General features: G+C 33.7%; 1 protein-coding gene across 2 annotated transcripts; it reads right to left on the bottom strand.

Annotated features, from left to right (window-relative positions):
* Positions 1-38,941: 38,941 nt before the first annotated feature.
* Positions 38,942-134,203, bottom strand: LOC116421573 (centrosomal protein of 128 kDa-like). Of its 2 annotated transcripts, XM_031952431.1 has the most exons (7): positions 134,110-134,203; positions 113,312-113,401; positions 105,241-105,264; positions 69,324-69,401; positions 66,296-66,409; positions 48,016-48,127; positions 38,942-40,914 (listed from the first exon to the last, which is right to left on the bottom strand). In XM_031952431.1, exons 1-7 carry the CDS (start codon positions 134,122-134,124, stop codon positions 40,769-40,771), a joined length of 579 nt encoding a protein of 192 aa, XP_031808291.1. In that variant the 5' UTR covers positions 134,125-134,203; the 3' UTR covers positions 38,942-40,768. The 2 variants fall into 2 exon arrangements, with proteins under 2 accessions (XP_031808291.1, XP_031808292.1); XM_031952432.1 differs by lacking the exon at positions 66,296-66,409.
* Between the last annotated feature and the right edge of the window lie 9,976 nt (positions 134,204-144,179).

Below are 144,179 nucleotides of genomic sequence, written 5' to 3'. Positions count from 1 at the left end.
AACAAAAGGGATGCCCATTAATTGGAGATGGCTAACAATTAATTAGATTAATGTAAGGGAATGATTTCATGGTATAAAAACAATAAATATGAAGATCACAAAAAACTTGGGAATGCTTACCTGAACTAATGTAGCTTGAAGTAAATATAATAAACAAATTTATACAATGTCTACAACAATATAAGGGACACAATAATGAAAGATATCAGAACTATAATCACCAATCTTGAGTTCAGAGAAATGATTATCAAGCATTTCTCTATCTTCTTGGTAGAAAAGTGATGGACTTTGGATGTGGAATGAGGTATAAATTGCTTTCCATGGTTACACTATTACTTTTGCTGAGTTATCCTTCTTTGTTACAAAAGAATTCTATGAAAGGAATGTCATTGGAAAGTGAGAATAATATAAAATGCATCAATTTTAAAGACAAAACATACCCAACAAAAGTTCTTTTTTGCAACTAAAGAGTTATCATTGTATTTCTCTGGTGATTATCACATAGATGAGAGTATTTTAAAATTGGCTTCTATGATAGGTGTTTATTACCACATGATTGGTCCATTTCTGATAAATAGTATTTTATTTTTTCCAATTATGTAAAGATCATTTTCAACATTCATTTTTAAAAAGATTTTGAGCTTCAAATTTTTTCTCTCCTCTTCTCACCCCCCTCTTCAAGATGGCAAGCAATCTGATGGGGGTTATACAGTTGTAATCATGTAAATGTATTTCCATATTAGTGATATGATGAAAGAAGAAACAAAACAAAAAGGGAAAAGTGCTTGGTCTATTATAATAGCTTTCTCATTGGTTCTCCTCTCTCATTTTTCCCCTTTTCCAAAATATCCTTTGCCAAATAATTCTACTAAAGGAACCCTGCACTAAAAGCTCTACTATCTCCCCATTGCCTCCAGAGTAAGACAGTCATTCAATTTGGTACAAGCAGCTCTTCACAATCTAACTCCAAACTACTTTTTTAGGTTTATTACAATTACATCCTTTCATGCTCACTGTGTTCTAACTAAACTTACATTTTGCTGTTCCCCAAATACAACATTCTCTCTCTCATCTCTATGCCTTTGAACAAGTTTTCTTTCATCCTAGAATTTCCTTCCTCTACATCCCCACCTGTTAGAATGCCTTGCTTCTTTCAAAGGCCAGTCAAATACCACCTCTTACATGAGTTCTTTTCCTATCTCCTTATCTGCTAATGTTTTTTCTCTTCTACATGCCCCTTCCCCTGGACCCAAAAATATTTCTTCCTATTTTTTTATATGTGCATGTTATTTTCTTGATAGAATAGAATATAAACAGAAAGTAAACTCCTTTGGGCAGAGACCAATTCATATTTATCTTGGTATCTGCAGGGCCTGACACAAAGTCTGGTCCATAGCAGGTACTTAAATGCTTATTGATGAATTAGTTAACTCATTTAATCCTCACCCTTCCAAGAAAGAATGTAAGTAATATTATTCCTATTTTAAAGTTGAGTAAACTGAGTTTAGAGAGCAACTTTGCTAAGATCACATGTTAGTAGTTTTTAGAGCTGATATTTTGACAATGTTGAACTACTCCAAATCTGTTGGGTTTCCTTTTTTTTTCTACTGCATAATATATCATTCAGTTTTGAGGGTTTAATTCTTTTTATAGTGTCTATGTTCCCATTGAAACTTAAAATTGAGAAGCAACTATCATTCTACAGATGAGCTATAAATCAAAAATCCTGAAAGAAGTTCTGAATTTACTGGTTAAATATATAACATTTTAATTTCTACTTTTTTTTGAAAGATTTAGCTATCCTTTCTATTGATGTAGCCATTTCCCTATCCTTCAGTAGTTCTAGAGCCAATCTAGAAAAACTAGGAACCATCTATATGATAATTTGGGAACAATACTGAAACTATTGCCATCAAGTTTACCAATGACTCCCTAATCCTCAAATCTTTTCTCCCCCCTTTATCTTCTTTAACCTCTCTATATCATTAGACCTTCAGCTCTAACTTCTCAAACTCTAATCCTAAAGCACCAGCTCAGCTGCATATTGAACATCTTTCATGGCTGTCTCTCAAGCATCTTAAATTTCACATGTCCAAAATACAACATCATCCCTACCCTAATCCATCCCTTTTGCCTAACCACCTTATTTCTGCCAAAGATACCAACACATATGTTTCTTTTTCTTTTTAAAATTTTTTACTTACTTAATTTTTAATTTATGGAATAAAACATTTTTATTATATAGTTTACTAATAAAAATCATAATTTTACATGAAACTACAAGTCTATTATGTATAATTTGCAGTTTCTTTTAAATATCTAATAAAATTATCATATAAATTTCTTTTTCTTTCCTTTTGTTTCTTCCCCTCCTCCTGCTTCAACCTAAAGATGAGTTACTATTAGACAAATGTGTGTGTATGTAAAATCATTCTATATATACTTTTATTTCATTGGATGCAATTAGTGTCTTCCTAATATGTCCTTTATAGTTTATTTGGGTATTTATTATAATCAAAGTAACATTCACTCGAAGTTGTTTTTAAAATTATATTGTTGTTACTATATATAATTTTTTTTTGATTCTGCTCATTTCGATCTTCATTATTTCCTGCAAGTCTATCCAAATTTTTTTGTCATCAAGTTCATCTTTTCTTATAGTACATCACCATTTTTCTAAGTCATCCAAATACATATACTTAACTCTGACCTTCTGTATCCAATCCAAGTCTTATGGATTGCATAGTGAGCATGATCTCTTACATCCATTTACCTTTTTTCCCCACTCACAGTTACCACTCTTGTCCAGACCTTTATCAACACTCACCTAGAATTAATGTAATACCTTCCTGGTCTTGCCTCAAATCTTTTTCTTCTTCAAGTCACCCACCACATTGCTGTCAAAGTCATGGTGTCACTCCTATGTTATAAAATGCAATGATTCTCAATTGTCTTAAGGAATAAAACAGGAACTCTGACATTTAAAGTCCCTGAAAATTTGCCTGCAGTCTTTCTCTCCAGGCTTATTACAGCACATATTACTTAACTTCACATACTCTACAATCTGGCAAAATTGAACAACATGAACTAATTCCTGTTATGTGACATTCTGTCTCCCTTTATTGTGCTCTGGACAGGTTGTTCCCTAAGCCTGAAATGTATTCATTCCTACCTCACCTCTTACTCTACAAAGGCCTTTTTTTTTTTTTTTTTCAAATCTCTGCTCAATTGCTATCTCCTGGATAAAGCCTTTCCTGATTACTTCAGCTACTACTGTCCCCACCTGCCCCCCAATACTTTATTGTGTGTGTATGTGTGTGTGTTGTTTCCATGACAAAAATCTAAGTTTAATGATAGAATGTGGAAAAAGACAAGGATCATTTCATTTTTATCTTCATATCTACAGTGCTTTACATAGTTCACAGTACACAGGGGCACAAAATAAATGATTGATGGTTTATCAACTCCCCATTCCTTATTTATATTCTCTCCTCTCTTGGTTTACATGATATTTCTCTTTCCCAGTTCTCCCTTTACCCATTTTCTTTGTTATTTCACTTCTTCCTTCTCCTAACTGAGCATAGCTGTCAAAGCTATGTTCTCAAAGGTCATCTCTTCTTCCTTTAGTGGTCTCTCATTCATTCCCATGGATTCAATTATCACCTTTGCAATTCTCTCCCAGATCTAATTGAACTAGCTATTGCCATTCCTCCTAAATCTTACATTCCTTCCAGTTTCTGTTTTTGACATCACCATTTTTTTCATTCACCAACTCTTTAAGCCTCAGAGTTTCTTTCCTTGTCCTCAGCACTGTCCCCTCCCCTAATCCAATCAAATGTCAGTTCTATTTAAATTCTACTTCTATTATTCCCATCTGTCCTTTGGTCTATGCTCACACAGCCAGCATGGGAAGTTTAGGCTCCTCTTCCTCAATCAGAATACCCTCCAACTATTATCTTTGTCTGCATTTTCTCCCTTATCACTCAGCTGCCAAAATATTCCTTCTAATGCACACTTTGTCCAAATCATTTCCTTGTTCAAAAGCTTTCAGTTGACATTAGACATTCCAATAGAAATAAAGCAAGGCAACTGGTGGCATAGTAGATAAAGTACTGGACTTGGAGTAAAGATGACCAGAATTGAAATTCAACCTCAGACACTAATTAGCAACATGACCCTGGATAAGTTACTTAAATGAAAACCTCTTTCTAAAAACAAAATGCACAAAAACTTATTAGGCACAATTAAGTCATCTGTGTAATTTTCTAATCTCTGGAGTTTGAGATTTAAAAGGTGAAAACTATTGGAAATAAATGAAAAATACCCTTTCAAAATAAGGTATCAATTTTGAAGAATTTAATAGCACTACTGTGTAGAGAATTTGAGTTGAGCTAAAAAATGCTTATATATAAAAAGAAGACAGCATACAATACACCCTTGATCATAGCCATAGTCAAGGGGCAGGAAATTAATGATGATCTAGTTTAAGAAACAGGTCTCAGACATGGAAGATGAGAACTAAGAGAAACCAGTATTACCAAAACCAAAGGAAAAGAGAAAGTGGTCAATAGCATCAAAAGATATAAGGAAGCCCAGTGGATAAGTGCTGAGCACAGCAACTGGATTATAGCATTTAGGAGTCCATTCAAAACCTTGGAAGGAAAAAGAAAGGAATAAGCATTTATATAATGACTGCTATTAGCCAGGAACTGTGTGAAGTATTTTCTCATTGCTGTTATTTTAGGCAAATAACTCATTTGATCCTCACAACAACCCTGTGAGGTAGATACTATTATTATTCCCATTTTACAGTTAAAGAAATTGAGGCAGAGAGGGTAAGTGATTTGCCTAAGATTATATAGCTAGTAAGTTTATGAGGTTTTATTCAAACTCAACTATTCCTGACTCCAGGCCTAGAAATCTATTTACTTTGCTAGCAGCTGCTTTGGAAAGAAGTTTTTCAATCCAGTGATAGGATTGAAAGTCAGACTGAAAAAAAAAGAAATGAGAAGGAAATGAGATAAAGAGAATATAGGTAGAAGTATAGAAAGTGTAGTGGGTGAAGTAATGAGAATAGATGTCTTTCTTAAGGATCTTGTCTATGAAAAAGGGAAGAGATCTACTCTAGAGATTCCAATACTATCATATCTTGCTGCTGGATCATAGCCACACCTCTACTTTCCTTTTCCTGCTTTTTCCTTCTGCTTCTTACCTTTGAGTGAGTGAAGAGTGAGGAATTGTTTCCTATGATGGGGGAATGCAAGGCACTCAAATGAGGGAAGGCCACCCCTACCCCATCCTTGGTAAGACTGCATTTGATTAGAACATACCTCTTTTTTAGAGACTGGAATGAAGAAGGAGACATATAGCAGGATTTTTGAAAAGGGAAAGAGAGATGAGCTATTCTGTTTCTTTCTCAACAAAGCAGGGGAAGTTCTCTACTGACTGTGAATAGAAAGCATACCATTTTGTAGGCTTAAAAAGAGAAAGTTTGGAACAGGTACTATGTGTGGTGTGGTAGAAAGTCAGTCAGGGATGAATAACAGGCTTGCTTGCACAGCTGATGTGTATGAGAGCTGAATTCAAATGCAAACTCACTAAACCTAGTGCTGACCTAGCTATCCACCCATATTAAGTAAAAGTAATCACCAAAAATTCACCTTCAAGTCAGCAAACTAAAAACAAAAAACAAAACAAACAAACAAACAAAAAGTTGTCTGTTGGGTTTTGTTTTGATTTTTTTTGGTCGTCTCAATTTACATTTTCCTTCCTGTTCTTCCAGGAGTCATTCAGTAGACTGAATTATATACCTACTCATTTAATATTGGCTTTTACTATTGTACAATCACCTTTTGGAAATCAATCCTATTCTTTAGTGCCATGGACCCCTTAGCCAAGTTGGTGAAATCTATGATCCCTTCTCAAAATATTTTTATATGCATAAAATACATAGTATTGCCAAGAAAGGCAATTATACTGAAATATAACTAGTAAAGAAAATTATTCAGACTTTGTGGACTCCCAATTAAACACTTTTGTACAGAATAACAACAGACTTGTTAATGAACTAAACATTATTACCTTTTTGATTGAGTTTGGTGGTAATGGTATTCGGTTATCTAGAGAGTGCTTGACATTATTTGGGGTTTTCTCGGTAAACATATTGAAGTAGTTTGTCATTTCCTTTTCCAGTGCATTTTACAAATGAGGAAACTGAGGCAAACAGAGTTAAGTGAGTTGCCCAGAGTCACACAGCTAGTAAGCATCTGAGACTGACTTTGTACTCAGGTCTTCCTGACTCTAGGCCTCCCATTCTATTCACTCTATCCACTGGGCCATCTAACTATTTTTGGTGAATACAAAGTAATTTTGATCTCACAATAACTCAGAATCATAGGACTATAGATTTAAAACTAGAAGAAAGGTACTTAGAGATTAAGCTCAATTTTCCTCCTATCTCCCATTTTTATAGAGGAAGTAACAAGATCAGGATTAAGTGTCTTGTCCAAAGTCACTAAATCAACGTTAAATGCCCCTGAGTGTTAGGCATTGTGCTAAGCACTGGAGATACAAAAAGAGGCAAAAAATCAATTCTTGCCTCCAATTAGTTTTCAATCTAATCACATAAGGAGAAAGCAGAACTGTGATTAGGACCCCAGGTCCTCAAAGTTCAAAGTAAATGCCCTTTCTACCATTGGAGAATTTAAAGAACAATAGAATGTTTGGACTAGAAAGGACCTTAGAGAATAACTAGTTTAACCCTTCCTTTTTTCATTTGAAGAAACAGAGGTTTAAAGAGGTTAAATGAATTGACCAAGATCCACAATGAATTATTGGCAGACCTAAACCTCTTAAATCCTAGTTTAGTATTCTCTGTTATTCCATAGACTAATTTAGAATTGTTTACAAATCCTGCACATAGCTTATCAAATAGTTAACCCAGATTCAAATAATCAAGTCCATTGTGCTTCATTGCAAAAACAAAGAAAGGTAAGCTAGCATTAAAATTGGCAATGTTGCTGAAATTTTTCCATCCAAAATGTTTGTTTCTCCTACCACTATTTAAAAATACCAGGCAACCCACAACATATTAAATTTTTAAAAAACACAAAAAACCAATCATACAGAACTGCCTTATAAAGTAGGGCATATTTTTAAGAGTAGTTAGCTACTATTTTTTTTTTATGCACTCTTGCTCTTTCCAAACTCATCTTCCAAAAATTTGGGGAATGTATTCACAGTCATGTGTTAACAGAAACTCAACTTATATTGGCTTTTTACCTTATACACACAAAAGGTAACTATTGAGAAGTTGCTTTAAAAAGGTATGTGGAGAAAATATGTTAAGGATTTTCCTTTATAGCTGTGTAAAAATTCATTATTAGTCAGATCTAGTATTGCCTTGGGAAATGATAGGTTCTTTTTTTAGAGGTCCTTAGAGGTCTGCAAGTGGAGACCAGATGATAATTTGTTTGGTATACTTTGGTGGATACTCCTTTCATGTGTGGGTTGTAGTATATGACCACTAAGGTCCCTTCCAACACTCAAATTCTGATATTTTGTGATTTTGGGATCACTTTATGTGCTTCAAGCCATGAAGCCTAGTAAACTCTAATGATATGCCTAGTGATGGTATGTCCCTTTCTTGAAAAATATAAACAAGTGAAATAATTTCATAAATATCAAGGCTCTGATGCATATGTGACCTGGTTTGGAGGTAACAAAGATGAAAAGACTATCAATAAAACTATTAGAATATCTTAGTTCCTTTCTAAACACAAATAGACAGCTACTTTTTTTAAAAAAAGATAATCTTGTTCATTGAAATGATTTCAGTTTTATTGGATTTCATATTTGAAAAAAAAACAGTTTAAAAGCTTTGGGGGTTTTGTTTTCTTTCTGTAATTAAGGAAAAAATCCTTAATTATTCTTTACTAGTCTTGTAAGTATCCATCATGATGTATTTGTAATTCTGGGTTCTTCATTCTACAACAGCAAACTACATGCTTTATTTAACAAGTCCTAGCAAACTGGACTCCCCATGCAATCAATTATTAAACATTTCGTAAGTATCTATTACATGCCAGTATTATGGTAAACTCTGAGATACAAAAGGAAGGCAAAAGATAGTCTTTGTTCTTAACAAGGATTGGGAAAGGCTTCTTTATAAGGTGAGATTTGAGGTTAGGTTAGGATTTGAAGAAGCCATAAGAGTCAAGAGACAGAAATGAAGGGGGGAACATTCCAAGCATGGGAGATAGAGAAAATGTGTGGAGATGTAATGCATTTTTGTGGAACAGCATGGAGACTATATCTACTGGATGGAAGCATAAAGAGAGAGAGGGTGGAGAAAGGGGAATAACGTAAGTCACAAGAAAACAAAAAAGAATATGGGAGAAGAGGGAGGGGATTTAAGAAGGATTTGATCAGCAAAGGATTCTGTATTTGATCCAAGAGGTGATAAAGAACCACTCAAGTTTGAATGTGGAGGTGATATGGTTAGACACAATAGATTGCTATATTTGTCATTCAAAGGTCAGCCTAGCTGTTTGTACATGTTCATCAGGAAATTGCCCATCAGATTGGGAAGTATCTGGCCATAAAATTTCAAAACCATAGACTAAGACATAGGAGAGGGAGGGCAGGTACTTATAGCTATATATACAGATTTTAGTACATTTTTCAAGGCACATGCAATTACACTGTTTTGGGACCTTGTATAGAGAAAGAAAGAGGTATGTGTATGTGTGAGAGAGACAGAGACAGACAGACACACACATACAGAGAGAGAGAGAGAGAGAGAGATTAATTTTCTTTGGATATATATCCATTGTGAGAAAATGATTTCAGCTCTTCAAAAGTGAAAAAAGATTGCTCTATTTTAAATTTACCAAGTCCTACTAAACTGAACAGAATATCTAATCATTTCTGCTGTGAGAAAAATGGATTTAAACTTAGTTGCTAAAGAATCTAAGTCAAAATAATTGATAGGTAAAACCATTTAATATTAAGGTTTAGATTTTAAAAGCATATTCCCCATTTACCCCTTTTATTCAACTTTATGAAGTTATATATTTTTCTTAAATTTGCTAGAAACCTGAAAAAACATTATTCACTACAGAGTTGATTGTGGTCTATTGTGGATGATGATTTCAAAAGGATTATTACTGAAATCCAAAGATCTACTTATTTCACCTTTGATTATCCCATAGTTAGGTTGTTATAGAAAAATTATAGTATAGTACTATTAATATAAAATAGCTACTGATTATCAATTATCTTCAAAGTTTTAACAATTCAAGATCTATGAAGTACCAACTATGTACAAAGCACCATGATAAGGGTAAAAGCTTAAGATGAAAGAGACATAGTTCCTTATTTCATCCTGCTTGGGCTATACAACATGATTAGGGATGCATATTATACCTATGATTTCACTGATATATATAACTTTGGTGAGGAAACTTCCTCTACTAATGAAGGTCAGCATTTTCTAGTTTTAACTAGTGGCTTGGAATATTGAGAGTTTAAGTGACTTATACAAAGTCACACAGTCAGTATGTGTTAGAAGTAAGACTTGAATCCTGATCTTGCATCTTAGACTGGATTTCTATTTATTACACTATGGTATTTCCTTGTACACACACACACACACACACACACACACACACACATTTAAATATCAATTGAGTAATCAAATATCATTTTAATATTTAAATGTTATCTATACATACATATAGGCATATGTTAGAGAAACAGTCTAGTTCTCACCTATCCTCTTCACATATTCTATATTATAGCAGACTGACCTCTCAGTTCTTTATCTTTGGCTCGCCGTTTTTAGAATTGAATTTTCCCCCTCCTGCTATTTCCATCTGTTGGAATTCCAACTTGCTACATTATTGTTCATGAAACTTTCTTTAACCTTCCTTCTGCTTCCCAAATGATTTGTTCTTAAAGTTCTGACTTCCTTTTACCCTTTTCACATTCTATCTTGCATTATATATAGAATGGCAGTATGCTATCATGGATAGATTGTATATGGGATTAAGAAAATTTGTGTTTAAACTTAAGCCTATCTCCAACATTTGACCATAAGCAAATATTTTAAACTAAGTTTGGTTTCTTATTTAGAAAATAAGGATAATGATTCCCATCCCACAGAGTTGTTTATGAGTATCAAATAAAATAATAAATGTAACTTTGTAAACTTTAATGCAGTTTATCATTATTATATATGTGTGCAGAAAGAGGCAGAGAGAAAGAGAGAGCCAGAAACATGTTGTATTCCATTCACCATTCCCTACAAGCTCTTTGAGGACAGGAATTGGGTAAATTTTTTACTCTTTGTATCCCCAGTGTCAAGCATACTATCTTGAATAGAGCAGACAGGCCGTTAAACTGACTTAATAAATTGGGGTAAGTGTGGTTATCTGAAAAGTTCAATTTTTAAATACACCTCAGAAATGCCAGGTAAATGAAAGTGCTTCTCTAATCTAAAGAAGAAGTGTCAAACATGACACAACCAACCTGAACCTGATTAAAAAGTTTTCCAGAACTATTTAATAAAAAAATTAAAAATACTGTAAACAAATGGTTTTCCATATCAATTTTTGGCTAGCTGCTATCCTTACTTAGGCTTTAGTGATTCTGATTTCTATTTGTTTGACACCACTGACCCATAGGCTTGTCATCAGAAACAATGCTAATCTATAGTCCCAATTCCTCTGATTAAAAATGGGTCTTTCAGTAGTGAAAAATAAGAGGTGAATGTTGTTCACCATGTATTTTGTTCCTAAATAACTGAAGGTTATAAAATTAAGTGTAATTTCAATTCTCTAAAGATCTTTGCACAAATTTTTTGTTGACCTTATGAAACACAATCTGCCTTATAATTCTAGACATTACCTCAAATGTTTTAGATGGAAGACAATTCCCTTTAAAGAATAAATTTGAAAATTTAAAAGTATTGTTTAAGATGCTGTCTTTCCAAATTCTGCTTTTGTACAATCTCATCATTTCTTTAAAAAACAAACAAAAACCCAAAACACTTTATTTTTGAGACCAAGTTTTTTGAATGGTTGACCTTAATTTTGTGTTTGTTAAAGAACAAACTATAGAAATGAGAAATTCAAAGAAATGGGGGAAGACTTGTATAAATAGATACTGAGTATAACAAACAGAACCAGGAGCATTATGCAGACAATAATGCAAATGAAAACAATGCAAAAAAAGCATCAAAACTAAAATTAATTGCAACGACAAACTTGATTCCCTAGAAGAAAAAAGCAATATATTTTCTTCTTAGTTAAGGGGGAGGGGCAAAGAAACTCTACAGGTTTGAAATATTGTACTTGCTATTTGATTAAGTCTCTTGCTTGTTTCTTTTGTTTAAGTGGTATTCTTTTTCTCAGGAGAGTTTTCAATGGGACATCAGAATCAAGGTATACATAAAATTATTTTTTTTAGCTTGCTGTCTTAGTCTTATGTTGATTAGGCCAACTATTCATATTTTTGTCATTCAGTCATTTTTCAGTCTTGTCTGATTCTTGTACCATTTGGAGTTTGTTTGTTTGTTTGTTTTTGACAAATATATTGGAGTGGTTTGTCATATCCTTTTCCAGCTCATTTTTACAGATGAAAAACTGAGACTAATAGAATTAAGTGACTTGTAACAGTTATGCAGGTAAGAAAATATCTGCAGCTAGATTTGAATTGAAGAAGAGGACTCTTTCTGATACCAGTCCAGTGTTCTATCCATTGTGCTACCTAACTGCCCTTACTATACATATTGGTTGAACAAAAAAGCTTCTTTATTCTGTTATTGGAAAAGCCAAAAATTTGATAAAAGAAGAGGATTCTCAATAAAACACATTGAAAGAGAGAAATGGATCACAGCATTGCAAACTAGGAATAAACATGCTCTTGATATATTGTAATCACAAGTTCTCAACTACAAATTCTGATACCTATAATAATTGCCTAAGATAAAATTTTCTTTTATCATTTGGCAATTTAGGGATAAATAGGATACAAGTTTTTCCTTCTGCCTACTGTCAGTCACATTGTATCTTGTATCCTTTAATATTTATATGCTGAGTAAATACCTGAGAGATAAATGAAGAGTCAAAAATAAACAGTGTGTAAAAAAGACTGGTAGTGTAAATGCACCAGAGAGCTTCATGACGGGTGGAAAATAGCGTGTTACACAGAGCATACCAAGGTTATCATACCCAGCCACTTACACAACATATCTTAATCAAGCAGAGATAAAATTGGTCAGGGAAGGAACAAGTTTGTCCTGGGTCAACTGACCTGGAAAATACTTTCATCTTTAATATTAGTCACTATCTACAATTCGCTTCTTCAGAAGAGCCAACTTAGCTGCTTCTCTTTTGCCTTGCCAGTTAAGACTAAATACCTATTCCAATGGAAAGAATTCTTGGTTAGCAATCAGAAACTATTTTCTCATAAGAGGCTCTGTCATCTACTAGTAACTATGTGATTTTGGGCAAGTCCTTTAATATTTCTGTGCCTCATCTATAAAATGAACAATAAACAATCTGTATTTCCCTAATACTGTTGATATGAATTTTAAAAAAAACCATCTTTCAGTGCAGATATGGAGGAAAAGAGAGTATATAGTTTGGGATTTTTTTCCACTTGTTTTTATTTTTTAAGGAATCAATAAAACTTAAAAAATAATTCTGCCTTTGCCCTTCAAAAGACTACACTTTATTTCTGGATGAATGCTCCATATTGTAGAATCTAAATAGGTAAATATCAATATACAACAACCACAAATCAATTTACACAATCTCTGAAAGTTTCCAAAGTATTGGCTTTGTAATAATCCTGTGGCATATAGGTGGTATTTATTGCTTTCTCTATTTTGTAGAAGAGAAACTGAGGCCCTCGGAGAAATAAGTGATCCTATAAGTATCCTATGGGGACACAGTGAGTACCAGAGACAAGATATAATCCCAAATCTCTTGACTTTGAGTCCAGAACTCTTTATATATTACAGCATATTATCTCATTGCAAAATACTATTGTTGCTGCAACACTGTTTTATGAGGATTCCCTTTCCTTCCTGAAATTCAATTTAAGTGAAGGAAAACACTCTTTAGATGGGAAATTTTTGCATTATATGTCTTATTATAATTTTGAACTGTGGAATCATCTATAAAATGTTTCAAAACTTTCTGTAAGCAGAGTTATCAATCTGAAATACTGAAAGCTAAATATATATAATCTCCCCCCCATCATAGATGTTGTTCTATGAGTTGATCATAAATGCAAATATAATGTTGATGTAGTCATGTCTCTTTAGATACATAACTATATTTAGATGGGGCATCAGGCCTGGAGTTAAGAAGTCTAATATTCCCAAGTTTAAATCCATCCTTACATACTTATTTACTAGCTGAATCTGGCAAATCACTCCACCCTGCTTCCTTCAGTTTCCTCATCTATAAAGTGAGCTGGAGAAGGAAATGGTAAACCACTAGCTGTGTAACCCTAGGCAAGTCATTTAACACAATTTGCCTCAGTTTCCTCATCTGTAAAATGAACTGGAGATGGAAATGGCAAACCACTCCTATATCTTTGCCAAGAAAATGCCACAAATGGGGTCATAAAGAATAAGATCCAACTGAAAAGACTAAACAACTATTATTACAGGCACATTAAAGTATATGGGTAGGAAAGAAGACTGGGATTGAAGGAAATGTTGGTTTTTAGAGTCAGAAGGGTCAAATCCTGTCAGATAATATATGTGATCTTGAGGAAATCTCTGAAACTCAGTTTCCTTATCCATTAAATTAGAACATTGAATTAGATGACCTCCCAGTTAACTTCCAGCTCTACATCATTGAACCAATGAACCTACATATAGACATGTGTTTGTTTGCTTAATTTTTTTTCTTTCTATGTTTTTTCCCTTTTCATCTTTTTTTTATGCAGCATGACAAATATGGAAATATGTTTAAAAGAACTGCATTTGCTTAACCTATATTGGATTGTTTGCAGTCTAGGGGAGGGGACAAAGAGGGAGAGAGAGAAAAATCTGACACCAAAGTTTTGCAAAAATAAATTTTAAAACTATCATTGCATGTATTTGGAAAAAAATAAAATATTATTTTAAAAATTAATTAATTTAAAAACTCCATCAATTACTTTGACTCTCAATATTTGACTCAGCTTTTATTGAGGAAAAACAGCAATCTCTTCAGAGCGCTTGAAGATTTCAATGTATTGTTCTTGCTAAGGAAGTGGAGTGATAATGGAAGGGAGGCTTGAGGGGTTTCACATATTCTTGTCACTAAGATGAGACGTGACACCAAAAAATTTTTAATCTACCAGCCATGTCAAATTGAAATAGAAATGGATCTCTGTGACAATATATTAACTTAGAAAATTATCAAGTTCTCTATCTATGTTGTATTGTATTTGTATTGATTTGTTAAACATTTCCCAATCACATCTGAATATGGTTTGACTGCACTATGGAGTTTTGCAGGCCATTATTTCATGCCTATTGTTGCTTTGGCAATAAACTCCTTTAGAATAAATCTTTCTTTGTAATAAACCAATTCAGCAAAAATGGCAAAGTGATCAAATCTGAAAATATATATAACGTTCTGCCCTTACCTATAGGTAGTTGTACACAACTGCATCTTACCTCTTCAGAAAAAAAAAAAAAAGTTATTTGTTTTATGGTATCTATAATTAAAAAGCCACTTAAAGAGTACTTTCTGAGGAGGACTTTAAAAAATGGACCAGTTCTTCCTAAAATACCACATTTTTTTCTCAGGGAATAGCACATCTGGGAGATCCTGGCCCATCAAGATACCACAATATTGTCAAATAGGCAGATGGGAATCACCAGTCTGCATTCATAAGTTCATATCCTAAAGATCAAAGAGCTGGGAGGGGTCTTACAGATGTGCTGGCCATATTTTTTCCAAATGAAAATTGGGACACATAGTCTGATAATAACACTCCTTTTGCAAAACTCTCTTTTAAAAGGACATTCTCTTTTCTTAAAACTAGAACTGCCATTTGGAGGTATGTGGAATCTCTTTAGCTCCTATCAATAATTTGCAATAGCATTAGGATTGTGGCTCAAATCTCCTCACTTAAGTTTAATGTCATTTGCACTAAACATACTCTCTGTGTAGTCAGTGCTCAATTTATAAGCTAAGTTCTATTTCCAAAATCTATTTGTAAAAAGAGCTGTTCAAATTTTGTAATATATTTCTCTTTAGAACTGATCTCATTATAATGATGGTTAGGTTTTCAGGTCAGCCCACAAAATCCTAGCTAAACTATAATGTACATGAAATAGAATAAAGCACTATCGATATTATGGGTTTTGACTACCCAGAGTATCAAGTCAGAATTCTAATTTGGGAAATCCAGTAAAATACTTCTCTCTCCCACTTCCCCCATTTATCTGCTAAGAGATCTTCCTCTATCCTAATACCATCATTCCTCTTCTCTCTCTCCCACACATGGCATCTAGTTACTAGTATGGTGGTAGTCCTTGGTTCTATGGTAGAGTTCTGGCTAGCCTAAATTCCCAGATTTTGTCCTTCTGTGAGAAAGTATGACCTTGGGAAAATAATTTTATCTCTTTGGACTGTAGCATTCTCATCAGCAAAATTAAAGGATTGAATTGATAAGAGTTCTTAAGTTTTTCAAAGTTATTTTTTACAATGTTATTATAGCATAAAATTATTCCCCTTATTTGGTTTGCTTAACTCTGTGCCAGTTCATACAAGTCTTTAGAAGTTTCTCTGATATCATACATTTCTTATATACAACGATATTTCATTTCATTCATATATTATACTTTGCTCATTCTCCAATTGATGTCTCCCCACCCCCAACTTGGTTTCTAGTTCTTCAATCAAAAACAATGATCAACCATAATTCCAGAGTACCAAAGATAAATAATGTTATTCAGATCCTGACAGAGAGGTGATAAACTAATTATGCAGAACAGGACATGTATTTGGGGTCATGGTCAATTTAAAAATTTGTTACAAAGGTTTTCTTTTCTTTTCTTTTTTTTCCCCTGAAGTTGGGAGGTAGTGAAACTAAATTCTCATTAATGAAAAAAAATCAATAAGAAAATAAATGAAGGAGCTGGATCAGAGAGAACCTAAAAATCCTTCCAATTTTATATTTCTTTTTCTTCTGAGAGTAGGGTTGGGGAAGCTTGATGGATTGAGAGAAGAAACAGATTAAGACTTTCTAGCAGGATCCCTTATTCAGGTCTTAAGGATTGATTGCTGGCTTCCCTTTATATTGCCATGACTTGTTACTTTTGACCAGGATTTAAATTCCTTTTCCATAATCTGTAGAAAAAAACAAATATAATCTTCTACAAGATATCTTTGAGATTTTCTAGCTCTCTTTCACTATTGGTAAACAAAGGATAAAACACAGTGACTAAGAAGAGGTTTCCTTACCCACTTTAATTTTTATCCTTTATACAAGCAGAGAAAAAAAAAATCATACGGAGGCCCTAAAGAGTAGACCTTTTTATACAAAAGATTTATCTACATTTCAGAAGAAAATCAAAGGGCTACCCCAGTACTGAGCCAAAGAAACCAAGTCTTAGATACAGCAGGTTTTCTTGATGGGAGATGAAGAAATCAAGTCAGCTAGACCAATTCTAGGTTATAAAGGGGGCAGAAATGGAGTGAGGCAAGCATTAGCTGCAAGGTTTGATAATCCCCTCCTGATCAAAAGTAACTAGAGAGTTCCAAGCAGCAGCCATTAGATGAGGAATAAGGGGGAAGAAAACTACAGATTTACCAAATGCATTTGTAGAACGTAAATGTAGAAACTACCAAATAGTAGTAACTGAAGAAGAAAGGCTTTTTTTTTTTCTTTGAACTAACCCGGCCTCTGCCTCCCCAATCTGTTGCCTGCCCAGTTTTCATAGTGGCTTATTTCTAGAAAAAAAAAAAACCTACACAAAATCAAATATTGTGTTATAAGAAATATTTAATCATAATATAATTATCCATATCACTATCATCATATAATCTTCTACTTGCCAGTGACATCTGATTATTGACTTTTTAATATTCTCCACTTAAAACTCAATGTAGAACATAGCAAGTAAAAGTCACTTACTTTGAATTTTGAGAATGATCACAGGGAAGCAGAGATTTATCATACCCTTGAAATCATCATACACTACCTAAGAAATTGTAAATTCGCTTGAATCCAAGAAACATACAGATTTAATCCAAATAGATCTAAGCGAGTAGCCATTCATGTTCCAACATATCATATCTAAATGTTCTTTAAATTTATTCTGAAAAGTCTGGCACTAAGCATAGCACATCATGGTCTCAATACTTTCAAACTTCACCATCTAGGTGGGAAGATGCTGCTCTTTTCCAGTTTATTGTGTGGGGCAGCTGCCTATTTTCAGCTACTTATGTACTAATCATTGACCCTAATCAAATTGCACTGTGAAGTTCTAAGCAGGGGGTAGCACTGAAGCTCAAACTGATGGCATTTACTATAATTCATAACTTTTTTTCTCAGCAGGTGAGAGAGAAGAGAGATATTTAGTAATTTGACACTATTCCTATTTTTTCCCCCACTTTTTAAACTACAGAGTTTTGTATATATGAACAACCAGTTTAAAACATCCCTATAGAAACCAATGAATGGATCATTAGCCAAATAAGTTCGAGAACAAAGGGATGATATAAGGGGTTTTGAACAATAGGATATCTCTTTTTTTTGTAAGTTGGAGTAGGGAGAAAAGTTGGGAAGTAGCAGAAGTCAAATATTTTCTCATCCTCCATTAAAAACAGGTTCTTGGACAAAATGAATGAATGTAAGAAGAGTAGTATTAACAGTTGTTGAATTTGTATAGTGACTTCCCTTAGATAGAGCTCAAAGTATTTTTCCAATCTAGCATCTCCCTTGATTTCACTGTACCTCAGCCAAAGAGACTGGGAGCAGAAAGTATTGAGAATGACGGGACAGAGTGGCACAAGTCACTCCCAACTCATTAGTTCCAGAATATTTATGGGTGGAGAGAGGGCGGCGACCCAGGAACGACTGCCTTACATTCCACTCATTTTTATTGTGAGATCAGGTTATCAATTGCAGACCCCCTAAAGCAGGTGCAGCACAAACAAGTGTAATATAATGGAATGTAAACTAAGCACACCCCTTCAGTCCACAGGCTTAGAGTTTCATTTGCTCCCCAACCAAGAAACCTGAAACAGACAAAAAAAATGCAAATGGCCTCTGTCTACTTGACCCCCATTCCTCACCTGATCTCTCAGGTTCTCTTGCATTTGAAAAATACCTGCCTCGATTGGTAGGAGGCAGTCAGCTCAACGACAACCAGTTCCCCCTTCTCTCAAGACGCAGGCAGGAGACCGAGAAGCCAAAAATCCTTAGTCTTTTTATGCCCCCTCTCCCTCTGTTCAAATATCCACCTTCACGCTGATTGGTTCCTGGTTACCTCACTGCCCCCTTGTCTTTGAAGAGTTCTCAGCGCTGCAGCCGCTCTCAGACAGGGTTAGGATCTCCATACTCAAAAGTGTCTATTGATGCGTGTGTATATGTGTGTGTGTGTGTGTGTGTGTGTGTGTGTGTGTGTCTGTGGGTGTTTGCATTGACCCAACCTGACAGTGAGGAGTAGCTTCTTTTAGTGACTTCCCTCTCACTCTGTCTCTGCACATAGCTATATTAAAATAATTTGGCAGATTCCCTATTCCCTCCAGCTATGCATTGTTGACTAGTTTAGTTCTAGGGACACTGGAGGAGTTTTTTCAGGCCAGAAAAAAGTCTGGAATCCAGACTGATTCACCTAGTATCAAACCACAAGTTGCTGGAAAGGGAATGAAGCCAATTTGAAAATTCAGGTGTCCTGACTCTCTTGAGACTTTCCACTAAACTAAGTTCCTTCAAAGAATTATAAACTCCAGTTTTGACCTTTTTCTTTCTACACTTTTACACAGATTCTAGTGAGAGAGAAATTATTTGGTCTCTCTCCCTCATTTCTCCTTTCTCTTCTTTCTTTTCTCATTTCATCTTTTTCTTCCTCTGTTTCTTTCGCCTCTCTCTCTTCCCCCTCATTTTTGTTCTGGTACACCTTAAAACTGCTTTTTTTTTTTCCCTTCCCTGAAAAAAAAAATGTCATTCCTAACTTTTCCTTATCATTGGCACATGGAATGAACACATTATTTGCAAAGAAAATTAAATGGAAGAATTTCCTTTTTTTGCATCATATTGTTTGCTGAGTATACAACTGAATGTTAAATTCTGTTACAATAGACCACAGAACTGTTCTCATTCTTTAATTGGGATAAAATTTTGTTATGGTCAATACCATTTAAGACAAAATAGAATCTAATGATAAAAGTAATCTTAGTAATCTTGATTATATAGAGATTTTTCTATTCTAATGGTATTTACTAGAATAGGAATTAACCTGCATTCCAGATCCCATATTTTAATTAATGTTTCTAGTTTAACAGTGTTCTCTACTTGCATTTAGTTCAGTTTAGAAAGTTCTAAGAGTGTCTACAGGAAACCAAAATAAATGAAGTCCAGTTGCTTTATCAAATTTAATAATAAAAAAAAAAACCTTGAATTTGTCCTGAGACCAATCATAGCCTTATTCACTTTAATAAGTTAGAAAAGGTAATGAAATTCAGCTTTAAGATAGTGAAATCATATCATAGTAAGTTGTATCTTTTGAGTTCTTGACACATTACCAATTCATTCCTTCTTAGGACTTTATATGGGTGGGGGTGTACTGAATGTCCTCTCAGAGTTCTCAACTATGTAGTTATTTTTGATCCAGAACCTTTCCACTGATTGCCCTTGAGTAGATATGTCATATTATCACGTTACCTTTGGAATTTCTTCACACTGTGACCCAGATTCTCAGTAAGGCTACTAGATATGAACACCTTTTTTTCCACTTCTCTCTTTAGTTGCCAATGACTTTATAAGGTCATGTCCATCATACACAGTAGACAGAATAATCATCACTTCTATAACTGGGTTGCCCATTTGAGTTCATCTTAAAGCAAACCAAAATATGAAGGTCTTCCCACATCTTTGATATCTGATGTTTGCAAGTTTTAGAAATGTGGCTTGCCAGAATTTCTGTCTATCTACTTATCTTTCTTTGTGTAAAATAATATAAGAATTATCCATGGCTGGATCTTAAATCCTGAGAATTCTGTCTTTAACAATAGAACCAAAGAAAGTATTGAAGATCATGATGGCCAAGAAGTCACGTATATACCTCAATCCTCATTTTTCTTAATGATCCAATATGGAATCCATAGTTTAGCTGTAGGTTGGATGAATTACATTTTAAGGTAAGGAAGTTGATTAATTGTAGATATGAATGCTACACAGATGTAATTCACCGTTGATACTCAAGGATCTAATAAAATGGAGAAGATGAACTACCAGTAGATTGGCAAACTTTGTTTAAATATTCAAAAAGAAGGTGTTAAGACCAAAGGATCAGAGATTTAGAGCTAAAGGGGAACTTAAAGGTCATTGAGTTCAACATTCTCATACTATAGATGAGGAAACAGGAGCTGAAGGAAGGCAAAAACTATATTAATACTCATACAGCTAGTTAATGTTTGATGGAGGACATAAGCCCAGATTTTTCTGATCCCAACTCTCTGTTTTCATCTTCTATAGGACCCTACCAGATTCTTAATAACAGAGAACACTAAACTTGATAAAATACTCAGAAACATTCTAGAATAGACTATTAAAGGTATGGTTTGCGAATACAAAGAAAACAAAAAAATTGATGAGTACGAGTTGGTGTGGACTCACTAAAATATCATAACCAAAAAAAAATAGCCTTTTTTTTTATAGTTATCTGACAAATATATATAGGGAATGCTATAATTAACTAGAATCTGGCAAGGAATTTAACAAAAATCTCTCATGATATCGTTTTGGACATGATGCTTAGAAATGTACTAATGTACAATTTAAGTAGATTGAAAGAACTACCTGAAAGTAGTTCTCTTTTGGTATGCTCTAAAACTATTTCTCTAGAAGCTGTATGGCAGATAAGTTGGAAAGAGAGAGATTTTAGTTAAGTATGCTATTGCTAAAGTCTTAATGAAAATTGGTGAGGGACAAAATTAAGGTAATAGTTATGAACAATGAGAAAGGGTCAGATTCAAGAGGTGTTGTGAAGGTAGAATTAATAACAGTGATACTGATAATAAAAATGATAATTTCAAACATTTATATAGTACTTACTATGTTCCAGACACAGAGCTATGAACTTTATAATTATTATCTCATTTGATCTTCATAACAACATTGAAAAGTAGATGCTATTATTATATTCATTTTACAAATGAGGAAACTGAGGCAAACGGAAGTTAAATGACTTGCCCAGAATCCCACACATGGTAAACATCTGAAGTTGGATTTGAACTTAGGTCTTTCTGACTTCAGACTTGGTGCTCTATCCTTTGCACCACCCAGAAGATTTGGCAAGTAGATGGAGATACAGGATAAGGAACAGTGAGAAACAGAGGATGACTCCAAAGTTTTCTAGCAACAGGTGCTAAAGGCCTGTACTAAAGATGAGCTCTGGAAACTGTCCATACTTGGGTTAGAAAAGAGAAAGTATTTAGAGGGAGATTATCACTGAGATCAGTACTGATACACAATTTCAAAGATGGCTAGTTCATGGGCATGTCTGGATTGTTTTGGGTATTTGGGGGGCTAGTGGGAGATCTGTTTTATAGCTTTTTGGTCATGACACAACATACTGTATGAAAGAGGGGATCTGAGTGATGTTGCAATGTTTTTACACCAAATATTTAACCAAATCAAAAATCCTCATTTTATATGTTTAAAAGAATTACACATGTTTTCAACCAATATTGGATAACTTGCTGTCTAGGGGAGGAAGATAGGGGGAAAGGGGGGAGAAAAATTTGGAACACAAGATTTTACAAGGGTGAATGATGAAAACTATATTTGCATGTATTTTGAAAATAAAAAGCTTTTATCAAAAAAAAAGAACCCTCATTTTACAAATGCAGAAACTGAGGCTCAAAGAAAAGCAACTAATTGAGGTTCATATACTGTATTTAACGTGAGAAGAGGGACTTCAACCTACTCTTATAATTCTTAGACACGACTCTTTTCACTCTATCATACTGCATCATACAACAATGTTCAATGTTCAATGTTCTTTTTTTTTTTTTTTTTTTTTTTTTTAATACCATTGTCTCCACAGTGACCCTGGGAAATAACTTCGGCTAAGAAGTATTCTTTCTGTTCTTTTGTGATACATGCTACTAAAATTGTGGATTTGAACCCTAAATTGGGCTTAAACAGGCTGCCAATGGAGGTAGTAATGTCTTTAGAAGTCTTCAAGCAAAGATTGTGTGATCATATTATGTCATAAAGGAGGTCCTTGGTTATTTGCAGAATAAACTAAATAGATAGTCTTAATTTCAGCCTATTGTTTTTAAATCCAAGGCTTGAAGAAAAGCCAGAAAGGGCAGTTCAATGATTGGATCATACTTGGGCCATCCAAGTGATTTTCCCAACTTTCCTCTTACTGAAATACTTTGCCAAATCAAAGCAAAATGTCCCCATTTTGGTGATATAAAGTTACTTTTCCCCCCTTCTATCTTTACACATAATATTCAAACAAAAGAATATTTACAGGACTTTTTTTTTACGTGTCTCTTTTGTATGTCACAGGCATCTAAGGAAAGAGTGTCACTATTGCCTTAACCATGACACTGACTTTTCTACAGTAACATTCATCTTACTGTGAGCTTCTCTAACTTGCAAAGTCTAACACACACCAATAAACTTTTTTCCCCCTGAGGCAATTGGGGTTAAGTGACTTGCCCAGGGTCACACAGTTAAGAAGTGTTAAGTGTCTCAGGTCACCTTTGAACTCAGGTCTTCCTGATTTCAGGGATGATGCTCTATTCACTGAGCCACATATATAAACTTCTTGATCCTGTTAGATGCTAAAGCTTTCATCCTTTTGTCTTTCCTTTTCTGAACTTCTAGAAAGAGAAATCTCCACTGCTCTCCACTTTACACCCACTCATACCTTATTTTTTCCTTAATCCTCTTTCCAACTCTGTAGCAACCTAATTACACAATCCAATGATTTTTTACATCTATTTTATTGGTTATTGGCCTCCTTGACTTCTCAATAGAACTAGAAATTGTTGATCACACTATCTTTCCTCTTTAATATTTTCATTCCCTTTTGCTTCCATGGCACTGCTCTGTGTTAGTTGTCCTCCCACTTTAGCTATTTTGACTAGTTCTTTATCTTCCTCCTGAATATAAGAACTCCCCAAGGCTCTGACCTCAACCCTCTTATCTTTATATACTTTCATCCTTGGTAATCTCATTTACTTCCATGGCTCCAATTACTATCTTTATATAGATGATCTCCAAATTTGTATTTCTATCCTCAATCTTTCCCTAGACTTCTATTCTTATATTTCCAATTATCTCTTAGATTTTATGCTTTGAGTTTGCTGTTCATACCTGATATTCAAGATGTCTAAAACTGAGCTCATGATCACAATCTGTTATCCAAATGCAAAACCCAATGCAACCCAAACACAACAAAACCATTTATAAAATTTTATTGATTAGACTACCATTTTAACAGTCAGTCAGGACAAAATTCTCTGAGTTTTCTTTAACTTTTTCTTGTCTGTCATTCTTTCCAATTCCCTAACTTTCCCCCCTCCCAGTTTTGATCAGTATCTCAATCCTATTGGCTTTACCTTACAGATATCTCATATTCATTTCTTCCTTTCTACTTTTATTCTGGCCCTTATTTCTAAACTGGATTATTGTCTCTTACCTAGTCTATCAAGCCATCTTTCACATGACTCAGAGATCTCCTCCTTGAGATTTTACACAAACCACATTTCTTCTTGTACTCATAAATTTGGTTACACTACTGCCTCTACTATAAGGCAATCCCACCTTTTCCTCAAATCAGGTTAAATCCTATCCAACTTCTAAGGGTAATTTCAAGTTCCACCTTGTAGTATTTCAGCACATATTAATTTTTTTCTTGGTATTTCTGTTGTACTAATGGTGAGGAGCACAATTTGGTACCTAATCATTATCTAATTTCTTTTTGGATGCTAATGTTGACTTTCAAACTTGACTTCCAGATCCTTCCAGACAGAATACATGTCTTACATTATGTTTAGTTCCTTTTATTGGCTCAAAAGTTGAAACCATAGGAGATTCTCATTAGAGTGGAATTTATTGATGGATTAATATTCTGAGGTCAGCACAGATTTATCCCAATCTCCTACAGAGCCTGTCTATAAAAACATATAATATATGAATGAGTTTTATAGTGCAAAATGTAATATTTTTGGATTGTTCAGACCTTTCATTTCATTGGTCCTGGCAACTCCTGACATGGAAATTTTGGCTGCCAGTAAAAAGTTGTACTTGCCTGACATTTATAGTCTCAGAGAGTAGGCTGGGGACATTAAAATTTCAAGTGACTTGCCGATGTTCATATACTTAGTATGTATAAAAAGCAGATCTGGAATTTAGTCCTTCCTCCCCCAAGTCTAAAGCTGACACTTCATCTATTATATTATGCTGCCTCTCAAGAATTACTTAAATTTGTTAATATTTTTAAGTTTACAAAATATTCCAGCCTGGCACACAAGAAGCACTTAATAAATGCTTGTTGACTAATTTTTCTCTGTGGGGTAGGTAAAAAGAAAATAAGCCTTAGAGAGCTTTCTCAGAACAGTTTGTAAGTGTCAGGGCACACTTGAACCCAGATCCTATGACTCCAAGATTAGTGTTCTTTCCACTACACCCTGACTCTAAGGTTCTGGTTCATCATGGAAAAGCTCGAAAATATTCACCATATGGTATTCAACCAGAAAGGGAACTGTTGAAATTTAGAAAGACTTTTCAACCACAGATTGTGAAATAAAAAGGGATTATCCAGGGAACCAGAAATCAACTAACTAAAACATTTACTTTCCCAAGTATTCTAGGTAACCAAAGAGTAACCAAAGGTCTGGAAGTCTTATCTTTAAAATTAGCAAAATTACCTGCATTCTAATTCTTGTTTTCCAATTTCTTTTGTTCTTCATCCTAAAAACATACTTTTTTTAAAGCTCAGTATATATTCTATTGACAATATGCACTAAACCAATTGTAGTAACATAAAAATGAGCTTCATTTCCACCATCTGAGGGAATAAGGCCTGCATATTTATCACAGATGCTAACCATTATAGACCCGAATTAGGCACCAAAGAATCTCGTCAAGGACATGCAATTGTTTGCAAGCATCTCTCATTATTTCACATTTTAATAGACATTTTTAAAAGAATACTATGACAAAAAACACATTGTTATCATTTCCATCGTGTAAAGATGGTTAATAGAAAACCACATCATACAGTTGAGGAACCATAAACAAACACAGTATAGACACAAATGTAACAAAACAAGTGAACTAATTAACACATTTCCAAAACAGAAAACTAGAATTTGATATATTGTAAGTCTTATGAAAATAACAGCTGCACTTATTAAAAACCATTTATTCCAATGCTACATTACTTTCAAATTTATTGCCTCCTTACACTGGAAAAATTATATTATGGTTTCATGGTCTACATGTACTTTCCCCCCCCCCCCCCTTCTTTCCACAAGTAACAGCTTTTGGAACTGGACATTTGGTTACTCATTAAGTCAGGTCAACTTGATAGAGGCAGTCATTTTTCCTGGCTGTTTTAGAAAGCTTAACTACTTTGAAGAAACAACTCCAAGAAACAGTCTCATAAAATGGAAATGCACCACCCACCTGGCCTTTTACCTGTGCATTTAACGTATGTTGGAGTATCCTCATAAACATGTCCCTCAGGCTTCTGTTATTATTATTTTAATTAGCTTAAGATAATGACTTGCATCAAAAGAGCCCACAGGGACAACTGATTTATAGAACTTCCAACCATGTTAAAGATCCAGCTGATTTACTTTTTTTCAGATCTTCCTTTTAGCTTTCCAGCGAGAATCTGGTAGGTCATAGGTAGTTTCCAAGTTTGCTGATGATAACAGGCTTTATAATCCACTGGAGCTTTCTAGGACTATTCAACTTTCTCCCTACTCCCCATCCACAAGGGGGAACCCTGCCTCTAATGGGTTAATTTGCTTTCACTAAGGACTTATTCCCCATTTAAATATTGTATTCCCTGAGAGTTTTTGCTCCTGAGAGACTATTCCAAAAGGAGTCATGAGAAATCTTTTCCCTGCTTAACCTTTTCCCTTTTCCAGGTCCATAACTTACTTCTAACTATTATTGTTTTTCTTCTTATTGGAAACAGTAACTGCAGAGGATTTCCTAAGCATAATATAGCTTGTCTATGCTAGAGAAAAGACTTAAATTTTGAAATTTAAAGGAGTTGGCTGTTTGCCACTTAATGGGGTTGGGGGAGAGGGTGGGGCACTCATTCCTCCTCTGATCTTGCCCAGTTCTTTTTCAATTCCTCTTTTAGTTTTGTCTTTTTCCCCCTTTCTCCTCCCTGTTCTGAGAGGATGGGGATTTTGGTCCCTCAGTATATCTTAAACCTTTAGTTTTTGACTTATAGCTTTTTCAAGTTGAAGAATTTACCATTAAAGTAGTAGATGACTTTGATTCTCATTATTTGTCCTCATTGAAGATACCTGACAACATGGCTTAACACATCATGCAAAAAAGCAAGGGAGCAAGCACACAGCCTTGTCCCATTCCATCAGTGCCTGGAAAAGCTTAAGAGTTTGTCCAGAACCCAGGCAAGCATGCCATCATAAAATTGACATACTATACTGATGAACTTTTCTGGACAACCAAATTTTGACATAATTTTCCAAAATCTTCATGACTAGCAGGTAGAGGCCACCTATTAAGACTTCCCCCAGAACTTCCCCCCTTTTTAATCCCTTACAAGGCCAGGAGTCTCTGGATGTATTCAAAGGCTAGGTGACTTAACATATGCTCAAGGCTTTGAAGGCCTTTGGTCTAGTTTGAACCTAAGCCTTTGAATGGGCTCCCTTGGTCAGATCTACAAATTTATATAGACCTTTGATCTGCTCCTGGAATTTTTCCTGGAGTTGTTAGGCAGTAAATGCCATATTGACCGATTCTCAGCCCCTTCTGAAGCTATACTGTTTCTCAGGTAAATGATCTTTTTCCAAGTATAACTTGGACTTATTAAGGAGGATTCTAGTCAGAATCTTACCAGCAATGACTAAGAGAGAGAGCGAGAGCCTCCCTACCCCACCCCGTGATTGTCACAGATAATTTTTTTTTTCCTTTACCTTTATAAAGATGGACAATGGAAGCATCCTTGAACTCCTGGGGCATAACCTCCCCTTGTCATATAATCTGAAAAATTTTAGTCAATTTAGTATGAGCAATGGAACCCCACCCCCTCACCTTGTACATCTCAGCTGGGATAAAATCATCACCTGGTGCTTTACCAATGAAAGTAGCCTAATGGCATTCAAAACCACTTCTTCAGTTGGAACTTCTGAATTTCAGCTAGGAAGTAATTGATTTTAACTTAAGGTAAATGGTCAATAGCTTCAGCATTGATTAATGACAGTCTGTTGAGAACACTATGGAACTATACAGCATACCTCTCTAGGATCATGTCCTTATCACTAATCAGTGTGACAGATTATTTTACAGAGATTATTTTATGAAGAACACAGAACAAGACCTCAAAGATGCTCTGACCTCAAAAGTGGTTAGAAAAAGTGATACAAGAACACTCTCAAGGTCTCTCTTAAGAACTTTAGAATTGATTGTAAGACATGAAACATACTGATGGTATATCTTCATCAGAGAAGATGTGCTCTATGAGCAAAGAAATGTTCATTGGGACTATTTGTGTCCAATTTGTGGCAGAGCATTCTGAGCATGTTTTGGTCTGATCAGTCAGTCAGACACATTATAACTTAGCTCTAATACAATGATGTCATTTTGGTCCTCTTACAAGAACAAAGGACAAAAGCATCTTCAACCTCATGCAAAGAACTGAGAAATAAGGAAACATTGCAGCAGTTACTTGATCCATCTTTCCCTAAACTGCATGTCAACATAATTGGTTTCTTTGCAATCCTATTCACTTAAAATCATTTTTCTGAGAAGAGGTCCATGATACCCCCAAAGTTTTTCCTTTAAAAAAACACAAAAAACTCCTGTTTTAGAGGGAAAACATCATGGGAAAAGAGGTGTTAAATAAAATGGTAATAAGAAATTATAATCTTTGTATTGCTCATTTATAAATTTATAAATAATACTGATAGCTCGAAAGTGAGAATTTCAGAATAAAGTTGGTACTAATTGACATGATAAAACATAAATTCGTATCTGTAATGGGCTGAGGTTTGAGTTGATGCACTGAGGTCCCAAGTAAGTGAGGCTAAATAGTAATTGGGCTATACTCTATTAATATACATGATTGGATAAAGAATGGCCCCCGCCCATTCTCCATGTATTGTATAGGAAATGACGATTTTGGTGGGTGGAGGCAGAGAGAGACAGGAAGAGAAGCTGGGGGAGATTGGGCCTGGGCTCCATACTCCTAGCTGCTGGTCGTGTGGCTGCTGGTCTAGCTAGTTTCTTGACTCAGCTACATACATTGCTATTGCCCATTCTCTTCCACCTCCAATCCTTCTTCACCAAGAATAAAGACTGACGATTTTCCCCTAACCTGAATTCCTGACTCCGACTGATTTTAAAATACCCGATCTTCACAAGTGTCATTAAACTCAAGGCACTATGGGGAAGGAAAAGAACCTAAACACTGAATATTTCATTCAAAAAAATTCTGAATAAATTCTAATCATTGGAGTGGCTTAGTCAAGATAAGATCTTCCGTAAGATCAAATTTGGAGGATACAGATTAAAAAAAAAAAAACAACAATACAATTTTATATTAGTGAAGACTAAAATGACTAGAAACATATCATACATACATTGGTGGCTGGGGCCAACATGAACGTAAAATGCAAATTTAATTGACATGATTAAGTTGGATGGTAAGAATTCTAGCCAATCATAATACTATTTTTTTATTCAGTTGAATTGTTTTATATATGCATAGATATGTGGGAGAGAGAGAGGAGTACTGATTTCATTGGTACAGGGAACTCCCACCTAAGGAAATTTCCTTTAATAAAGCAGAATGATACTTTCTTTGTAATTTACATTTATATAACCCTAACTAGATCACTAAGAGGTTGTTAAATGCTCTGGGTCATACAAACAGTGTGTGTCAGAAGTAAGACTTGAGACTAGGTCTTCCTACCCTCATCCACTTCATCATGTTTTCTCTCAGTGTCTACACATATACACATTCCAGACAATTCCCCTTTGAATATATGCGAACATTCAATTGACTATTTTCACACATATAGGTATATGTGTTAGAATACCTCCTAACAAAGAAGTAATATACAGCATATATAGATTGTCATTATGAATGGGACTGATTGGATGAAGTATTTCTCAGCATTGAGTCATGTGATCGCTGTTCCCAGAACTGGGACCCTGGAGAGGTCATTTACTCTCGGAAGGGATGAACTTTGAACCCTGAGATACTGAAGTTGCTGGAAGTGACATGACCTGTGGGAGGCAGCCAACATTGGTGACCATTGGTCAAGGATGGTTATGTCCTTTTAGTCTATCCAATGAGAAGGCTCGAGTCTTCTGCTTTTAAACACTGGACAAGCAGGCCAGGTTCCAGGAGCATATGATGGTGTGGGACAGGTCGGATGCAAGACCCCCTTCCCAATTAACTAATCAGAGACATCATCAGGTTCAACAAGAAAGATTTATTTAATCCCTGCAGGGAGAGGCCCAGACACACCTGGGAGCCATCCCAGCTCTGCCATGTGCTCCTGGAACCCAGCCAGCTTCCAGCTTGTTCATTATGTTATAGATAATATATTTCATATACTTATGTATATTACACTATCAATACATTCTATAACATTATAATATAGTTTTCTACCTACTATAAATTAACCTAGATCATCAGATATTTCATTGATTCTTATACTATGGTATAGTACTGCTAAAACCTAAGCATTAGTTGTTGGGTTTATTTGTTTGTTTTTTGTCACAAAGCGGTATTTTTTTTTTTTTTAAAAAGGCATCTCTATATTTTAGTATCTCCCCTCTGAAGAGACCAAATATAATAATGCCAACAATGTTTTGCTTTGTCTTCTTGTATGCTCTAATGTTATCTAAATATACATCATTTTTTGGTGGTTTTCCTTTTGGTTCCCTTTTAACAGTTCCAGAAGGACAATGAATATCAAAGTGTTGAAGGGTAATGAAATTTTAGCATGCAAACAGCTATTTGCATCAGTTTCAAACTGTGAATTACATTAGTACAACTGGTAAGTGGGAAATACCAAGAAAGTTTATTTAAATGTATATGTTTGATCAAGGAACTGTAAAAGTACATTGTATATGAATATTTGTATTTATGTTCTTTAAAACTGATAAGGTTATTAAGTTCTGTCATTATAACATATATTCTGAAAACATTTCTAATCAAAAAAACATAACATTCTTTGGATAGAGTTGAATTCTTATTGCAAGCACTTGAATATGCTTATTTAGATGATAGTTGGCATAACTCATGATTCAACAACATGGAAACTTTCCAAAGTGGATGTTTGTATATGTAATAAAATTTCTTTGTATGGTCACACAAGCTGCAAATAATTATCTCAATTCCTCCTTAGAAAACATATAACCCAAATCATAAAGCAATCATTTTTTAACATATACTCTCAAGGGAGCCAAAATAATTTACTTTCTTTCCAGCCCAAGAAGGATAACCATTTATCTCCTGCACTCTCTCCTCCCATCTCTGGTATTCCTTGAGTCAGTACAGATAACAAGGACTATGTACTCTCTGAATGAGGCCTATCATATGGTTCTCAATAAATAATGGCCAAGAACTTGGTAACAGGGAAGATATTAAAGTTTCTCTGTTCCATAAAATAATGTATTGTCAGGAACAAGAGACAAGTTCTTATATAGGTTCAGTATAATTAAAAAAATATTGATACTAGCAATTTCTGCATGGATTTGGGTTGGCTTAAACTAACTAAACAGGAAGGACAGACAACTTAAATTTCTGAGAAATAATTTGTATTTTGTCAATTTCTACCAAAAGGCGAAAACCAAATATCTTTAAAATATAACTCAAGGGGCAGCTAGATGGCATAGTAAATAGAGTACCGGCCCCAAAGTTAAGAGGACTTGAGTTCAAATCTGGCCTCAGACACAATGCTTCCTAGCTGTGTGACCCTGGGCAAGTCATACATACATATATATATATATATATATATATGTATATATATGAATATATATACATATATATATATATATATATATGGATATAGATGCACAAAGACATTATCAATTCTTCTGGGATCAGGGAGAAAAGGGTGGTTGTTTTAAGCCCCTGACTTACTATAGGGAACAAGGCAAAGCTGAATAACATAAATTATTAGCATTCTCATCAAATCTCAATAAAAGTGAGGTACTATTAAAAAGAAACTTCACATAGAAAAGACATAAATTTAGCATTTTTTTTAAAGAAACAACTTTATTTGGACTGGACCTAAATTCCTTAGGAGTGGAAGTAGCAGGAACAAAGATTACATCCCTCCAGCTAATCAGAAGCTAATGTAATTATTTAGAATGTGTGGAAAATACATAATTCAAAGTCTTGTTTCTTATTACTAATTCTGTCACAAGACTGAGGGTGAAAAAATCCTAGTAAGTAAATTACTTGAAAGTAGAGGGAGCAGCTAGTTGGCACAGTAGATAAAGCACTGGACTTGAGTTCAAATCCAGCCTCAGACACTAGGTATATGACCCTGGGCAAGTCACTTCACCCCATTTGCCTCAATTTTCTCATCTGTAAAATGAGCTGCAGAAAAAAATGGCAAACCAATCCTGAATCTTTGCCAAGAAAATCTCCAATTGGAGTCACAAAGAGTTGGACATGATAGAAAAAGGACTGAAAAATAACAAGGCAGCCAAACGATCTCCTGTGGTGGTAAACCAGGCACCTTTGGAAATACCTGTAGTCATCCTTTAGATATCTATCTAGATGGCCTGAAAAAAATAACTTAGGCACACCAGGTAAAGAGCACCAAATTTAAGTCATGTGATTTAAACAACTTCAAAACAAAATCAAAGTGTTAGATTAAAATGGTTCTAACTCTGATGATATGTTCAAATGATGTGATCAAATAATGAATTGTAGAACATATGAATGCTATTTATGTTTTCCTTTCCACTAATATGAAAATGAATTTTATTTGGCCAGATAAGAAGAGAGGAAAGGAATAGGTACTTATATAGTGCCTACTATGTGCCATCTACAATACAAACTATGTTTACAAATATTTCCTCTCACAACAACTCCAAGAGTAAGAAGCCATTATACAGTTAAGTCAACAGCAAAACAGAAGTTAAATTCTCCTGCTCAGCGTTATATTGCTAGTAAGCTTCTGAGGTTAAATTTGAACACTGAACTTCCCAACACTGGGTCCCAGTGAGCTGCTCCACGATTTCCCCTGATGGAAAACCATTCAAAAGCCTATATACAATTAAAAAATGAAACTGAGAGGTACCTATGGCTCTTCGTTGAACATATTTAGTCCAATCTCACAAAAGCCTTCTCCATTGAAAAACAAGGGAAACAATATTCCCACCATGTACATTATGTTCACTGGTTGCTGTATTAGTCAAAGCACAAAGTGAACCCTGGCCATCACCATGAGGTTTTTCAAGCTTGCAGCTGTTGTGATGAGACAGTATTGCCAGTGACGCTTTGGGCAGGAAGTGCCTCATTAGAACTGATGCATCCATTTTGCTCAGCCCAGCAAAAAAGTTTGAAAGGTGATTAAGTCCAGGGCTTCTGGCTGATTGCAAACTAACTTTTCTCAAAAAGTGTTCTCCCAAGCCAGTATCTTAGAGAACTCTCCTTCGGTTTTTACTTGAGGGTTGTTTGCCTTTTGGAAATTAATTTCATGGTGTTCACAAGAGATAAGGAATGATGGGAATACTCTGGTACCAAATCATAAGTGAGGTCCTATCTTCACTTAGAACCAGCTTAACAATAATATTGTTAAAATAGAAACCCCCAAACAAGAGTACAAGACACTTAGAATGAAAAATTGTCTGAAATGAAATCATTTTGCATAAAAATTTTGGCTATCAGTAAGCACCTCAGGGCAGTTATTAAAACAACCATCTGAAATAGATACATGTGTGTATATATATATATATATATCTATATGTATGTACACCCACATATGTATGTATGGGTGTGTGATTGAGGGTGGAAGGTTGTATGTACATGTACAAATATTTCTATTCCCCATTAATATATAAATTAAATAATTTATTATACAGTGCTTCAACTAAGTTTGTGTCCAGGATGATGGAGAGACAAAAAGTGATGCTATGCTTTTTTTCCTTCAAGTAAACAGTTAAAAAAAAACTTTTGTTCTTGAAGGCAACACAGACATCTCTGTCTTTATGATATCACCCTTGCCATCTTCCATTCCTTTATTCAGCTAAGTGCTCAGCAACAATGGACAAACAAAATCTTACCCATGATTACTGTTACTCTGGGGATGAGACTGAATAAGACTTATGAAGTATGTGATCTGATAACTAGTATGAAGAATTAAAAAAAAAAAAACACCAGAAGCCAGAAAAGGAGATCAGAAAAAAGCCAATGGACATTTTTGGAATGGCTCTTTGGAACAGAAGTTAATAGAAATGGCTTCTGACATAGGGCAAAATGATCAGATTCCAAACAAATTAAAAGGAGTAAACCAGTTCTAAGTATTTACCATGATCACATTGTTTGGTTTTGTTCAATTATACAGTCACACTTATTGTGGATTTGGCCAACTACTGGCATATAAATGAAGCAAAGAAAAAAGAAAATGGGATAGTGAGAGGAACTATCTGTAGTATTGTACTTGTATCAGAAGTACAATACTGCAGATAGTTCCTCAGATATCACAAAGCAAGTTTTTATTTTATAATTATATTGAGAAATATTGCTTCATTGAACACCTGATTGCTAAATTCAAGGTTTCTTGCAAAGGCACAGGACACAGGAATATAAATTCCAGATCTGTTGTTTATGCCCTGGACGATCTTTGGCAAATCATTCAACCTCTTCAGCCTAACCTTTAAATCCTTTTCTGCTCTAAAGCCTATGAGTCTTTGAAAATAAAAAAGATGGGAATGTGATTTAATTAAAAATCAAGCTCTTTAAGGTCTGACTCAAAGTCTTTGTTATTTTTACTTATTTTACTTGAAAAGGCAACCCATTTTTAAGGAAAGATTAAATCAGCCCTCAAGTGGGAACTTCATTTAGTGACCAAAAGACACTTCAAAAGAGCTGTGATTTCATCCATGTGGGTGTTCCCTCAGCCAGTGGAGATTTCTGGTTAAGCATTACAATTGAAAAGTAACACAAACATCTTATTCTAAGGAAGAAGAGAGGAAAAGGAGCTCTTATTCTTTTGGTCTTCCTAAATTTCTAAAGACCAACTGACAAACATCTAATTTTACTCTCTTCTCCCACAGAATGTTTGTGTTATTTTTCAATTGTAATGCTTGACCTGTTAGCAACTTAATATCTTCAAAGACTGTTAAAACAATATTGCTTCAGGCCTACATTTTGTTTTCCCTTCTTGTTAAGCCTCTACAGCTGGAAGGACATATAGGACTTAACTTTTTCTTTAAAAATTGCATATAATTATTCTTTTTTGTTTAAGTGATGGCCATTAAGGATGCTTTACTGCAAGAACAAAAAATGGGAGAATGTTCATGTGAATCTACAGAAAGATAATGGAGTATATACTTAGAAATATTCATATTTGAGCTCAACTATTCCTAACCACCCCATAATCAGTTCTATCTACTTGTGACATTGAAATTTAAGCATCTGACAGTTTGGAGAGAAAAAAAAAATACATACACAACAAAAAACCAGAAGATCTCATTCTTCAATACTAGGGAATGACAGTTTCACAACACTAACTTTTAAAACCATAGCTTGTTACTCTTACTGGTACAGATGATAAATGCTGGGTGTCTCCCTATTTTGAGCACAGTAGCAATTTTTTTTTCATTTTCACTGCCAACATGCTCAAAGGCATTAAATCTTTCTATAGGCTGAAAGATGAGGGTCACCCGATTATATATTGCTTCCACTATTTTCCTGTAATAGTACTAACATTTTGATATGTTTGAAAATCTAGTTTATGCTTTCAGAGAGCAATGCAGGAAAGTTCACATCTGCAATTATGACATGAACTGGTACCACAAGTCTGCATCAAGCTGTGTCAGGGGAAAAAAAGATCTCTAACTTTTGGACTTGTGGCCACAGAAGGGTTCCTTGTGTTTTTAACACTGAGGGGATGTAAAGAACCCATGACATTGGCTTTTTTTTTTCTAATTAGTTTGTCCTGCAAGAACTGCATAGGCTGCAAAATCCAAATAGCTGCTACTTCAAGTTTGTATGAGTTTAAGCATAGAGCAAAAATACACATAAAGATTTCCCTAAAAAACCATCATACTGACTCAGGCAGGGTTTGGGGAAAATCTTTCATATAAAGCCATATTTAATTCTCCATTTCCATATCTTTCTATAAAAAATATTTGAGGGAATGATGTGACATTTTATAAATGTAATTGATGGATTCATATAGGATGCAATGATAAGCAAAATCAAAAGGACACTAAAAACAAACCCAATCTCTCACCACCAAAAATGAAGATAATACAATGGGTGGCACGGGATCAGGAAGGGAGTAATGATATAATATATAGTAACAGTATAATAATAGTTGGAAGAGTATTGGACTTGAAAACAAATGCACTAGAGTTAAATAAAAGCTTTGTTAATCATCATCTGTCTGAACTGGGACAAGTCACTTAAACATGACAGAACTTAAACTTGATGGACTTCCATTTCCTTGTCTGTAAAATGAGGGAACTGGACACAATAATCTCTAATGGCTTTTCCAGTTCTAAATATTCTGAGCTTATGAAAGGGCTGATCTCCCTATAAGCAGATTTTGTTATAAAACATTAATCATCCCCCATTCCTGTTATGTAATTCTTCCAAACTTCTTGGAATCCTTTCAGCCACAACTTTTGTACATTAAACCATTACTATCTACTTCAAAACTATCCTTTCCTGAATCCTGTTCCTTTCAAAACTATTTGAATTTCATATATACCATTTGTACATTTCCATAGTGCAAACAAATGTGCATACTTGGATATGTATATTTGTGCACATTTTCTTCATAACTAAAATGCAAGCTTTTTAACTCATCTTTGGTATCTCCAGTATTTAGCATGGTGTCTGCTACATGCTATTGATTGATATAAGTAAATGATTAAGAAAGACCTTCTAAAATTTGTGAGATTGCCTCTGAATATAACTATTTTGGTTCAATCTTAATTTGAATAGTTAATGTTTTTACATCAAATTGAAACTAAATGGAAATATTTTTGGTTTAAACCAATATTTCTTAAAAACAAGGAAATGTGACTATGCTTTTATACTTATATGTTAATGTAAAAATGCTCTCATGTACACAATTTTACATAATGGATATATTTTAAGGTGAATAATTTAAATTTTTGATATGAAAAATACAGATGTTGTGGGAATGAATGTCTTTCAGCATAAAGACTGTGGGAGCCACAATACAGTTATTTCTAATTGATTTATATTACAAGAAAACACTAGAAAATTTTATTTAGAAAAGGGCATGCAAATCTTCCAAGAATTCCATAAAAGGAAATTTTCAGTGATCTTCCATATTCTTTTCAAGTATTTGATATATATAATGAGATTTACAGTACAGTTTCAGGTTAAAATAATTCTATATTTAACCTTTTTTTAAAAAATGCCATTTGTTAAAAAAAAATTTGATTCCATGATCAGATTTTTGTCTCCTGCTCTGGGTAAAGTAATAAAATCAACAATACAATTATTGGTTTTGGGAAGGGCAAATTGATAGGCTATTCTATGGACCAACCATTTTTTCTATGACCCCCAGACCAAATCTCCCTTTCATTGTCTACTACTCCTATATATATAGTCTCCTACATTCCCTGAAGTCATTTACAGTTATACTTTTGGATTTGTATTATAGCTTAGTACAATGCTAGGTACACAGTAAACAATTAATAGTTGCTTTTGTTCATTCAGCATCTGTGTTTGATTTCATTTAAATACTATAGTTTAACTGTGAACAGTTAAAAAAAAAGAGTAAAATTATTATGAATCAACATTTCTTATGTTTTTAGAAAGCAAAAGATGCATATATATAATTGAACTGAAACTGAGAAAGGAAAAAGTTGACAGGATCAGAAATGAAGGAAAATCAAGCTATTTTTATCTTTAAATGAGTAGGTGGAGATAATTGATATCTAATCTTTAAATCAACATGACATAAAAATACTTAATACTTAATGCTGTAGTGTTTGATTTAAAAGTAGTGTTGAGTTTAAAATATACATTTTATAACTAAAGAAAGAGAAACAGAGAACAGAAGAAAGGGAGAGAGAAAAAAATAGAAAAAAAAGAGCAAGAAAGGAAAAAAGGAAGCAAAAAGGTAGGAAGGAAGGAAGAAAGGAAGAAAGGAAGAAGAAAGGAAGGAAGGAAGGAAGGAAGGAAGGAAGGAAGGAAGGAAGGAAGGAAGAAAGGAAGGAAGAAAAAAGAAAGAAAAAGGAAGAAAGGAAGAAGAAAGGAAGAAAGGAAGCAAGGAAGAAAGAAAGATCTGATGTCTCTGGGAAATTGGAAACATAAAATGTTATATAACCAATTGGGTTTCAACCTTCAAGTCAGACACTAGTCAAAGGAAACAATGCAACTTCTGCCAATGGGGAAAAAATATCAGGCCAGATTTCTCCCAGCTGTGTTTTCCACCCCTTTTCTGTTGCTTTTAGCATCTTAAATGAGAGTTCAGCATACTTGAGAGGAAAGATGGCCCAGAGCATCCTAATTGTTAAACCAAAAAAGGTCAGTTTTCAAATTAAATCTTGCAATACATGCATTGCAGGTTCATCTCTTATTTTTCCTCATTAATGCAAGTTATATGGCTGGCTAGCAAAAACTCAGAAGAGGCTGATATTACGTGTAATTTAGGCTCTGGTGCCAAAGGGGGTGAGTCAAGGAAAAATTCTCTGGCTTTGAAACATATAAATCAAACTATTAATGTTTCCTTAGCATTCCTTTGTGATTTCCTACTCAAGCTTATGGTAACTGAAAGAGATAGGAAAAATCCTCAGAGGAGACAGGTTCTTGGACTCGGTTTTGTAAAGACAGAGGGCCAAACATTTCTGACAAAATTTTACTCACATTGTTGATTTTAACTTTGAAGTTGTTGTGTGTTCCAGATTCAAGGTCCCACACTTTCATTCATCCAACAGCAGCATAAGGCATTTCAATAACATGATATGCTGATTTTTGCAGCTTAAAAAATATTCTCCTGAAGGGTTCTCACTGTAATAATCATTAGCAACATGGCTAGCAATGCCAGAAGATCAAAAGAGAGGATTTCCTGAGTTTTTCAGGTTTTGTTAATTAAACTGGCTGAGAATATAGTTATTTGTTGTTTATGTGAGATAGGCAAGTCACTTTTATCTCAGTTTAAAACATACAGATTACAACTAAAGAAAGAGAAATAGAGAAAAACAGAAAGGGAGAGAGAAAGAAAAAGGTAAAAAAAGAGAGCAAGGAAAGAAAAAAAAGAAGAAAAGGAGAAAAGAAGAGAGGAATGAAGGAAGGAAGACAAAGGAAAAGAAAAAAGGAAGAAGGATATATAAAACTGAAGGATTGAACTAGCTGACTTTCTGAGTTCTAAATCTATTATCTTATATGCTTTTAACCTTCACAATAAATGGCCTCATCTAGCTTAAAACAAGATTCCCCAAATTATTGTAAACTACAGTTGATTTAAATTAAAAAAAAACAGCTAAATCAATAATAGTCAATTTCATAACTTCCAAACTCCATGTTAATCACATAGGAAGACTGAAGCTTTACTATTCTCTCCAAAAAAATAGGCCCTACAGATATTTCCCTCCTCCTTCCCCCCAGCACTATCCTTTCTTCCCTGATGAGTATGGAGATCCAAGTGATAAAATATTTTTGGTCCTTTCTGAATATTTAGTTCAATATTAATACCAACTCTCATGAAACCTAGATTATTACCACAAACACAAAAGTTTTGCTGTAGTGTAAAATTATTATAACATGTATATACATATGTATTTGTCTATATAAATGTGTATACAAATATATAATACACGTGTAGATATTTATCACATGAACACAAACTAAAATGGTATTCAGCACTGGATTTTTTTTTAACACCAAGCTCTTTAGCTTACCATGGTAACAATTGTATCTCCTTAAGTTCATGAATAGCTAGTAGTACCAACATCACCTTCAGTATATTTAAATGTAAAAGGCAAAATTAATGTAAGTTAAAAGAGAAAGAATTTTTATGAAGCATGACATTTAACAAGTGTCTTAATATACACAAAAATATAAAGCAATATTACAATTGCGTTGCTTTATTTTCTTTGCTTTTGTGCAGAATCCTTCGGAAAATACCTCCTATATATGATCTCTCAAGTGGCCTCTAACATCACACAAGTGTCTGTTTATCTCCATTGATATGACGGTAAGTGAAGATGAGCACTATTTCATATTGGAAGGATGCATTCAACATTTGTACTATTCCTTATTAAATTTGGACTCTGAGGTGATACTCTTGACTACAGTTGGAATTGCTCAAAAACAAAAACAAAAAGACAGATGCTACCAGACTCAAGTAGAATTTGTGCAAGGTGAGATCTCAATAGGCACGAGAGGAAATAACTTCTGTGCTGGTTTGATGAAAGTAAGGAGAAGAAATGACCAAAATGATCACAGTAGAGTCTTTGGCAATAGTATATATAGGTAAATACATTGTGCTTATGAATTCCTGACAAGCCATTAGAATCCAGTAATGTTTAAAATTTTATTAATGATATTAAAAATGGATGATTTGACAATTGCATTAAAAATACTTGTAAAGATGTTTGTTGTAAAAGATTGCCAAGATGATACATGACAGAGTTATAGAGCATTTACTAATGGATTTCTTGATATATGCCTACCTCCATGGCATGTTATAACACATGATAATTTATTAGGGAGAAAGCATTTTTTAAAAAATCATTTTTTGTAAAAATGTTATCTGAATTGAAATTAGTGGTAAGTGCTGGCTCAAATGGATTTCCTACTCTTTAGCTTATAACCTTTGAAAGAACTCTATTGTAATTCCAAGCTTTGGTCAGGGAAATGTGATCTGACCAAACCTGAAAAAAGAAAACATAATAGAAAGAGCAAAGGTTTGCCGTGGAGTTTCACTCCATCCATCAGCCAAAATGGTACATATTGTTTTGTTTGGTTAAACTTATGTCATTCCCAAGAACCAACTGTGCTGTAATTTCAGTCAGTGTTTGGCAATTGTTGAGGAGCTGAAGCTGCAGGTTGGTCTGTTAGTTTGCAGCTGGGCCGGATTGTAGCCAGAATAACTGTTATTATTTTTAAAACACTGGTCCCTCAATGAGAAGAGCTAGATTGCATTTTATTTTTGTTGCTGTCGAATTTCTCCTTTCTGGCTTGTGATCTTATCCCATTTGTAAAGACATTTGTGGCATCTTCCTTGGGTGAAATGGAGTCCAAAGGAATCATCTTTTTTACATATGCTGGAAGAAGAGAAAAGAAAAAAAATAAACCTAGGTGAAAGGAGTTGAAAAACTAAATACCATTCATGATCAAGTAGTTGATTAAACAACATATTAAGCTCATTTTCTATAAAAGGAAATTACCTTCCTAATGATTCTTCAACATCATATGTATTAAATTAATTAGCTTGCAATATGATTTAGTACACTTGTAATTAATGTGATCACTTTTTAAAGATCTGAGACTAAAAGATTGAATTTATTTTGGCTGTTATAAAGTGACATAGAAATATTATACAGAGAAAGAATGATGGCATGTTAGCATTAGAAGGAGTTCAGAAATCATTAGTGTATGATTTATAAATAAAACTATAATTTTTATTTTTAAATCACACACCAGTAATGGGGAAATAGAGGCTGAGGGAGATGATTTGACTTGCCTAAAATCACCCAGTTAGATGTCACAAAACCAGAACTAGAAATTATGTCTTCAACCTCTCCACCCAGTACTTGTTCCTTTACACTAATGTCTTTTTCTATATAAAACATATTGCATGAAATTGTTAGAAGTTCATATGAGAATTTTCTATAACGATTAGCAAAGAATCAGGTTCTAATTCTCTTAATAAATCATTTAATTTTAACAAACAATTACCAAGCATCAACTGTGTTTAAAACTACATCGCACTATAGTGAGAGTCACAACACAGACAAGATCATAATCTTATAGGGAGGGGCAAAGATATACATATTTATAGAAAATAAGTCAGAATAAAACAATTTAATTTATAGACATATAAATGATTATAAAAGTTGGAAAGATAAAAAATGGTTATATGAAATATAAAAAAAGCTTCCATATTTATTTGGAACAAATTGTACTTTTTAATAGTAAGGAAAAAATTTTTTGCAAGCCATTGCAATGGTCAATTGTAAATATTCCTCCTTCCCATTTCCCCCACAAAAAAAGTTTTTTTTTTTGAGAGTACTACATATCACTGAGAAGGTAAAGTATCTTTATAACCAATTATTGTTATGAACCTAGAAGTCATGGATAGAATGCAAACAAGAAAGCCTGCCTTGATGTTTCAAAGATATTTTTCACCTAAGAAAAGGAAAGTGCTACTTAATCATCCTCAAAAAAATAGCTACAGATGTATTTATATGCTTTTCCCCTCCCCCATTTTATAGCAATGTAAATTAAGGCATGCACACAAACATACCCACAGACATACACAAAAAAACCCTTTTCTGAATGCTAAGCTTTGTAAAATGTCAAAGTAAGGCTCATGAGATTGCTGCCTACTTGATTTCTACACTAGTAACCTTTAGGTAAAACTCCTCCTCCATGTAAAATATAGCTTCTTTCTTTCAGCTTCACTTCACACACATACACACACACACACACACACAAATCCTGGTTTTGTGAGACCAAGAGCCTCACTGTAAAAGGATTTCAATCTCCAGGGACCCCAGAAGTCATCAGACAACCACAGACTTCACTTAGGCAGAGACTAGTCTTATTGAAGAGTGTTTTAGTTCCTGTTCTGGGCTCTTGCTGTCTCCTGGTCGCCTGAATGGAGCTATGCACAGAGGCCAGAGGTTAGTCTCCACTTATAAAAGCTAAATATGACAGTCTCAAAAGCTGACATTATATGTCTCCCCTTACTATGCTTCCAGTGTCTAAAACCCGAAGGTATGGGAATCCAAACCTTCCTAAAATAGTGTCCTGAATTCAGGCCATACCTTCTAACCAGCCAGGATAAATTTGGTAGTGATTATGGCTTGAAATAATGGATTTCTGTGTTCATATTTCCAATGGCAATATAAACTAAAAATTTTTAGATTTCTTCCTCTCACACTGGCAAGAAGACCCTACCTTTTCTTGAACTGACCTGAGTTACATAAATCTGACCCAAATGACTATTTAAAATAAATGTTCATTAATGTTGGATCATTTCAGAAACCATAATAAACTTTCATTAATGTTGGATCATTTTGGAGACCACAAATTATTCAGAATTTTCCTATTTCCTTTGTATCTCCAGTGATCATACATTCCATTTTTCAATGTGGTTACCCTTTGACAAGGGACTTAATCCAGAAGAGTGCATTTTAATTCATTAGGTAAATGGCCTTCTTTGGTCAGGATTCTAGGTAAAGAGGCCTGCTGTGGTGAGGAAGACATGTAGAAAGTCAGCTTGATTTGGGGATTTGTATCCACCAGAAGAATAACTGAGAGTTCTCTGTCCATTGGTGTTTGTGTGAACAAGACAGTGAACAAGAAAGAGGTGGCTCTTTCCAGATATATGTATATAAGACAGAGCTGGGAGAATATGTAGCATGTTTTAGTTTGGTTTCCAATCTGGGAGATAATGACATAATGACTACTTTATTATTTTTGTAATTTGTAGGATTTCCCCCAAAAAAGCATTAGTCAATCAATAAGCCTTTATTAAGTTGATAGGGAATTATTCTAGGTTAGATTTCTGCATGTCTCTAGAGCTATTATAATTCTATATAGAGGCCTTAAAGAGCTTGTTAGTAGATCTAAAAAGTTAAGGTCTCTTCAAATTAATCAACTTATAAAATCAGATAATATTTCCACTTAAGGGCATAAATAGGCATCCTAGGTAATTCTAAATGTATCCAACCTGGTTTGTCAAACCTAACCACACAGAAAACTTAAAACTCATCTTGTGAATGCTTTACTAGTAAATATATGACATGTAAAAAACAAATTGCTTTTTTTTCTCCTCTGCCCCAGAAGCAATTCTGTTCCCCATTCCCAAATACAACTCGAGTTAATCCTCAAAGCAACAAAATTTCTAAGAGTACTTTAAATTCAAGATCTTGAAATGATAAGCAATATAAACAAGAGATCTATGTTTGAGAACATACAATTTAGGAGGGGAAAAAATCCTAAGATGAATTGGTCAAAGTAAAGAAACTAATATGGCTTATAGATGTGACTATGCTTTCTTTAAATCAATAACCAGGAGGTATTTTTTAAGCTAAATTCTTCAGTTTGACTTCACAATACACACTATAATAAATGCTTTCTTGTCCAAATTATGCTTTCATTTATATTTTTTTCCTTCCTCTTATTTAAATATCTTTCCTTTTGAGGGCATAGATTTAGTACAGGAAACTTATTCTCAAGGTACCTTGTAAATGGTTGCTTGTGGAAAATACATCTTATTATAGAAATGATCACAGATCTATGAAAGTAAGTCATGAAATGGATCCTTTAAGCAAAAAAGCAAAATACTGTTATTGTTTTGCCCATAAAAATCTAAAAAAAATCTTATTTTTTTCTCTTAAAGTCCCTTCACAGCATCTTTCTAACCGCTTATTATAAATAAAGGTCCAAACTTAAGCCATCTTGGCAAAATTTAAAAGAATCTAATTTTAGAATCCAATTGATATTATTCAACTTGCTTACCTACCTTATTCAACAGTCTCAGCTAAAACTGACTCTTAGCTATTTTCAAAAATCAAAATTTTCCTCCCAAGGACAAAGATTTACCACCAATAAGGATATCCAAAATTTGAAGTTTACTTTATAAGTATACCTCATCTAGAATGAATTGTAGGGACCATAAAGTAAGATATAAGGGGATGGAAATTAATATTATTCAATTTTGCCAAGATATAGTATGGTAAATTTTTAGTTATATAAAGTTCTTGGAAAGAAATATCTATTCCTTCCACTGGAAAGACAAAATTCCTTTGCTGAGGTTATCTGTTAGTACAGAATTTGGATCACTTTGCTAGGACTTTTGATACACAGTTCCCCCAATTTAAATTCTGACGTATTGACTACAATATTATCCAAATAAAAACTATAAATCTTGTGACAGAGAAAATGTGCAGATCATGGATACTTGAAATAGAATTTCTTATTTATCTTTCAGCTATGTCTAACTCTTCATAATACCTTTTGGTGTTTTCTTGGAAAAGATACTGGCAATGGTTCTCCATTTCCTTCTCCAGCTCATTTTACAGATGAAGAAACTGAGACAAGCAAGGGACTTGCTCAGGGTCACCCAGCTAATAAGTGTCTTAGTCCAGATTTGATCTTAGGAGATGACACAGTAAATAGAACGCTGGGCCTGTACTCAGTTACCTTGCAATGATTCCTGTTGAACAATAATCTCTTGGCTCCAAATCTGGCACTCTATATCCACTGAGCCACTTAGCTGCCAACTTAAATCTCTAGCAAGTAATTTCCTTGAATATTTCATTTTATTCCATTATCTATATCTTCCCTGAGTATTACTGACATAATTTATAAGAAATACTTTGTTTTCTAAACAACATAACATTGTCATTTGTAAAGATACTATCTGTCCCCAAGACAACTGTTTTTTTTACACAACAAAATTGATATTAAGTAATTTTGAATACCTTATTTTACAATAGGAAGAATCCTTTAACTATTCCAATTAGACTGCTTCAAAACACTCAGAATTCTGTTTTTCATCCCGTATAGCTTCCTACTTATGTTCAATAGCCACACTGCTGACCTCTCTGGTCTTACTGATATGTTTCTTTTTTGTTATCAGATTTTTCTATGATCTCCCAGATCCCCCAATATTAGGAAGAGTCTTCAGGGAAAGTGGTATATCTGTGTCCTTATTTAAATACAACTTAAATTCTATTAAAACAACAAGACTTTCAAAGCCTCAGAGAAAAGCTTTTTGGAAATTAGTCCTCAGCTTTTCTAAGAAGCTAACTCGAATATGAGAATGGATTTATAGGGAATTCTAATCACTTGTTCAAAAATCACTTGTCCAAAATATGAAAACCTTCCAGGACTTCCTAAAAATTTATAGGCTCCTGGAGTTTAGGGCTAGAACAGATCTGAAAGATCATCTTGTCTAACCTCTTCATTTTACAGATTGAGGTCTCTTGAATTAGCATAGTTTGGTCAAGGTCACAAGGTGACCATCCCCAGCTGGACTCCCAAACTCAGATGCTCTATCTTCAAATTCAGTGCTCCTTTTCAGTATAATATGCTACATCTCCTACAAAAAATTAATTATTTGTCCTTCAGTTTACCAAGTATAACAAATTTAATAAAGATATCTATATCTCAGAGAGCTGTTGAGAGGTTTAATTAATTGCTGACAAATAAAATGCATAACAAAAAAAGAACACAAAAAGTTGTCAGATATTACATAAGTGTTTTCCTTTTACATAGTTTCTTGGTAATCCAGGCATGTATTATTATGACAGTTACAAATTAAACTTCATACTTTAACTTGTAGAAAATTAAATATATTAATGAGGGAAGACTATAAATATAAATATTTTTATAATGAGCATAACATTTAAAGAATGGATATTGACTAAGTTTATACTTATAGATGTTCCAGTGTCTAGTACAGTATCTGGCATAGAGTTGGAACTTAATATTTGTTGAACTGACTTTCATTTCACAGCTATAACTCCAGCATTTTATACCTAGCTGACATTTATATTATACTTTATGGTTTGAAAAAGTACTTTGCATGAGTTATATGTGATCTAGAACTTCAGTTCTGCACTCAAACAACCCAGATTCAATTTTGGAAGTCTTTTTAAATAATTAATACTCTTTGGTTTATCCTTCTCCCTAATTCCCCCCACCCTCACCCAGTCTGCTGAGAATTCTAAGAATATCAGCATTTGGTTTATTTCTAGTTCCTAGAGGCCAAAGATCTTTTGTAAGAGTCCTAGGTTATTAAGCCATGTTTATATAAGTTTATTAATACCTAATTAGGAATACAGACTTCTCCTTCTGGTAGGCCCTTCCTTCCTTAGGGGTTAAAACAGTCACCAAAGATTTATATAGATTTAGAGTTAAACTTTCCTTCTCCAAATAAGATAAGAATTTGGAGTCACAAGAGTATAAACTCCTTTCCCCCAGACCTTCACTGTGCAGATGATTTAAAATATTAGTAAATGACAAAATCCCAGCTAGCTCTTCCTCATGGCTCTGTGCCTCCCTTATTCTTTGGATCTTGTCCCTCATGTAGTTCTTGGGCTTCAACAATCCATTTTCCCCCTTTGGCACTACATCATTCTATCCTGCTGCTGCCTCCATTTTCCAAGTCAATATAGCCTCATTCTCTCTCATTTTAGTCTATGTGAAACTCAGGGTCACCTAGGCTACACATGTCAAAGGCTCAAAGCTTTGTTCTTTTGGGCTGCTGCTATTGTTACCATTAAAACTACTCTTTACTTATTGTTGAAGTTATTCTACTTCCTCAGCTACTTTAGCCATGGTGTGAACCTGCCTCAACATAGTCAACACTATTCCAGCTCCCTTCTTGAATCCATAGGCCCCTCAAGATGGCATACAAAAAGCATTTTCTCAGACAGCTATGAAGATTCTTGATTCATTTGTCTTAATAGAGAGACCTTTGCCCTATTCCCATATAAATTAGAGCAACTGAATTCCATTTTCTCGCATCCTAACTTAGATCAAGTGCCTTTCACTGGATTTTAAAGTTTTGAATACTCTCATCCTGTTTAATTTACCTTTTCCCCCTTAAATCCTAATTTCAATCTTAAAATTTATTTCAGTCCCAAATTCTCTCCATTTCTCCTTCCCCATCTATTGAGAAAGCCAATGAAAAAAAAGGAGGGCTGGAGTGATTGGGTGAATTATACTTAAGATCACACAACTAGTAAGTTATTGAGCAAAATATACTGATTCTCAATTCATTTGTATGTTAATGAAAGTATACCTGTTTTGTGCTTTATATTTTCCTATTCTGATCATTAACTTTGCTGAATATTGCCTTCTTGCCACCTGTATCAGTTGACTGAACTGTTTTGGGTTATATAAAAAAATAGTGCATTGACAGTGAACGTTTCGCCTAAAGTGATATTTTTTTTAACATAGCTAATAAATCTCAAAAGAGAAACTGACTGTAAATATTTTTTTCTAAATTTGATATATTTTTATAATAGGAGAATTTATTATATATAGGAAAGCAATTATACATTAACTGGTAAATCAAAAGATTCTTTGGTGATATGAATAATTACTTCTTAATTTATCAATCTTATATGTTTACATATGGAATTTTCCCAAAGCAGGAGGTATGTGTACAATTCTTCATTACTTACAGCTTGGCTGTGATAAACTTGAACTGTGCTCAAAGGTACGGCTACGTTCTTTCCAACTTGGGAAAAAACCTTCTCCTCGATCAGTGGGAGGACTCATATTCGTTTTCCTTTCCTAAAAGAAAGCAGCAAAGTTCAATTTCAGTTTAATAATTACAAAATTTGAAGTACTTGAATTTCTTTCAGACTACCATGACCGAAAATGAATCTTATTATATATGCATAGCACAGTGGAATCCTGTCATAAGTTGAGCTTTTTAATCAGAAAATTCATATATACTATGGGTAAAATTATATCCTCCCCAGATATAACAACCATATACAGTCAAACCCGATGCAGCAAGATTAGCCTACAAATCAGTTTTTTAACCTTAGCTTTTAGCATCAGTGGTATAAAAGAATTCTAGCTGCATTTATTATTTCTTTTCTATAATATGAGCAAGAGGATATAAATACGTTTGTATTTTACATGTTTGCATTTAAAAATAAGAGTTTCTTCACTTTCTACTGAAGAAAAGGTATAAATATGTCTACAAAGGATCCATTTATCTGGAGTTATAGAAGAGAAACCAATTCTTTGGTTAATCTAGGTATCTCTGAACCATAAAGTTTCACATCCAGAAAGGAATTTAGGTTTATTAGATGGATTTTTTGTTTTAAAATTATGAACCAGGAGAATTTAAATTCTTATTCCTGATGATCAAAATTGCCAGTTATAATATTTTTATAGTATTTTGCATTTTTATCTTGTGTTCCTTCCTTTTAAAAAGTTTTTTTTTTCTTTGAACTTTTGAGAACTAAAGGCAGATTATAATTCCTAGTCCTTAGTGTAGTGCCTTGCACATAGAAGGTGCTTTATAAAACAGCTTGTCAAATTTAATTAAATACAATAACTTGAAACCTAATAATACTTAACATAATGAGTCAAAATGTTTAAATGTGCATTGAGTATAGAGCATTTATACTGGAATGAGAGGAACAACAGAAATAGAAAATAATTTCCTGGCTGCTGTGGAATAGGAAATCTAGCTAAGATTAAAACATAATTGTGTAAAATTACTAAAGAATATTACCATGCAATATATTCAAAGGATACACATAGCTCAATAACAAAGGGAGACAATGAATAAAAAGGTGTCCAAGGAAGATGATCTAGCAATTATCTTCTAATGGGTTAAAATAGGAAAAATGGAAACAAGGAAGTTATTACTTATACATATGTATATACATATATATGTAACACATATATTGCAAATATATGCAGATGTGATGGCCTGGTGTGGAGTATTTACTATAAAAATGGAAAGCAAGAGGGCAATCAGCTGCCAAAAAGGTTAAAGCAGGATGACAGACTATATATGTCAGTGGGAGAGGAAGATAAAGAAGAAAGGAGTGAAAAATGAGTCCTCAGATTCAATTCTGGGAGACTGAGAAGATGGATGATCATGAAAAAATACAGTTGTAAAAGGGGAAATAAAGGCTCAATAATTGTTCTCATGCTGAAAGACACCTCATAAACCATCTAGTCCAACTACATTACTTTCCAGATAAGGAAACTAAGGGCCAGGGCATTTAAGTGATTTGTCTAAGGTCATACAGGTGGTAAGCATCAGACATAAGATGTGAACCATAATACTGACTCAAGTCTATATGTGTTCAATTACATAGTAATTGTGTCCCATAGTAATGGGAACTATGAGACACATAGACAGAGGAATGGAAATGTTTAGATTTAACAAAGTCATAAAATGTTAGAACTGAAAGTGATCTCAGAAATCAGCTAACTCAAATCCCTTATTTTACAGATGAAAAAAATGGGTTTAGAGAAGGAACATGATCTACCTTAAACCACACAGATGCTCAGAACTAGAGCCAAAATTAAAATCTGGCTTATCTTACTCTGAAGTCAGATCTTTGTGCTTCTGCTTTGGTGATGAGAGAAGATGTGTGAAGAGTAGCCATCAAACAAGTTACCAAAATAGTCTGGCCTGTATATCTTTGCTGAAAAAAATGAAGTATAATTTCTAAAACTAAATTAAAAAAATAAAATTTCCTGGTGATTGCTTGATTTTTGAAGATGAATGAGGTTGATTTTATTCTAAGTAGTAATGGTTTATATTAACTGGAATATATGTTCTCAGAAGCAGGATGATGGGATCTTCCTAAGGAATTTCCTGTCATTTCATTGTTTTTGCTAAGTCCCACAATTAAACAAAAATAAGAGCAATTGTGCCAACTGACCTTAAGGAAAAATACACATATTAATCCCTATGAAGCATTTGAAGAGCAAATTTGAATATACTGCAGTGTTACTTTTGAAAAATAAACTTTTGTTTGTTTTTAAATGAACTCTTAAAAAAATCTTGGAACAGTTATTTCACACAAATGTGTTTGGCAATCAGTGCATTCAAAAGTCCTCTCAGAAAACACAAGGTATTTGTTTCTTTTCAATTAAAACAACATTCACTCATACCACCCAAACAATTCTCTTCCTGACATTTAATAATTGGTTTTGATCCTGGAAAAGCATGGAAGAGACTAAATGGAGTTTAATCATTGATAAGATAAATGCCTTGGTATGAAATGTAAAAGGTACAAAAGAGGCATTATCCATCAGTAATAAAAGAATACATGAATTAAAAGATCAAAGTTTGACCACAACTTTGAATTTTACTTCCTATTTTCATTCTTGATCAGTTTTTATTTAATCCAAATTACTAATTCCAGACAGTCAGTAAGTACCTAATGAGGCCATATGGTCTAATGGATGGAATACTGCTGGTAAGTAAAAGTCCTGGGTCCTAATGTTAGCTCTATTACCAATTCACTGTGTGACCCTGGGTAAACTAATTAACCCCATGGGAATTCCAATTTTCTGATCTGTAGAATACGGGAGTTGAATCAGAATCATGAAATTCCTGCTGGGACTAACATTTTGTGATTCTAATCTATTTATATAGGCCTTAGGATATTTTTACTACTTGGTATATGAAACCTTCAAATGTTTGAACTAATCTTGCCACACATTCCAAATGTAAATTTTCTCAGCAATCCCATAAACGCATGGTAAATGCTTATTCACCTACACTAATACAACGAAGCTCTGGTCTACATTTAAGACAATGCACTGACCTAATAAAAGTAATGTGTATGCTGAAGGGTTTTTACCAACAGTGGTGATGTATTTCCCCTGATTTACCTATACATTCTAGCCCAGACCCTTGAGAGCAGTGAAATGTGATCAGAGAACTCAGAGAATCCCACATAAAGCAGATGTTTCTACAGACACAAATGCTTTTTATTCTAGGATTTCTAAAATGTATATAAGAATGCCTTCACATAGAAATACTGCAAATAGAGTCAAGTTGCCAATTGGGTTCTTACATGAATCATGATATTTTTAGCTTCTAGATAAAATAGTTAAGGTTAAAGGTAGTCTTAAATGACCTAAAGGAAGAATACACAACAATGGCAAGTCAAAATTAATGGAACATATACTTAAGAGTTATTTTTCCAGGCCAAGTGAGATACACACACACACATATATGTCTGTGTATGTATATATATATATATATATATATATATATATATATACACATGCATATGTGTATTTTATAGCCTTGGGGTCATAATGTAATGACTTCTTTTAATGACCACTTACAAAGGGACTTAAATATCTATAAATGCTGTCTATTTCTAAACAGTAGAATTATCTAGGGAAACTATATGTATAATCCAATAATTCTGCTCCCTGTTCATTCCCTGTAGTTGTAGAACTTCTCATGCAGCACTACTTTTATTTTTATTTATTAAATATTTGATGTCTCTTTCCAAAAATAAAAGGCACCTCCCTTTCCATAAGAAACCCTCTCATAATAAAGAAAAAGAGATTAAATAAAATGAACCAATATGGTGACTGTGTCTGATAGTACAATTTACATTTGCAATCTCCCTATATTTCAGCACTAATATAAGGAAGTTTTTCTGATCACCAGTTTTCCAAGGCCAGAATTGGTCATTACAGTTTTTCAGAGTCAAACAATTTTTTGGTATTATTTTCATTTATATCACTATATTATTGTGTATGTTATAGAATTATAGAATTCTTCTTGGAATAAATTGTGGAACTGTGCTATATTTTGTTGCATTCAGCATTTAACATATTATTGACACTGAATGTTTCATGGAGGAAGAAGAAAAAAATGACATATTACTTAATAATTAATGTCTTCTTTTTGACCAAAATCAGTGTTATTCAGATTGATCATTCACCATATTCCACTAATTTGTTTCAAAATAACATTTGACTCTTTAAAAAAAAATTAAGAAAAAAGAAAAACTTCTCTGAATGGATGAAAATTCACCACAGAATATAGTTGAAAGACAATCAATGAATAGACCTAGTAAGGTAGCACAGTGGATAGATAGAGTGCTATTGGACTAGAGTCAGGAAGTGTCCTTGAGTTGACATTTACTAGTTCTGTGACCCTGAATAAGTCATTTAACCCTATGCCTCAGTTTTCTCATTTGTAAAATAAGCTGGAAAGAAAGCTACAAACTACTCTACTATCTTTGCCAGGAAAACTCCAAATGGGGTCACAAAGAGTCAGACATGACTGAAAAAATGAATGAATACAACACAATGAACAGAATATGCAATTTCAAAGAGAACTTCTAGAAATATTTTAAATAGCATCACATAAAGCTTTCCAAGGGGACTATGTGCAAAGAGACTAAACTCATACACACACACACACACACACACACACACACACACAAGTTCTAAAACTTAATTTATAAACAAACTTAAAAAAACAATTAAAATAATTATAGTTACACCAATTTATTTTTTGTGTAAGAGGGAGTTTGATATGACTGAAGAAAAATAAAAACTAACTTCAGCTGGACCTCTATTGTTATGGAATTTATCTGAAATCTTTCTTTTCTTAAGTTTCTTTAATAAAAATATAACTTTGGTAAATGCTTTTCTCTAAGTTGAAATATAAGATATATATTCTGGTTACCTGTGGGAGTCAGGCTATCTTTACAAAAATAGTAGGTCCATTCTGGAGAACAATTTGTAACTATGCCCAAAGAGCTATAAAACCGTATATACTCTTTGAGTGTCACTACTGGGTCTGTATTCCAAAGAGATCATAAAAAGGGAAAAGACCCACATGTGCAAAAATGTTTGTAGAAGTTTTGTGGGGTTTTTTTGGGGGGAAGGGGTTGTTTATTTTTGTGGTGGTGAGAAAATGGAAAATTAGTGGATGCCCATCAATTGGGAAATGGCTGAATAAGTTATGGTATATGAATACAATGGATATACCAGAATACATAGAAATTATTATTTTTATAAGAAATGATGAACAGGCTGATTTCAGAAAAGCCTGGAAAGACTTACATGAATCTAATACTGAGTGAAGTGAGCAGCACCAGGAGAACAGAATAATATCAAGATTATATGATGATCAAGTATGATAGACAAGGCTCCTTTCAGTAATACACTGATCCAAAACAATTCCAATACAATTGAGATGGAAAATGCAATCTACATTCAGAGAGAACTATGGTGATTGAATGAAGATGGAAGTATACTATTTTCACCTTGTTTGTTTTTTTCTTTTTCATGATTTTTCCCCTATGTTCTGATTTTTCTTTCACAAAAGGAATATTATGGAAATATGTTTAAAATGATTGTACATTTATAATCTATATCAAATTGCTTGCTGTCTTGGGGAGGGGGAAGGTAAGGAAGGGAGTGAGAAAAAATGTGGAAATCAAAATCTTATAAAAATGAATACTGAAAGCAATTTTTACATGTAATTAGAAAAATAAAATATTATTGAATTAAAATAACAAAGATAGCAGGTCAGATTTCTACAATGTTAGAATTTCTAGGGACATAAAGCAATAGCTATTTTCTCTCAGACTTTTAAAGGTTCCGCCCATACCACAGACCAAAAGACAAATAAATATTCAGTTGCTCTCTAGAATAGACCTTAGTTTATATATCAAGCATAAGTTTGGACCCCAGGTGTAACTCTGTTAAGCAACATATAAAAACCCTTTAGTCCATCAAGGGGAGAAGGATTTAGAGGATCACAATTCTAGCCCAAACACATGGCTAACCATGTGATACTGAACAAGTCAATAGTCAATGCCCCTGTTTTTTTAATCTGTAAAATGAAGATTAGACTAAGTAATCACTCTGAACTTTTCTGGTTTCAAATCTAAGACCTAGCATCTTTGCAGCTCAGAAGTCAAATCTTGTTCACAAGTGCAGTTCACCTATGAAAAAAGTAGATCAAAGATAGTGAGATGACAGGTGATGGTGACAGGATATGAGGAGTAACATTCTCTATCTTTATTATTTCACCATCCTACTATGATGAACAATGACCCATCACCCAATGAAGGCAAGAGACAAAAGACTGAATGACCCCTCTCCTCTCAAAACAATAATGGAACCAAAATCCTGGACTTTAGATTATCGAGATTCCTTCACACATTTAATAAGTTACAGCTGTTAGCTAAGGTTCGGAGATAGGGTCACATCCACCCCACTATTAATCTTGTTAGATTTTATAATGAGATAAATTCCTTCTGGACTTTCCTTCAATCCTTTGGGCACTTATATTTACTAATAGAAACAAATTCAACAGTCATCAGACAACTGTTTAGTCACTCCTTCTCTTAAGTAGTCAATAAATCTAGTCCTAATGACAGCTAAGGGGCAACTCTTGATTAACCTTTTTCTCTATTTAGAGAAGTGGTCATTCACTGTGACTTTGCTTCCTAATGCTTCATTTTAAAACCACAATAAACTTCTAGTTTGATCCCCTTTTTCTGGAATACATGTAAATATATGATTATTCAAATTCCGACTCTTTCCATCACTACCTTTATACACACATAATAGATGATCCACAAATGCTTTAAATTAATGCCTCAATATAGCTATTATAAAATTTTAAGGGATGTTAATATATATAGTTGTTGAATGCATGCAGTTTTCCTGAAGGAAGAAAATCAAATTCTATGCTGCTACAAGCCTAAATTTATTCTGCTTCCCTGATTCCAATATTTGCTACTAACATTACATATATTTTATCTTTCCTATGATAAGCATATTGCATTGTCATTCTCCTTTGAAAAGGTCCTATTCCTTTTTGTTGTGGCAAGGAACTGGAAACTGAGCCATCAGTTGGAGAATGGCTGAATAAATTATGGTATATAAATGTTATAGAATATTATTGTTCTAAAAGAAAGGATCAGTAGGATGATTTCAAGAAGGCCTGGAGAGACTTATATGAACTGATGTTAAATGTAGTGAATAAAACCAGGAGAACATTGTACACAACAATAAGACCATGCAATGAGCAATTCTGATGGATGTGGCTCTTTTCAACAATGAGGTGATTCAGGCCAATTCCAATAGACATGTGATGCAGAGAGCCATCTGCATCCAGAAAGAGAACTGTGAGGAATGAGTGTGGATCACAACATAGTATTTTCACCTTTTTTGTGGTTTGCTTGCATTTTGTTTTCTTTCTCATTTTTTTTTTCATTTTGATCTGACTTTTCTTGTGCAGCATGATAATTGTGGAGCTATGTATAGAAGAATGGTACATGTTTAATATATATTGGATTACTAGCTGTCTAGGGGAAGGGATGGGTAGAAGGGAGGGAGAAAAATTTGGAACAAAGTTTTGCAAGAGTGAATGATGAAAATTATCTATGCATATATTTTGAAAATCAAAATCAAAAACTTAATTTAATTTAAAAAGATAAGAAGGTACTTAGAATAGTAGCTTCATTTTTTTCCCTTTCATATTCCTTTCCAGTGAGCATCAGTGCAATGTATGTCAAGTGGATTAAAATATGTGACCTTAATAATTGGTCACACACAAGGTAAGAGTAGTTCTTACATATGGAGATGTCCTAAAAATATAATGATGGGTAAATAATTTAGTATTTTTTCATTTTAGTTTTTAAAAAATCACTCCAATTCATGCTACTAATGCAAGTATGTGGTAAATGAAGCATCTTATCAGTAAGCTGAATCTCATTTAAAGGAGAAGATTATTCTACTTTGTTAAAGACTAATTTCTATTTTATGGTTTTTAAAAACTGCCCCAATAGGCAGGTGATCCCAAGAGCCCTGAGAACAGCAAGACCTCCCAGACCACTAGCCTCTGAAGAAATCATAGAGGGAAGCATTTGTGGGAAAGGGACCTATGACCACCAATGTTACTTGCCATCAAAGAGGCAGGCAAACCAACCTAGCACCTTGGGGAGCAGCAAGGCACCGGGGGAGAAAAAAGAAGTAGCATTTGCCTGTTGGGTCAAATCCCATTGACCATCACCCTGAGCTCTTGTGGAGGTAGCCCAGGAGTCCAAAAACCTTGGGAATGGCACTTCCACCTCCCTCTTCACCCTTATAGACATTATCAAGGGGAATGATCTTTGCAGAGAAGCAATTCATTCCCTCTATCTACCAATACTCTTCATTAACCAACAGGTAGGTAAACTCAAGAGTCCTGGTAATACAGCACCCACAGATCACTGGCTTTGTTTTCAGTCTGGCCTCCACAACCCTACTCCAGGGAAGCAATCTATGTGAAGATGCAACCTAGCAGCTTCCTCTTCAGATGATTCAACCTCTACCTTTTTAGTAATTATAGCTATTGGAGATTTGGAAATTTCTAAGCATTTTTAAATGCTATGACAATAGAAACCAGTAAGATTTTCTCAATTGAAATGGCATTAAATAAGATGCATTGTCATGTGCTTTGCTACTGTACCCAAAGAATCACGAGACCTTTCCATTTGACTTGCAGCTAAAACCCATTATATGTACTATTTATAGCTCTTAAAATATGAGGTCTTTGAGAAAGAAGAAATTATCTTCATTTCCTATTTGTATCCTAGCACTTGGAGCAGAGCTGGATACATAGCAAGCACTTAATAAACACTTTTCCCCTCCCCAGATTCAATCATTTCCAAACTCTGGCACTATGAGAGGCTATCTAAGCTACAATGGTCTGGAACTACTTGTGGCCTAAAGAGAGTTAAATAGGTCTGAGTCACTCCTTTGGGGATGGTGGACTCCAATAATGTATAATCACTAAATGATTTTAAACCAATTAGTTTAATTTATTTATACAATCCTTGAAAGAGCAAAAGATTTTTCAAAGATCTAAAATTTCTTCCAATGTATGTTATTTTGAATGAGAGTACTGCTATCAATCTTAATCTTTATTTGATAAATTCATGGTGCAATAATTTGATGCAGCATGCAGGCATATCTATCCACTGTTCTTGAAATGCTGTAGTAGAATGAATGCAGTGAATCATGAAATGGAAGAGAGAGGTTCCACAAATATATGTATACAAATGTTTTCATTAGTATATAATATGCTATTGAGATAAAGGTTTTCATCACTGTATTATCTTAGTTATATATTACAGTCTTCAGCATCATACATATGTAGGATCTTTAATAAATGCTTTTTGATTAGTTGATAGGCCCAAATTTCACAACACAGAAAATTTTGCCACATAGACAACTTTTAGTTCCAACTTTTAAAAGCAAAGCATATTATGGCTGTCTGATCTTAAACACTTTATAATATAGTGTGGGAATTTCCATACAATAAAATTACCAAATTAATTCACTATTCTCAGATGGACCCTATATGTGTATTACCAAAATAAAACCCAAACAAACCCCCAAACCCAAACTTTTTTGATATAATTCAGTTAGAAGCTATGAAATGTAGTTACAGATGTTTTGGCGTGTACTACAGATATGTATATAGAATGGATGACAAACTATGTTGGTGCATGTTTTGCTTTGATGAACTACAAAAGCCATTTTCAGCACTTCCTCACATATATGACTCATTTTTGTCTACAAAACAAACCATTTTTTCCAAATGTAGCAAATTATCCAATTAGTCAAAAATGGAGAATGATAAAATTTGACACATGATTCAATTCAGCATTTAAGTTCGTTACTACACATTGAAGGTACCATACCATAGATGAATGAAAAGCAAAGGTGAATAAGATATGATTTTTGCCATCAAGAAACTTATACTCTAGTTGGGGAAGGAAGACAGATACAAAATAGAAGATAAATTAATACATGATCAGCATATGAGAGAGATACAAAGTAGTTTTTTTTTTTAATTTTGAAGGAGGTGTTTGTTTTTTGTTTTATTTTGAAGGAGGTGGGAACTTGATAATGTTTATAGACGCATAGGAATGAGTTGATGGTAGAGCAACTGGTGATGCAAGAAAGAGTGTGATCTATGGAACAAGATTTTGGAAGAGAGGGGATGGAATAGGATCAGAAGCTCATAGAAAGGATAGCTTTAGCAGGAAGAAGTGCCACTTTTTAGCTGAGGCGACAGGAATTAGAGGCTAAATAAAGACCTACAATGGTTTTAAGGTGTGAAGAAGGATATACAAGTTCACCTTCACACCTGTACTTTCTTGGATAAAGTCATTTAATAAGAATTAAGAAAATAAGGTGAGGTTGGTATTTGATAAGAGTAAAAGTTATGGAACGATCTATAGCTGATGAAGACAAAATAAAAGTGTAAGAAATGAAGAAAGTGTTTTGGAAGATCTGTGGAAGAAGGTCTGACTGAACAGATCAGATAAGGTTTAATTTTTAGAGTAGTATCTGAGATGGACTTTAAGTACAATGAAAAAAAGGACACTGGATAAAGAAATATATATTCTAGGTATAAAGCAGGACTTCTTGAACTTTTTCCACTCACAACCCTTCTGCCTGAGAAGGTATATACATATAAAATATATATATAAATCAAACCTTTACTGGTAATAAATTATAATTTTATGACCCCACACATTCAGTTACATGATCCCATATGGGGTTATTACCCACAGTTTAAGAAGTTTTAGTATAGAGGGTGGCTCTTTTATTGAACAGGAAAGCAATAATTTTTCTGTGATTTTATTCAGAATACCAACCACTAAAAATAAGTAGTATTTTTGTGTAGATATGAACTAAAAAATGTAGGTTAGAAAGGCACAGCCTTGTGAATCAGATTAATAGTATTTTTTTACTAGTTATTAAATTACTAATATTTCAATATTTGGTTCTATTTGAAACAGCTATGACAACAAAGGAATGACTATATGTAGTGTAAAAACTCAATTAATCCTAACTAAAGAGAAAATATGAGATGCTTCTGTTGTAGGTAGACAGAAAGGGAAAATATTGTGTTAGATTCAGCTTTTTATTTCAGTTCATAATATGAACATTCAGATAAGTCTTGCCTAGTAAGCTAGTTAACTTAGTACAATATTGCATTATGCTCTTGGTCATTGTGGTCCTTGGTCCCAATTCAGAATCTAAACAGGTTTCTAGAAATCTGATCATTTTTTGCTATGGTGATTACCATGGGAGTAAACAGCAGGAGGCTGGCTCTAACTCATGAACTAAGAGAGACTTGAACACTCATTTCCTGCTCACCCTTTACTACATGAGCAGTCTGGTTGGATCAAATGTTTCACTGGCTTCTTACAACACCAACAACATAACAAAGCTGGTTGCCAAAATTGCTCAGCTATTCCAGTAGCTACTGTTCTATCAATAGAAATAATAGTGATTGTTTTTCAAATACAATGTTAGTAGGAATCTGAAATTACATGGAATTAAGATTACAATAGATCTCTGCAACCAAAGGTCTCAGAGTTAGAATGATCCGTAGAGACTACCTCATTCTATTTTATTTTTAAGATAGAAAGAGATTTCCTCATAAGGAGCCAAGATTTGTCTCTCTGCAACTTTTACATTTTCAAATGTGCTTCTGGCCTATGGGCTCAACAATAGAAATGTGATTCTTTTCCCATATTACAGTATTTTAGATACTTGAAGACTTTCTCCATTCTTAAAAACGTTTTTCCCCCCAGAAGCTATCACCCTGACTGCATCCTCCCAACATAGTCCAATCCATCAACATTCCTTTTAACATACAGTGCCTTAACACTAAACACAATATTTAAGTTTAAACATAGTCTCACTAAGGGCACAGTAGAAGTGTAACCTCCCTCATTCTGGTCATTATCTTTATAGTCTTTTAAGACCTGTAATGCTAGAGTGCATACAATGGCAGCCCCAATTATAGGCCTTGGAGGCCAAGTAACAGCATTAGCAACAGCTCCAGGAGCTGTCAGCTCTAGAAAGGGGGTCTGACAAGTAGTCAGAAAGAGATTAAAGAGGTTCTTTTCAAGCATTAGTGTAGCTGGTGTTGACTGCTCATATTTCTAGGTTGCACTTCCAGGGTAGAGAGAAGAACTTGTGGTTGGTCACAAGGAAGCAGGGGTCCAAGTCACTGTTCCAAAGTAGAGAGGAACACTAGCACTTATACTTCATAAGAGCAGGGGACCTAGTTATGGTTCCTTGACCAAGAGAAGTGCTAGTACTTGTACTTGGTCTTAGATAAAGATCAGAGTACAGACCAGGAAAGCAATTTACACCACTTTGGAAGTAAATATTTATAGGATCTTTATATATATATTTGTGATAGCAAAGAATTGGAAATTGAGAAGATGCCCAGTAACTGGAGAATAATTAAAAAGTTGTAGAATTGGAAATTGAGAAGATGCCCAGTAACTGGAGAATAATTAAAAAGTTGTAGTATGTCACTGTGATAGAACATTATTGTGCTATAGGAAATGATGAGCAGAATGGTTTCAGAAAAACCTGGGAAGACTTATATAAATTGATGGGAAAGTGAGGTGAGCAGAAACAATAGATCATTGACCACAGTAAAAGTAAAATTATAATTGTGATTAACAATAAAAGACTTATGACTCTGATCAGCACAATGATTCAAGATAACTTGGAAGGACACATGATGAAAATTGTATTCCATTTTCAGAGTGCAAAATGAAATATAATTTTCTCATCTTATTTTTCTTGCTTCTTTTTTTGCAACATGGCTATTATAGAAATATGTTTTGTGTGAGTTCATGTGTCTAATGGATATTATATTGTTTTCCTTCTCATTAGACAAAATAGAGGCTAGAAGGAGGGAGAGAATTTGGAACTCAATTTAAAAAGATGATAAAAATTTAAAAAGATTAATGTTAAATTTGAAGTCTGCTAAAAGTCACTGGTCTTTTTCATATAAATTAGGATCTATCCATCTTTTCTTCTTCAGATACCTAATCAGTTATTTTTGAACTAAGATTTAAGACATTATACTTTATCATGATGAAATACATATTATTAGAATTAATCCACTGAGACCATTTTTAAGTCCCAATTTTGCCAACAAATGGATCAGCTATTCATTCCAGTTCGGTGTAAACCATTGATTTCACGAAGGATAATACCTATGCATCCATCTCTGTAACTAACCAAAAACTGAACAGAAAAGGCTTCCTTAGCCTTAGAGTAACCTCCTCTACTAGATTGGCAAAGATCCATTAACTAGCACTATATGAATCTGGTAATAACATCTAAACTACAGCTTTCAATTTTGTCTGTAAAGACATTGTTAGATTTTTTCAAATACCTTGTTAAAATACTTTGGTAATATGTGAATATCATTTTTCTAATTACTATTCTGGTGATACTTTTTTTCTGCTTTGTTTTCCAAAGTCATTATTTTCAATTTATGAGATGAATACTATGATAACAATAACATTTTAAGTATATAAATTATAAAAAAATAATGAAACACTCAGAAAACAGCATAATATGACATATTTTGTCCTTGGGTTAATTTTTTTCCCTGTCTTGTCCAAATTTGAATCTGGAAAGACTCATTCCCTCCTGAGTGGTTTTCACCTTTTAAAGCCCCAAAGTCATGTGTTTTTCCTAAAGTCTAGTCTGGCTTCACCTAGTATTCTTTTTCTTAGCTATTAAAAATATAAAATTATATGGTCCATTTTTTCCTTAGGTCCCCATTGCATCGAATTTAAAGGTATGAATGACAGAAGTGTGAGGAACCTTAGAAATTGCATACTCTGATCTCATTTTGTAGGTTGAAAAAGAAATTGAGACCCAGAGAGAATTATTTGCCCAAGATCATATAGTTGTTAAATGACAGACAGAACTAAAAAATATTGCTTGACTCTTAGTCCCACTGTTCCTTCATACTTGTTTTTCCCAAACCAATTTGCTCTACTTTGTTAACTAAACTCAGGTCTATGTCAATTATGTTTATAATAGGAACTTTTCTTTTTTAATGAGAGATGAATTTTTGCCTCAGAAATATAGACTTTCTCAAATGTTTTGTTTTTTAGTAGGTTTGGGCTTCTAGTAGAGTGAAGGCTCCCTTTCCCATCTTACTTATAAACAAACTTTGATATTTTTTAGGAAAATATCACATATCTCTAGCTGGCCAAGTAGTTTGTAGTATATATAAGCACAACCATTTTTATTCCTTTCTCCTTTAATCTCCTTTAATACTCTTGCTTTCACTCTCAGGTTATGTATTTTATGCATATAGGTGTATTTTTTTTTAATATATAGTACTCTTCTTCTTTTTTTTTTTTGGCTCTCTTATTTTATGAGAAAATGCACTCTTTTCTCATTGCTATATTCCAATAACAAATTGTATTCCAACTACTTTTATAATTCTAATAATTATAATTCTATAAATAATAATTATAAAAAATTTTGATTTTATTATTTTATTAAACTGCATATTCTGTTCAATGTCATTTATACTCTGAGGCCTTGAGAATTATTCCTTAAAGCCTTCTCTCCTACCATTTGTTTTTATGAATTACTGGGGGTACCGCCTTAATTCTTCTACTTATTTATCCTCCAAAGCACTTAGCTTTACAATTTTATATTGTTTTTTTCCTCCTCATCGTATTTTAACTCAAAGTATTCCTGATCAGATTGCTGAGTTTACTATCACTCTATCTTTGTAAGATGTATTTCCTAATCCTTGTGACATGCACTTTGTTCCTTGCTAAAAGCCTATCTATGATTTCCTTTTAAGACATGCTCCAAAAAAAGTTTCACTGTTCTTCAACATCATTTTCATGGTCAGGTGGTCATTTTATAAAACATTTTTTCTCTTTTGATTCTTTAATCTTAGAATATAGTGTTCCAAAAGTCTTAGGACAGTTTAATTTCCCCTCCCCATTAAGGATTTTAGTTTATTAATAACTTAAAGAATAAGAAGAAAATACTCTCTGTAGCTTATAGGATCACAATTGGATGGGCCCTATAAACTACTGAGTCCAACTACTTTATTTGGCACATGGGGAAACTGAGACCATGGGAGGAAAATTTATTTGCCCAAGGTCACATAGCTAACTAAGTAAAAATATTTGAAGCCAGATCCTTTGACTACAAATGCAGTGCTCTTCTCACTTCTCACCCCTTCAGTTTCTCATGTAGCACTTCAAAATCATGACCTTCTTTTTCAAGAAAAATGAAAAAGAAAATGGAAGGAGATTAACATCTGAACTGATAAGATTTCCAATAATTTCTTCATTTTAAAATAAAAGAAAATGTTTTAGCTAAAAGTTTAAAGAATGGGCCCTGGTTCTTCCATCTTTTATCATACTTGCACAGGTGATCTTATAGAATTAGGAATATTAAGTTAAATTATTCAATACAAACTAATTTTGTAAAAGCAGGCTTCAGTTGTTCTAGCAACCTAAAGTCTTTTAAGTCACCCATCTCTCAAGTTCCATATCTTAACATAATATGGAGAAAAAGGAACATCTTGAAATAACATCTTTTATGAACCAATTCTACAAACATGTAACTTCTTTGTTTTACCCTACAGAAGTAACTCCATTACATTTTTGCTATGACTTAGATTCTTGGTAATGATAATGATTATCCTTAGATTATAGATAGCAGAGACTTATTAAACCTTGCCCATGACAGCAAAATTTGTCATCTACACTTGAGGCCTATTTTTAAACCTCCTTATGAATCTGGTTTCTTTTTTGCCTGTCCTTTATAATCAATCTAGATTTAAAAACACATGGGTTGGGGTTGATTGGTAATTACAAACAGAAACAAGGAAATATTATGATGTTCCTCTCTAGCTATAACAAAACTGACATGAGGTATTAATGTCAATGTTGTAGCTCACTTGTTTCAAGCTATAAGCTTAATAGATTTCTAACAGTCTGGTGATAAAAAAAAGCATGTTCTATTTGTTAATTATTGATATTGTTCAAAAATGAAAAATTGCTTAAGTATTACTAATGTGAGAAATACAACTCAACATCTTTGTGGTTTCTTTCTACACTTAGAACTTGAAATCTACTTGTAGGATTTTCAAACATTTTTCATTTTGCTGAATGTCAGTCTCTCTTATAAACCACACAACATTCCCTCCATCAGCTGTGAACCTAATTTAAAAATGGAACTTAGTCAAGATTACTCTACTTGCTGAACATGTTCAACATTCATAACTTCGCCATATGTTGTTATGGAAATTGCATTGATTTATAGCAACCTGCGTGTCACCAGATAGCACCAAGTCATCTGAGCTCAAAAATAACTGTCCTGGAAAATAATTCATTTTTAAATGTTTCATTTACATCAAGACCTTCACTGACCTAAGATGCTAGAGGGTATATCTGTGTATCTTTGGAGAAACCAGATTTTTCCAGATTAAAGGCTGAGCCTTAAGATTCTATGGGAATTTTCAAACAAAGTACAACAAGTAGGAGACTCAGTAAGATTTCCTTGCCTGAACAGTACAAATATTGCAGGGAAGGATACTAATTTTAAAGGTGAAATAATTGTAAATCTTGGATAATTGGGGCCTGAGATAAATGTTTAGGAATGTGTTGGAAGACAGTTGTGCAGTCTTCAACTAAGGCAGGCTTTATCAGGAATGAGGCCAAGGGATACCACTCTGGGTGAAACGAAGATTAAAAAAACACAATATCACAAGTCCCCGTCTTAATAACGATATGAATTACTATTTCACTTGGGGTTGGGAAAAACAGCATGTTTTCTTTTTTTTTTTAGGTTAAATATGTGCAATTCTTTTAAACATATTTCCATATTTGTCATGTTGCCCAAGAAAAATCAGATCAAAAGAGAAAAAAACACAAGAAAAAAAAACCCAAGAAAACAAACAACAAAAAAAGATGAAAATACCATGCTTTGATCCATATTCAGTCTCCATAGTTCTCTCTCTGGATACACATGGCATTTTTCATCCCAAGTCTATTGGAATTGCCTTGAGTCACCACATAACAACATGTTTTTCTTAAGAATGTCTGGGATAATTTTTTTGGATGTGAAAGTTGTAATTAGACATAAAACAATAAATTCAAATTCAGTTTGAAAGTGAAAGAAGGCACAATTTCTACTACTGCAATAACTCCACTAAAACTATAATGAATGTGTCTGTATATATTTTAAACATACTTTGGATGTGGTAGTTTGCAACATTATAAGACGAAGCAGCTCTGATATGATTTAGGGCTTCTATATATACACACATTAACTGCTAAGATAAAATGACTTATGATATGTTCTTTAACGAATTGTAGATTTGGAGCTAAAAGGGACCTTTGGGCCTTTGAATTCAATCTGAAGAAACTGAGGCAAAGAGAGATTAAGTGTTTGGTTCATAGTTACACAGTATCTGAAGGCAGGATTTGAACCATGTCCTTCTTACCTCCAAGTCCAGTACCCAGTCTACCACATCATGCTAAAAGGTCACCCACATTTCAAGTAGAACCTCTTCTGTAAATCATACTGAAAATATCTGTAGACAAAAACTCTATAGTTTCCCAGTTTACCCTGTTGACTCAGTGCAAAGGAACAAAGGTATGAGAGATGGGATCCATATGCTCAGAGCAAGCAGAATGTATGACATCAAGATTCTGATTTACTTAAAGATTAGGAATTCCTTGAATTGGTTGGAAATTGGGTGGGTAGATAAATACTAAAATGCTTTGGGGGTGAGGGACAGGTTGAAGTATTGCAACTAAACTAAGGGACCATATTACTTAATTTAAGGGACCCGATTTTCTCTAGTTCCATGGACTCCTAGGATTTACTAAACAAAATCAACTCTCACCCAGAAATAATTCAATGCCCAAATATGGCATAAGCTTGTTTCAATCTCCAACCACAATTCCATAAGTTCCTTCCCCATCATCTCTCTTTTATATATATACCATAGGGAACTTCTCCTACCCAAATACTGTTGCAATCATTTAATTTGGATAGAAGTCATAATTATTAAAAAAAAAAAGATGCTCAAAAATTAAAAAGGAAAATAAAGGCCATTACTTTCAACTTTTTGAGTCTGTTATTATAGTCATCAAGTTGATGCTGAAGAGAATCCACAAGTTCTTTGTACTTAGCATATCTCCCTTCAGTCACATCCCTTGGATAACGGGAATCCTGGAAATACAGCAAAAGGTCTGAACTGTTTTGGATGATAATAGCTAGCTCACAGAAGAAAAATGAGAAACTGAAAACATGACAAAATACATTTATTAAATAGAAAATATTAATCATGAGTATTTGCACTTAGAAGAAGAATCTTATTCTGCTAAGAAAAAGAAAAGGAGGAATGAAATTATCACTTTGAATGCCACTGTGGAAAAGAAAATAGGGATTACTCACCTGGCACCTCTCTTCTCTATAGATAATCACTTTTGAGTGACCTTTCTAATCTTCCAAATGTAAAAACAAAAATTTTTCATTCTTTAATAGTGATTTATCCAAAGGTGAATAGCAATACTAAACCATCAACTGGCATATACCCTTGCTATTTTTTCAAATAATATTCTGGCATTATGATAATTATATTTGTGAGAGATTTAAGACAACAACAACAAAGATCCAGAATTATGATCTCATTGGTGTGGGCAACCCCCAATGTTGAAATTCCTTCTAACAATGCCCTGGAATTTTTCGTTTAGGGAATTGCATAGGTCACTGTAAGATTATGTGATTTGCACAGGGTCACATGGTTGGTATGTGTTCCAGGAGAAATTTAAAACCAGGTTTTCCTAACTCCACAGCAGGATCCTCTATCCTTTTTGTCCTCTTGCCATTTGCTGGGGGGAAAAATCCCCTAAACTCTTTTGGACTAGATTTAATAATGTCTTTGGGATAGGAAACTTCCATTAAGACAATTATTCTTGTTGAAATGTGGTGGCTTCAAACTTCATTCCCACTTCACTTTGGAAAAAAAGTAGCCCTATAATAAAGGCTAGGCCATGTAATAGAAAAAGCATAGAAAAAAAGAGTTTTAATACTTGTCTCATCTGTAAAATGGAGACAATAATTCTTATGCTGCCTGCTATATCAGGTTGTTGGTGGATTGTTATAAGTATCCAATGTGATAATATATTTAAGGACCTTTTAAAAGTAGCTATAATGTATTATATATATTGAAAGTATTAAATGTACCATAATGATTGTTTTAATTACCTTGACAACATACAAATTTGCCTTCATGATACCAAACAACCAGTTGAAATTTGCTTTTTTTCCCCTTTTTTCAATAAAATAAAACTATCTGGTAATTGTATGGATGTAACTTTGAGAATATATATAATTTTAGTGTACTTTAGAGTCTTCTAGCTCAAAGCTGAAGCAGTTAAGTGGTACAGTGGATAAAGTTCTGGGACTAGAATCAGAAAGACTCATCTTCCTGAATTCAAATCTGGACTCATATATTTACTAGTTGTATATCTAGTTGTGTATCCCTGGGCAAGTCACTTAATCTTTGTCTCAGTTTCCTCATCTGTAATGAGAGCTAGAGATGGAAATGGTAAACCATTTGAATGTTTTTGCTAAGAAAACTCCAAATGGGGTCACAAAAAGCTGGATATGATTTGCCATAAGAAATGCTTAGTAGCATTTTAGCAATAGTAAAATAAAGCTGCTTTAGGTTACATTCTTGAATTAGGTTTAATACAGACTATTGAAAAATACATTGATGAAATTGATGTAAAACCCATTTTAAAAGTTATTACATATATATGTGTGTGTATATATACACACATAAGTATTTAATTAACATTCAAGTCAAGTATTGCATGTCTTTAAGACCTTGTTTTGTTGGTTGTCCATAGGTCTCAAAACCATTTTCTAATAGTTGAAGAGGGAAAAATGGAGATTCATATAATTCCAACAAATTTCCTGTCCCTACTTGTGGGCCTGGTTCCTACCAGATTAGGCTGAAAGTAAATCTGTACTGATAAGAGTTCTACAATCATTTTACAAAGATTTTTAAATTTAAGATATTTAATCAAAACAGAAGAAACAGAAGAAACTGATTTAAAACTGTGATTTTATACTATTTTTAACAGAATGGATTTCTTTTTAAGGTACATTCATCCAAGATCCCATTCAAAGGTGGCTGGTTTCTGAATATAGCATGATCCTTAAAGACAGTATTATATTGGAATTCTGACATTTTTGCACAATAGGGTTCAGGCTTATTTCCTTTCTATTATCTCCTCAAATACTTGCTCAGAATTCGAGTCCTTAAACAATGTCATTCTGTTTTGATGGGTTTTGCTTCCAACAGCAAACATGCCAAAGAAAATATCCTTTGTTGTGAATCTCAGTAACATTCATTGTCAGATAATCACAATATAGCTTTCAATACTAATTACATATATGGACATGACATTAAAAAGAAACTGTATAAAGTAGGGATTTAAGGATGATTGACAGGATTGTCCTCTCTAAATCACTCTTCTTTAATTATCTTTGAACCAATTTTAGTAGGTAAATATACACAAATAATTGACTTCACAATTAAAAGCTTTGTGATCAGAGTCTTATCAATAAATGGCATGGGACATATGAAATCCTAGGTCCTAAGTGCATCTCATTTTACAGCTCATACTATAGGGAAACTATAGACATCAGATAACTAAAACAAAGATTAGCTTGCCTATCTGTAATTAAAAGTTTCAACTTGGAAATTACCATCAGTATTCAAAAAGTTACTTGTTATAATAATAACTTGTAATCAATTCATGCTATCTGGGCATTCTCAAGGAATCTGGTCCTGAAAGCTAAATCATACATATTTTTCTAGGGCTATTTTATTAAAATCCATAGCTCCCAATTAATGACTCATGAATGTCCTTAAAAAAAAACTTAATAAGAAGCATAGTTATAATATGAGTATTGTCATTACATTTCATTATCTCTGTCTCCAAGTTCTCTTGGCTCCTCCCTGCCCCCATATCCTTCTATCCCTCCCCAAATCTGTTCTGCACATCAGGAAGATGTCAAGTATCTTTATCTGAGTGAAAAAACTGAAAGAGACAAGCCAAAACTTTCTTACTCCAAAGTCTTTGAATTCTTCCAGGAGGCTCAGTTTTTCTGGAACAGACTCCAGATGGTCCAAGGCCACTCGGGTACTCTGAAAAATAAAACATAAGGAAACCAAACATAAAAATTTGATCAATGCTTTTCAACTTCCAAGTAGTAAAATCAGCTGCACTATTGTCAATAAGTGATGTATCCTGTTATACTCAAAAGAGGTAGATAAAAAGTACATTAGAAATAACTTTTATCTATATATAACCTACATAGTTATTTTTTAAACCAGAGGAAATAACTTCCTTTTCCTCAGTTTCCAAAATGAATTTACATGACTGTTGTTAATAAAGATACTCTTTTAGCTTGTATGCCATAACAAATTCTACAAAGCATTTCATCCAGATAGTAATTTATGAACCTAATATAAATAAACCAAAAGCTATCATTGAGAAAGGGATGTTTGTGGTTACTTATTTCCAGAACTCATTAAAAGTTAAGTACCAAATGTTGCCTTTAGAAAGAGGTAAAAGATTTTCAACAATTCTTTGTGCTGAGATGTCAATGCTATGATAGGGACTCAAAAAAATCAGAAAAAAGAAAGATTTCCAAAAAGTAAATACTTAGGAATTAGATAACTGCCAAAATTAATGGAAGTATATAAAATCTTTCATTTTTCCACAGCATTAGGGTTAGTATCTGGAAAATTTCTGGATAACTTGGAAAAGAATTATCTGAAAATCATTTCAAAGTTGATGTAAAGAAATAAAAAAGATATGCTTTAAGATTTTTCAATAAAGAAATAATAACACTAAAAAAAAAAAGTCATCATATGTTCCCGGGGAGGGGGAGAGGAGACACAAAGTAATTACAAGATGAGGATCTAATCTGTAAAAAGATATTTATTTCAGATTAGAAATGAAGCAGATAGCTAGAATAGTGAAAAATGGACTGAAATAAAGAAGACCAAGAGTTCAAATACTGCCCGATGCTTATTAGCTATGTGATTTTGGGCAAGTCACTTACCCTCTCTCAGCCACAGTTTCTTGATCTATAAAATAGAGATAATAATAGCACCTAACTTCTAGGATTGTTGTAAGGACCAAGTGTGATTATATGTATATATATATATATATATATATATATATATATATATATATATATATATGATACTTTGAAAACTTTAAAAGTACTATATAAATAATGTTAGTTATCATTAGCCATTATGTTACAGCTTATTAAGAATAGTCAGAAGGCTTTATCCTAAAGTCTGAATACACAAGTACCTTTTGGAGGTTCGATCTTTTATTCATTCTAACTAAATCAAATCTATGATCAATATATATATGTGTGTCTTTCTTTCTATCTATCCATCTATCCATTTATTATCTGTCTATTTATCTATCTATCTCTCTTCCCTTTCTTTAAGGTACTTCCCTTGGAGCCAGGGACACTGGGCAAACACATACAAAAAGCATATGAACACATAAAATAATGCTTAAATTGCAAATTAATTTGAGGAAGATGTAGGTATAAATGCCAGTTCATTCAAGTAAATGGCAAAGTACCAGGTATAAGCAAGGAAGTCAGGACTGCCTAGATTTATCAGCATAATTACAATAAAAAATTGTTTCAAGGCATTACAATCACAGAGCTCACCAGTAAGGATATCTCTTAGAGCAAATTTGTTTTTCAACATAGTATTTTTTTTTTTTTACAGTGTTTAACTATACATCTCTGGCTTACAATCTGAGGGCAGACACATTTAAGCCCTAAACTTTTAATTAGAGTTTGGCATGGGGTCCGAAACTTAGTGTATGTAAGTCTTGTTTAAACCTCATGCAAGTCTTGGTTTTATCTTTTCCCTAAAGCAAAGAGTACTCCAGAAAAAAATATCCATTAATAACTGAGTAAAATCGAAATCAGTGACTCATGAAATTCACAGTTGCCATGATGATTTGTATACATTAACTCCCCTGGCAAACTTCCTAATGCAGATTCAGAGAACACCATAAAGCAAAACATAGATGTATTTTTATAAATGCTTCTGCTCATAGTTGTTTAAAGATGCTCATGGAAATAATCAAAAACAACTAAAAAATTCATTCCAAGAAAACCCTAAAAAAAGGTAAGTACTTACCTTTTTTTTCTTTTTTAATAATATTTTTCCCAATTACATGACAAGCCCATTTATAGCATTCATTTTTACAAGATTTTGAGTTCCAAATTTTTCTCCTTCTCTCTGAAAATAGTAGGCAATGTGATATAGGTGTAATGTGATATAGGTTATACATGTTCTAACATGTAAAACACATTTCCATAATAATTGGGAAGGAAGAAAAAGATCAAATGGGAAAAACATGAAAAAGAAGAAAGTGAAAAGAAAATTTGCTTCACACTTCATTAAAAATCCATCAGTTCCTTATTTGTTTAGGGATAGCATTTTCTTCATGAGTCCTTTATACTCATCTTGAATCATTGTATTGTTGAGATAAGCTGAATCATTCATAAATGATCATCATATAATGCTGCTGATACTGTGTACAATGTTTTTCTGGTACATTTAACTTTGTATCAGTTCATACAAATTTTTCTGAATCTGAAATCTGCCTGCTCATCATTTATTGCAAAATAATATTATATATACCACAACTTGTTCAGCTATTCCTCAATTGATGAGCATCCCTTTAGTTTCCAATATTTTGCCACTACAAAAAGGGCTGCTATAAGTATTTTGCACACGTAAGAACTTTCCCTCTTTTTATAATCTCTTTGTTGGATCAAATTGTATGCACAATTTATTTGTCCTTTCAAAATGTCCTCCAGAATGATCACGGTTCATAGTTCCATCACCAGTGCATTGGTGCCTCAATTTTCCCACATCTTCTCTAATATTTATCATTTTTCTCCTTTTTTTTGTCATATTAGACAATCTGATAAGTGTGAGGTGGTACTTTTTAAAATTTGCATTTCTCTTATCAACAGGCATTAAGGTCACTTTTTCATTTTCTACAGATAGCTTAGATTTTTTTCATCTGGAAACTGGCTGTTCATATCTTTTGAGCATTTATCAATTGGGGAATGACTTGTATTTTTATAAATTTCATTCAGTTTTCTACATATTTGAGAAATGAGGACTTTTATCAGAGACATTTGCTGTAAAGATTGTTTCCTAGGTTTCTGCTTTTCTTCTAATCTTGGTTGCATTGGGTTTGTACAAAATTTTTTTTAATATAATCAAAATAATCTATTGTGTAATGCTCTCTAATTTTCATCATGAATTCTTCCCTGCCACATAGATCTGACAAACTATTCCTTGTTTTTCTAATTTGCTTATGGCCTCACCTTTTATGTCTAAATCACATATCCATTTTGATTTTATCTTGGTATTTGGTGTGAGATCTATACCTACTTCATGTCCTATTGTTTTCTAGTTTTCCCAGCATCTCCCCCCCGCCCCCCGCCCAAAATAGTGAGGTCTTATCCCAAAAGATGAGGTCTTTTGATTTATCAAACATTAGATTGCTATAGTCATTGACTATTGTGTCTTGCATATCTAACCTATTCCACTTATCTACCACTATATTTCTTAGGCAGTACCAGATAGTTTCAGTGGCTATGCTTTATTATAATTTGAAATCAGATATTTCGGGGCAGCTAGATGATGAAGTGGATAGAGTACCAGTCCTAAAGTCAGAAGGAACTAAGTTCAAATCAGGCCTCAGATACTTTAATCCCAATTGCTTCACATATACAAAAAAAAAAAAAAAAAAGGACAATAAGGATTAAAAATTTTAAAAATCAGATATTTCTAAGCCATCTTCCTTAGCATTTTTTCACTAATTCTCTTTATGTTCTTGGCTTTTTGTTCTTCCAGATGAATTTAGTTTTTTTTTCTAGCTCTATTAAATAAATTCTTTTGGTAATTTCATTGGCATGGCACTGAATAAGTAAATTAGTTTATGCAGAATTGTTATTTGTATTATATTGGCTTGGTCCATCTATGAGCAAGTAACTTTTTCCAGTTATTTAGATATGACTTTATTTGTATAAAAAGTGCTTTGTAATTGTGTTCATATAATTCCTGGGTTTGCTAGGCCGTTTGCTAGACTCTTTTAGTACTTTATATTGTTAACTTTTACTGTTAATTATTTCAAGTAGTTTTTAGTTGATTCTTTAAGTTTCTCTAAGGATACTATCATATCATCTGCAAAGAGTAACAGTTTTTTTTTTCTCACTGCTTATTCTAATTTTTCCAAGTTCTTTTTCTTCTCCTATTGCTTTGGCTAACATTTCTAGTATTATACTGAATAATAGTGGTAATAATGGGCAACCCAGTTTCACCCTTGGTTTTACCGGGAAGACTTGCTGATGATATTAGATAGTACTGCATATCTTTTTAAGGAACATTCTCTTTATTCCTATGCTCTCTAAAGTTTTTTATTAGGAATGGGTACTGTGTTTTGTAAAAAAATTTTCAGCATCTATTGACATAATTGTGTTTTTTATTGGTTTGATTGATCTAGTCAACTGTGTTGATAGTTTTCCAAATATTGAACCAATCATGCATTCTTAGTATAAAGTACAGAAGGTCATAATATATGATCCTTATAATATATTGTTGTAATTGCCTTGCTATTACTTTGTTCAAATTTTTTTGCATTGATATTCATAAGAGAAATTGGTTTATAGTTTTCTTTTTCTGTTTTAGTTCTTCCAGGTTTAGTATCATATTTGTATCAAAAAAGGAATGTGGTAGGATTCAAAAAAGGAATCTTCCCCTATTTTTCCAATAGTTTATATAATACTGGAAAAAATTGTTCTTTAAAAAATATTTGATAGGAATCACTGATGAATCTATCTGGCCCTGGGGATTTTTTCCCTAAAGGTTCATTAATACTTTGTTTATTTTTTTCTTTTTTGAAGATGAGACTATTTAGGCATCCTATTTCCTGATCTGTTAATCTAAATAATTTATCTTTTCATAAATATTCATCATTTCAAGAAAACTCTAAGAAAAGGCAAGTACTTTCCTTTAAAAAAAATTCTAGGAATAGTAATACAGTAAGTATGTTTGATGATGTATTCAAGATAGTTCCCTTTCACATACTATAAGACAACTTCTCATTAAATGTGAAAATAAAGAAAAGGAGCAAATAAATGGGCTTATGCCTATAACATTTGGTTAATGTAACTACTCAAATATTCTAAGGAGTGAAATTCCCAGATTAGAAGAAAAGGAAACAAAAATATCCAATTCTGAACCTTTTGGGTATAAAACAAGAAACAAGTCTCCAAATTTAGTGCTTAAAATATATATATATATATATATATATATGATGAAGTTCATACTGTTACATATTTGGTGGAGAAAATGGCATTAAAATGAGGGGTTTTATATGCTCAGGGTGGAGAACTTCATAGACTAGAACATTAAACAGAATTCTTATATTACTCATGCTTTCAGGGAGGCATTCATCCAGATGACCTCTGGGAGCCCTTTCAATTCATAAATTCTTTGAAAAATAATTTCTTTTCATGTTAATTTTTGATCTAGAGTCAACATGAACCTCAGGGAAAAATAAATAACTGGAAACTGGTGTATAGCAATCTATGGAGACATATATATATATATATATATATATATATATATATACACAAAATCCCATTAATCTGTGCCTGTATAGGCACAGTTAAATATTTAACTCCAGTTAAGTACTCCAGCTGCTAAAAAGTCCATATGGTGATGACACTTTTAGAAGAACTGTTCTTATGTGACCTCTCTGGAGATACTAAAGTCCTTGTTTTAAGTGGGCAGTAAGGTGGTACAGTGAATAGAGTATCTGAATAGTGTGCCTGGCCTAGAGTCAGGAAGACTCATCTTTCTGAATTGAAATCGGACACTTACTAGCTGTGTGACCCTGGGCAAGTCACTTAATCCTATTTGTTTTCAGTTCTTCATCTGTAAAATGAGCTGGATAAAGAAATGCCAAAGCATTTCAGTATCTTTGTCAAAAAAAAAAAAAAAACCCAAATGGAATAATATAGAGTGGATTGTGACTGAAAAACAACTGAACAATAAACACCATTAAGTCTGGGGGGGGATCTACCACTAAAGCTCTTGAAAACAATTGTTTATTTATCAGTGAAAAGTAAATTTAGAAATCTTAGAATAAACATTTAAGATTTCTCTTTTTTCTTTTCACATCTTACATATTTCCCTTGTTTTCATTGAATACAGACTATTTTATAACAACACAATTTTAATTCTAACATACCTGTAATTTAACTCTTCACTAAGTCTGCTCTTTACCCAATTTACCCAATCTTTTTGTTTTGCTTTGTTTTGTTTTTTCATATTCATCCCTACCAATGACAGTTCATATTCTAAAATTATTGTTATTCATGTTCAGGAAGCAGTATGAAATGATGATGATAATGATCAATGAATGATATTTATATTGTATGCTTAGGTTTGAAAAACATTTGATATGAATTCTGTTATTCAATTTTCACAATGACCCTGTGAGTTAACAACAACATAAGCGGTGTATTGTGAAAGTCTTAGGGAAGTTTTAAGCTATTAAAGTTAATTGTTAACATTTTACAAATTATCATCTCCCTTTTATAAATGAGAAAACTGGTGCTCAGAGAGATTAAGAGATTTGTCCAGGGTCACATAGCTATTGAGTTTCTAAAGCTGGGGTTAAAGCAATGTCTTTCTGCCTCACATTCAGTACTTTACCTTACAACCCATGCTACCATCACCCCAGTAGCAAACACCATTCTTAGTGATGGAGGGGGTCATAATTTTAACTAGGTTTCTTTAGATAAGTATAGCAGCTGGAACAAATAATAACTACAACCAAACTTGCCCTTTCACCATTCATTTACTCCATATTCTTGATGAGAAAGACAGTTTGATATATGTAGATGGCACAACATTTCCACTGAGTCTTAAATATTTTCATCGAGTATCTATCTACCTTCAAGTACAGCTAATGGCTACCTCTAAAGTCGAACAGCTCTAGACTAATTTGGTTAGTGTATCTTACTTAGCTTTGTATGAAAAACTGAGAAAAAAATGGTATTTTTGCTTTATTTTTAAAAGCAAACATATGATCAGGGAGGTAGGCATATCTGTCAGCAATGGCAGAAAAGCAGCTGCCAGACTCATTATTTAAAGTTGTTAACATAAACCAAACTGCTACAGGGCCCAGAAATTTCAGAGGGGGCATAACATGATTTTTTCCCTTAGCCTTTTCTTGTGCCCAGACTGTAACAAAGTGAATAAATATAATATGGCAGAATAAAAGTTAGCATTTTGGAATTAGGGGTAAGTATACTATTAATCTGCTTTATTTGTACAGAAAGTTAAAATGGTCGCTAAGATCATAGATGTTTTTGAAAACTACATTTCTCTTTGCCAATAGAGAAATGTTCATATATTTCATTTCCTATTACCACATCATGTTACTCAGTGTTATTGAAATCAACTATGTCCAGAGGTTTAAGTCTGAGAAGAAAAGTCAAGGGTTTATTCATTTTTTTAAAAAAATTTATTTGTGTATTTTAAGATACTGTGCAGATATTATGTAAGCAAAGATCTGAACTAGTTTATTTATTTAAGTTTCAAAATACATTTGAGTTTAATTTGGAGAGAGATCAGATGCAAAATTTCCCTGACAAATGACGAAAGGTGGTGAAGGGACCTAAGTAAACACATCTCCAGGGAGGAGAGGATGAGGTCATTAAGAGAATATTCTGTATATCTTTTTAGTTAGTGCTGATTTAAGCATAACACAGCTGTATCAGCTCCATAGGGCCTTATTTTCACCCAAACTATGCAACACACTCTCTGGAACCAAGCCAAGCATTCACAAAGAACAGGTTGGCAAACCAGTATTGTTGGTGCATGTTCCCTAATATTGCTTCAGTGCTCAAAATGAATTATCAGTGCCACCTTTAGACTATGAAAATAAGAATTCTATGAAGTATGTATATATTTAATGCTTGCTAAAAATAAAAGATCAACAAATGAGCTGATAAGATATCAGAATGTACACAAAAGATTTCAAACAATAAAATACCGTAACTTTTAATTTTAAATTGAAGTCCAGAAAAAATGTTTAAATAAAAAAATTAGTCTTCTGAGGACACAAAATTCCTCCTTCAGACTCCTCCCCCCCAAAAAAGGAATGACTATCAAATTCAAGAATGTTTGTTATTCATAAAATAGGTGTGTGTGTGTGTGTGTGTGTGTGTGTGTGTGTGTGTGATAAATGGCTATTAAAATGAATTTGTACTGTAGTCTAAATTTATGATCCTGTGATCTAATGAATTAAGTGAGAGATAGCATGAAATATTTCACTAAGCTAAGCAAGGCTGCATAGCTGTTATTCAATTAAAAAAATGTTCATTATGTGCTAACTACATATATAAGGGACTTAAGGGACTTCAACACACACTCTGATAATACCCCCAAAAAAGAAGAAAGAAAGAAAGAGAGAGAAAGAGAGAGAGAGAGAGAGAGAGAAGAGAGAGAGAGAGAGAGAGAGAGAGAGAGAGAGAGAGAGAGAGAGAGAGAGAGAGAGAGAGAGAGAGAGAGAGAGAGAGAGACACTCTTTCCCCACTGAGGAAATTAGATGCTAGTAAATAGATTCGTTCCATTTGATTAATTCTTTAAAATATCCATATGGATATATACAGAATCTGCTAAAACAGAAGGGACTCTTTTAGAGTCCTAAGTTACCCCTTAGAGTTCTATGTAAACACATTAACTGATAAACAGATTCAACTATCACTTTAAGTTTTAGGCAAATAAATCACAGATTACACACAAATCAGGGTTTTAAGTTCAAAGTATAGTTAGAACAGATTCTTTTTTTTAGTAATGAAACCATTGGTTTAAATTCTATGAAGCATTTTATTTTAATTTGGAAAGTTATTTTAAACTTTTTAAAAACACAATGGGGTGAGGAAGATAGGAAGGACAGGATGAACATAAAGATGAGTATGAAAAATTAATACTTTGTGAGTTTATCCATTTTGAGGGTTCTATGTCACTTAAATAATTTGTCTTTCTGACTCTTCTTCTATACTTGCTTCCACTAAGAGAACAGAAAGATTAACATGAAAGAAATTTCTCTATTTCTGTTGAGAGCACCATTATACTTACAGTTATTCAAATCAGTGACTTCAAAGACATTGGGACAATGAGATAGTATAGTGAATAGTGTGTTGGATGCTTAAATTCTACTTACTAATATATACATATGCTTTGTACAAGTGAGAATATTATATAAATGCCAGCCAATATGATCCTTCTCTCTCATTTTTTTAAAAGAAAAAAAATTGTTTTATATTACTTTTAGAGGAGTGGGTAGGGAAGAGAAGAGGTGAGAAGAGAAGAGGAGAAAAAAAAAAGAAGGCAGAGGTGGCAGACAGCATGTTTCATCATAAATTCTTCAGAAACATGGTAAGTGATTGTGTTGATTAATTAGTAACTCTCTAAAGTTATTATCTTTCCAAGATTGCTGTTGTAAACATTTTTTTCCCAGTTCTGCTCCTAGTTCATTCTATATCAACTCACATGAATCTGTCCAGGTTTTCCCTGAAACTCTTTTTTTTTTTTTTTTTTTTTTTTTTTTTTTTTTTTTTTTCTGAGGCAATTGGGATTAAATGACTTGCCTCATAGCTAGGAAGTATCAAGTGTCTGAAACCAGATCAGATTTGAACTCAGGTCTTCCTGACTTCAGGGCTGGTGCTCTATCCACTGCACCACCTGAGTATCCCTCTTTCATCATTTCTTACAGCATAACAGTGTTCCATGACCTTATTATTCAATAACTTATCCAGCCATTCCCCATTTGCTGGGCATTCTCTCAATTTCCATTTCTTTGCCACCACCAAAAGAGCTGCTACAACCATTCTTTTTCCCCATATAGATACTTTTCTTCTTTTTTTAATTTCTCCAGAGTATATACTTAGGAGCAGTATTGCTGAACCAAAAGGTTTGCCTGGTTTATTTATGGGTATAGCACCAAACTGCTTTTCAGAATGATTGGACTAATTCATAGTTCCCTTAACCCTACATAATAGAGTGGCTGTTTTGCCACAGCCCCTCCAACATTTGTCATTTTCTTTTCCTTTTGTTATCATAGTCAATATGATGAATGCAAGGTGTTACCTCAGAGTTACTTTAATTTGCATTTTTCTTAATTATTAGTGACTTAGGGCATTTTTCATATAGCTATTGAAAGCTCAGATTTCTCCTTATGAAAACTATCTATTTAAAAATATCACATAACAAATTTGTCAGATAGATCAACAAAACCCAAAAGAGAATTCATTCTACCACCACTATCACTCCTCTTCTTTCTAAATTTCTAATGTAGTAAAATAATAGCTTCTTAAAAGGTTTTTGCTGAAGGGATATTCCTAAGGTACAAGTCTGGCCACATCATTCCAGAATAAAAAAGTTGCACTGTCTACCTATTGCCTCAGGAAAAACACGAACACAAACTCCTTTGGAATTAAAAGCCCTCTACAACTATGCTCCAGCCTGCCTTTCTAGGTTTATTACACTTTATCCTCCTCTCTATTCTTACTCCCCCCCAACCCCACCATTTCCACTGCCATTTTTATGCTTTATTTATAGTCTTTAGTTGTAGTCAAACTAGTTTAATTTCTGTCCTTCAAACATCACATTCCAACTCTCATTTGCTGGCCTTTTTACAAAGCTGTCCTCATATCCTGAAGGCATTATCCTCACTTCCATCTCTTAAAACCAATCCTAGTTCCCTTCTAACAAAGTCTTATAAGAAACCTTTCTAGATCACTACAGCAACTGGTATTTCCCTCATTAACTTGTAATTATTTTGAATACCTTTTATCCTTATTTATTTATTGTTGTTCTATTTTTTCTTGAGGGTTTTTATTTTGATTAGGATGGGAAATCTATGATTTTTTTTTCACAACTTGAGTTTTATGGAAATTTTTTGCATAACTTCATATATGGTTTCTTAATTGTGGGTGAGGATAAGGAAGAGAAACTAGAATTCAAAAAATTTAAAAATAAATGTAAAAAATTGTTTCAAATGTAAGTGGGGAAAAATATTAAAAAATTTGTTTTGAATGTAACCAGGGGATAACATTAAATAAATAAATAAAAGTAACCGAGAGAGAGAGAGAGAATGTAAGTTCCTTGAGGGCAAGGGCTGCTTAATTTCTGCTTTTGTATCAGCATCCATCATACCACAGTTGATTAATAAATACTTTTTTATTGGTTGAAAATAAAGTATTATTATTCTCTCTGCATAAGTTCATTATACAATGGAATGTATCAAGCAATAGGACAAAAGATTGAAATGAGAGTATATTGATGCTTCCAGTGTATTTTTTTATGGTAGCAGGTGGTGGCATAATGGAGAAAGAACTGGCCTAGAATTAGGAAGATTTAAGTTTTAAATCTGTCCTCTTATTAGCTATGTGATCCTGTCACTTTGCCTCTGTTTGATTCAGCTTCTTCATAGTAAAATGGAGAGAATGACAGCACTTAGTTATTATGATTGTTCAGTCTTTTTAGTTGTTTCCAACTCTGTTCATGAACCTTGGCTCATGGCCTTTTCTTGGCAAAGATCCCATAATGATTTGCCATTTCCTTCTCTACCAGCAAAGAGAGGTTAAGTGATTTGTTCAAGTTCACATAGCAAAGAAGTTTCTGAGGCTGGATTTGAATTCAGGTCTTCCTAGGTGCACCACCTAGCTGTCCCCATTAGCACCTACTTCCCAGGGTTATTGTGAGAATTAAATGAATTAAGGTTTGAAAAGCACTTGGAACCGTGTCTGAACATACTAAATTCTTTTTTTTAAGTTTTTTCTTTTTTAAATTTTTATTATTTTTAATATAGCTTTTTATTTTCAAAATATTTGCATGGATAATTTTTCAGCACCCTTGCAAAACCTTATGTTCCAAATTTCCCCCTCCCTTAGATGGCAAGTAATCCAATATAATATACAAAATATACTAAATTCTTTATAAATGTTAGCTATCATTAGTAATATTAATATTAATAATAGAAGATATCATGATAGTCATATAGTTTTAATAGATTTAATTCATTAGCTATATTTTTAAAAAAATTCACTAAGCCTTCCCATAAATTTCAAAGATAGGACATTCTATTGCAATGATAATTTAGAATTGTTATTGTCTCCATTAAAACAGATTAGAACAAAGTAGATTCTTTAACTCTTTACTACTTTTACTATTTACTAATCAAAAAAGTTATCATTTGTTATCTCAACTGTTCTACAACAATTAAAACTCTCTTCCTCCCTTTCTAAAAGCCTGTTAATCAGTTCCCTTTCCAAATCTTGTCTACTATGGTACTCGTATCTGTGCTATAATATTCTAAGGGTCATGGCTAAATCTTAATAAGTTCTCCTAGCTTCAGTTTAGTCAAGTAGTATATATGTTCTATGTTTCTGTAAAATGAGCAAGGTAGTATTACTGGGCTCATCAAAATGGTTTTTGCAAGATATCCAGGATAGACCATTCATCTAGGAGTCCAGATCTGAATTAAGTTCCTTCCTTGCCACTCACTAGTCGTTCAGACTTTGAGCAAGTAAGTGCTTCAAGATCTCAGTTTCCTCATCTGCCAAATGCAGGGTTTGGACTAGTTCTCTTAGGTCCTTTACTGCTTTAACATTTGAAGAGTCTACAATTTCCCTATCCCTCACTATGTGATGAGTGGTTTGGTTTATTATTTCTTCTCACCACAGGCTGTGACTGGGATCTGTCTGCATTTAAAAGGTGTATGAAAGAGACAACAGTTTTCCTCAAGAGAAAGTTAACTGTAAGAAAACAAATAAAGGGGGCCTGATGGCTAGCAATACTTAGAATACTGACATGGGGCAAAAAAATTGTTCTCCTGCCTTAGGAAGGACAGCAAAGCTATTGATTTTGGAGGTAAAAATAATAACAAAATGAAGGCTATATTTGTTTTCTTGGGTGAGGGCCATGTCAAATTAAAAACACTATTTATATGTCACTTTGTGTCTCTGAAAGGAGCATTTCCAAATAGAGGCATAGAGCATCCTGTTGATTTTTTTTTTGGCTTAAGAAGCAGTTGAGACAAGCACACTTTCACTATGCTCCTTCTCCTCTTCTACCTCCTCTATTCCTTCCCTTCCTTAAGACCTGCAACTTTACAGTACTTTGAGAATTTCAAAGGTACTAAGTTTCTTTGGAATGCTTATCTGTCATACTATAGACCTACTCTTTCCCCCAAAATAAGACAGAGATAAGAGACAAAATAAGAGATCAGAAATGTGAGGAGGTGACAGATAAGACAATGAATTCAAAACTTGGCCAGTTCAAAGAAGGGAAGACCTAGCTCCTCACTCTTGCAGTGGTGGTGGGTCTGGAATACATGGGAAGTACTGCCTAACAGCTTCAGATTTTTTCAGTGAATTGATTAGTTTTCCTGATGCTTTTTCACTTCTTCCTCTTATTCTTTTTTGAAATGTTTTTGTTACAAGGGATGGATGGCTCTTTGGAAACAGTGTGGGATAGAGAGAGAAACTTAGGAATCTGAAAACAAATTATATCATTAAAAATCTTCTAAGAATTGAAAAAAAAAGCATGGCAGAGCCATTAAAAATCATTTTGTTTTGGGGAGGTGAAAAATGTTTCCAAATATATGTGAAATTTGTTTTAAAAAGAAAAAGGGGAAAAAAAAACTGGGAAAGGAGAATGAGAGAAAAGCACAGGAAACTGAAGTATTAAACACAGTAACGACCAAGTTGCAGAGAACATGAAGACTAAAAGCTTAGTTGACCCATATAGAATTTAAGCAAAAATAGTTGCTTGTTTGCAATAACCCCTTTGCTTGGATTAAATATCATATTTGTATCATTAAGGGCCCTGCCTGCTCTTATCAAAAGAGATGTTTAGCCATGCAGAACAAAATACTCAAAAAGATGGTGGGAACACCTGACACAGAGTGCAATTAAATACTGCTAATTATTTTTCAGAAACCAGCAAATGATGTGCCATAATGCGTACAAGTAATCCTGAAGAGAGCAATCATGTCTGTCTGCTCATTATTTAACAGGGAACAGAGGGTACTGATATAGCATACTGATAAAAACTGATAAATGTAAGAAACACCCGTTTTCCTGCCTGAGATAGCATCCATGTTAATTTACTTAAAAGCATACTGTTTTGTGTGGTGAACATTATAAATCCTGGGTGTCTTTAAAATGAAGGATTATTTACTTTAAGAGATGTTCAGTGTTCTCAATAAGAATGATAAAAACAAATTACTCATTTTCCATTACCCTATACCCAGCACTTTGATGTTGAAAGTGCATGTGAACAGTTAATCCTCCTATGTATGAGTTTCCAGTGATTGGCAGTTAGTTCAGTGTTGTCCTGGGGAAGAGATCTAAATAAAAATCAGGCAAGGTATTTTATTTTTATCATTGTGGCTTTGAGACCAAATGTAAAAATAAATCAAATTAACTCTGTATATACTTTGAAAGTTTGGTTTCATATTTAATAACTTTTAACATGCAAAAACATACTTTGGAGGGTTTTATGAACAGTACTTCTTTCTTTTCTAAGACAGCTTAAATAAATGCTCATCAGTAAAATGGAAGAACTTTTTTAACTATAGAAAATATAAGTTCTTGTTCAGGAATTGCCACTGAAGGGTCATATTCCAATATTAAAAATATATACAATGTAGAGTGCCAGTGATACATTTTTGCAGGCAGTTACTTATAGCCTCATCACTAAGAAGTAATGTGAAAGGTGACCTGTATTTTTTTTTTAAATATGAACTGTTGGGTTATGTACTGAATAAATAGTAGAGGCCAAGAGGTATTCAAGTCATAAATTATTTTTAAGTGTGAGCGTGTGTGTGTGTGTGTGTGTGTGTGTGTGTGTGTGTACATGAATACTTCTAAGTAAAAGTCTCTTAGTTCAGGCATTATCCTTTAATTGAAAATGACTATCAAAAGGAGTAGGTGAAAAAAACTGCTGACAAAGTGATTTGATGGTCAAGATCATCTAATATTTGTAACAATCAATTGTTTTTCTCTACAATTTAAATTACTAGAAAGTTTTGCTAAGTAGAAACCATGCACTTATCCAAAGGGACAACAATGAAGCTTTGTGGCCTCCACTGTTGGCTTGAAAGTGAACTGGCCCTTGCCAAAACAATTTAGAACTTTGAACTTGGACACTCAGGCATTTTAACAAATTCAGTAAAATGGCAGCTTCTGCAGGCTTTATTAGACACAAAGAAATTTGAAGTGGCCAAGAACCACATGACTTTGGGCATTAAAAAGTACTGTACAGAAAACACTAGAAAGCAAGTAATGCTTGGGACTTAAATCAGACAAGATTTCACAAAACCTTAACTTTGGGGATTGGGAAAGTCAGAAAAGATGTCTTGGTAGAACAAAAATTATTGAATAATGCACCCCCATAATAATTATAGGGTCTGTAAAAATATGAGGCATAGAACATCCTATGAGAAAGAAGATAAATTCTAATTGGTCCATCAGCTTTCTCAAATGGAGTAATACCCTCAAGTATTTCAGTATCTTTCTGTTGCTGGATTTAATTCATTCATTCAATATTTACTGAACACTTATTTTGTGCAAGACAAATCCAAATTTCACTGAAGTTCTATTAAATTATCATTAATTTTGATGATGCTATACTTAAAAGTAGTTTAACAATATCTACTGGATATATGAATGAAAATAAATTATTTGACTGAGTAAGCAATATGCTATAGTTGACTCTCAATTATGGTATTCTTGAAGGGAATCAATGACATGGATGATGGAAAACATCAAAAAATCCAAAATCTATTTACATTTTGACTCTGGAATTACTACAGTGCTCCTATTCAGTCTCTGGGCATTCTCAATAAACAAAATAATAAAATCATACTCAGAAGACATGACTTAGAAGAACTTGGAACTTTTTTTTTACCTTTTCCATATTGACTTTTTTTTTTTTCATCTACTCCTCTCAGTGTTGAGGATGAATTAGGATAGTACAACCAAGACTTCTCAAATGCTCACACAAATTAGCTTTCTATTGTATCTAAGGAGATGCTTTTTTATACTTGGATTCCTTTGCGTCTAGTTATATTATTGATGATCTTTCCCTCCAGTTACTTTCTTTCTTTGATGTCTTCTCATATCTTTGTTTCCTAACTAGATAATTTTCTGTGGCTTAAGATGAAGGCTGTTATGGATTTTTGGCCAAATTAAGGAGAAGCACCAGTCTAAGAAGACCTGCCTACTTTTGTTTCCCTCAAAGCAGAGGGAAGTAGGGGGTCAAAAACAAAAGTATTATTTTAAAATAAATTTCTTAAAGAGACATTTAGTATTATTATATTTGATCTTTCAATGCTCTGTCTGCGGAAACTAGAGAGGTCACTGGCATAAAAAATTAAAAGTTTGTGTTACTGTTCAGTCATTTTTCAGTCTTGTTTAACTCTTCAGGATTTCATTTGGGATTTCCTTGACAAAGATACTGCAGTGATTTGCCATTTTTCTCCAGCTCATTTTACAGATGAAAAAAGTGAGGCAAACAGGGTTAAGTGACTTACCCAGTATTATACAGGTAGTAAGTGGCTGAAGCAAGACTAAACTCAGGTGCTTCTGACTCCGGACCATCCACTGTACCACCTAGCTGGTTTAGAGTGTATAAAAAGTTTGTACTCACATCCTCAAAATGCTTTGTATTTCCTTGCCTACTTGCCTCTGCCCAGGCAATTTTTCTCTAACTGAAAAGTCTACTCTTGGTCCATCCCCACTCATAAAAAATTGTATCTATTGTTTCAATACAATTTTTGGTTCCCCTGATTTCCCCTTCTTTGTTTACTGAAGTCAGAAACAACATTTTTTTTCTACTCTGAATTTTATAGCATTTATAATAGTCTGTCATACTAACTGTCTCCATATTTTAATTTTCAAATTTTATTTTCTTTGTGCTTATTTAGGGTTTAGTTATTGGTTTTCCAGTTTTCTAACTGCATACTCAGTTCATTAATACCTTTTTCTATTTGTTAACATTTATTCTCAGAGAGAGAATTTTTCTCTAAGGATTGTTTTAGTTAATACTTCAGAAATTTTGTCACAATTGTATTGTCACAATTATTATTTTCTTTCACATAGTCATTGTTTCCACTATTGATTTGTCCATTATTTGGGATGGCATTATTAAGCTTCCACTTAGTTCTGTATTTTTTGCTTGTGTTCTCTGTATTATTATTTTCATTGTATTATGATCTGTCAATAATGAACTTATTATTTCTGCTTTTTTACATTTTCTTATAATTTCTCTGTGGCCTAGGATATAGTCTATTTTGTATTATTTGTGCTAAAAAATATTTGATTCTTTTGGTGTTCCCATTAAGTTAATAATAATAATAATAATACAAACTAGCATTTTTATTTTGCATTAAAGTTAGAAAGGTGATATGCATATTATCTTATTTGAGACTCAGAACCACCTTGAGGAAGTACTATTATTATCATCCCTTTTTTATAAACAAAGAAACTGACTTGTTCAAGATCATAAAATTACTGTCTGAGGTCAGATTTGAACTCATCTTCCTAAGTTCTCTTAACTACTATGCCAACTAGTTGTAGTAGACATTATAAATCTTTCAATTTTTTTTGTTTGTTTTTAAATACATTGCTGATAATTGTTTTCTTTTTTTTTCTTTTTAATAACTTTTTATTGACAGAACCCATGCCAGAGTAATTTTTTACAACATTATCCCTTGCACTCACTTCTGTTCGGATTTTTCCCCTCCCTCCCTCCCTCCACCCCCTCCCCCAGATGGCAAGCAGTCCTATACATGTTAAATATGTCACAGTATATCCTAGATACAATATATGTGTGCAGAACTGAACAATTCTCTTGTTGCTCAGGGAGAATTGGATTTAGAAGGTATAAATAACCCAGGAAGAACAACAAAAATGCAAGCAGTTTACATTCATTTCCTAGTGTTCTTTCTTTGGGAGTAGCTGCTTCTGTCCATCCTTGATCAATTGAAACTAAGTTAGATCTTCTCTTTGTCGAAGAAATCCACTTCCATCAGAATACATCCTCATACAGTATTGTTGTTGAGGTATATAATGATCTTCTGATTCTGCTCATTTCACTCAGCATCAGTTCATGTAAGTCTCGCCAATCCTCTCTGTATTCATCCTGCTGGTCGTTTCTTACAGAACAATAATATTCCATAACATTCATATACCACAATTTACTCAACCATTCTCCAATTGATGGGCATCCATTCATTTTCCAGCTTCTAGCCACTACAAACAGGGCTGCCACAAACATTTTGGCACATACAGGTCCCTTTCCCTTCTTTAAGATCTCTTTGGGGTATAAGCCCAGTAGAAATACTGCTGGATCAAAGGGTATGCACAGTCTGATAACTTTTTGAGCATAGTTCCAAATAAATCTTTCAACTTTAAATTCTCCAAGTTTGTTCCCTGAAAATGTAAAGTCTTTTACAAGTAGAAATTATCTCTCTCCTTGTATTAGTATCCCCAGCTCTGAGGGGACCTCTGCACACAGCAATCACATAATAAATGTTCTATATATTCTAATATAAAATGCTAAAAAGATAAGGGGTGAAAGAGACAGTCAAAGGAGGGAAGACTTTGAAATACTAGGTAGAGGGATTTAGATTTGATGATGCAGGAAGCACTGTAGGTTCTTGAAATGTGGAAAACAGAGCCTGAAGAAAAGTATTCTTATAGATGTCTATTTAATATCAGAGAGAGATTGGAAGCAAGAAGACCCAGTTAAGAGATAACCATGAAGTGTCATCTGTGGAAATGAAAAGAGAAACACAAGACATGCTGTGCAGAAGCTTAATGACAAACTGCAAAGAGGACAAGACTAACATTAAGTCTAACAAGTCTGAATGTGCAATTTACAGTAGGTTAGATGAAAGCCAGAACAGAGAAATAACTCTTACATGTCCTTCTGAAAGTCAGGATTTAGCAAAGACTTCAAGGACACTAGGGAGAGATCTATCAGGTTTCTTTCACCTCTAATAAGTGAGATACTTTGCGAAAACAAACAAATAAACAAAAAAATTGTCAATTTTGCAACCAGACAGAGTGGCATCAAGTTATAATATGAATAGATACTGAAAATTTTCATTTATTATGTGAATGCCATATATTACCATGATTCAATCTAAGTGCTTTGTAAAAAATATTTCACCTGTGTTAATACCACTGAATTAGATTTAAAGAGGTCAGGGGTTCTTTGGAACAAAGTTTCTCAAATTCTTCTATCTATGTATCATATTGGCAAGGGAAAAGTCCCGTTGACTTTAGGGAAGTTAAATGTCAGGGTGGATAAAATGTCAGACTCGGGGTCACGAATCCTTGGGTTCAAATCTAGCCTCAGACACTAGTTAAGAGATCCTAGGCAAATCACTTAATCCATGTAGACCTTAGTTCTCCCATTTGTAAAATGAAGCTTTATCTATATCTATCTCCTAGATTTGTAGTGAGGATCAAGTGAGAAACATTTATAAAGCATTAGTAAACCTTAAAGTACTAGCTATTATTATAATTTTTTTTTTTTACTTTCCACAGACACATAAAATGAGGAATTTTCCCAGCTAAGTACATTGTAGTGTTTATTTTAAAATATATATTTTGTGTATAGGACTGCTTGCCATCTGGGGGAGGGGGTGAAGGGAAGGAGGGAGGGGAAAAGTTGGAACAGAAGTGAGTTCAAGGGATAATGTTGTAAAAAATTACCCAGGCATGGGTTCTGTCAATAAAAAGTTATAATTATTAAAAAGAAGAAGAAGAAGAAGAAGAAGAAGAAGAAAGAAGAAGAAGAAGAAGAAGAAAGAAGAAGAAGAAGAAGAAAGAAGAAGAAGAAGAAGAAGAAGAAGAAGGAAGAAGGAAGAAGGAAGAAGGAAGAAGGAAGAAGGAAGAAGGAAGAAGGAAGAAGGAAGAAGGAAGAAGGAAGAAGGAAGAAGGAAGAAGAAGAAGAAGAAGAAGAAGAAGAAGAAGAAGAAGAAGAAGAAGAAGAAGAAGAAGATGCCACCAGAAAAAAATTTATGTTTGGGATTTTTAAAAATTTAGTTTCAAATATACAGATGGAAATGCAATTAATAATTTTTGGCTACTGGACCCAGATGGTTCTGAGGAAGAAAATGAGAATGCTGACTTTGCAGAGTTTACCCTCATTTAACTCCAACTCACTTCCATGTCATGTCATCACTTCTCTGATGTCCTTCAAGAATAAAGGACAACCAACAACCTCTGGGAGTATAGCTGCTTTTATTCTCTTGTTCTTCTTTTCTTTTCTCTTTCTTCCTTTTCTCTTTTGTTCTTTCTCTTCCCTTCACTCTGTCTACATAAGGTATCATATCCTTACTTATGGATACTCTGCCCGATGGAATGTAAATAGTGATCAGTGAAAGCTCACAAAGACCTTGCCTTAAACTCATCACTCTGCATCTCATGGATTGACCCAAAACAGGTCGCAGGCCAGACCCCACTTGGTTATAGTTTGAATCCTGTGAATTTAAATAACATTTGTTTCTGTTTTAGTCAGAAACCTTGAGGGTCTTCACCTCCCTGATTGTTATTTTTCTTTTTCTTTCGTTTTTTCTTGTAACCTCTTCTCTTAAATAAACCTATCTTTTGCTAAAGGGAATGGCCATGATGCTTTTCCATCATATAGTACCACATCATTATGAGATGTGAAAATATGCTTTAAGTCTTAAACATGCCCTAAATAAAAAGTTTGAGGAGGACTTTCAAATATCACTGACTTGGTATCATATAAGTCTCCCCTTTCAATGAATGTATATGTGAATCCTCTAAATGGAGTTTAATTTGTACGCTGACTTAGTTTACCTATAGAATCTGTTTAATTAGGTTTGTTTATGGTTGCGATTATGATTGCTTAAGTTGGTTCAACTTTTATGACATTGAAGAAAATACTGGGTGAATGGATTTATCTTTTCTTTTAACTTTTATGCTACTTCTCTGTCACTCTGATATATAGTAATTTGGCTTGTAAGAGGAATTGTTAGAACCCTAATGGTAGTAAAAATTTATTGTTTTCTCTGAGGTCTGAACTTTATGCTTAAGTATAACAAAACTTAGGTTTTTACCTCTATATAATTTCTCTATTGTGGTAAACCTATGTTGGCAGCATTTACATACTACATGAATTCAGAGATGAATATGTTTTCCCTTAACATAGGTCATAGAATACTAGAAAATACATTTTCCCTAATGGTATCTCATAATCACAGCTATTAGCAGGGGCATAAGAAGGAACCAGAGTGTGGAGACGGTAAAGCTATCCCTTAGTAGATACTGTGAAGCCTCTGAGAAGTGGAAGTCCTCTCTAGCAAGGTATAGGAAATCAGAAAATGGCTCTTTCACCATAGGTGTAAACTTCTAAATCCAAACTTCCTGCTCTTGTTTTGAAAAATAAAAAGTTTTAAAAAACAAACAAAAAAATAATAATAATAACTTTGCCTAGAGGGAAAAGGTATAGACAAATTATGCAAAGAGAAATTCAGATAAAGCAAGGTGTATTAAGGTTTAAATCAGATTGAAAAGGGAGATAGAAGAAGAAAATTTAAATAATCAAAGGTTATAAGGCCTTTATAGTCAAAACCAAGTTTTTTTCAGTATCCTTGTATGGCTTTGAGTGTTTGACCATAAGGAAAGCTAAGCACTGCAGAACTAATGCTTTCAAATTGTCATGCTGAAGAAGACTTTTGGGAGTCCTCTGGACAGCAAGAAGATCAAATCAGTCAATATTTAAAAGAAATTAATTCAGGCCATTCACTAAATGGTCAAATAATGAAGCTGAAATTCAGATATTTTGACCACATAATGAGAATAATAGATTCATTTCAAAAGACTCTAATGTTAGAAAAGATTTAAGGCAAAAGGAAAAGTGGATGGCAGAGGATGAGATGGATCGATAGTGTCGTGAAAGCAATGATAGGAGCATGGACAAAATTCAGAAGATCATGGAGGGCAGAGAATAGAATGGCTTGACACATTATGTTCCAAGCAATCACAAAAATGTCAGAATCAACTTTAGAATAGGAAGAGATCTAAAAGGTTTTTAGATTAGCCTCCCCACTTTTTACTGGAGAGGAAAACAAACAAACAAACCCAGAAACCTAGAAGATAAGTATATATTTTGACCATTATTATACTCGAACATAAAGTTTTGACTTCATAAAAGTGGTAAATGTTAAAGTAGAAATTTGATACTTTATTCCCCATTTTACCTCACCTTGTGAGATAGGAATTGAATGTAATACTTAAAATTCTTTAAAAATCTATTCTCACAACCTAGTGTTAGTTATACAAATTGCATCATAATGTTCAGTGGAAACTTTATCTCCTTGATTCAATTCAATTTACTAAATATTAAAATTCTCCAAGAAAGGCATGGAGCTGGGAAAAGAATAACGGTTGTTAGTCAGGCATGTTTGTCTCTTCATCATAACATTTTCTTGGCAAAGATTCTGGAGTGGTTTGCCATTTTCTTTTCATTTTATAGATGAGAAAACTGAGGCAAACAGACTTAAGTGACTTACCCAGCTAGTAAATGTCTGAGGACTGGGTTTTAATTTATGTTCTCTTAAGTGCAGAGAGACAAAGTTAAAGGAGGGCAGGACAGCGTTCTCTCCACTTCTCTACCTAGCTGTATAATCATTGTATAGTGAATATAGACAAAAAAGTAAGCAAGCCCCAGTTCTTGAGCTAATATCTACATGTGAGTTCAAGGGTAAGGAGACAATTGATGATAGAAAATGCCAGTAATGGAGAAAGGAAGAGAAGTTCCAGGTTATAATATATATAAGATCATGAACTACACAAATAATCTTAAAAGCACAACTTAAATGTGAATAATGAGGAAAAGGCTAGTTTGACAAGCCTGTCTTTAAATCTTTCAGCATCCGATACTGAAGTATAAAATATGTGGAACAGTGATAGACTAGAGTTCTTTCATTATTTAACATTAAACCACTTTGTAGATTTTTAATAATAAAGCTAATAGTGACAATTTACACTCTCTCTAGCTTTTCATCTGAGATCAAAGTTGATTAAAAGCTCTAAATAAACTTGACAACTCCTAAATGTAAATGGTATCAGAACTATTTTTCAGATGCAGAAAATGAAATGAGTTGAGTAAGGTACTAAATGCAGGTAATGAGTTCATACTAGAACTTGAAATAGGGGTTCAGCTTCTAACCCTTTCTTAACTGAGCTCAAAAACAACACACAAAAATGAGATTGGGTTATTAAAGTCAATTCAGAAACCATTTCACAGTATATTCTTCTTTTAGGAGCCCGAAAGGGTTCTGCTGAGTGGTGTCTGCCACTGTTTTAGAATTCTGACTTTAAGTGGCAAATGAGGTCATGCTTTTTCCTTCCCACTTACTATTCAATGGTTAATCGTATGTTATCTCCAAATCACTTCTTACTTACCCTTCATAGTGTCAGAATATGGTGGAAAGAGCATAGGATTAAGAATCAAGAAACCAGAGTTCTAGTTCTGTGCTATTAGTTAGATGTTGGATTTGGGGCAACTGTAAAAAGGAAAAAATCACTAGATTCTTTTTCTCAGGGATTCCCTTCTAACCTTAAATATCCTATATTATTTTGTAATTCTATAATATTCTATATTTTATATATATGAAGGTTAAAATCTCTGATTTTGGGGCAGTTGGTAAGGAGTCATACACTTAAAATGAAGGCAAGGTTCCATTTTCATTTAAGACTAGTAAACAACCATTAACTCATATACTTCATGGTACCCCATCATGTTGAGAAAACTGGACAAACTTCCTAACACACTGGATGAGATTTCTAAAAAGACATGGATAAGAGTTGCATAGGATGGCAAGTTTTGGGTTAAGCGCTTTTACAAATTTTATCTCATGTAATCCTCATAACCCTGTGATATAGGGTACTCTATTATCTCCATTTTACAGGTGAAGAAACTAAGTCAGATAAAGATTAAATGATTTAACCAGTCACAAAGCTAGTAAGTGCCTGAGGCTTAATTTGAACTCAGCTCTTCCTTACTCCAAGCCCTCCAGCACTCTGACATCTGTGCCACCTAATGGCCCAGCTTAGCACACAGCAAGGAGCCTCTGCACTGTTGGAGTGAGCACACACACACTTAATAATAAGTACTCAGATCTATTCAAGTTACTAGATACTTCTACTGACATTAGGTTCTATAAAATCATGATTCTTCCAATTACTTTCTTCAGTAAGAGCTAGTATAGAAATGTTAAACATTAATCGGAAAGTAATCTCAGATTCTCCTGTAACACATTTTTTCTATATTCCTCTTTCGCCCTTATTACTCTCTACTTTGCATCACCATCTATTTGTTTGCACAATGTTTATACCATTAAATTATAGCTTCCTAGAGGACAAGATTTTCATCTTTGTAATTCCTATACATACACAAGATTATATAAATAGCATGCTTTTAATAAATGTTTGCTAATTGTTAATGCTGTAAAGTTACCCATATATATAACCTGTAAATAAAAGGCTATTAAATAAAAAAATAAATAAAATAAATGTTTGCTAACTAATTCTCACTAATAAATGTCTTAACCATACCTCCGCTTTTTACTATGAAAGACAGTATCTTTCCTAAAATGTTAAAACTAATTAATCTGAGGCTGGCTATGAAGTATATTCTCTTAGAGAAAAAGAAACATTCCTTCTATGTAGCACACTTTCCAGAAAGGTTCTATCCCTTGTGATTTGTAATACTCACTCATATTACTCTCGAAATACAAAATAGCAACATTTTACCTGGGAAACAGACAGTGTTATTGATAGCATTTAGAACTAGACCATAAAACATATTATGAAGCCAAGGAGTTAGATAGACAACATAGTTACTTATCAGCTACCAAATATGAAGCTGTCAGACTGACCTCCAAACACTGAGCAATTCAATGACATTAAACTCTTTTGCGGGTGAAGCTGCATTCATTAGATAATCTCTCAGTGATACCTCAGAAAAGCACTAGAAAGTGCTACCACATCTAGGAGCATTCTGACAGACTTTGATGAAACAATTCATTTTCTCAGGTTGAAAGAAGCCATTAATGGTGCCATATTTTTAAAAGAGGCAATCAAATCTTGCTAGAGCATCACAACTACATGCTAAAAAAAATTCACTCTATCACTTTTTCTTTCATTTGGCCAAAAAAAAAATGCATGTCTTAGATAACATTTAGAAAATTAACTCCTTGAAAATGACCCTATTCCCTGCAAATGCACACACATTTTCATACCCACAAATACAGAATACAGGCTCTGTATTTGGGGACAAGGTGGCAAAAGGAGAATGTCCGGATTGTTTCAAACAAGATCCCTCATGAGAGATTCATGAGGATGTTTCCGTTTGCCCTCAATGCGAATACACAGAAGTTACACTAACATTAGAGCAGTGGGAAACTTGGCAGATTTGGTGAGCATGGGGTTTGTGCAAAACCCTTTTCCGGTTTCAGTTTGAATGGGTTCCCAGGAAGTGTCAAGTTTGGACGAATCCAAAATTTTACAATGAAGGGTAGCCAAAACTGCTGAGCTTCACCTGATTCTGGGTCAAAACCCTGCAGAATCTACTGAGTTTCACCTGGTGGATAGCCAACTTGACTGTATCTTTCAGACAACTTGAGTGAAAGGGCTCATAAGACTTTAGAAAACTTAGGATGAACGTGCCTTGAGCCTTGGTTTTGGAATGTCAGAATTGGACTTTGTAAAGACATAAAAGCAAGTTTCATTTAGCATGGAAGTTTTGTTACAAGTTATCAGTGTAAATCTAGTATGGGAAACATTTTTTTCCTGAGCATATCAAACAATTAACATTTAACTAACTTGTTCTTGAGAAGTTGCTATTCTTAGGTTATATATCTCAGGTACTTTATAGACATTAACTCTCTCAGACTATTAGCACACTATTTTAGGGTAGTGGAGTAATAATTTAGTGAACAGTATTCTAGCGATCAGACTGACTCTTCTTCCCTCATGACTTATTTGCCAAGACTGCAGAGGCTTACCAAGTAGAATCTGGCAGACAATACTAACAATAATTTAGGTCAGAGGTTCTTTACTTTTCTTTGGGTCATCCTTCGGCAGTCTCATTAAGACACTGGATCTCTTCTCTGAGTAATTTTAAAAATGCATAAAATAGAACATATAAGGCTACAAAGGAAACCAATTATATGAAATACACATCAAAACTATTGAAAAATTAACAGATACTCTGAAATCTATTCAGGTATCCTGTAGACCTTGTTCAAGGTCTCATTAAAAAACAAAACAAAACAATGAGCAATCATTAAATCAGACAAATAAGATTCCACATTGCTATCCTCAGGCTACAATTTCAACAGAATTCTGTGCAGTTTCCTATACAGATGCCTTTCTACAGAGTGGTAACATTTGTAGGAATTTCTCACAGTGTGCACTGTTAGGATCTGACATTTTATAGGGATAGGAGCAGTGTCAGCAATCCCCTTAAGTGTCTGAGTCAGTTCTAGGAAAAAGATGTCTTTTGCCAAATGGTCAGCAAGAGACGTGTTGGAAAAGTGGAAAGACAGAAACGTGTAACACTACATTGGCATGTAAATCAAAGCTGAAAGCAGGAATTAAGTTTTTATGATCTAACTGAATCACTGGTTGAGCTGCAAGCCTACAGAGAATATTACTGACTGTAAGAATGACCTTGTTTTTTTCACTGAGCAGGGATCAGGTCTAACTCTGTGCTCTTTAAAACATCTTAAGGCATTATCAATGTCCCTAACTATAAAATTAATTATAGCCATTGAATATACTTTTTATAAGTAGTACTTTTTATAAGTATGATGCCTAAAAATTGCTTTTACCAAATCACATTTCAAATGGTTTAAAAAGTTCACTACCTTATATAATTCTATGGTGAATTCCACATTAGAGTACAAGGTTTATCACTGAGATTTTAAGATCAAGTTTTCTGAAAGAGGCATTGTTATCAATATAGTTTATTGTGGTGATCACTAAATTTCATTTCTCTATTTCTCATACTGGCAGAATCAAATAATCATATAAAGAAGTAGGAAAAAATGAGTTCTTATTATTTAGTCATATTCCTAATCTTTTTACTGAGGTCCCAGAAGGTATCTATGTCATCTGAATAGTAGTTTTTTCTGTCGATATTGAATTTTTCTCTTCTTTAATTAAGAAAATTTCAATATCGACCAAGTTCCCTCTGATATTTTGGAACCTCCTCATAATTCTCATAAATTTGCTAACTCTTCCCTGAATACCATCACAACTTAGCATTCAAATCCAGAAAAATTTATATGATTCAGACATTAACAAAGTCAAAAGGATTTTACTTGAATTAGAAACACTAATTAAAGCACTTGATTTAAAAAGCAGATAAACCTAAACAATACAAATCATTTAATTGTTCAAAGTCATAAAATATTACTTAATATAACTTTGAGAAAAAATGACATTCATCATTTCAAATTTTAACTTTTAAAAATACCTTTTAAAAACATCTCATTTGCCTTCAAATTAAAAGGCAAATTTTGTTGTTGCTCAAATAGTAACCCCTATGCCAGTCTATCTTGCTATATATATTTTTTATTGTAAAAATTAGAATAGCCTATAGTGTTTTCATCAAAGTGTCCTATAGATTAAAAACAGAAGTGAAGTAAATCATTTTCTGCTTTTGTTCCATTAAAGCTAGTCATGCAAGGCCTTTCTGGTCGTATTGGATTTGAAAAGTGTTTTAATCTTCAATGACTTCAACTATTTGAAAGATTGTTGACAGAGAAAACAAGTCATAGATTTTAGATCTGAGACCAATGAGTAGAAGTTACAGTCAATACAGATTGTGAATCAACATCAGGAAGTACTTTCTGTCAGAGCTGTCTAATCAGTAAACTGGACATATTCAAACAATGGCTAGATGATCATGTGTCCAATTTGCTATAAAAATCATTTCTGAACTCTATGACTAATAACTAGCTAGTTGATTTCTAAGGTTCTTTTTTAACTGAGAAGTCTGACCTTAGAACAAGGAAGACTTGGGTTGACATCATATCTTTAATACAAATTGACTGTGTGATCTTTAGATGATCCTTTGCCATGTAAATATTCTAGGTAACAGCCTAAGATTAGAGACTGTAGACAATGTAATGTATTGTACTAGAAGAAGGAATTTTCTCACATGGTGAGTTCCCTACATTGATGAAATCACCAGTTCCTTTGCTTTCCATTGTGATTTAACAACACTAGCTCCTGGTTTATGCTTTTCTTCTCTATTTTGTCTCCCTTTATTCAGGTGGTGATTGTTATTTATGCTGATGATTCACCTGACATTCCAACTTCATAGTTACTTGTCTTTAAGTTTACTGATATTTTTCTGTACCACACTTAAGTTACCTAGCATTCCATGGACATTCCAAGATTTTGAAGTTCATGTTGTCCTTCTCATCTAGCACCTCTCTATTGTCCATGCCCAAAGAACTGGCTTTCATTAGAACATCCAAATACAGATCCAAATTCTTCTTTCTGCTTTCTTACGAGTAAAAAATTGTCATTCCTTTCTGACTTCACTACCCTATTAACATTGCTTTGATTCATCCAATAGAATTCTATTTATTTTTCTTTCAAATTATATTTGGTGTTTCCTCTATCTCATTCCTACTATCAGCCTAACTTTATTCCTGGACTATTTCAGTATCTGACCTGGTCTTTCTACCCATCTTCCTATCCATTAGGGCAATAAGAATGTCATCACCAGATAATATTCCTAAAATAACTTTTTTTAAAAATCATATTACCCTCCTACTCTAAAAAATCTTCCATAGCTATGGAAGATTTTTTTGAGTAGGAGTATGTTAAACTTGGAAGGACCTAGTTTTGAAGGTCATTTTTGATATTAGCTATATGACACCACTGGCAGGTCACTCAAACAATTCTAGGCTCAGATTCCTTTTCTGTAAAAATGGGAGTAATATCCATAGTCATAGAATTCACAATGATTATCAAATGAAATAGTGGATATTAACTTTAAAGCATCATATAAATGTCAGCTGTTATCTGGTCCCAAATCTCTTTCCAAAATTATCACCCATTATTAGACTTAGAACTAGAACTCAGTAACTGTGTGACATATCCCTATATAAATCACTTACTCTTTCTTGGCCTTAGTTTTCTCTTCTGTAAACTAGAATCAGTAATATTTGTGATATCTACTAAAAGAGATTTTTGAGTAAATTAATTAATCTACAAGAACTTACTAGGCAGCTATTATGTGTCTGGAACTCTCCTAGGTCTAGAGATAAAAGAATATTGAATGAAATAATTCCCACTCAAATGAGTTATCTGCAAAAGTATAGTACAATGGAGGAACACAGGAGAGGGTATATAACATCTCATCTCCCTTCCTTGAGAAATGTGGATAAATAGAGTTCTCTATCTATCTATCTATCAATCTATCTATCATATAAACTAAAAGAGATAAAAATAAAGTATTTGAGGGGATAACAAAAGCTCATATAGTGAAAGGCTTTAAAAACTAAGCAGAAGGGTTTATATTTGATTCCTCAAATCACTGGAATTGATTGAATAAGAGAGTTACATCATCAGATCTACTCTTAAGGAAAATTACTTTTTAAAAACTATAGGATGGCCTGGAGTGGTAATAAGACTTGGGGCAAGGAGACCATTCAAGAGATTGTTGCAATAATAATTCAGATGAGATGCAATGAAGGCTAGAACCAAGGTAGTAGCTATTGGTAAAGAGGAGTTGAACTTGAGAGGTGTTTTAGAGTTACAATCAGCAAGATTTGGCATCTTGGATACAGAAGATACATATTGAACACAGAAAATGAGAAGGGAGGAGTCAAGGATAATGGCAAGACTGGGACCTGGAGAGACTTTAAGAATGGGAGTGCCTCGGTGAAATCTGAAAGATAAGAGTTTGGGGGAAAAGATAAGTTTAGTTTTATACATATTGAATTTTACCTTCAGGGTATTTAATTTGAAATGTCCAGCATGAAATTATGATGTGATATTGAAATTCAGGAGAAAGAAAGGAACTGGGTATATATAGATTTGGGAGTTTTCTGCATAGAGATGGTAATTATACACATGAAAATTGATAAATTTACTGAGAATATGGAGAGAAGAAAGAGAAGAGAGCCTAATGAAAGAACCTGGAGGAATACTTACACTTAGGACATGGCATAGATCATGAGGTAGTAAAGAAAACTGAGAAGAAGGAATAAGATAGTTAGGAGGAAAATAAAGAAAAGGTAATACCAACAAAGAGCAGAGAGAGTATCCTGTAGGAGAAAGTGGTCAATACTGTCAAATGCTGCAGACAGGTCAAAAGAAAAAAAAAAAGAGAGAGAGAGAGAACTGAGAAGAGTTCATTAGATTCAACAGTTAAGAAATCAATGGTAATTTTGGAGAGAGTAATTTCAGTTGAGAGAGGATAATTGAAGTCAGACTACAAAGAGTTGAGGAATAAGTGAAAGTAGAGAAAACTGAAGCAGCAAAAGAGGCAGTTTTTTCAAGGAGTTTAATTGGGAAAGGGAGGAAACATATAAGATAATAATTGTGGTGGTGGGATATTACATTCCAATAAAATTTTTTAAAGGTGGGAAAATCTTTGTTTGGGGAAGAAATTGGTAAGTAGGGAAAAGTTGAAATTCTGAGAAACAAGATAAATGAGGACACAATCTGCTAAAGAAAATAGGAGGGGATGGGAACAAATTTGCTTACTTGCCTTGGCAAGACCAAGAGTCACTTCCTTTTCAGAGACTAGAGCAAAGGAAGATAAGATGAAGAGAATATGAGAAGGATTTTCTATTTGATGGCCTCAATTTAGAAAAGAATAAAAGGATTTCCTTGCTGCAGTAAGGTACAGTTGACTCTGGAGTAAAGCCAATGATTTTGTGCAACTGCCTCACTTAAATCCAATCAAATTCCACACAAGTGAAGACATCACCCATGTTGTCACGGGTCCTCTTCAAAAACAAAATACAAATGACCATAAGGATCCAGATGAGATTTAGATAATGTGAATTCTTAATGTATCCATTCAGCAGGATATCAAGGGACAGGTCAATTCTCCTAAAGCTTCCACAGCTGTGGATCATAGCGTCTGAAGGAGTTGCAGGGCAAACTTTGCTGACACAGATGTTGAAGACTGGGAACAAGATAAATTGGGGGCAGTGGAAGAGGAGAGAGGTCAGACAATGCAACAGCCTTTCAGTCAGAGAGGTCAGAGAACAGCAACTGCCTCTCAATCTCTTCTCTCATAAGAGGAGATATGTTTTGGGTTGGATCTCCAGCAGCCACTGTCAGGTGGCTTTCGTGTATTACAATATACTTTATTATCTCTTTCACAGTCTGTCTCCTTCACCTGGGGCTGGGCTAGCTTTCTGGAAGCTCTCCAGAATGGGTCTTGGTTTCAGTGCAGAAGGCAAGAGAGCCACCAGGATGGTCTCTATCTTGAAGTCTGTCTCTGGCTGAGTTTGTCCCCAGTTTATATGCTCTATTACAATTACATCATTACAGTATACTGAGTATAAATCAATTATTATATCACTAGGGAACTAGTTTGTTGTAAGATTAAATCAATCATAGTGAACTAGAGAACTCACATGCTAAACTAGATAACCATTGTCTTATCAATTCCAATGAGTTAACACCTTGTTTAAATCAATCATACTGAGACTTAAGTATATTTCTCCAAAATTCCTGCCCTTTACATCTCCTGCTTTCTTTTGTTTTAGAACATAGGTGGTCATATCTTCGTTGACTTCTCAGAAAGGGGGGTGAACAAAACAAAAAAGGAGGTGATCACGCCCTCCCTGACCTCTCAGGAAAGATGATGAAAACACCAAAGGGAAATGGGGAGTCAAACCAGATTAGCGGGTTTCTGAAGAGTCTCACTTGAAACAGGTATACATAAATCCATCAACATGGGAGGTATTACACAAGCACATAGTAATATATCACAGGCTAGTAGTGATGTAACAAACAACATGAATCAACATGAGAATTATATATGTCCATAAGTCCTAGAAATAGTCCAAAACCAATCTATTGTCCATTACTTTATGTGTCAGGGAATCTAGTGATTCCTGAAAGTTTTGATGTCCTGCAATAGTCTCATCATGTATCAGGGAATCCAATGATTCCTGCAGATTTTAAAGTCCTGTATCAGTCTTATCATGTCTCAGGGAGTGCAATGATTCCTGCTATTTTTGAAGTTCTGCAACAGTCTTATCAACAATTTTTGATGTTCATGAGTTAACTGCCATAAACATTGGGTTAACAGTCATGCTTTTTCAGTGACATGTATAGTTAGAGATGGAATCACCCAATGTTTCTTGAGTTTTCTCCTCTGTTTCGAGGTTTTTCTCTTTTTCTTTCTCTCTCTGATGGACAAGGCAGACATGGCATAGTTGGAACCCATCTGATCCCTTCTTCATCTATAGAGAGACAAGCAAATCCTCTCCCCCAAGCAGTTAACCTATCTGGTCCCTTCCATTCACACTGGAAACTCTCTACATTACCTGGCCATCATGCCCCAGCTGTTTTTTTGCCTGGGGCCCTGGAGCTGGGTCCAATACAAATCCAGTGATCCTTCCTTTCCCTGAGATCCCATTCTGATGCTCAATGGAAGCTTTTGTTGCATTTTGGACATGAAGTTTTGGGTCTTGTTCTCTCAACCTGTCTTCTCACTCTATCTCTATGCCAACATTCAGCTTTCAGCTGCCCTACTTTACCACAATGAAAGCATCAACAAATCTCTCTGGAAGTCCCTTGCCAAGAAGAATCCTGTCTTCCTATGTTCTGCATCATAGCCTGGGTATTAAAGGCATTTGTGCCCACTGTGGCACAGCGTCTTATGATCTCCTCTAAAAGAACATGTTGTTTTATCATTATTCCTGTTGCTCCATTTTCACCAATAGTTCATATGACAGTTGTCTGCAGATGTCCCACAAAACCAGCAAAGGGTTCATTTGGACCTTGCTCTATTTTCATGAAGGTTTCCCCTCTATCTTGTTTTCCTGAGAGGGTGTGAGTTCTCTAGTTCGGTATGATTGATTTAATACTAAAACAAGATGTAAACTCAGTAGAATTAAAATAATGATTCTCTAGTACTTAGTATAGTTCTACAAGATTGACACCTATGATGACGTACTTATAATAGAGTATATAAGAGCTAAGAGATTTGGAAGGGGAGACAGACAACAAGATGGAGACCCTTGTGGTGGCTGTCCTGCACTTCCCCCACTGAAACCAGGATTCATTCCAGAGGGCCTCCAGAAAGCTATCCCGGCCCCAGATGAAGTAGACAGACTGTGAAAGAAATAATAAAATATATTGTAATACACGGAAGCCACCTGACAGTGGCTGCTGGAGATCCAATCCAGAATGGATCTTTTCTTGTGAGATGATGATACAAGGAGACCAAGAGGCAGTTGTTGTTCTCTGACCTATCTGACTGAGAGGCTGTTGCATTGTCTGACCTCTCTCCTCTTCCCTCTGCTTCCAATTTATCTCATTCCCAGTCCACAACACCTGTGTCAGCAAAGGTTGCCCTGCAACTCCTTTAGATGCTATGATCCACAGCTGTGGAGGCTCTTGGGGAATTGACCTGCCCCTTAACAGCAGGATTGTGAATTTTTTTTCAAAATGTGTTCAGCAGTTTAGGAATAAAAGCAGAAGAGTTTCATGAGAAAAATCCAGGGCTGAGCTTGTGGTGAAGCAAATATCATATAAAAAATTGCATTGATATTATTGTTCAACATTCATTCTCACCTGAAGCGCTCTGTCTTCCCTGAACACAACTTGTATTATTTTCACCTCTGTCTAAAGCTCACACTAGTCTCACCTCTTTATTGACCATATGGATCCAATATATCTGTCTCTTAATGAATTGCATCTCATTTCTTCCTTGAAGCCTTCTGGGCAAGTTGGGAGCCCACAACACTCTTATAATAAGAGTCGGTGCTCTTTACACTGTACCTGGGGAATGCCAATCCAGTTATTGGGATAGTACCAATTATGACTTCTTTCCTTAGGTAAAAGCACCGAATAGTCTAATTATGAGTTGATCTAAGCATCACTGATTGTAGCAATGGCCCCAATAGAGTTTGGTTTATATAGAGAAGATTATCTAATTTGGGGGATTATGCCACTGATTTTACTGGACTATTTTTATAAGTGATCTCAGTGGAATGCATTTCAACAGAGCAAGTGACTTAAATTTTATATTTATATATATATATATATATATATGTATTTTTAAAATATAATATATATAAAATTCCAGCTTAAATTTTATATTTTTACAGATTTTTATTACTAGAGATATTGCATTTTTTACTCCCTCAACTTTGATCTGAGCAATGAATAATTTTAAAATAGTATCTACAAGTTTTTTTACTCTAACTATAGTGTTGCCAGAGGTCAATGAATGAACTCAAGAGCTTGTTGAGCTCTTTATGAGTCTTTAATTCTAGAAGCTATGAAATGCTTATCATTCAGCTGAATATACTGCTAAATGCATTACTTATGTTCATTACTATAGCATACAGAGCCAAATGATTTCACAGTGCTGGAGCATTAAAATCATTACTAAGCATTTTAATTTTTATGTTTTTGCTTTATGGTAATCATTGCTAATTTAAATATCTCATAACTACATCTTGACCAAATGATCATGGTAAAAAGCTGATCTATTTAAACAATTTTATTTTTCTCATGGTAACTATTTAAGGTCTTAATAATTCCTAAGGGAAAGCCTTGAGAATAAGCATTTAGAATCCCAGTTGACCTTCAAAATGATTAGCAAGGAAGAAAAGTAAACATAAGTAAATAAACATCTTCACTTCCATTGATTGGTTGATTGGGTGGTGAGTAGATCTAGATTTTGGCTTGAGGGCAGCAAGTTATTATCATGTAAATGTTAAATTATATATCATATCTTTGAATTATCTTTATTCAGATTTTTAAAAGCAACTAAATTAATAAAAGGATGAGCATGATACTCCCTAATTTTAAAGAAAATATAACTATATATGGAAGGGTATCACTGCTTTCATAAGAGACCCAAAATTAAAAAGTGAAAATATTCCCCAAGGGCTTATCACAAATGAGTGAGTCATTTTCTCAGCAGGATCAGAACTAATGAATATTAAAACTTCTCATTCACTTGTAACTAAAGCTTGTTTTGCTACTTGCAAACTATGTTTTCTTTCTCATTTTTTCCCTGCCATACATGCAACACTATTAGCTCTACTATTTTTGTTTTACTTTAAGAAAATTAACAACTAAGTATTCAATTTTAAAAAAAAAATGATTATCCGCTGCCTTTTCTTTGGAATCAGTACTAAAAACTACTTGAAAAATTAATTGCTGGGAATTTGATCTCCTAAGCATACAACAAAACCTGATCTCATTTTCCATTTTAAACCAAACTTTTTTGGAAGTTGTGAGATAAATAAATATGTGAAAGAAACTCTCTAAGATTTAAATGCATATCAATTAGATCTTATATGATTTAATACTTAAAATTTCAGCATAATCCTGAGGAAACTTTAAACTCTCAAATATGCTTAAATAGTCTGTATTAATTAAAAAGTCTGTATTAACATACCTTTCAATTAAAATATAGCTCACTTTTTCCCACTGTTGTTTAGGTGAAGTTTTAAAATATTTTCCTGATCTTCTCCTTTTTGTAAGTACTCTGAAAGCGATATCAAGAAGCAGGAATAGAAATAGAAATGAGAGAAACAGAAAGAAGGAAAATATTCCAAACTTACCCTTTCTAAAGCACACACGCGGTCCTGCAAATAAAGCACAACATATAATTAGAAGACTTCATTCATTCCACATAACAAATTGATTTAATTTCCTTTTTATTTCCATTCATCAGTATTTGAAATGTCCTTTAAAAATACTAGGGGAAAAAAAAGAAGTTATATTCACAATAATTGTCACCACAGATAACTGAACACTAACTCAAATGAACTATTTACAGCTGATCTCATAGGAATCATAGGATAAAGAAATAGAATGCCCTTTTTACTTTATAGAGGAAACGAGGGCCCAGATCATCACATGTGATGAGTAGCAATATTCTAACCCGGATCTTTCAATACAAATCCAGTGATCCTTCCACAGGGCTTCAGTGTTTAATTTTAAACTTCAATTTTGGGAAGAATATATTCAATCATATTTGTTGATAGAATACCTCCATATAATTATTTTTTAATTTAGAAGTATATGTAAATACAAACACATTTTATACACATGTAATATATATGCATATTATAAATATGTTAAATGTAATATACATATATGGACCATACTAAAGTAATAACTTATAATTATACATCATATTAAAGTAATAACATAATTATACAATGTGTATATCCCAAAGCCAAATGTCTGATGATGTCCTCAGCTTTTAGTTTGGCCAAGGAAAGTGTAAAACCCAAGCTTTACCAAGTCTCTATTAGCTTCTGTCAATCAGGTAAAAATGCAAGGGTAACTGTGAACTTTAGAGACTATAACTCAGAATGAAAATAAACAAATGAAAAGCATTGCAAATTACAACAAATATACTCTTTAGGATACCAATGCAATGCTTCATATAGAGACAACACTCAAAAGTTAATGATCAGTTCCTTAATGAATCAGTAGTAACATATAGCTTTTCAAAGAGATTACAGTTTAAAGAGAAATAATAAAAACTGTTTAAAAAGACAACATGAAAGTGATGTTTTCAATAGTTACAAACGCAATTTCTTTCAGTTCAACCCATTAAGTAAAAATAAGACATAGAATAGGGTTCTTGCCCTTTAAGTAAAACTTCTGATTTCCCAAAGTAGAATGGAGAACCAAAAGAGAGGGAAAGATCAGAATCTAGTTTATAAGTGAGGTGAGATACAATTCTACATATGTTATTTTCCTTCAGGAAAATCTAAACTCATTCCATTTTTCTTTCCTTTCAAATACTAAGAAAAAGGCCTGTGGAGATATGAGTGATTTATCTACCCATTCAATCAGATTTATTTGATCTTAAGAAGAAATTTCGGGAAGAACAAGAGAAAAATTAGATCATTAGAATCAGAAGAATCCTTATAGGTTATCTAGCAGAACCCATACCTAAAGCAATAATTCCCACTACGTGACGTCAAAGTGATGATTCAGTCTTCCCTTGAAGATATCAGCTATCAGACTAGCCCATTTTACTTTTGGACAACTGTAATAATTTTTATTGAGCTAAAATATGAATTAATTGATGAAGAGATCCAGAAAAGCAGTTTCTTCTAGGCACAATGAATTATATTCACCACTATAACTGAAAGAGCTCACTCTTCTAGAATATGTAAATTCTTGTGTTGGCTTTTCATGATTTTTCCCCCATGTCCATCTTTTCTACTATTAGCTGTTGCTGTATTTACCTATAGTTGTTCTCTTCCTCTTTTATAATTCTCCTAATAATCTGCAGGATTAGAAATTACAAAACCACTTAACTAAAATGATGTCTGAAATTAGAGTAAATAGAGCCCCAAATAAAGCATTAGGTAAAAGACTAATGATGATCAGAAATAACAATACTATAAAGTCACTTATTCTATTTTTTATAGTATCAATAATCCCATTCTTTAATTGATAAATGGTAAAAGGATATACACAATCTTCAGATGTTGAAATTAAAGCCATTTCTAGTCATATGAAAAAATGCTCTAAATAACTATTGATTAAAGAAATGCAAATTAAGACAACTCTGAGGTACCACTTCACACATTTCAAATTGACTAAGATGACATGAAAAAAGATGAATGTTGGAGAGGATGTGGGAAAACTGGGACATTAATGTAATGTTGGTGGAGTTATGAAATGATCCAACAATTCTAGGAAGCAACTGGGAACTATTTCCAAAATACTATAAACTCTGCATACCTTTTGATCTAGAAGCATCTCTAGTGGGTCTGTATCCCAAAAAGATTATAAAAGAGGGAAGTTTGTAGAAGCTCTTTTTATAGTGGCAAGAAACTGGAAACTGAGTGGATGACCATCAGTTGGAGAATGGATGATTAACTTTTTTTTTTTTTTTAATTTTTATTTTTTGCTGAGGCAGCTTGGATTAAGTAACTTGCCCAGGGTCACACAGCTAGGAAATGTTGAGTATCTGAGGCCACATTTGAACTCAGGTCCTCCTGACTTCAGGACTGTCCACTGTACCACCTAGCTGCCCCAGATGATTAATGTATAAAAATATAATGGAATATTATTGTTCTATAAGAAATGATGAGAAGGCTGATTTCAGAAAAGCCTGGAAAGATTTACATGAATTGATGCTAAATGAAGAGAGCAGAACCAAGAGAATATTATATACAGTAACAACAAGCTTGTGACAATCATCTGTGATGGACTTGGCTCTTTTCAACAATGTGCTGATTCAAGACAATTCTAATAGACTTGGGATGGGAAAAGTCATCCTCATCCAGAGAAAGAACTATGGAGACTGAATGTGGATAAACTCATAGCATTTTCACCTTTTGTTGTTGTTGTTTGTTTGCTTGTCCTTTTTTCTTTCTTGTGATTTTTTTCCCTTTTGATCATGACACATATGGAAAATGTTTAAAATAATTGCACATGTGTAATCTATATCAGATTGCTTGCTGTCTTGAAGAAGAGGGAGCTAAAAGAGGGAGGGAGGAAAATCTGGAACACAAAGTTTTACAAAAATGAATGTTAAAAGCTGTCTTTACATATTATTTGGAAAAATAAAATACTATTAACAAAAAAAAAAAGCAATTGGCCTAAATCCATTCTGGAACTGAAAGACATAATGAAGAATGCCTAAGATACTGGAAAAAGAGTAAACTCCATGTCCATCCTAATGGTATGGAGAGAATGGATCCTCCTAGGCTCATTAAAAAATGTAACCAATTTTTCTACATGTTTTATTCTCTGTCCCCCACTCTGACCTTCAAGCCACAAATCAGAAAATGAAGTTAGATATTCCTCCTCTAAGTATGTGTGTAAATGCATGCACGTGTACATGGTTAAAATTTACAACTAAAATAGGAAAAGTTTTGCATAAAAGTAGGCATATTTTAAATGATTTCATTTTATTGTTTACACTTTGAGTGTTGTTCTCCCTCATCTAACATGACCTTACTTTTCATAAAGTAACTTATTTCATTAGATATTTCTATTGTGTCACTACTTTGCAATAAATGTAGGTGATGCCTCAAGGAAATTTCTAGATGTTTTCAAAGGAGGTCTTATTCACAGTGCATCTGTGTGCAGGCTTGCTTTATTAGCCTATGTGGGCTGAACCGGAGCTACTCATTAGATGCTCAGTAATGATCAAAACAGATCTCCAGGGTTCTACATACTTTCATGTATGAAGCATGTCAAAGTGATCATTCAGTCTTCTCTTGAAGATATCAGCCATCAGAATATGGTAGCCATCAGAATATTTTGAAAGGCCCCAAATATTTATGACCTCATTGTGGTCCTAAAGTTTTAGATTCTTACAAGGATTAATAGTTCTGTTAGACAAGACTAATTAAAATGGAAACAGAGAGAGGGTTCAAAAGAGGTGTTTTTGTACTGTATAAAAATGATTGTTGGTTTTCATTCATGCTGGATACTGTAGAACCCCATGGATTTTGTTGAGGCAGTTTCCTTGACAAAGATGCTGGAGTGCCATTTCCTTCTGCAATGTGTTTCCATTTTATAGATAAGGAACAATAGGCAAATAGGTCTTATGTGACTCACCTAGGAGCACACAGTAAGTATCTGCGGCCAGATGTGAACTCAGAAATGTAAGTCTGACTCCAGGCCCAGAGTTCTATCTATTAAACAAACAACTTAGTTGGTTATAAAAATGATCAAATTTTACTAAATAATCTCTCTCCTTATTCACTACCTCAAAACATTTCACAAATGCTTGGCAGTTCTCAGTACATCTTAGGCAACTTCAAGGAATGTCCCATGTACGGCCTTAATAATATTTAAGTATTTGGTCAGATCACTTATTCGTTTATTTATTTACTTTGTTTAAATTAGACTATATATTTAAAAACATGATGTGTTCTACAAAACAAAACAAAACAACAGCAGGAGCAAAAACAAGGTGAGGGGGATAATTGTCCACAGCTGCCGCATCTGGCCCACGGGCCGTAGTTTGAGGACCCCTACCATAGAACATGGAGGGATTAGGAGAGACTGCATGGCATGGGAGTGGGGTAAAGAAAAAGATACCACAAGACAGAGTGCTATGGTGGACTGACACAAAGGAGTGCAGTGTCAAAGCCATGGTCCATAAGCTGCTTTAGAGGGAAATTAGAAATAGGAACTGTAATTGTGAATAAAGTTATCAGTTTTAAAATTTGAGTATTTTTTAATGAAGAAAATACAATTCTTTTTAATAAAGAATTATTCATATCAGTTGGAGAAACTGAGATATTACCAGAGAAAATACTCTTGAAAGGGGGATGGATGTAGATGATCACAAGTACTCATTTACCTTATCCACACAAAGACCAAAGTTTGTAAGTATAAGAAATCAGAAAAATTCCTATGCCAAGTTAATATGTATGCTTTTAAACTTAACGGAAAAAACTGGAGGTATATGGTTAATTCCTATATTTTTCCTTTTCCTAATCTCTTGAAAATAGGGATAAAAAGAAAGCTAGTTATAGTAGATTACCCTAGATATTACTTAATGTAAGAATTTTACAATTACTTAATATCTCTTAGTCTTTCTTGATGGTTTTTATTTTTTGGTGTTTTTTTGGTTTTTTTAGCATTAAAACAAAGCAAGCATAATTTGATCATCTCAAAAAACCCTTCAATCTTTTGGTGGTATTCATTATATCTCTCAATACGTGATAAGAAATCCCAGAATGACTCTTATTCAGGACTTAAGTGAACATCTAGTATACTTTCCTATTTCTTTATCTGATTCCACTTTTACTGTGGGGATGCCTTTGATAAAATAGAGAAGCAAAAAAAAAATACTAGAAGGGTAGAGAATGGGGTCATAGTGTAGGCCATCTCTCCTAGAGGTTTAACATCCATACCATTTAAAAATCTTTTAGTCCCCTTTGGAGATTTCTCCTGCCATTACTTTAAGATTTAAAGCATTTTAGGGGAGACACTAAACATTCCTTAGGCTCTGTGCTCCAGAGGAGAAAAGGCACCTGGATCAAGTACTGAAACAAAGTATAGAAGAAAAATATAGAGGAATATATTGAAAATAAAGCTCTATCATTATGACTGGAGAGAGCTGAAAGATGGCAAAGCCTTTAAACATCTTTAATTAAAGTTCATATGAACACACAAACTTCAACTAAACACCAGAGATCAGAGGCACACTTTGCTATTTTAGGTTATAAGGCAGAGTGAAAGGGCCCTCCGAATTTTTATTTTCCTTTAAATGCAGCAGAATTACTTCAAGGATTCTTCTTTCAAAGTCCATGCACAACATCTGGTGTGTAGGTGTGTGCTCATGATTCAGTCTCAAACAAAATGAAGTGTAAAAGAACATAAATTCCCTTTCTCTTGGAAATGTCCAATTCCTCACTGAAACTGAACTGGCAGTAATAGTCATATAGGCACTTGTTCAAGGGTGTTCTCTCAAAGGAATGACATCTGGACTAGGGAACAAGCAAAGAATATTTGCAAATATAATAAAGGCAGTGATGGTTAGGGGCAATATAAGTGACAATTATAGCAATTTTGCAGAATGACTGCCTCAAGAAAAACAACTTCATTTGGAAGGGATAGCAGGAGTCCAGTTTAGAAAACACACAAATACACAAACATACATACATATGTATATACACACACATCTCTTTCAAAAAAGATTTACATTTTAAAAGTAAAGTATATGTCTCTACTTTGAGAGCATAGATAATATATCTTCTAAATGTATCTTGAAAACTTACGCAAATACACTAACATGATGATTAAGGACTGATTTATGAAACTGCAAAAGCAGTAGAGGATGTTTTCATTATCAAGTTGACAAAACTATGCTCATCTGACTTTCACCAAGGGGGATGAACAGCTGGCTATATGGAAGATTTCCTGGGGATAATACCTTTTCAGCATCCTTATACTGTGTGTGTGTGTGTGTGTGTGTGTGTGTGTGTGTGTGTGTGTGAGAGAGAGAGAGAGAGAGAGAGAGAGAGAGAGAGAGAGAGAGAGAGAGAGAGGGGAAAAAAGGAGAGGGAGGGAGCAGAATTATAGTAGTTCATAGGTTCACAGATATAGGGTTAGAAAGTAACTCAGAGGCCAATTAGTCTAGTCTTTTCATTTTACAGATGAGAAAAGTAAGGTTAAGTGACTTTCCTGAGACAAGTCAGGGAGTCAGTTAACAGACAGGATCTGAACACAAATTCTCTGATTTTCTAGTCAGCTTCCTTTTTCTGTCCCATATACCTATCATGCTGGGTTGAAGATTAGAAAATGTTTTTGCCCTACACACTTGGGGTCATCCAGGGGCATAAGAGTAAGCCACTATTAGGGAATAAATTGCTTACCTTTGGAAAACTGAGTTAAACCATCTTGTAATTGACATCCAGAGTTGTTTGCAGAATACTTTCAGGAACTGAAGCACATTCATTACAAGAGTTACATACAAGATCTTCTAACCTTTCTTTTCTAACTCATATTTTGTCTCATTATATTTCTAATATACTGCCAGATTTCAATTATCTGCTCTAGTGAGGAAATAATAATCACACCATTAATCAATACGGAACAGATTTTTAAATAATTTGTATCTACCTTTAATATGAGCCATAGCTTGCTTTTGGTCTGCTTTAGTTAGCAGTAGCTTTCTCTTCCTTAATCTGAAATATGGGTTGTGATTAATTTCCATTCTGTGACTGGATGAGCATAAATAGAAGGACAGCAGAGAAAGCTGAGAGGGAAAAGCTGATCTAAGTTTAAGATGACTTGTAATCAATGTATTGTTGTTTGTCCTTCATCCCTGAAAAGGACCACAACTTCAGGGAGATGATGCCATGACATGCAAGTGAACTGCATTTAAGTGAGGGTGGGCTGGGGCAAGATCACCTGCCTCATTTTTCCCTCCAGAGTCATCAGGGTCCAGTGGCCAGATATAGAGCAAGGTGACTGGCGATGGCTCTGGATGCAAGGAAAGATCTTTGCTTTTTTTTTTTTTTCCTGAGGTAATTGGGGTTAAATGACTTGCCCAGGGTCAACTGGGAAGTGTTAATTAAGTGTCTAAGACCAGATTTGAACTCAGGTCCTCCTGACTTCAGGGCTGGTGCTCTATGCACTGCTTCACCTAGCTGTCCTGAGATCTTGGCTTTTTAAGTTAAAATCTTCCACAGATTTCAGTTTGAGGCAAACACATTAAGAATTGTTTGTCCTTCCATCTGAGAGAAAAAGAGAGGAAAGAGTGAGAGAAATAAAGAGGGAGGGGAGAGAGGAGAGGAAAAGAGAAAAAAAGGGAAGAGAAAGGGAGGAGGAGAGGGAGGGAGAGGGAAGCAGAAAGGTAGCAAGAGTATATATATAAATAAGCAAACAAATCAGATCCAAATTTAGGGCTGGAAGGGATCTTAGATGACATTTTTTCCCAATCCCCCCTCATTTTATAAATAAAGAAACTGAGACTCAGAGAGGTAAAAGTAACTTGTCCAGTTGTACAGGTTGTAAGTTGTGAGGTAGGATTTGAAAACAGGTCCTCTGACTTATTGTTAATTTATTTCTCTTATATACTTATTAACATAACTATAAATATCAACTTACCCTGCATGCCCTGAAAAGGAAAAGAATGTTTTACAGTATTCAGTTCCTAAATATGCTAAATATTTCTACCTATAAATACTTAACTGCATTATCTTCAATTTGAGCTTCATTTTCATTTATCAAAGAAGATTGATTCTCATTTTCCCAAGTTGGAAGTTTAAATAGTAGCTTCAGCTGTTTAAGAGATGTGCCCAGAAACAAACAAAAAAAGGTGGAAGAGCTGTTTTATTGTAAGAAAATATAAAATACTAATTATATAAAAACATAAGAAGCACTAAAAAAACTAAACTAATTCCTAATACTTCTATATTGGTACAGAGGTCTTTATCCATGAAGTATTCCTTTATTTTCCCAAATCTGGAGTGAATTCTCCTTCATTTGATCTTCCTCCTTTGAGTTGTAATCCTCTTATTTGTACCATACTTTAACTTGCATTATATTATTTTTGTGCATATCTTAATATTCTTACAGATTGCAAACTCTTAGAGAGGAGGGATTATGCTTTATATTTATATCCCTTAGGGCCACTCAGAGTATAAAATGAGTATTTCATAAATATCATTTAATGATAATGTCCAGTCAAGTCAAGAATTTAAGTGTTCACTTAAATCAAGCAATATGCTAAATATTGGGGATACAAATATCTTAATAAAAGAAAGACTCTGGTTTGTAGTTTTCAAGGCCTGCCCTCAAGGAACATGCTTTCTCATAGGGGAAAGAAATACACTTAAAAGGGTGACAAAAAGTGGGGCTGGAGAAGAAGGAACATTTTAGTAGGCATCTACAGTCCAGAGTCAGAAACAGAGGAATAAAGTACCTCTGAGCTAGGCCCTAAAGTTTCAGGAAGAAATCACTCATAAGAGAGCCACAAGGTCGGAGGATTATTCCAGAATGGGGAATTCTTATGCAATTGAAAGGAGCTTCCAGAATAAGAATGCAGCTGAGTCATGGTGGTAAGTAAATAAAATGATAATCACAGCAATTTTCAAAATCAAAACCCCAAATTTATTTCCCATCTTTCCTTTAAGAATATTGTGCCTGCTTAAGAATTTTTGAATGAATTTTTTTTTAAATAGATGTTCTTCTGAAGTTAGTAGAAACATTTGCCCCTACCAGTAAAAGTAATGGCTTAATATAGTTAATTCAAATTACTACCAACTCTCTTTGTTTTCATCATAATGGCTAGAAAGAATTAGTGCTAAATTCTAAAAGCTGTGAAATAAGGAAAACCAGAATTAAACATTTAATCAGGTATGGTGCTGAAAGTTAGCGACCATCACCTTAATGACTATACATTATGAAGTAGTGTTTTTAATATTTTGATAAGTATATTTAAATATAATTGATTTCCTTTGAAATCCTACATATTTTATTACACATATTTTAAAACATCATTCTGAGAAAAGGTCCACAGATTTTATCAGATGTCCAAAGAGGTTCATGATACAATGAAGACTAAGATTTGACAAATTTTGTATGGTTATTTGTTTGCTTTTCTTAATGGAGGGCAGTCTCTGGACCTATGATTTTATCACGGATCCAGAACTCCCAAAGGAGGAAATTTCTTTTATTAATGCACATTATTGGTAGAGAGTAATTTGGTGAATTGACAGGTTAATTTAGGTGTCAAGGGTCAACCAGAGAGTGTCTCTAGAGTCAGACACTTGAATCCAGTCTACCATGTTTTCAAAGTTAACACTAACCTTTAGTCCACAACGCCTTTGTAGAAAGTTACATATTCAAATTTGTTATTTCCTTACTATGAAGCAAATATCTGAAATTCCCACCACTATAAATGTTTTAATTTTTAGTTTGCAATTTAATTTTAACTTGTAAAAGGAGGATCCCAAGGGAATGATATTTTAATGTCTGACTCTTATCAGGACACCACAGGAAACTTGCTAAGACTATAATTTTGCAGATCTGAATTGATATACAAAGGAAATTATAGGCTCAGAGATCTAGAGAAGGGAGGGAAATAAATGAAGTTATCCAGTTCAATTCCTTCATTTTTCAAATGCAGAAACAGGCCCAGTGAGATTAAACAATTTGTCCAATGATACACAGGGAAAAACTAGAGTGTGGTGTTCTTGTTCTTTAAAATATAATGGTTTTCTCTGGGAGCAGGTTTCTTGGGGAGGTTTTCTGGAGGCAGCCTTAGTTTCAGTTAAAAGTAATAATCACCCAAATGCAGCCAGGTGCTAAAAGTTCAAATCTTTTATTGTGTCCTTCAATACAGCCCGGTTAGTTTTCTTAGAGGCCTCTCTCTCTCCTTGGTTCTAAGAGCTCTTGTTGCAGCTTTGTCCTTTGCTTCTGCCTCTGCTTTCTTCAGTCTCCAGCCAGCACAAAGGTGGAAGATGGAATGAATCTCTTGTCTCCTTGCCTGGGGCTGGGCAGCTTTCTGGAGAGCCTTTCAGACCAGCCTTGGTCTCAGGGTGGGTAAGTGCAGGAGCCCAGCCACCAAGGTGGGATGAATGAATGTGGTTGAGCTTCCGAGAGAGGGCTTCTGCTGAACTAACTTGACTAGCTCACTGAAGCTCTATTTATGCTCCTTCTCCGAGAGTGGGAATGTGGGATCCGAGAGTGGGATTATGGGTTTCCTCCCAGAGTGCTCTTTGGCCCTAAGAGCTTCTTGCTTATATGAGCTCTCTAAAGGTGTGAACACAATCATTGTTTCTATCAGTTCTACTTAGTACCTTGTTTCAAGTTCTGGCCCATAACATCTCCTTGTAAGATCAGATCAATCATACTGAACCATGCTAAATTAGATAATATTGTCTCTATCAACTCTAATGAGTTAACACTTTGTAAGGATTCCACACTAGAGAAAGGATTTGAAATCAGGTCCTCTGATTCAACTGATTTTCCCAAATATATCCCAATGTTATCACATATTTAAGACCACATTCTGCCTCCACCCCCCACCAAATACCAATCTTTTGTGATATCTGAGAATTGCTTGTCTGAAGGTAGATTACTTTACAGCAAGTTAGTATAGTGGGCCACTGGGAAAGGGAGATGAGAAAGAAGTAACACAGAATGGGAAATAAAGATGTCCTATTACATTATGCCTGGGACCTACTCTAAAAATAGCTATGTATACATGAACAAGGTGACCCAAAAATCTTAGTGAAAAAAACTGAAGAAAAATTAGTCCTCTCCACTTTTCTTTAGCCATCATTACCAACAAAAACATTTTTATAGTCTATCTGCTCATGGCATGGTACCAAACATTGTCAACATGTAATATTTCCCTACAATCTATTCTTAGGGCAACAACTGCACTAAGGCTTTTGAGTCACCCTGTATATGTATATATGTATATATGTTTATGTAATCACACAGTATACATGTGTATGCATACACTTTTATAATAAAATAATTAGGATCTTAAATCAGTATTAACTAGTTTACCAGTTAAACTATTTAAGTTAGCAACTACAAACCAGAGCCTCAATGTTAGGGATTTAATCTTTTTAATAGTCTAGAATAGGTTGTAGGGAAATGCCATATGCTGATGAGCAGACAGGCGCATAAAATGATTTTTTTTTTGATGGTAATGATGCTGAAAAGGTTGAAAGGAAGGACCATATCACTTATTGGGCATTTTTCATTTTCATTTATAACTTTATAATTTTCATTTTTGAAAGGATTTTTAATTTTGCCTTTTATTTTAGTAAAACATTTTGAATTTAGTGAAAAATTACATCCTGGAGAAGAAAAGGCTTAGGAATTCTGTGTAATAATTCTTTCCATCTTATTTATTAAAAATATGATGAATAAGCAGAAAGAAAATAAAGATACAAAATGGAAAAAGCATCCTTTCTTAAAGGTTTTTTTTTTTTTTTAATAATTCTGGATTACACATGTTCTCTTAAAAGGACTTCAAAGTCTCACAAACGCCCACATCTAGCCACATAATTCAACACTGCAGCTGCCCTAGTTCAAGCAGTCATCACCTCCTCCTTGGACTATTGCTATAGCCTCTTAATTGCTTTCTCTGCTTCTAGGCTCTGCCCTCTCCAATTCCTCCTCCAAACAGTGCCAAAATAGCCTTCCTAAAACAGAGTTTTGCCCAGGTCACTCCCTTGATCAAGAACATTCAGGATAATATACAAATGCCTCAACATGATATTTGAAGACCATTATAATTTGGCCCTAGCCTCAGATTGCAGAATTATTTCATATTATCCTCATTTTCGTTCCTCACATTCCAACCAAACTGGACTGTTAACTGCTCCCTAAACTTGACATTCTATCTCTGCCTTTGCATAGGCTGGTCCACTTTGCACTCACTCACTCTTCAATTCTACCACTTAAAAATTCCCAATTTTTATCAGGACTCAATTCACATATTATTTCCTCCTGAAAAGCTTTCCCTATCCCCCTAGTAATTATTTCATTCTGTCTCTTCAAATGACCATTTATGTATTGCATATTCCTTGGTGGAATGTAAGGTTTTTGGGTAAGGGATCTTTTTCATTTTCTCTGCTTTGTGGACCTAATACCTTTCATTGCACCTTGTGCTTAACAAATGCTTGTAGAAAAGAATTATATGGTTTTTCTAAGTCCATTCTCTTTTTTCAGTTAGCAATATATCATACTACATGAACCAATAAATTCCTAATATCTGGATCATAATTCTAAATATGACTACATAGTTCGAAGAAACTATAAAAAGAAAGAAATTCTCTTCCTCTCCAAGAAAGTTTTAATTAAAATTTCAGTGGATATTCAACATTTAACTTAATATATAACTATATCATAAATGAAAAAAAGGCTCAAGGAAAAGTTAAATAACAATATTCTTAGTTTATGAAATGATGTTCTATGACTTATAATAAAGAGGTACTCTTACTTTCTAAGACAAACAAGACAAGAGAAAGCTGATTTAATTTTAGTGAGAGGAAAGGAGTTTGTGTTATACATTAGTAGAAATTTCTGACATGATTTTCTACACAGAGAATCCTAGACATTCAATTAAAATGAATTGAGACAAGTTACTTATCAAAGTTTCAGAATGTAAAATAAATGCACATGAATAATTAATCTTTTGTATATTTACCAAAAAAGCCTAGAAGAGATAGTTTTCTTCAAAATAACAATACTATACATATAGTTAATTGAGAGTTCTTACTCACTAAAAAAAATATAGGAGCTATATGGTATGAATTCACCTAGAAATATTCTTTTCAGGAATAGACAGGCCTAAAAATGGAGAAATATTAATTACTTTGACCAATATATGTAAAAAAGAAAATGTGATCTAAACATTCTTTACCATTTCAATCAAACTGCAAAGCATAACTTTATAGAACTGGGGGAGTGGGGGGAAACAACACAATTCATCTATAAGAACAAACATTTATGAATCTCAAGGGAAATTTTTTTTTAATTATAGCTTTTTATTTACAAGATATATGCATGGGTAATTTTTCAGCACTGACCCTTGCAAAACCTTCTGTTCCAACTTTTCCCCTCCTTCCCGCTACCCCTTCCCCGAGATGGCAGGTAGATCAATACATGTTAAATATGTTATAGTATAAGTTAAATATATGTATACATGTCCACATAGTTATTTTGCTGCACAAGAAGAATCAGACTTTGAAATAATGTAAAATTAACCTCAGAAGGAAATCAAAACTGCAAGCGGACAAAAACAGAGGGATTGGAAATGCTATGTAGTGATTCACATTCAATTACCAGAGTTCTTTTGCTGGGTGTAACTGGTTCTATTCATTATTGAACAAATGGAACTGATTTGGTTCATCTCATTGTTGAAGAGAGCCACGTCTATCAGAATTGATCATAATATAGTATTGTTGTTGAAGTATAATGATCTCTTGGTTCTGCTCATTTCACTCGCATCAATTCATGTAAGTCTTCTCCAGGCCTTTCTGAAATCATCCTGCTGGTCACTTCTTATAGAACAATAATATTCCATAACATTCATATACCACAATTTACTCAACCATTCTCCAATTGATGGGCATCCATTCAATATCCACTTTCTAGCCACTACAAAGAGAGCTGCCACAAACATTTTGCGCATATGGGTCCCTTTCCCTTCTTTAGTATCTCTTTGGGGTATAAGCCCAGTAGTAACAGTGCTGGGTCAAAAGGTATGCACAGTTTGATAACTTTTTGAGCATTGTTCCAAATTGCTCTCTAGAATGGTTGGATCCATTCACAACTCCACCAACAATGCATCAGTGTCCCAGTTTCCCCACATCCCTTCCAACATTCATCATTATCTTTTCCTGTCATCCTAGCCAATCTGACAGGTGTGTAGTGATATCTCAGAGTTGTCTTGATTTACATTTCTCTGATTAATAATGACTTGGAGGATCTTTTCATATGGCTAGAAATAGTTTTAATTTCTTAATCTGAAAATTGTCTGTTCATATCCTTTGACCATTTATCAATTGGAAAATGGCTTGATTTCTTATAAATTAGAGTCAATTCTCTATATATTTTGGAAATGAGGCCTTTATCAGAAGCTTTGACTGTAAAAATGTTTTCCCAGTTTTTGTTGCTTCCCTTCTAATCTTGTCTGCATTAGTTTTGTTTGTACAAAAGCTTTTCAATTTGATATAATCAAAATTTTCTATTTTGTGATCAATAAGGATCTCTAGTCCTTCTTTGGTTACAAATTCCTTCGTCCTCCACAGGTCTGAGAGGTAAACTATCCTATACTCTTCCAATTATTTATAATCTCATTCTTTATGCCTAGATCATGAACCCATTTTGTTTGACCTTATCTTGGTGTATGATGTTAAGTGTGGGTCAATGCCTAGTTTCTGCCAAACTAATTTCCAATTTTCCCAGCAGTTTTTGTCAAACAGTAAATTCTTATCCCAAAATCTGGGGTCTTTGGGTTTGTCAAACACTAGATTATTAAAGTTATTGGCTGTTTTGTCCTTTGAATCTAACCTATTCCATTGATCAACTAGGTTATTTCTTAGTCAATCCCAAATGGTTTTGGTGACCACTGCTTATAATATAGGTTTAGATCTGGTACATCTAGGCTACCTTCATTTGATTTTTTTTTTCCATTAGTTCCCTTGAAAGTCTTGACCTTTTGTTCTTTCAGATAAATTTTGTTGTTTTTTCTAGGTCGTTAAAATAGTTTCTTGGGAATCTGATTGGTATAGCACTAAATAAACAGATTAATTTAGGTAGTATTGTCATCTTTATTATATTTGCTCGACCTATCCAAGAGCACTTAATATTTTTCCAATTGGTTAAATCTGACTTTATTTGCATAGAAAGTGTTTTGCAGTTTTGCTCATATAGTTCCTGACTTACCCTTGGCAGATAGATTTCCAAATATTTTATCCTATTGACAGTTATTTTAAATGGAATTTCTCTTTGTAGCTCTTGCTGTTGGATTTTGTTGGTAATGTATAAAAATGCTGATGATTTATGTGGGTTTATTTTGTATCCTGCAACTTTGCTAAAGGTGTGGATTATTTCTTTTTAGTAGAATCTCTGGGGTTCTCTAAGTATACCATCATATCATCTGCAAAGAGTGATAATTTGGTTTCCTCATTACCTACTCTAATTCCTTTAATCTCTTTCTCAACTCTTATTGTCAAAGGAAATTTTAAAAAAATACAAAAGTAAGGGGAAGCAATATAGAATGAAAAAATTACACTACATAACAATTACACACACAACTATATGGTGCTAACTTAAATCAGAAAACTCCATTACTGGAACAGATCAGGTATAGAACATAGAGAAGCAAATGAACATGGGAGCATAATGTTCAAAAATCCATAAAACTTGAACTACTAGAGTAAAAAAAAAATCACTGTTGAACAAAAGCCTCAGGGAAAACTAGAAAGCAATTAGCAGAAATTAGGGTGAGACTAGCAAAATAATTCAAATTATTTAACATAATAATCTCTAAATGGTTAATTAATCTAGACATAAAAGGTCACATCAGAAAGAAATCAGAGATTCAAGAAAAAATATGCATATATATTACAAATAAGGGACATAGATTATATAAGATGAATGGGCAATTTTTACTATATAAAATGGAAAAGTTATTATACAAACAAAATCAATATAAGCAAAATTTGAATGTTACTAATTAACTGAGAGGGGAAAAAAATGTATCCAACAAATCTGTGTGAGAAAAGTCTGAAAGATAACCATAAAGGGAAAAGATTAGTAGGAATGAGAGCTATCTCCCAATAGATAAATGTTCAAAGAATATGAGTAGTTTAAAAACTAAAAAAAAAAAAAATTCAAACTATTGACATAAATTATTGATCCAAATTATTGTTATTAAAAAAATACTCCAGGGGTAGCTAATTGGTATAATGGATAGAGCACCAGCTCTGAAGTCAGGAGGAGCTGAGTTCAAATCTGGCCTCAGACACTTAATACTTCCTGCCTGTGTGACCCCAGACAAGTCATTTAACCCCAATTGCCTCAGGGGGAAAATATATATATATACATATATATATATATGTGTGTGTGTGTGTGTGTGTGTGTATGTTTACTCCAAATCACCAATAAAAGAAATACAATTGAAAAAACAATTCTTAGGTTTTATGTAACATAATATCCATTAGATTGCCAAAAATGACTGAAAAGAAAAATGACAATTGTTGGAAGGGCTGGGATCAGGCTGGGATATTATTTCATTACTGATGGAGCTGTATATTGTTCCAGATGTTCTGAAAAGAAATTTGGAACTATACCAAAAAAGTCATTAATGCACCTGAGCGTTGATATCACAATGAAACCACTACTAGGCTTATACCACAAGGGTAGAATTGTGGGAGCACTTGTATGATATGTGCAAAAGAAGGAGAATAATCTGCACAATGACCGCTACATTGAAGGGAAACATCTGTGAAAGATTTAAGAACTATGATTAATGTAATGACTCAAGAAGACTTAGGATGAAGCACAATCCTTCTTGCTTCCTGATAGAGAGGTAATGTTCTAAATGTGAATCTCTTCAGATAAAGATTTTACATTTTCAGACACAATTAATATGTGGATTCATTTTTTGAATATACTTATTCCTTAAAAGATATATATATATATACATATATATATATAAATACATATATAAATAAAATATATGTGTGTTTGTATGTATGTATGTATATTCCAGGAAATGGAGGAAAAGCCCACAGAAAGACCAATGATAAAGAAACAGATGTAAACTCTTCCATCTGGTCCATAATGTATAAAATGATAGCCTGAGGTTGGCAGAGATTGGTAAAGGGAACATATATTAATGAAGTAAGCACAAATTATGACCAATGGATCTGAAGCCAATTCAACACTTGATGATGAGGGGAAATAGCAAGACCAAACAGATCCCACTCAACTTATTTAAAAGTACCAGAGGGGCAGATTAGAACATAAAATCCCAATGCAAGAACTGAAGATGAAAATATGAGTAAACAAAAGATAACACCAAACACAATGAATTAAGAGAAGCCTTAAGTAGAAAACCTAGAATCTCTCCATCATATCTATAAAGAGACCCACTGAGGCAGTAAAATGATTTGGTCAAAAAACAAGAGTGGTGACAAGAAATCAAGCAAAGGATTTTTTTGAAAATGAAATTATAAATGAAAAGAATTTGGAAGGAAAAAATTGAAAAGAGAATACATAGCGTAAAAGGAAAAGTGTGAGACTTTACCTAATAAAAGTACTCTTTACAAGTCAGAATGGAGAAATAAAAACTCAGTAATATCAGGAGACAATAAAAAAAGGTTGGATAACAAAGTCAAAAATATTTTTAAAATGGAAGTAAAGTAAATATATCTAACAAAAAATGATCTTAAAAATCGGTTGATGAAAGATAATTTAAGAACCATCATATTCTCTGAAAATCATTACTAAACAAAAACCCTGGACACTAAATTCAATAAATTATAGGGAAAAAAATCTCTTCAAATGTATTAGGACTAGAGCGCAAATAAAAATAGAGTCCCCTGATCATATCCTGCAAGAACTCCAAAGTGAAAGTGGTCAGATGTGTCATAGGCAAAAGCAGAAACTGCCAAGTCAGGGGGAAAAAATACTTCCAGTAGTTAGAGTTCAAGTAGCAAACAATCACAATCATGATCATATGATTATAATTACATTTAATTATAGCAGAAATTTTAGAATTCATTAAGAAAATCTTGAAATAAGCCAGAAATGAAAACTGACACCATATTCATTGCTTTAGATGACTCTCAGATGTGGAAGCTCTCTACCAGCACAGATTAGCACTGAGAAGATATATCACTTGCTATGGGTTACCTACCATAGCCAATTTGGATAAGAAGTATGCTTCAATTGGATTTAATAAAGGTAAACTGTGATAGGAAATTCCTAGTTTTATCAATTAATTGGCAAAGCATGAAGCTGTTACAAAGTAGGTCAAATAACTACTCCTAGACCAAAGATACAGAGGAGGCTCCTTTTTAATAAGCATAGCAATAAAGAACAGAACTGTTAGGGAAAACAATGCAAATGGTTACAGGACTACTAATATCATGATAATGGAGACTACAGGACTAGTTACATCAAGAAAAGCAGGATACTTAAGCAGGGACCAGAAACCACCCATCTCTGTCACTAAGGAATTTATTGATTCCTTATGATTATGATTCCTTATAATTGATTTATGAGACCCATCTGCATCCCGAAGCTATTGCTAATGGACCATAGATAGTAGACTCCTTGGCTCCTAGGAGGGAGATCAGCAAGGACGGACAATATATCTTGTAGAAATAGACCAGGTCATTTTTTTTAGGACTTGAAAGATAAACAGATGTCCTACAATTCTCCTATAAGTTAGAAGCATGGCAGATAACAGTTTTTCTTTTTAATAATAGCTTTAAACAAACTTAGAGGGCAGTAATACAGAACATGATCAATTACAGACAGAACTGATTATAAAATGATACAGAATCAATTTAGTTTCCTAAGGTAAGATGTGAACCTAAGTGCCCCTGACTATCTCAGCAAAGCTGCCTCTTCAAAAGGCAAAAAAGATGAAGGCTTAGAGTCAAGAATAACAAACTGGATATAATCATATAAAAGGAAAATGTACCTTTAACAGACTAGAGCAAATGCAAATATTCTTGAGGAAAAGTGGAAGAGAAACTCTGAAATGCAAACACAAAAGGCAAGAGAAACCTTGAAAGGCAATTGGAAGGGACTGATTTTTTAAGAAATGCTAGAGAAAAGACAAAGTTTTCTTCAGAAATCTAATATTTTTGAGGGAATCAAATACAGGGCTTTGGTTTTTGCTGGTTTTAAAAGATAAAAAAGGAAGGAAAATACAGAAAGTAGAGAGGAGAACTTACTAAAATGGGGCACAAAGCAGTGTATAAAAACATGCAAAAAGGGATATAGGAAGTAAGCATCTCATAAACTTTTTTTCTAAATTAGATTAAAGAAGGACTAAATACAAACAAATACACAAAGGGCTTCGTGTAGGAATATAATAAATTCAAGAGGGAAACAGATAAGGACAGGGAAGGAGAATAGAGAATATAACAAGGGGATTAGAGTCAGGGAGGGAACGACATAAATAAAAGAAAATTCAACTTCCTTGGAAAAGAAAGGGAGAAAATAAAATGCAAGAAAAAAGTATAAAAATAAGAGTATAAAAGTCAGTGGCTTTAGATTTGTAAAGAAAAAAGATACATAGAAAACTAATTAAATGTAGAAGAAAAGCAGCAGAATATAAATGTCTCAAAGCCAGAAAAAAACTGGATTCAAGTCCTATTTTTGACACATGCTTGCACTCTCTCTGACACAGTTAGGCAACTCTGTGATTCAAGTTGCAGAAAATGAGCTGATCTGTATTGGTGCATAACCTTTGACTTAGTGATAATGCTACTAGGCATATATCACAAAAAGACCAAAAACAAAGGAAAGACCCATGTAATGTTCTGGTTAGCTTTCTGGAGGTCTCAGGACTAGCCTTGGTCTGAGCAGAATAATCACCAGGAGAATAGCCAGGGATAAAGTCCAAAGTCTTTATTGTCTCCTTCACAGTCTGTCTCCTTTGCTTGGGGCAAGGCCAGCTTTCTGTAAGTCCTCTGGAATGGATCTTGGTTTCAGTGGAGGAATGCAGGAGGCAGGAGAGCCACTTCAAGGCTGATCAAAGATGGAATCTCTGTGGCTGACTTGTCCTCAGTTTAAATACTCTATTACAATTACATCAATTGTAGAACTATTACATCACTATGCTAAATACTAAGTATATGTAAAACTAGATAGCCATTGTCTTATCAATTCCACTGAATTAACACCTTGTTCTAGGATTAAATCAATCATACTGAACTAGAGAATTCACATGCTAAACTAGATAACCATTATTTTATCAATTCCACTGAGTTAACACCTTGTTTTAGGATTAAATCAATCATACTGAGCCTTAAGTATATTTCTCCAGAGTTCCTGCCCTTTACAAACCCATATAAACAGAAATTGTTGTGATGGTTGTTTGGTCTTTCAGTAAAGTCTGACCCTGTGTACCAATGGCCAATAACCAATTCTGCCCATGGGGTTTTCTTAGGAAAGATACTGTATACCTTTGTCATTACTTTCTCTAATGGATTAAAGCAGAAGTTACCTAGTGAGGTCAGATTTGACCTGAGATCTTCCTGACTTCAGGCTCACAGTTTTAGTCCCCTGATCCATTTATCATGATGAAAGCTAGAGCAACTTTTGTTTGAACTGCTTCAGAGGCAACTGAACAGAAGTAGGGGTATAAATTATACAGTGAATAAAACATTGAAAAGGAAAAAAAATAAAGGGCTTAAAAATTATGATCAGTGCTGTGACTAACCATGATTTGAAAGAGATTATTTCAGATCACATTATCTACTGTCAGATATAGAGGTGACAAACATTTTCAGATAATCAATACATTGATTTGTGTGTGTGTCAATGCTAATTTATCATGAAAGGACTTTTTTTCTTGGAGAAGAAGAGATAGGAAGTATTAATAGGGGGGAAAATTTTTTTAAAAAGCAAGAAAACTATTAAATATGAATAGAACAGAAGGAAACCAAATAATCTGAGCAATATTAAATTTACAATATTAAATCTGTCCTATTTGCTCCCCATTGTGGGGATTAAAATTATCCCACTTACAATAAGAGACTGAGGCAGAACTGTGAGTCAATGACACTTTACTGAAAGGTCCATAGTCCCCTCTAATAAAGTAGACCTCAGTTCTTCATCATGATCTGAGATGCCACCTCCTGTTAGGGCTATACTTTTCATAGGATTACAGTTATGTAAATATAACAGTGATTTCATTCCTTAACATATAATAAATAGGCCAAAATATGAATATCAGCAGGATCACAACTTAGGTGAAACTTGTCAGTGACCTTAATAGTCATAAGATAATCAATAGTCATAAGATGGTCACTTGCTCCTATGGACAAGTGATTGGTCCAGAGGTACAAAAATATTTTGGGGAACTTTCCATGTAATTGCCATCTCTGCTACACTGGGCTTGACCACAATGACAAGGCAAAACAAGGATGAAGGCCTTTAGTTAACTTCCCATAATTATTAAGCAAATGAATTCAGAATCTGCAGCTCACAGAACTGGGGAAATCTATATAAAACTTTGATATGATTCTATCAAATTTATTAATACTGATTAGAATAGAGCAGGGATGCAAATGAATTGTTTCTCTCACCAGTGAGTGATACCTAAAAATAAAGAATTTTGAAAAAGAATTATAAATTTTAAAAAATAACATATCCAAAAAAATCCCACAAAACATGATTTTATATGCAAAGTATCACATCCATGCCCTCTGATTTCTACATTAAATTCATCATATTGTTTTTTGGTTATTGTTTGTTCCATAAACACTCTTCTATGAACTTTGTATATATTATTTTTTTAGACATGTTTAATTCCATTTGCAGCAATTCATTGAAGTCTTATATAATTCTTAATATAAAACCTTTTTGCAGCACAGTAATAGTCCATTATATTCACATGACACATTTTATTTTGTCTTTTTGCAGGCAGTGGACATCTTGTTTTTAGATTTTTGCTACCATAAGAAGTGCTACTAAAAATATTTTGATCATCTTTTTGTCAAAGACCTCCTTGGGATCATGCTTTATTGTTGCAATCTCGAAGACAAAGATCATGAGCATTTTAGTTGCTTGCTTTGCAAAATTATGGCCTACCCCTACCAAAGTTACAAATGAGCTTTCTGTCATTGGCTACAACTGAACATTTTGAAATCAATCTAATTAATAAAGAAAAATGTTTTAAAATATCCTAAGCAATAAACATTAACTTTTTAAAGAAACTTTTAGATCTGGGACCATAGAAGACTTTTAATAAATGCTTCTATAATAAGAAAATACACAAGAATACTGAGTCCAGAAATGTGTTGCTTCTTATTTTGGAGAGGAAAAAAAAATAATCACATTTCTATATTTTTCTGTGTCTTAGAAAAATAATTCGGTTAGTCAACTTGAATATTTTTAAGCAGAAGGATACTCTATTTTCAGGATTTCTATTTTAAAGTTTTATTTTGCAATAAATTTTGGTTTAAAATTAAGTTGCAAATTTCAGGTAAAAAGAGTAATAAAATTTAATGATCACTAAAACTTCAAGTGAAATGCATTTTATTATGTTTAGTTCCTTGTTCTCCTGAGGACTCTTGATGTAGTAATAAATTGAGGTGTGAAAATCTAATTGGTTGAGACCCTGCTTGACCCTGCTATAGATTGCTGAAGTTCCTTCACTTACTGGAGATCTTATACCAAATTTAAGGCTTGGTAAGCTTCTTCATCTTTCTAAAATGGAAATTTTAGTAAGACACTATGTTATTTAGCCTTGATAGCTGACATTCTGTTATCCCCTTATTCTCCCACATTCTCCAAAAGGCCATTCTTCTCTTATTTTGTTTTCCTGAATCAACAGTCTCAGTCTCAAGCAACCATGTGGATCTGGAAACACAATCTTGTTATATTCATTCTCCTCCTCCTCTTTCTTCATAGTATTACTCTAGATGCCTAAGACTTCTGTGACCATAATCAGAGAGAAAAATCTGCACCAGTGTAGTAGGGAATATTTGTGACTCACTTTAGAGAATCTGCTAATACTTGAATGAACCCGTAAAGAAAGTTTTCACTTTTGGCATTACAAACTACTCAGTGTAGGGGTTTCTAAAAAGACTCAGTAAATAAGAATGTCTGAAGGAGTTCCTGAACTTTCTATTTAAGTTCAAATTCCTTTGGATCTAAAACTAAAACAGGATTCCATTCCTCTCATATCTTCATTTAGAGAAGGACTTTTTCAACTTTTTTCCACTTATAACCTTTTTTCACCTGATTTTTTTTTTTTTTTTTTTTTTTTTTTTTTACTGAGGCAATTGGGGTTAAGTGATTTGCCCAGGGTCACACAGCCAGGAAGTGTTAAGTGTCTGAAGCCAGATTTGAACTCAGGTCCTCCTGATTTCAGGGCTGGTGCTCTATCCATTGCACCACCTAGCTGCCCCAACCTGAAAAATTTTTATGTGGCTCTGAGTATATATGTAAAATAGGTATACAAATGGAGCATTTATTGATAACAAATCATAATTTTGTGACCTCCACATTTAGTTATATTGCCCCATATTAGGTTGTGATCCACAGTTTAAGAAGCTTTTATTTAGAGTGGGTCCAACCTTGATATCAGTTCATTGTCCCATGAACCCCCAGAATCTGATGGGTCTTCAGAATACTAGTTAGGGGTACTTAATAGCTTGACAATCCTGAGTCCTTAAAAACCAAAAAACAATGGCTTTGCAATTGCTTTGGGGCTATTCTTAGCTTATGGTAATTGCCTATATACCAGGAAATACAGTTCCATTGCAGTAGCAGAATTATTCAGTTGAACAATGTTAGTCCAATTCATTTACCCACATCATTGATTCTCCCTAGTGAGTTCTCTTGCTTAGGTTTATGTGAATCTGGCCTGGATTTCCCTTTTGCAAACTTCTCTCTATTAAAATACTTCTACATTAAGATCTGAACTACTAGCCAAAAAATCATAACAGCCTATAATTCTGGTGCCTTTCCAAATATACCTTTTTCCCTATAGGGAATGGGCTTCCTCCCTCCTCCCTCCCCCTTCCCCCCCCCATATACTGCATTCCATTTATACTGGTTGCCACCTTGTTTGGAATGATTCCCTCTTCATGTCCATCTTTCAGAGCTTCTAGTTGGACCTTCAAGACAAGCACAGTTTTCTATATGAAATCTTTCCTAATTTCCATAGCTGCTACTGCTCCCTCCTCCAAAATCACTGTTTTGTTTGTTTGTTTGTTTTATACATAACTATATTTGTACTGTTGTCTCCTCCAAGAAAATGTATTCCATCTTTCTGTTTCCCCACTACTAAGTCCATTTCTTATCACAGAATAGACCCTTAATAAATGCCTATGGAATTATAGATTAATTAACTCCACCATCATGGGGCTTAAATCAAATAAAGTATAAATGAAATCCACCCCCATTTCTAATGTGTGTAACAATAATAAATCTAAATAATCTAACTAAGAAAATTTGCAAATGTGAGACTCAACTTTCTTTAAAGACAAAATCTTTAAAAAGGAAATACAATTTATATCATTCATCAGCCAGTCCAAAAAAAAAAAAAGTACTTGAAGGAAAAACTAGCTTCTGGAATGATTTTTAAAACCACTAGGATATAAAATATAACCTTTATTTTGCTCCGTTATAAAGCATTCTTTATCCATTTCTAATGAAAATAGTAGCAAAATTAAAATGAAGAGAAAAAAAATGCAGAAGCAACCATATAGCATTTAAATTATGGGTCCCAACCTGAAATGTTTTCCTGCTCCTTGTGACTACAAGGCAATGAGACTGGTTTCTTTTCATGTTGTGCTTTGTGAAATCAATCCGTTTCATTGCTTAAGAATCATGCCTCACACATACTCCCTCCTTTATCATGCTGGATGTAATAGTTGCCCAAAGAAAAATATTCCCTTCTGCAAAATGTTTCTGAAAAGCCAAGTTTAGGTTTTTTATTAAAATGGAAACCCTCAGGACTCGGATGTGGCCTTTTTTACCGGTCAAATTTTCAGAATGGAGTAGCAAATGATTTAGGCCAAAGCTAGCAAAAGGGACTAATCCAAAAGGAAAATGAGCAAGGGAAAAATGTGTTCATAACCATAAAGTCATATTCCTACTTCAAACAACTCTGGAATAGACAGCCATATTGGCATAAAAGAAAAGACAAACCTTTTTGTCAAAAAATTGAATGTGTTTTGCAGACACCCTGTATTTAATGACTGTCAGCAATGAGCATGTTGATGTTTTTCACCACTTAAATATGATGCTGGACTTTCTGGCTGCTTTTTCCATGTATGTATTTTGCAAAGCAACTTGGGGGAAAATAGAGAGATGGGGGAAAGAAAACTCTAGACGAAAGTTGTTTTAAAAACAACATATTCTGTGTACAATAAAAATATTCAGATGGTTTATTTGCATTTGTAATAAATTTAGGCAGAATGAATCACCTTTCATGCCTATGCTACATGCTTGGTTTGATCTAAAGTAGGTTAAAGTAGGGATTTGCTGGGTTTTACATATCTAAAATTCTTATTCAAATGAAATTCTGATGCCACACCACACATTTATAATGAAAGGCAGTAAGATTCCAAGAAGAATAGATACACATTATAACTGTAAATGAATGTCACAAAAAGAAGCAGATGATACTAGGCTTCAATGAAGAATTCTTATAATTATAGGCAGCACTGTAAAATCACTCTGTCGTGTGTTGTTTGCCTCTATTCTTTATGAAGCCTCTAGAGACTGATAAACTTTTTCTTTTCAATATTTGTTCCTTTTTTCAGGTTTTCAAGTGTTGACTGGAGATTAGTTTTTAACTAGTAAATTCACTTAACAGTCTTTTCCTTTGCTATGAAATTTCATTTTAAATACCAGTTATGTTTAAAGGAGAAATTTTAAAGAATACATACATACAGGGGTGTGTGTGTGTGTGTGTGTGTGTTTTTAGGTCATGACACAAAAATGGTGATGGTGGTGAGGCATCTTCTTAACATAAATATTGTCAGAGAAGTATAAAAAGATTTGATTAAATTTTTTTTTTCCTGGACAAAAACATTGCTCGAGTTCACAGATGATATATTCTGGGAGAAGAAAATGATGGGAAAATTTCATTAAATAGCAATCTTTTCTTTTGGATTAAAAAGTAGGCTTGAAGGATCTTAACGCAAGAATGACTCTAAAAAGGAAGTCTATTATCAATTATGATTAAAAAAAATAACAATGGATGAATGAAGTCATCTTTAGTATGGATGAATAGAAGTTTGCCAACTTGTAAATTACAATAAAGTATTTAGCTAAGGCTTTTGGGATAATCTAATCTATACTAAACACTTCAGCAGGGCAGTTTTATGATTTTCTGTATACAGATGAGAAAGTAAATATAGCAAAATTAATCAACTGACCCAAGATTATCCTGTGAGTCAGTAGCAAAAACAGAACTAAAATCTCAAAGTTCTTAACCCCTAATCTATAATTCTATACTTTTTAAAGACTTATTTTTTCAATGAAAAAAAAATCTACCTTTTCTCTCATTTACCCTTTCTACTCCATTGAAAAAGGTAAAATTTACAAAAATTTTTGTAACAAAAATACACAATCAAGCATATTTGTTACACTGTTTTCCAAAATGTATATCTCTATCCAATTTATGAGATTATTCAATACAATTCTTGAAAGGTTATCAATATTAATATTTACATCTAAACACAGATGACATAACTCAAGACCCTATGAATCATCTTACCTCTAAGATTTTAGTTTGCAAAACAGGGGATTAACTACATTGAAAAAAAGCAATCTCCCCCTTTATCAATGAAAGTAGGAGATGGTGGAGGATAGAAAGACCTGACACGTTATATTCCTGGGATCATGAAGAGTTGTACTCGATTAAACAACTGGACAAAACAAAATACCAATGAAAATACAAGTTTGGTCCAAAGTAACAACAACAAACCTTCCCAAGAAAAACCTAAAGACTAGAAGGCTTCTATTTTTTAAATCTGTCATAATGATAAGCTATATAACCACTTTGGGGGAGGAAGAGGAATTAGGGTCCTTAACACCTTTAAATCTGTTAGGTTCTTTAATACCTGAGAGTTTCTTAAAGAGAGTAACATCAAGTGCCTGCATTTAAGGCTGCTAGTTTGTTAGACAACATCCTAAATACTACACCTTTATGAATGCCCATGGATTATGTGTCCAATGTACTAAGGCTCTATAACACTAAGTAAGAATTTGTTCCACTTAATGGACATTGCAAAATAAATTGCAAGCAAGGGTTCTGAACATCTGAGTGTAGTATATAGGCTATAAAATTAGATGAGATACTTGGATCCAACTTGGCTCCTATTCTGAGAATGTAAGTATTTGAAAAGATAAGTGATGCTATTCCAAGGGCTAGCTTTAAACCATCCAGAATACTCCTCAAAACATTGAACACTTTTTATGCTACACAATGCTGATATAAATAAGTCTGTGTTATTTATTCATAACAATATAAATTACTCCTGTTAATTTTAAGAGTGGCAAGAATCAGGTATGTTCTATATTTCTCTAGGCACCAGAGTGGAATGCTATGGGGTTCTTGGCTTTCCTTTATCTGATTGAAGATATTTAAAATAATATTTTATGAAAGGGGAAACATTAAATAGCTATTATTTCTAGTTAAACAAAACTATACTCTTCTGCTTTAGTACACACACACACACACACACACACATGACAATTATCACTAAAACAATCATGTGACAAATTTTGGCATTTTTCTCTTAGCTCTACACTCAATTTGATTCTATTCATCTGATCCAGGATTTGTTTCTTAACAATCTCATCAGTCATTGTTCAGCATGAATGGACCATTATACAACCCTCTCTCCAAATGTACTGGCTGACTTCAGGAATGTGAAGGACTTAAATGACTTTAAGTTCTTGATCCACAGCATGACATTGTTTGGATTGATTTTATCACGTGAGGGTAGGCTATTATGTTTCCATTAATAAACAGTGGCACTTGAGATGCCCTTTTGCTAGAGATACCAGAGTAAAATGAAAGAGATTTGAGAGAACTCTTCAATATCTCCTTTATTCATCTTACTGATCACTTCTATTAGGGTTTTTTGGTAAGATTAGTGATTACAGAGGTATAACATTCAAATTCAAGAAACAATTGTAAAGATATGACATTTTTGGAAACTTCATAGGATGTGTCATTAAATATACATGTCTCATCATTCTTGGACACTGATGAGCAGATAACATTCATAGTCATGTCTCTGGCACAGTAATTGAACCCTTTACACAAACAAATAGGCTCTAAGGCTTTATCTCCCATTATTAATCCTGCTTCAGGGGAAAGGGTCTTGAGGGCAAGTTGATCTCACTTTCAAATGTCACCAACCTCTGTGTTATTAATCAAACCTCTTTGAGGGTGGTTATAGTTGGGCTAAATAAAAACTTGGATAGAGACTTCAACATCTGAAGGAAATACAGTTTTGTCAATGTTAAGTGCTGCTTCCAGCAATGCAGATCACAAATCACAAATGTTAGCATGTATAGTAGGCCTTTGTGTTGCTGTAGATCAGACTTCCCTTTTCTCCACTCTCTACAATTTTATGGACCCCAAGGAAATTCAATTTTAATGTGTCCAGCATTTAATTTTCAAAATACTGCCATAGTATATTGTATGTGAAAATATTTAATAGCACTAATGAAGGTATATACATAATGGGATTTAAGCTTAAATAATTCAGCAGGGAAAATACTGCAATTCATGGCTTTACCTGTAGATATTCCATTTCTTCATCTTTTTTCTGATTCTTTTCCAGAAGATCTATAACAAATCAGATAAAAACAACCTTTAAATATATTGAAAGAATAAATTACTCCTTGTTGTCGATGCAATTTCATTCATTATGTAAGAAAAGCCAAGCTAGAGGGAAATGAGAGGGTAGTGAATGTGCAAATAACTGATGAAAAGATAATAATCATGTATAAATTGATGCTAAGTAAAGTGAGCAGAAACAGGAAAACGTTATATATAGTAACAGCAATATTGTGCGATGAACAACTATGATAGACTTAGTTCTTCTCAGCAATACAGTAATCTAAGACATTTCCAAAACTCTTGTGATGGAAAATATCATCTGCATCCAGAGAAAGATGGAGACTAAATGCAGATCAAAGGATAAAAGTTTACTTTTTAAAATTTATTTTTTGTTTTTTCTTTCTGTGATTTTTCCCTTTTGTTCTGACTTTTCTTTCACAAAATGACTAATATGAAAATGTTTAATATAATTGTACAGGTACAGCTCATACTGGAGTATTTGTTGTCTTGGGGAGAGGAAAGGAAAGAGAAAGAGGGAGAAAAATTTGGAATTTAAAATCTTTCAAAAATGAATTTTGAAAACTATTTTATATATAATTGGAAAATAATAAAATGCTATTAATAAAAATTTTAAAAGAAAAGAAAATATCATAGTCATAGGAGCCCTGCCAAACTTAAGTCTGTCATTTGGAATTCCTATGTACCTTTAAGACTCAGTTCATATGCCATTTTCTGTACAGAGTATAGAACTTTCAAGACTTCCAAGACTGCCAGATTTAGAAGTGGAAGGGATCAGTGATCAACTAGCCCAATCCTTTGACATTATAAATGAGAAGAATGAGGCCTTTGGCAGTAGAATGACTTGCCCAAGATCACAAAAGTAAGAAGCCAGGATTTGAATCTAATCTCTAACTCTAAATTCAGTCTTCTTTCTATTTCTCCATTCCTGTCTCCTGATCCCATTTACTTAATTGTAAGAGTTTTTTTTTTTTCTCCCTAATTACTTGATACTTCTTTGTATATGTTTGGTGTTTACTTGCATATGTATATATAGATAGATAGATAGATAGATAGATATAGATAGATATATAGATATATGTGTGTGTGTGTATTAATATGAAGATATATTTGACTCTAGATACCATGAAATTCACTAGGATTCAGTTATACTTCTTAAATAATACAAATGTTTTATTTATTTAATTCACTGCTTCTAAACTTCCAAGTAGTCCAAAATGTCTTTTTTGAAAAAAGAAAATTCCCTTTTAAAGAAAATTAGAAACAAACCATTTGCTCATCCAATGCAACTTCACTAGCCAAATTCTATTCCACAGCCAACTTTTTTTTTTTTAAATAACCATATTGGAGCCCATTGGAATGATGGGTGGAGGCGAAAGTGAATCTATTAATGGAAGAAGAAACACTACCTTAACATCAGAGTCACAATAATTATCACTTCCTACCAAAAAGGGTGGGCATCACTGAAGCTACATCAGACCAAGAAGTTGGCAACATCTTATAGAAATCAGTGGTTAAAAAAGGAAAGCAGTCAACCAAAAAGATGGTATGGCTATGGTGCCTCAGTGCCCTACATTCATTTATGAACTTACTATAAAGGAAAATCTATTTGGCACACAGTATTTGCTGCCTACAGCTACACCACTCAGTGCTGTGATCTTATTGGATCTCACCAAATAACGAGGGTTGGGCTGAGTCAGAACTTGGATGGAAACTGACAAGAAACACCTACAATAGCACACATTAAAATATTAGCATTTACCTTACTCTGCTGATTGATATTCTCACCAAGACGTTACACCACATGAAAGAAAAATATAACTTGCAAAAATTCAATAAATGTCACAGAAAGATGAATGCAAACATTTTATGGGCACCATACTATATATAGCAGGAAACAATATTTCAGTGGGTGGCAAACTTATGTAAAATAATGTTATACTATTCAGCAAAGAACATACCAAAGATGGCTTATTTCATAGAATCAGAGAATTTTAGAGGTGGAAAACATCTGAGAGATGTCATCTAATTCGGCATCTATAATACCCCTGACAAGTGGCTACCATAAATAAAAGGGAAGCTTTGGAGGCAAACCAGAGGTTTGCCCACTGATTCTCCTAGAAGGCAGCTTACATTTTGCCCACTGCCTTTCATTCCGTACTCTGGGACAAAAAGGACAGATCTAATATTTTTTTCATATGACAGACAGCCCTTCAAAAAGCTGAGCAGATGGCCACAATGATCCTCAACAAGTACTAAAAATAGCATTTCAGAATTACTGAAGAGACACAGTTTAGAAGTGGAGATGATCTTCTGAGGCTCATTAGCCAGAGGAACTTACAAAGGGGTAGCAAGCATGACTGTAAAGAAATACAAGGAGAGTTACTTGTTCTCTAAACTTGTGCATATGTTTCTGTTGAAATCTCCTGTAAATTGAGCTCTATTGATTATAAAATTAAGATAAATGACAACTTTGTGGCACAATCTGTTAGAGGCCCTTTATTATGGCATGAAGATAACCTTGAGGTTTAGCTGGCTCTAAGAAAATTGCATAACCTCTGTAGAATAAAGCTGTATCAAAGAAAAGTGACTAAACTACTAACTCCCTATATTTTTACACATTTTCATGGTAAGTTTTTGTTATAATAATTCAATAATCTAAGGGAGCTGAATTTAAAATATATGACTCTGTTCAAGCTATAAATGCAACTTTTAGCCACATTTGAATTGTCCAATAAAAAATATAAAGACATTCCACTCATTTGAACTCAAAATCACTGTTAATCTTGGGTTACATTAAGATATGATCTGTCTGAGAAGGAAATATGAAAAATGTATATGCCTTCTCAGTCTCCTTCAAATATAATAATCCCTAGAATCTAAAGTTTAAAAGGCTGCTTCTAAATTCTGAAAATCCAGATTACTTTAAGAGAACACCTGTTAGCCACCAACAAGAACAATGGCAAAGAGTTTAAGCTTTTATTTAACAGCATGTATTTTTTAAATTAGAAGACAAAAGGCAGTTGCAACTAACAGGCGATGTTCTCCTTAAAGAAGCAAATAAAAGAGTTGGCAGCATTGATATTATTATCTGTCCAAATGCAACAAGAAATATAAGGGCTATTTGGTAACTTTACAGTGTGATACTTAACATGATATTTACAAAAAAAGACCACAAAGAAAAATATTGTCATTTTTATATAGCACTATTTATGATGAGGAAATTCTATGAAGGACTCAAGGAGATACTTCACATTAAATCAAAATATATTTTGATAACAATTCAATGACCCCAATGCAAAAATAGGCATAGATGAAGATGCTGACAAACACTGAAAAAAAGGTTTAAGAATAAGGAATGAGAGAGGACAAAGATGTATACAGAACAAGGAATCCTTTATCCTTGTATATCATGCATACTTCTGAAGAGGAAAAAATAGGAAGTTTCTGGATGTTATAAACACTACATTATACTGGAAAATTAACTATATTATAATGGACAGCAAATGACTACTTAATAATTGAGAAGTCATTTCTGAATTAGCTGTTTATAATTAGACCATTGGCTTATTAGAGCAACATTCAAAATTAACACAAAGTACTAATTGCTAGCCTTCATCTAATGTTTTAAGGTTTACAAAGCACTTTACATATTTAATCTTCACAATAACTACATAAATTAGGTGATATCATTTATTTCCATTTCACAGGTGAGAAAACTAAGGCTGAGAAAGGACTTGCCAGTGGTAAAGCTAGAACAATGAAAAAAAAATTATATATTATGCAGTTACCACACTAAAGTGAAGTATTTAACCATCTTAATGACACCAAAAAAGAAGGAAGAAAAGAAGGAAGGAAGGAAGAAAAGAAAGAAGGAAGGAAAGAAGGAAGGAAGGAAGGAAGGAAGGAAGGAAGGAAGGAAGGAAGGAAGGAAGGAAGGAAGGAAGGAAGGAAGGAAGGAAGGAAGGAAGGAAGGAAGGAAAGAAAAAAAGATAAACGAAAGGATGTTGATGCTAATTTTAACACTTTTGTAGTTCATGATAAGATCAAAAGAGTCTAAATTTTGCCTCAGTCAGTAATACTTGACCTGCTTGCCAAAGGAATGTGACAGCCAAAGAACAACTTTGGTTTGGAATATAAGTTAGTCTATAAAAATTTATGAAAAAGGATTGTAGAAGATTATGAAATTGCACATAAAATAGAAGCTATGAAAGGGGAAGAAAAATAAGCTTAAAGAAAACGAAAGAAAATACAACTCAATAAAGTCATCCTGAGGACACTGAAGGATGAAACTAAAAGAATAATTAGCCAAAAAAAGGAAAAGATCTGTAGGGATTTTAAAACAATTTTTCCCACTATTAGGGACAGTGGACCTATCACATTTGGACTTAGACTTGTCAGGACCAGATGTGCTTCTTTAGTGAGTATAGTGGCATGAAGAAAGCAGCTGGGTTAGAACATCTAGAATATTTAAGTATATTTAGAAGAGGTCCAAGAGAGAACAGAAGCATTTTTAGGGCCCAGAGAAATGAATTATCAGAGAGAGTTAGGTGGCACAGTGGATAGAGCCCCAGTAGCAGGAAGAACTGAGTTCAGATGTGGCCTCAGATATCATTATGTTACCCTGAGCAAGTCACTTCAGTTCCTCATGTATAAAATTGGGATGATAATAGTAACTCTCAGAGTTGCTGAGAGGAACAAGTGAGATAATAATTGTAGAGTACTTAACACGGTGTCTAGCACATAGCAAACATTCTATAAACAATTTAATTATTGTTTTTGTTACTATCATCATCATCATCATAGTCAAACTTATAAGAACACAGACAAGAATTGAATAGACTGGATAAACATGGATCAACTGTGGAATATCCATTCTGAAGAGACCACAGATTCACTGAAGGAACTAAAGCATCTTAAAACATAAACGTTTTTCTATCTTTTTCCTTAAGATAAAATCAAATTCAACTGATGTCCAGATAATTAAAAAGGGGGATAAGTGATAATGGCCAAATTCTAATAAAAAGACAACAACCTTGAAAGACATAAGAATTCTAATGAATATTATTATTCACAACCCCAGATCATCAATGATGCAAAACATGCTAACTACCACTTGACTGAAAAGTGATGAACTCAGGATATAAGAAGAGATATGTTTTCCAGATATAGTCAATGTGGGAATTGGTTTTGCTTCATTAAGCATATTTATTACAAGGTATCGTCTTTTTCTTTCTTTTTTTCCCCCAATAAGTGGAAGAAGATGGGAGGGAGAAAAAAAATCAGTTTTTCTTCACTGAGAAAAATTTAATTTAAAAATCTGTTACAAGTAATTCTAGAACAGTACCTAAATTCTTTGTTATACTCAAAACTTTTTTTTTCCCCAAAAAAGAAAAAAATGCTTGAAATAACAGGTCTGTTATCTGGAGCTTAGTGACATCTTCAAAACAAGTTTTTGTTCATTGTAATCATATTTTAAAGCGTTAACTCCATTCATGTTCCAAATACACTCATTAAAATAAGAATCATGACAGGAAATGATAATGATAAAATGTTTAAGGGAATGTGGGAAAACTGGGACACTAATACATTTTTGGTGGAATTGTGAATTTATCTAACCATTCTGGAGAGCAATTTGGAACTATGCCCAAAGGGCTATAAAACTGCATATTTTTTGATACAGCAGTGTCTGTACTGGCCCTGTATCCCAAAAAGATCATAAAACAAGAGAAAAGGACCCACATGTGCAAAAATGTTATGAATGTTATGGAATAGTATTGTTCTGAAAGAAACAATCAGCAGGATAATTTCAGAAATGCCTGGAGAGATTTAGATGAATTGATGCTGAGTGAAGTGAATAGAACCAAGAGAACATAGTATGTAGCAACAACAAGATTAAGTGATGATCAATTCTGATGGATGTGGCTCTTTTCAGCAGTGAGGTGATTCAGGCCAATTCCAATAGACTTGTGATAAAGGGAGACATCTATACCCAGAAAGAAGACTGTGAAAACTGAATATGAAGTACAACATAGTATTTTCATCATTTTTGTTTGCTTGTTTTTTGTTTTCTTTCTCTTTTTTTTCCTTTTTGATCTGATTTTTCTTGAGCAGTATGATAATTGTGGAAATATGTTTAGAACCTATATTGGATTACTTGCTGTCTAGAAGAAGGAGTGGGAAAGAGAGGAAGAAAAAATTTGGAACATGAGGTTTGCAAGGATGAATGTTGAAAACTATATTTGCATATATTTTGAAAAAAGTTATTAAAAATAAAATAAAGTAAAAATCATTTTTCATATTATTATTTAATTTTTCATATGTGTTTATCTTGAGTCTCCATCTGGACTTAAGTCCTCCATAGGCATGGAATATGTTTTTATAATCCTTTGTATCTTCCCATATGTAGCACTATGCCATATAAATTAAACCAGCTTAATAAACATTTCTTAAGTATCTTCTATGGGAAAAGAACTGTGCCAAGCACTGTAGCTAAAATGACCAAAGTAAAGCAAACCCCTGCCATCAAGAAGCTTACAGTCTACTAAAAGGATGCGACATGTATATACAAAAGCAAATAAAAAGTAAATATGGTAAGTCAGGTTGAAGGAGCAGACAGCTGGATTCAGAGCAAGGAAGGCTTGGATTCACATCTTATCTCTTATAAATACTTGTGTGTCTCTTAATAAATTACTTCATCTTTTATGGCAGGTTGTCCTAGGAAACTCATGAGGACTACAAGTTACAGAAATATTGTTAATCTAAATTGGTAGATTCAACAATCCCTTAAACCAATGAAGTCTCAATAAAAATAGGGGAAGATTCATCAAAGACCTCATGAAAAGGCACCTAAATTCAAACGTGATACAAACTAGAAAGTCTAAGAGGAAGTGAGGCATGGAGCATACCCTGAGTGGAGGTGCAGAGGTGGAAGATGAGATATCAAAAAAAGGAAGAGATTAAGTCATTGTCCATTCCCCAAGGAAGTTAGAGCTGAAAGGGAACTTGGAGAATTTCTATCTGATGTTTCTGTTGACAGATGAGATAAAGTAGCTTCCCTAAGGATACCAGTAATAAGTATCAGAGAAAGGATATGAAACCAGGTCCTTTGACTCCAAAACCAGCCTACTTTCCATTGTACCAGATCCTCAGGGTTCCAAAAGATGTGAGTTGAAAGTGGCTTCTGTTTAAATAAATGAACGTTACCTCACAACTATGTTCTTCAAATGCATTATTACTATGGGCAATTATTAAATTAGTAGGTGTAGTATTCAGGTGCACACATGTGGAATGATGTAGTGTTATTAATCTGTGTTGCTGAAATATAGCTACAGGGTATTGCTGAAAAGCAAATATGATACTATACATAGAAACAAGAGAAAAAAGACCCCAGATGTGTACTGGGGATGCAGATGAGAATGTATAATAAGGTAGTGGGAGGGGGGAGAGGGAGAAGCAATTAGTGCCACTTATTACAATATTTTATTTTGTTCTTTGTCACAATCTTTAATACAAAAAAGCTGCACAAAAGCCAAGGAATTGCTTTCCTATTTGTTCTCTTTTGGCATGTTTTTCCTGATTATTCTCTGATTTGTTGCTCAATACAAACATCAAGTCAAGGGCCATGAAAATTGGTGTGGCTAAATGTGGTTCCATCAACATTTGTTAATGAAAGGAGTTTTGGTTAGGAAGGTAATAGCCCTGTATATTTTCATTGGGTAGCACCCAGTACTTGAAATAAACTGTTGCTAACCCAAAATGGCATAAAAATCTCAGGGAAAAAAGTCCCATGTAAGAAGAGAAGTGAGACATATTGATGGAAATTGGAGAGTTCTACTGATTTTCATTTAATTTTCTTCTATTACTAGTTTCCATATCCATCCATTTGACTAAGGTAATCTTAGACAGAGCTTCCATTAGATTCTATAAGGATAACGCATCTGCAACCAGAAGGCTCACTGTTTATTGATGTTTGTATCTTCTTTGTATCTTTCATTTTCTAAGTACTTTCCCACCAATCTTCACTTTCTACATGTCTACTGTACTGCATACCAACATGACATGACTTCCTTATCCTCAAAAAAATTCTCCACCATTATTAGCTACTGTTCTATGTCTCTCCTTTTTAAAATTCCTCAGCCACATACAATTGGTGCCTCCGCTTATTTTTCTCTCTCTTAATGGTTTGGCTTCTGATCTCACCATTCTATTGAAATTGCTCTCTCCAAATTTACCAATGATTTCCTAATTGGCAAGTCTAAAGTCTTTTCCTCAAGTCTAATCCTTTTTTTTAAACCTCTTTGCTGGACCACTCTTCAGTCTCCTTTGTTTATTCTTTGTCCAGATCATATCCACTAACTCTGGGCTCTGCCCCGAGTTCCCCTATTCTAAGATTTACTTATTTAGTACTTACCTCTCTCCTACTTCCAATCTCACATCTCCAACTAGATATCTCATATATAGTTTAAATTTAGTATATCTAAAGCTGAACTTAAATGTTTTAACCTTAGGGCCTTCCCTTCTTCCTAGCTTCTCTGTTACTATGAAGGAGTCCATCATCCTGCCAAGTACAGATATACAAATGAGGTATCACCCCAAATTCTTCACTCTCTCTCTCATCCCCTACATCTCATCTGTCATGAAGGCCTGTTGATTATAGCTTTTCATATATTCCTCCCTTCCCCCTGCTTTTTTTTTTTCCTGATGCTTCTAATACATGGGTATATGTACTCATCCCTTTGTGCTTGAATTATTGTGACAGATTTGCTATTAATCTTCCTACCTGTTCCAATCTACCCTCCTCTCAGTTATCAAACTAAGTATTTATCCTAAAGCACAAGTCTGATCATGACATCTCCCTATTCAATAAACTCCAATGGCTCCCTGTTACCTCAAAGTTCAAATACAAAACTTGTTTGGCTTTTAAAATTCATCATAACCTGGTTCCAACCTACCTTTCCAACCTTCTTACACTTTACACCCCTTTTGCACATAATGTAAGATCTAGCAACATTAGCTTCCCTATTGTTTCTCATACAAAATATTCCATTTCTTAAATGCATATTTTCATTGGCTGCCTCCCCAATAAATTCTGTCCCTCTTCATCTAAATATCCTGGCTCTCCTGTCTTTCTTCAACTACCTGTTAAAATTCATCCTTCTACAAGAAGCCTTTCTTGATTTCTATTATTATTAGTGCTTTTCCCTTAATTATCTTAACTAATTAAATTAGCTTGTTTTATCCTGTATATATTTTGTTTGTACATAGTTTTTTCGTTTTGGTTTCTGTTTTTGTTTTGGTGAGGCAATTTGGGTACAAACTTATAAGTATCAGTAAGTAAGTATCTGAGGCTGGATTTGAACTTAAGTTCTCCTAGATTTGAACTACGCCATCTAGCTGCCTTTTTTATCATTAAAAAAAAAATTCCGCAATTACATGTAAAAACAATTTTTAACATTCATTTAAAAAAAAAATGAGTTCCATTTTTTTTCCCCTCTTCCACTCTTTTCTCTCCCTTCCTTAAATTGGTAAAAAAACTTGATAACAGGCTATTCATATACAATCATGCAAAAATATATTTCCACATTAGTCAATACAATTATCTGAATGTTGTTTCCACCACTGGACCATGCGCTCCATGAAAAAAGGGTTGTTGTTGTTGTCGTCTTTGTATCTTCACTACTTAGCAGGGTATCTGATAAATGCTTATCAACCAACAACCAACAAAATGGGTATATATATATATATATATATATATATATATATATATATATATATGGAAGGGACCTTAGCAATCACTTAGTGCAACTTCTAAGCTGACCCTAGCACAAGCACCAATTGAGGTAATGAGTACTGGCAATAAATCCAGGCAATATAATGGCATCTATGCCCTTTTTTAATCTTTCTTTTAAGGACCTTGGGATATTCCCTACACTAGGACCTTGAAACCTGATTAAGATTCAAAAAACATGTATTAAGTGTGCATCGTATACAAAATTTTAACAAAGA

This window comes from Sarcophilus harrisii, chromosome 2, assembly GCF_902635505.1.
Source record: "Sarcophilus harrisii chromosome 2, mSarHar1.11, whole genome shotgun sequence".
NCBI classification, from domain to species: domain Eukaryota; kingdom Metazoa; phylum Chordata; class Mammalia; order Dasyuromorphia; family Dasyuridae; genus Sarcophilus; species Sarcophilus harrisii.
This window is presented reverse-complemented; position numbering and strand designations above follow the sequence as displayed.

What these genes read in the sequence shown, in the direction of transcription:
- LOC116421573 (XM_031952431.1), bottom strand. An exon ending in AAGAATTCAAAGACTTTGGA is followed by an intron (nt 66,410 to 69,323) that starts GTAAGAAAGTTT and finishes CTGTATTTCCAG; the next exon opens with GATTCCCGTTATCCAAGGGA. An exon ending in ACAGACTCAAAAAGTTGAAA is followed by an intron (nt 48,128 to 66,295) that starts GTAATGGCCTTT and finishes GCTTTCTTTTAG; the next exon opens with GAAAGGAAAACGAATATGAG.